The 144179-nt window shown below is 38.2% G+C and overlaps 1 protein-coding gene and 1 long non-coding RNA gene across 3 annotated transcripts; both read left to right on the top strand.

The window, feature by feature from the left end:
• The first annotated feature begins 34047 nt into the window (after nucleotides 1-34047).
• On the top strand, nucleotides 34048-143043 carry LOC131043539 (uncharacterized). 2 transcript variants are annotated; one of them, XM_057976752.2, is made up of 7 exons: nucleotides 34048-34398; nucleotides 48637-48673; nucleotides 102519-102589; nucleotides 127058-127152; nucleotides 142156-142223; nucleotides 142360-142470; nucleotides 142567-143043. In XM_057976752.2, exons 1-7 carry the CDS (start codon nucleotides 34185-34187, stop codon nucleotides 142712-142714), a joined length of 744 nt encoding a protein of 247 aa, XP_057832735.2. In that variant the 5' UTR covers nucleotides 34048-34184; the 3' UTR covers nucleotides 142715-143043. The 2 variants fall into 2 exon arrangements, with proteins under 2 accessions (XP_057832735.2, XP_057832734.2); XM_057976751.2 differs by having other exon boundaries at nucleotides 34050-34398; nucleotides 48637-48685.
• On the top strand, nucleotides 59433-60315 carry LOC131043540 (uncharacterized). The gene is made up of 2 exons (XR_009105536.2): nucleotides 59433-60045; nucleotides 60171-60315. It is a non-coding gene; the product is annotated as an uncharacterized LOC131043540 (long non-coding RNA).
• Nucleotides 143044-144179: the final 1136 nt, after the last annotated feature.

The raw sequence follows: 144179 nt of genomic DNA, 5'->3' as shown, positions 1-144179 counted from the left end.
GACCTCTTGAGTTTAGACAAATCTCAACTATGCAACTTAAGAAGGTACAAAGGGTTGTTCCATATATATTGTCCAAGTTAGTGATCTTCACAACATGAAGCCAATACTTGATGACTGTTGTATCTTCAAGAAGTTTTAGATGTGTTCCTAGTAGAGTTAATAGATTTGCAACTTAAGAGGGAGTTTGACTTTTCTATTTAGTTGCAACCATGGATTGAGCCTAAATCAAAAGCTCCATATAGGATGACCACTACAAATTTGTATGTATTGAAGGCAAAATCATAGGAGTTATTGAAGTTAGGGTTTATTGGGCCTAGTGTGTCTTTGTGGGGTGCATTAGTCATTTTTATGAAGAAGATGGATGTGACCTTGCACTTGTGCATTGATTATAAGATGTTAAATAGGGAAACCATCAAGAACAAATATCCCCTTTAGAGGATCGACGACTCTTTGATCAAATGAAAGGAGCTACAATATTCTCTAAGATAGACATTAGATTCGTCTATCACCAATTGAGGATCAAGGAGGAGGACATTTATAAGATATCATACAAGACTCATTATGGTCACACTACAAATTGACCGTGGTGTCACTTGGGTTAAATAATAGTCTTGCAACTTTCATGAACTTAATGAACAATATATTCAAAGACTGATTAGATGACTTTGTGCTAATATTCCTAGATGATATCTTGATATATTCCAAACTAATGGAGAGCATGATAAACATTTGCAGATAGTATTACAACAATTGAGGGAACACAAGCTATTCGGTAAACAATATATGTAAAGACATGGACAATTCCCAAAGAATAATTCCATAACCAAAAGTAAGATTAGAAATTTTTAAATCATAATTTTCATAATTTTCTCCAATGAGTCATTAATACATCATAAAGGATAACTTCATCTGCATATGTTTGCATAACTCATCATTTCATAAGGATATTACAATAAATGGTTTCACAAAAGTTCAAACACTCAACTATATTCTTGTGACCTAGGCATTTTGTTCATCTCATCACATCCAATAAATGGAGTGATACAAAAAGGTTCTAGGTCTTTGGTTGCCACCGAATCTCCTTCACTTGCAACCTATGAGCCGAGAACATGACTTAGGCGTTGTTTCCACCCAATCATGAAGTGTAAGCTTCCCCATAATTCTTCTCAACTAGAAGAATACCCGACCTTGCACGAGGTAACTAGCAAGTGGGATGGAATCTGGTGCAACATGATGCATCTAACATACTAATTCACACGCATAGAAAAAGATATGCATCTAACATCCTGATATGGCAACGAGTAAAAGAAAGACAACCATTCACAAGATGATTTCATAAGCTTTGGCTAAAGCATCTTTTAAGCCGACTATTGGCAAGTAGATCTAAAGTAGAGACCTACCCTTCTCTATTTACCCATATTTGGCACCCATCCATAAGCATACGAATTAAATCATTTCACCTAATTCTGCAAGAATGTAATATAATACTACCCTCCCCGATAATCACTACCCCCTTAAGATCATGTGGTTGTTTATGACATCTTTTGTATATAAATAAAAAATACTATTACCTAACTCCCTTCGTCTTCTAACATCTCATACAAAATTTTCTAGAAAATCATGAGACCCGTATAGCAAGGTTTAATCAACAATAATTCTCTATTGTTACAAAGATGTAAATCACAGCAAAATTACAAGATATAAAATTACTATTTTTATTTATTATTTTATTTATCATAAATTAAATAGAATTTTTTTTATTATAATTACATAACTTCTTCTCAAAAAAACAATTCAAATTCAATTTTAAACCCCTTATTTTTAAATAATTTAAACAAAATTCTAAGAAGAATAATCATGAAAATATTCTAGAAAAGCTCTTATTAAGGATGGTTACTTTTTAAAAAAGAAAGTCATTTTAAAAGTAGTTCTTTTGGTTTGTGTGTGTACAAATCTTATACTCAACTTTTCCTCACATGAGTATAACTTTTATTATCTTTTTCATAATAAAGAAATCCTTGTGTTGATTTATGTGAATTTTCCCATATTTCCATGTAATGTCTTCATGTATTCTTATGTGGAGAATAATAGGAAACTGCACGAATAGACATAATCAAATCCGAAATGACAAAATAAGACATTGAAATATGTATAGCAAATTGAGAATTTGTTTTTTTTATAGATAGCCCTATAAAAATCAAGCAAGACTTGACATTTTTGGGAGGAAACTAAAATGTAATGTGAACAATAGAAATATGTGATTAATTTACTATTTGTCTTTCAAATAGGGGTCATATGCATGTTCATAGTATTAAAATTATCGTTAATTTAGTTGTTTGATTTTCTAAAGTATCGCTATATAACTAACTGAATGAAAATATTCTTTCTTAAAAAATATGGAAAACATGAAAAGAAGTAATATTTTTCTTTTATATAATTATTTAATCATTTAACATCAATCATTAAATCAGATAATAATTATTTCCATGACAAAATATGTATATATTTATTTATTTCCTATTGAATTTTAAATAATAATATTTATTTTGAATCAAAGTTTAAGCAAATAATCAAGTCATAAGATATCAAGTCATTTTTTTTCATGTTCTTTATTCAACATTCAAAGAATAAAATATTTCTACTTAATCAATAAAATGAAATACAATCCAAGATGAAATAGCATATTATTATCATTTTAAATTAATCAAATTGAATAAACATTTTCAATTGAGCTAAGCAAGAAATAAAATTCACAATGAAATCAATATTTGGTTAGCCATTTCAATCGAAAACATGCATTCAAATGAACTACGTGAGTGTGCAAATAGATCCCTTCAAGCCAATTGTTGCTAAAAGGCTAGCCGACCTCTACCTCAACCATGTTCTCATCTTCACACCTGCCATCAACTCAAGAAACTCAATTTTACATCAGCATATTTGTATTTAAAAATCAATATTCGTCATCAAACTTTTCATTTATTTCTAAATAAACATCATAAGTAATTGTTCCATAACCTAAATTCAAAATTATTATAAAGTCAACACTCAATATTTATTAATTACTATTCTAGTTATGTCACCTTATGTACAAAATATTAATAATAATTATGTCTATAAAATTTGGGGTTGTGACAATCCAAGTCTACCTTCTACCAAGACAAGGTGCATTATATAAGCCATATTATTTCAGTAGAAGGGATTGCAGTTGATCCAAATAAAAGTAAGGTAATTGTAGAGTGGCCTACACCACATAATGTGATTAAAGTTCGAAGCGTCATAAGAATTGCATGATACTATAGGAAGTTGGTAGAAGGGTTTTCTAGAATTGCAACACCAATCACTACTGTCCAAAAGAAAGTAAAAATATTTGATTTGAATGAGGAGTGTCAGCAAGCTTTCCAACTTTTGAAGGACGATCTTGTTGCAACTCTTATTTTGGCTATATGTGATACACACATGGAATTCACAATAATAATAGATGCATTAGGAGAAGGTGTATGAGGAGTGATAATGCAAAATGAGCAAGTGGTTGCTTATGAGTCTAGGTAATTGAAATAATATGACTTGAACTATGTACTACATGACCTAGAGTTAGTATCCATAGTTCACATAGTTCAAATGTGGAGACATTATCTTTTGGGCAAGCCTTTTGGATTGAAGACATACCACCTAGGACTCAAGTATATCTTTACTCAACCCAGTTTGAATTCTTGCCAAAGGAGATTTGGCTAGAGTTTCTCAGTGAATATGAATTTTGGATTAAATACATCAAGGCGAAGGAAAATAGAGTAGTTGACGCTCTTAGTAGAAGAAGTCATCTAGAAACCATAATCGCTAAAAGGTCTAATTTGGGAAAACAAGTGGTTCAAAATTTAAAAGGAGATGAGCTCACTATTCTAGAGTGAAGCAAACTTTAGAGAAAAATCCCTCAAACTATTGATTTGATAGAGATGTATTTGAATCAACTCAAATTTTGAGATGCCAAGGGAGGATGTACATTTTGGACTTATGATATTTGAGGAAGTTTATCTTAGAGTAAATCCACAACGCACCTTATGTAGGGCACATAGGAGTAACCAAGATGGTAGCAGAGTTGATATCTTTATATTTTTTGCCAAGACTCAAGAAGGATGTGATAGAATTTGTGGCTCGATGCTTAGAGTGGCAATGGGTCAAGGTTGAGCATGTGCATCCAGTAGTGATTTTGTACCCACATGACATACCTAAGTATAAATGACAACTGATTATCATGGACTTAATTAGGGGTTGCCTATGTCAAAGAATAAACATGATGTCATCTTGGTAGTCATGGATAAGTTGACCAAGGTTGCACACTTCATCCTAGGGAATCTTAAGGATGGATCATAGACATTAGCTAAGAAGTTTGTCCAAGAGATATTTCATTTGCATGGAGTACTTGTGACGATCATATCAAATCGAGATACTCAAATAACTTCTAGGTTCTGGACAACATTGAATGTGACTTTGGGGACAATATTAAATTTTAGTACAACATATCACACTTAGATAGATGGACCAAGAGAGTGAATCAAGAAGTCATAGACATCCTTAGGATGTATTAAATGGATCACCAATATAAGTATGGGGAGTATCTTCCATTGGTGGAGTATTCATATAATAACTCCTACCATGTATCTTTCATTATGACATCATTTGAAGCTCTTTATGGACATAACTATCATACACACATCATTTGGGATAAGGTGGAAGATAGGATTATGATTGGTCTAGATGTGTTTAGAGAGATGGATGATTAGATGAGATTGAAGGAAACAACAGATAAATAGAATAACTATGCAGATAAGAACTTGACTTTCAAATAGTTTTCAGTTGGGGACAAAGTTTTTTTGAGGGTCAAACCTCATAAGAGTTCCATATTGTTTGTCAAATCGTCCAAACTTTCTCCTAGATTTGTTCCAATCCATTTGATGTGTTGGAAGCAATTAACTCAATTCTATATAGACTTGATCTGCCACTAGCTCTTGCCCATATCCATAATATATTTCATGTGTCTATGCTTAAGAAATATTGTCTTGACGCTACTCACATACTTGATTAGCATGCTTTACAAGTTCAAGATCCAAGAGTGGTTCCAGTGAAGCCCATTTGAATTCCAGATTGGTGCAACATTAAGTTGTGTAATATAGATAGTGTTCAACATAAGGTCCAATGGAACCAATATTCTATGAATAATGCCATAGAGGAGAGTGTAGAGGAGATAGATTGTTCTTTTCCTCATTTGAGGACTTAGTTTGAGATACTTTGTTACGTAGTTGAGATACTTGGTTACATAGTTTGCGATACTTTGTTGCTTAGTTGAGATACTTTAATTTCCTAGTGTGATACTTTGAATTGCACTAGTGTGTTAGATTTATTGTTTTATTGTTTGTCTAATAAGAGATTGGGATGATGTCCATTCCTAGTGGGGAAGGATGTCACATCTCGACTTTTAATTGTTTTAATAATGCAATAAACTAGTTGAGACTATTGGTTGATTATCTTATTATTTTTGTTATGGTTAAATGCGTTTGAAATTAGATGTTAGTAAATTCATGAAATTAAAGTTGAAATGATGATGAAATGTTATGAGCACATACTTTAGCTATGGTTGTATGTACTAGCCTTTTGACAAGAATCCAAGTGTGAATGAGTATAGGGTTATGTTGAAGACAAGAACTTGGATGAGGTAAAAGTGTCGTATCCACCTGACAATGATCAACATGATGGAAACTCGATGCACAATAACACTCACATAGTTGCATACATACTACATTCTAAATGAGCTAATATAATTACATTTTACGTTATTATGATGCATAGTTTAATTTGAATGTTATGTTAAATGATGATTATGGATACATGATTTGTTTACATTGCGTTTGTTTTAAATTTTTTAATAGGAAAGTAAAACCATCTCCCTTATTTTATTTACGCCATTACTCTCATATTTTGTATAATTATTTTATTTAGAAAAATAAATAAATCTATATATTATTTTTCAAAACAATTATTTACCTTTGTAAATTAGATAATATATATCTATCTACCGATATTATATCATGAATATATATACATATATAATAATAATAAATGATTTTATTTTATGTACAAACATTAGTATATAAATTCACATATATAATTTATTATTATATATATACATATTTATATAATATAATTAAACAAGTTAAAGTATATAATAATAACTATTTATGTAAAAGTTGATGCTATAAGTGCAATTTTAATTTAAGAACTTGCATTTTATAATGGCCAAACTAAATATAACACCAAAATGGTCGATCAACATGTAAAACATATGTCATGCATGAAACAAAGTTCAGTTTTTGTTGCACTTCTATACTGCAAATTATTGGGAAACCTTGTAGCAGCCAATACATTGAGTTTTACCATTTATTATTTGAAAGATACACCAGAGAATTGGGGGCTTTTCTAGTGGTTTCTAGAGTGACTTTATTGAGGATTATTGCACTGATTCATTCTTTATCCTTTTGGGTTTACCATGTAGGTGCTTTCAACTTGTATTTTTCTTGCATTATGATTGGAAATTGATGCACACGTGATGTTTCTTGTATGATTCTAGAGTTGTATTGTAAAGCATAAAAATTGAACCCTAGCTATTCTCCCCTCCCCAACTCCAAGGAGAGAGAAGGGAGGTCACTAGGGTTGATGGTTTTCACTTAGGAGAGACTTTACATTCAAAAGAGGGGTTGAAACCCACAAGATCCAATCCCACACAATGCAGGATTGGATTTTAAATGAGTTTCAAGGGTTAAGACATCAAGGATACCCTCTTTTGTAAAGAATATAGATAAAATGATTGAACTAGGAATGCATGTAAAGTAAGAAAGATTCACTTATAAACAGAGATAGGGATATGGGATGAAGCTGCGGACCTGTAATTAGCAGTAAAATGTCGAGACGGTGTTGTTCTGCAAATTTGAGCAAAAGTTGATTGGACGATGGTGCCCGGAGTGCACACGGTCCTCCAAAAAATCTGCGAAACGAAGGTGGATCTGTTCGTCTCTGCACAAGGATTCCAGATCTTCAATTACAGTCGCGTACCTGCAACCTACACACAGAAAAGAGAGGATGATTGGGGGGTTAGGGATTAGGGGTTTGCCTTTAGGTCAAACCCCGGTTTTGGAATTAACCAAGAAATGAGAATGCTGCAAATGTAAATGTTGGTAATGTAAACAAGTACTGATACCTTGTTGTAAGAATGTTTGTATTCTTACATGTGAAGGTGTAATGTATGTTGTATGTTGTATGTGTTGTAAGTGATCTCCTCTTCAATGGTTGAATCCTTGTCTTGAATGCAACACTTAGCCTTGAATGGAGACTTAGAATGCTCAATTGCTTGAAGGAATACTTGAATGCTTGAATGTTTGAATATCGCTTCCGCGTCTTACCCTTGCTTCTTTCCTTCCTCTCTCCTTTCTAGGAGAGGAAAAGTAGTTTATATACTTGTCAATTAGAGTTGAGAGACTGATTTTTCCGACCTTAGGCCGACCTAGAAACATTATTTTCCAATTTGCAAACTTTAAGACCCGATGCCCAAAAGGAGACCGGGCCCAAAATAGGGCCAGGGACCAGGGCACTGGGCGCCATGGTCCTAGGGGACCATGGTGCTGGGTGCCCTAGTCCTGAAGGACCAGGGTGCTAGGCGCCATGGTCCCACCTCCCGGGACAGCAGGGTGCAAGGAGGGATCATGCCAAGGTGCAGAAAAATGCAGTTTTTGATGTCACAAGCAAGTTTCGGGGTCTCCATTCAGGTTCAACGTTGCGCCACCATCGTGAAGACCCAAATGCAGTTGAAATTGCAAGTGTCACAATTTTAGGACACTACATTTAGCCCCCACTTTAGCGGGAGTATAAGCATACGCCCATACTTCCGGTAAAGTACAAGGAAACAACATTGAAAAACTTTCACCACGTCAAGGAGGCAAGATACACCAAGCGCCCAGTGGACTAAGGATCTTACGACTTCGATTGACAAAGTAAAAGGGAAGATCACGAGGGAGAACCATGACTGTCAGGTAGTAAGGTTCCCTCACTATGAGTTATGCAAGAAAGATATCAAAAATTTTCAAGGCAAAGCTAAATTTGTCAAGAAATTTTCAAGTATCTTGAAAAGATATGAATAGGATGTATGCCCCCCTACGTTAAAGCGATCGCACACGCCTCACCGGGGGTGATTGCTTTAAGGTAGTGATACATATAAGAAATGAGAAGGGAAAGGAGCACGTTATCACAAGGATTTAGCCCCCAAGTGTGAGATAAGCCCAAGGATAATAGACACAAAACACAAAGCACGAGGTGACTTCGCTTTCCTCGGGGTCAGTATGCTGTATGATAATTCATGTATATCATATGTATGTATGCATAATTGTTCTTCATTCCCCAATCAAGGAAGGTCACCTAGAAGAAGGGAACACATGTGTCTTTTGAGTCAACATGAGAGAGACCAAAAGAGATCTCAATGTTTTGCATCGTCCTCAAGTAGACAACACTAAGGACAACAAATAGAAGAATAAGAATAACACATAGAAGAAGTAACAAAAGAGATCAAGAGAGGAGGAGAGAGTCTGCTATGCTAATGAAACTAGTCTAGCACGTCATCCACCCCCCGATCTTGCTAATCAATATTTCGGGAAGGCAGGAAACATGCTAGAGGAGGAACATCCAACACAGCAGATGGAGCTATCACAAGATCCAAACAAGGGCTATGTTCATGTTCCAAGCCACGTTGTTCTTGTCTAGGAGCTAGGATAATTGCTTTAGAAAATGCGTTAGATAAATGGTTATCAACATCAACATATTCATATTCATATTCACTATCAGAAGAAAGAGGAGTAACATTTTCATCATAAATAACATTTTCATCTATATCATCATCAAGATTTATAAAAATAGGATCTTTAACTCGCACAGGATCAAGACCATCATGCATCTTATGTTTAGGAGATTTTGGCTCAAATTTCGGCTAAGAAGAAAATGGAATAATACTGGCTAAAGGTGTTTTTGGGGATTGCAAAGTTTGAGAAGCAGCTGCCTGAGCTCTAAGACGACACTTTCGTCGGCGTTCACGTGCAGAAAGATTTCGTCTAGTCTTAGTAGGAAGTTGAGGAGATTGAGGAGGAGCAATGTTCTCATCCTTATCACTTGGGTATTTAGGTTTTGGTCTCTTAGGTTGGATAATAGGAGAAGAGGAAGGTCTCTTCTCTCTATAAGAGGAAGGAGGAGGAACTGCTCCATATAAAGGAGGAATATTTGGTTTAGGAAGGAGACCAAGTCCATCATGACGAGGAGGTATAGGTCTACCTTTAGAAAGTTTATTAGACATAGGCATAGTCACATTCATAGGGATGGGTTGGGAATCTTCTTGAGGAAAGACATTAGTTTTATCTTTCAAAGGAAGAACTTCCTTCTCAAGAATGATAGGAATATCAAGTTTGGGTGTTCTAGGTTCACTTAGAGATAGGATCATATCTTTTTTCCACTTTTGGTAAGATTTGAAAAGATGATCACTTCGCGGTGGAAGAGATTGGAATTGTTTAGGCCAAAAATAGTCAATCAGAATGCTAGAAGTTCTTTCAGCTGGTTTAAAGAGACTATGATTGACAGTAACAACTTCACCATTATGGGGAAATTTCAAACACTTGTGAATAGGAGAAGCAATAGCTTTCATGGAAGATAGCCAAGGATAGCCTAGCTTCACACGAAATTGTTCAGATGATGGAATAATAGCAAAGTCCACATCAAGGGGTTTGTTATGGACCTCAATAGGTAATGTAATAGAACCAATTGCAAGAGAAGAAAATGCATCAAATAGTTTCACAACCACATTTGTTTCATCATAGATCACTTGATTCAATTGCAAAGTAAAAAGAAATTCTTCAGTAATAACATTAACCATGCAAGAAGGATCAATAAGCACTCCACGGCAAGGTGTATTCTTAACTTTTGCAACTATATATAAAGGACCATCAGGTGCCCTGATAGTTTCACTGGAATCAAATGTGATGGAAAGTTCTTTAGGGATTTTCTGCTGTTCCACAAAGTTAATCACATTCGGAGTCATAGACACAAGATCATCAGGTGAGACAGAGGAATCATTAGTATCAATCACATTAGAGGTATGAGAAGGTAATGGATCGGTAAAAATCTTAAAATTTTGGTTAGGAGGAGCTACAAATGTGTTGCCTTTATCATTCACACCAGAAACAGAGATAGTATTATTATCAATTAGATCTTGAATTTTACCCTTTAAAGCAAAACATTTTTCAGTATCATGCCCAGGATGACGATGAAATTGACAAAAAGATTTGTTATCAAAATAGGGTGAATTAATCTTTGCAGGATCTATTTGCTTTATAGGAGGAAGAGTAAGCACATTTTGTTCCAATAACTTATTCATAATACTATGCAATGATTCATTCAAAGGAGTAAACTTTCTTTCTTTCTTGAAAAACTTAGAAATAGGAGGCACACCTGATGTTGCATTCACATTGTTGTTGATGATGTTTTCATTGAATTTAATTGACTCTCTGTTCGGTTTAAACTTCCCAAATGGTTGTTGACTACTATCACCCTTATCACTCGGAGCCATAGGATTTGCTTGTTCCATTTGACTCACAGTCAGTTGATAATTGTGAAGAGTTGCGCACAACTGTTGGAAAGAAGTAAACTCAGAAAACAGAAGTTTTTCTCTAATATCTTTTTGTAAATTAGAAATAAATATTCTTTGAATATCATTGTCAGGTACTGGAAAAGAAATTTGAGCATACAAATGCTTATATCTACCAATGAAATCAGTCACTTTTTCTTTAACACCTTGTTTACAATGCATTAAATCAATCAAAGTAACTTTAGGGCTTATATTGTTTTGAAATTGTTGAATAAAAGCATTTGCAAGTTGTTCGAAAGAAGAAATAGAATAAGAAGGCAATGAGCAATACCATTGTAGGGCTTTATCTCTTAATGTTCTAGTAAACAGTTTTGCAAGCAACCTTTGGTCATAAGCAAAATCGGTACATATTGTTTGAAATGTCTTAACATGTGTTAGAGGATCACCCTTACCATTATAAAGCTCCAAATGCGGAATTTCAACATGTTTAGGGGGGATAGCTCGAACAATGTCAAGAGAAAGTGGGCTCGCAACATCAAATGTGGGCACACTAAACTTAGATTGATTCATAGAGGCAATTTGTTGCTGTAAAGAAGAGACAGTTTGTGCAAGATTGTTAATGGTCGCTTCAGTCGAAGAGTTCATATTAGACGTGTTAGATTGTGACGGAGGTATTATGTTATTGAAAGAGGGTATTGATTGAGAGTAAGGTGGTGGGACACTATGATAGTTAGTCATAGGAGATGATTGGAAAGGAGGAACACTACAAGGAGGAATGGAATGGTTAAATGAATTGCCCCCTTGCATCATGTTCATTTGTGGAGATATAACAGGAACACTCATTGAAGGAATGAGTGAAGAAGTTGGATTGAATGAAGGAAGAGGGTTGATTGAAGAAGAGGGATTGCCCCCATGACTAGTGATCATAGGAGGAATATCTTGTATTGAAGTAGTCATTATGTTTGATGTAAAAGTAGGTATACTAGCAATAGGAGTCGTCAAAGGAATAGAATGATTAACTTGAGTAGGAGGTTGTGTATAACCTAAGGTTTCGGCACAACTTTTCATGGGCATCACATTCGAATCCACAATGTGTGCAATACCACGCAAAATATCAATTCCATTCTTATCACTTTGAGCCATACGTTTTAGACCCTCAATTAAGGAAAGAGCTTGACTATCGGGGTATTCTTGAGACATCCATTGTCAAAAATCATCAAATTGGTTATCCAATTTCGAAAGTTGTTCTACAGAAACCTCATGGAGAGCTTCTTCATCATTAAGAGGATTAGAGTAATTACCCATGTCCTCGTTAAAAAGGCCATTCAAATTAGGTTCCATCTCCTCAGTAATTAAACCTTGGAAAGACTTAATTCTAAGGCTTCGTCTAACGGGAATAGTGTAAGTAGGGCTTATTGTTGTAAAACTCATGCACTAAAGAGAGAGAGAAGATTTTGAATTTTATAGGTAGCAAATTTCAATAAAATCAGCCAATCTCCTAGATTTAAGCTGTTAAATACAATCAGGACAATCTCCCGAAATTTCGAAAAAAATGCCAGGGACCGTGGCGAACAGAGTGCACACGGTCCTCGCAACTTTTTTCGAAATTTTCAGGGATGAAAGTTATGATGATTTTAAAGCCAATCTGAAAAAATTGAGTGATTTTACGATCTGTAGATAGGCCAAATTAAAGTTGCAATCTCAAAATTGAACCCTACCAAGATTGTTGAAAAATGCAAAATTTGAATTTTGAAAAAGAGAGGGAAACTGAAATTTTGAATTTTATGGTTTTAGAGGGAATACTGAAAGCAATGCAGGCTTTGAAATTTAAAATTTGACTCAATTTCATGCAAAATTCAAATTTGAAAGCGGAAATCAAAGTTGCCGCAATTAAACACTTAATTTCAAAAGTCACAAATTGTAAAAATTTGAATAAAGCACTAAAATTTTGAATGAATGCCAACACACTTTTCAGATTTAGGACTGTAAGAAACACAATTTTGATATGAATTTTAATTTCAACAATTTTTGAATGATTATAAGCCTTTATCCAAGCAATCACTAGACCAACTTTGACTTTAATTTTGAAAGTGTTAGAATTGATAAAATCAACCAAAATTCTGGATTTTAGCAGAAAAATACAGTAAGATCTAGCTCCCGAAATTTCAGAAAAAATGTCGGGGACGATGGCGCTCGGGGTGCACACGGTCCTCACAACTTTTTTCCAAATTTTCAGGGATGAGAGATATTGTGATTTTGTTGCGGAATCCAAAGTTACAGCCGATTTGGAGGTATTTTGATCAGTGAAATTATCAGTCAAAGGTTGAATCAAGAGGGCTTTAAAAAATTAGGGTTTTGACACTTAACCACTTAATTTTCAGAATTAAAGCACAAATATCAATTGAAAATTTGCAATAGAAGGATAGATCTGAAACAAGCATTAACAATTAAACATTTCACAGGCTCAATTACTAAAAAGAAAATTTTAGGGTTTTTATGCAATTAACCTCTAAAATTTGCAAAAGATCAAACATGGAAATGTAATTAAGGAAGAAATTTTTTCAGATCTAACCATGAATAATCAGAATTAGGATGTTCACGTCGGGTTCACCAAAATGTAAAGCGGAAAAATCGAACCCTAGCTGTTCTCCCCTCCCCAACTCCAAGGAGAGAGAAGGGAGGTCACTAGGGTTGATGGTTTTCACTTAGGAGAGACTTTACATTCAAAAGAGGGGTTGAAACCCACAAGATCCAATCCCACACAATGCAGGATTGGATTCTAAATGAGTTTCAAGGGTTAAGACATCAAGGATACCCTCTTTTGTAAAGAATATAGATAAAATGATTGAACTAGGAATGCATGTAAAGTAAGAAAGATTCGCTTATAAACAGAGATAGGGATATGGGATGAAGTTGCGGACCTGGAATTAGCAGTAAAATGTTGAGACGGTGTTGTTCTGCAAATTTGAGCAAAAGTTGACGGGACGATGGCGCCCGGAGTGCACACGGTCCTCCAAAAAATCTGCGAAACGAAGGTGGATCTGTTCGTCTCTGCACAAGGATTCCAGATCTTCAATTACAGCCGCGTACCTGCAACCTACACACAGAAAAGAGAGGATGATTGGGGGGTTAGGGATTAGAGGTTTGCCTTTAGGTCAAACCCCGGTTTTGGAATTAACCAAGAAATGAGAATGCTGCAAATGTAAATGTTGGTAATGTAAACAAGTACTGATACCTTGTTGTAAGAATGTTTGTATTCTTACATGCGAAGGTGTAATGTATGTTGTATGTTGTATGTGTTGTAAGTGATCTCCTCTTCAATGGTTGAATCCTTGTCTTGAATGCAACACTTAGCCTTGAATGGAGACTTAGAATGCTCAATTGCTTGAAGGAATACTTGAATGCTTGAATGTTTGAATGCTTGAATATCGCTTCCGCGTCTTACCCTTGCTTCTTTCCTTCCTCTCTCCTGTCTAGGAGAGGAAAAGTAGTTTATATACTTGTCAATTAGGGTTGAGAGACTGATTTTTCCGACCTTAGGCCGACCTAGAAACATTATTTTCCAATTTGCAAACTTCAAGACCCGATGCCCAAAAGGAGACCGGGCCCAAAATAGGGCCAGGGACCAGGGCACTGGGTGCCATGGTCCTAGGGGACTAGGGCACTGGGCACCCTAGTCCTGAAGGACCAGGGCGCTGGGCGCCATGGTCCCACCTCCCGGGACAGCAGGGTGCAAGGAGGGATCATGCCAAGGTGCAGAAAAATGCAGTTTTTGATGTCACAAGCAGGTTTCGGGGTCGCCATTCAGGTTCAACATTGCGCCGCCATCGTGAAGACCCAAATGCAGTTGAAATTGCAAGTGTCGCAATTTTAGGATGCTACATGTATATCAATGCCATAGTGGGTTTGATCTACAACTTTGTACATATATACATAAATGCATATATGTGTTATGTATAAATATATGAATTTGCTCATCAACCAAAAAATATAGACTTATATTTGATGTTCACTTTATTTATCATGAAAAATTATGAAAGTTTGGTTTTCCTATGGATCTGATTTTTAAATCAACATTGTATTAAATATGTTTGCATCCATATATGTGTATGTATATGTGTATACATACATATGTGTACACACATATCACATATGTATTATGCGAGTAAATAACTTGAATGATCTTCTCCAATCTCATTCTTAGACTTTTTTATGACTATTTAATGAAATCAAAATTGTTTAATCAAATTCGTTTACAAAATCAGATTGTTATAGAATCAAGTTTATTTATGAGCATAAAAGCATTAAAAATAGTATTTTTATTGAAATGATAGCACATACCCATATGCATATATACTTATATATACCCATATATATGCATATACATATGTAACATATGTACATACATAGATACATACATGTGCATACTTTCATGAGACAATTACTTGTTTCTTTCACTCTCTGACTGAAATCTCATTATTACTTGTTACAAAATATCTTGATTATGGTTATAAAGCTATGAAATTCAGATTGTATATACATTAAAATAGATGGTGCATGTAAATTCACATCAAATATCATTATGCACAAAGATTCATATGGGTTTCATCCTGCATAGAAAGATAATATGTAATTATGTAAAATTTGCATGTTTCATAGAAAGATAATATGTAATTATGTAAAATTTGCATGTTTCATAGTAGGAAATGAATGCACATAGTATCATGATGTTGTCATTTGCATGAAAATAAAAGAGTTAGTTTTAAGAGAATATGTATGTGTTGATTATTATGTCTTTTATTAAAGAAAGTATCTATTTTCTTGCATATGGTGGGTTTACCTTCTGGGATGGGTGTTGAATATGGGTTAAGAGATTAGGTTGATCCTCTTTTTAAAAAAATCCCAATATTTCCAAGTGCTTTGGCCAGAGCCATGTTTTCATTGAAATAAATGAATGTAGGATAAAAATTATATTGATATGTTTCTCTACCATGCCCTGATAGTAGGACATTGCATGTTCATGTTAGAAATGCATGTATATATGCTAGGTTGCACCGAGGTTCCCTCTTGCCTAGCATTTTTCAGGTAGCTAGGCATTTCGTGTAGGGCTGGGTATTCTTTGTGTTATGATTTTTTGGCGGGAAGCATAAGCTTCATGATTGGGTGGAAAAGTGCCCTAGCCATGTCGTTGTCTCAAAGACTTGTGGATGATTGTTGGGATCAATGATGTTTGAAAACTCATTGATTGCACACATCATTTCTTGAATATTACTTGTATTTATACATCATTATTTGTATTGATTTGACTTCATGGCACGAGAGCCTAAGTTGTACTATTTATATTTCTCATTCATGTGCTAACACCTAGATTAGACACTCTTATATTGCGATGTAATGATAATTATATATATTTAAATTATATAAGAGTAATTTTTAAAGAGCCTATTGAACCAAGTCTGAGGAAATAATGAAGTGAATGTAAAAGAAGGTGACATTACAAGTAAAACAATTTCTAACAAATCCTATTCAAGAAATGCAATTTTCTCATTGTCATAGGAAAGGACATAGAAAAAATGTGTTGGGATCTTCATCCTTGTAATAATTATAGTTTAACGAACCATTTTGAAAAAATGTGTTGGAATAAAAAAATGGAAGAAGCAATGTATACAAACAAATTGTAGATGGATTGATGGATCTAATTGGAAAAGGATAACATATATGTTTAAAAATTTGTATAAGCATAAATATTCATATGTTAAAAATGATAGGAATAAAAAAAACTAAATGTTTTAGTAGAGATGGAGAGCGCCAAGATGGGTTTAGCTAAGCACGCCAATGGTAGGCGCCACTCAAAAAATAAGTAAATAATAAGGGAAAAGACTATAATGAAAATATGTCATTTTAAAAGGGTTTTTGGTAAGAAAGGACAATGAAAAGAAAGGAAATCATGAAGGATACAAGTAGTTTTACTAATTTGTTTTCAGGACAATGTTTTAGGCTTGGGAAGAATGTTGTTAGGATATAGAGATTTGAGACACCATAAATGTCATTTGGGTCATTTATAGACCCACATATCCATTATATACCACTTAAATAGCCTTAAAACATCACTAATATGCCTAAATAAGTTATAAAAGAGTAAATTATTATAGAATAAGAGGTAAATTTGTGGGATAAAGATAATTAAGAGTTATAATGAAAGGTTGTGATGTAAAATAATTATGAAAAGACCTAAAGAGGCTATATAAAGAGGAAAAGTGGAAGATAAGAGTGTGGAAAAGAAAGGAAATGTATGGGGAATCATATTAACTAAATATATATAAGAGAATAAGGAAGTAGGACGATATATGTGGTATACATTTATATGGATGATGAGTGGTGTATTAATTATAAGACATGTCTAAGACATTAAATGACATGAATATATGATGTTATGGATGTGTGTGTGTGTGTGTGTGTGTAATTTATTATAAATTGGTTATACTTATTGCATATATATGTTTTCCTTTTTTATTGCATCACACTAAGGTTGACTACACATAATAGAATATTACACTTGAAACTCTAATCAAGGTTTTTATGTCAATATGTTGCAACCCAAAATTGGGTTCCCAAAACCACACACATCATTTTGGAAGGAAAATAAATAAAAACAACTCTTCAAAACTATTGACCTAGTCCTAAATGGGCACTTGGGCCCAAAATTTAAAAATTACAAGTTACATTTAATAAGGTTTTTCCTAAAGTCTTACAAGAAATAAATAATATTATTTGAATTGAGTGATTTATCCATAAAATTAAATTACTTAAAAATAGGACATAACAAGCTCACCCTTCCCAAATTTTCTTACCCTCAAGCAATGCAAATTAGGATGGTCAGGTATCTTAGGTCCAATACAATCCCAATAATTATTTCAACTATGTCAGATTGGTGGGAGGTGGCCAGTCTAAATTTGTTTCAATCTTTTGTTAATCTACTTGAACACCTTTGGAACTTACAACATGACCCAAATACATTATCCATTTTAAACCAAACTCACATTTGAAAAAATTTGCAAACAAATATTGCCTCTCTAAAATACCCAAAACTATATCTAAACATTTTAGATGCTCCTCCCAAGTTTTACAATATATTAAGATATCATCAAAGACCATTAGCACAATTTTTCGGGTTTATTACTAAATAACTATTTCATGCATGATTGGAAAGCAACTGGACAATTATTGAGTATAAAAGGCACGACTAAATTTTTTTAAGTGTCCATAATGAAACTTGAAAGTTGTCTTCTCAACATCTTTATCTTCCATGCATATCCGATGGTATCCTAGTCTCAAACAATTTTTTGAGAAGTACACAACTCATTGCAATTCAACTATAAGATCATCTACCATTGGAATATGATACCTGTTCTTGATGGTCTTATTGTTCAAGTTTTTGTAACCAATGCACATCTACATAGTGTCATCCTTCTTCTTAACAAGAACTATTTAGCATCCTTAATTGGTAGATTCTTCCAGTTGATTAGGTATTATGTGATATTCTTGTTTCTCAAATTTTTGACTCAAGTTTCCATCACTTCTTATGGTATTAAGATTAACTTAACCTCATCATCCAAGGGTGACAAATCTCACAAAGATATACTATTCTGACCAAGAAATTTCTCTAAGAAAGATACATGGAAAACATTATAAATCTTGCTATTTTGTGGAAGCTCCAACTCATAGACCACATCACCTATCACCCTCAACAATTCTCTAGGGTCCACAATATCAAGGTTTGAGCTTCTTAGCTCTACTCTTCTTAATTCTTATATGGCTATAGTCTCAACAAATCAAATCAGCCACCTTAAATCATTTTCTTTTTCTTTTTCAATAAGCATAAGTCTTCTATTGATAATGTGCTTGTTACAAATTATCTTTTAGTGCTCTTATATTTCTTGGCTTTGATTATTCAAATCACCTATTGTATCTAATCTAATTTTTGAAAGCAACGTTATTAAAATAAAGTGCATCATAATCATATAAATCTCTAAAAGATGACATACCAATGGACATGCGATGTGAAGTATTGTATAAATATTCACTCAAGTGCGACCACTTTATCCATGCAATTTTCTGATTTGAAACATAATCTCTCAAGTACTCCTCAATTGACTTATTCACTATTTATGTTTGACCATTAGTTTGTGGATGTTAGCTAGTACTTGGTGTGAGTGTTGTGCTTAACAACCATAATAAATCTATTATCCTTACAAATGAGAATGTTCTCGAGAAAGACACATAATCTAAATATCTACTTGAAGAATAATTTTTCTACTTAAGGTGCCTTGAAATATGAAGCGACAACAATTAAATGTGCATACTTTTTCAATCTATCAACCACAACATGAATAAAATATCTACTTTGTACCTTGGAAAATCTTTTGATGAAGTCCACAGATAGGCTCTCATATTGTTTCTCAATAATTAGTAGAGGTTGAAGTAGGCTTGCTTAAATTTTGTTGTACTCCTTTGTTTTGTTGGCAATTAATGAACTCTCGAACATAGTTATGGACATCCTCCTTTAATACCTTCCATGTAAACCTTTCTCAACTTTTCTTGTATATCTTATAACACCCTTAATGCCTTGCAAGTGGAGTATCATAAAAGGCTCTCATTATATGTTCCTTCATTTTAGATTCAAGAACCATATAATTCTATTTTTATAGAGGATTAGCCTTTCCCTCACAATATAACTATCATATTCCTCAACCTCATCAAGTATATTAAAGTATATTATTATTAATATACTCAATAATAATCGAAACTTTCCAATTAGTATAAATAGTGGAATGTGAGCATAGAGCAGATCTTCTAGAAAGTGCATCAATCACCACATATTTATTACCATTCATTTATTTTATGTCAAAGTAATAAAATTCCAACTTGCTTACTCACTTTTGTTGGAAATCATTCAAATATTTTTGGTTCAAAAAGAATTTGAGATTATTATGATCAATCTTAAGAACAAATCTTGCACAAACCAAGTATTGTCTACACTTTTTCAATGGATGCATAATTTCCGAATAGATTATTTGTTATAAATGGAGTAATCTCTTTCTAATTTATTTAATTTTTCTTCTCAAATGAAATGGGTGCCTATTTTGAGTTAGGAAAACCTCAATCCCTTCTCCAAATGCATCACACTCAACAAAAAAGGTAATGAGATATAAAAAATAACAAGTAGAGGGCACAAGCTCATTACCTCCTTAAACTTTTCAAAACTTTTTTGGGCATCTTTAAATCATACAAAAGCCCCATTATTTGTAAAATTAGTCAAATGAATATCCAACTAAGAGGAACCTTTTAAAAATATCTTGTAATAGACTAGAGCTAGGTGTTATGAATCCCATGTCAAGAATTTATTATAGCCTTTTAAATTTTGTCTTTGTGTCCACTTAGATGATGGTATGGTGTGGTTATAATAGTTGGGCTCTTTGTTATAACTCTATAACACAATGAAATACTCTATTTGGTGGAATTTTTAGAGGTATATCACTAAATACCACACTATTATTTTCAAAGTGTACTACTTTTTTCCCATGCTACTTAGCCTCTATGAAAAAATATCTCTATTCTTTTTGTTGTCATGACCCATGGAGCTCCATTTGAGATCCCTCTAAGTACAATATTCTTCTCATATATTGTGAACTTCAGATCTAGATAGTCTGGTAATCCAGTGTATAGTCCCCTAGAGAATGCAACCATTCTATACCCAAAATTATATTAGTATCTCCTAACCAACCACTTAAAATTTATCACATACCTTATGATCTTCTAGAGTTATATTGAGTTTCTTGATTACTCCAATACATGAAATGGAACCATCAATTATCATGATATTGAAACCTTCAAATCATTCCATCTTCAATCCTTTGTTCATCACAAAACCTTCATCAATGAAGTTGTAGGTAGCCTCACCATCAAAAAGAATGGTCATCCTCTATCCCACTAACGCTCCACAAACTCTAAAAGGAAGATACTTGGGACCTCCTAAAAGAGAAACAAGTGTACTCTCTTTTGTGATTTCAATCTCTAGTTCTTCAGCTATATGTTCAACTAAATACTCAAATACCTCAAGTTCATCCCTTGATTCCAAATATTTGTCTAACACCACTTCAATGTAATGTACTTAATTCTCTCATTACCATTCTTTGTCTCTTCATCCATCTTCTTTGTTGCAACTAGTGATATGAGTTTCATCTAAGTTGGGCTATGAAAATATTTTCTTTGGAATCCTCTCTTTTTCTACCATGAAGTGCATGCCTTGGATTGATGATAAAATGCATTATTTTGTACACATGAATCTAAGGTTAAATCCCTCTTAATGAATTATTGCAATATTGTAGGTGTAAAGGCCCCCACAATTCCCTTCAAAGGTTCAACCAAACCCTCAACAAAGATGAACGTGATTCTTTTTCCTAAAACATCATGTACCATAACTACAACACATTAAAATTTAGCCACATACTCTTCCATTGTATCATGTCTTTTAAATCATTTCAAGCTCTTTAAATTGCTCATCTTCATCCTTCCTTTCGAAATGATCCAAAATTATTTGATCAAATTTGTCAAATATTTGCACAAGATCATCCTATGTAGTTAATCCATGATGCCACCAATCATAAGCAACTTTATCCAAATGTAAAGTAGCAAACTAAATATCATCTTCTTCCACCATCAGACTGTGTAAAGAATGTGTATATGTTTTGTAGCCAAGCTCTCACTCGCACTTTGTTACTTCCATCAAACATGGGTGCACTCAATTTTGGAATCCTTTATTGTAAAGTGATCATTATGATGCCTTCTTCTTGAATATATTTTATCTTAGATTTCTAAATAAGTGATAAATAATTTTAAAATCTCAGATTTGTTACATTATTCTTCCATGATTTTTTAAAATAATTTCCATAAGGATCTTCATGAACTTCTTCTTCAACTCTTTCCTTTCTTAGATACATTGGCTTTGAAAGTTTTGAAATGGGATGCCCCATGGATCTACCATTTCATGATGTACTTCCTTCACCCCGAGTTTCTCTATTTAACTACACATTCTTCAATTCATTTAAAGTTTTTGATATTTTCACCATTACAGTAGTCGATGCATCTCGCCTCTCATTCAGTCTGATTATATTTTCTTGGAATATCTTCTCTCTATCCTCAACATTGAGCTCCTTTCTTCTCCCAACGTTTTCTCTGTGGCATTGGTGTTTTGTTCTAACAACTTCTTCTACTTTCCTTTTAGGTACTAAGTTTATTTGCCACTTTAAGCCATCGTCAAACAAATATAGTCTATAATTTAAAAATATCTTAGCTTTGATACCATTGTATTATCCCTAATGAAATGTCTTATCAATTTAAATAAATTAATGAACCACAACAAGATTTGATGCAAATTGTGATATTCAACATACCTGTGTAATTACTTCCAACTGTAGACACCTAAAATTAATTAAATTAATATTTAATTAATTTAAGCTTGTCAACATAATTAATTAATTTAATTGTGTTGGTCCCTTTCTTCTTAAAATTAAATCAAATTAAATTATTTTTATCACTATAGTCCTATGATTAATTTATCAAAATTAATTATTCCCCCATTCTTCTAAAATCAAATATTATTTATTTCTTCTAAACCCTACTTAGTTAATTAATTTCAATTAACTAAGTTAATCATGTGATTCCTACAAATCACCCTTTCTAATGTTATCATCTAGCCTAATTAATTCTTCTAGAAGCATGATTATCACTATTCCTCAATTTTAAATTCCTCCACTCATTCTCTCTCCTCATGTCACATCCTCCTAAATTTCCCACTTGCACTCTAATCTCTCATTAAGCCACCTAATTAATCCCCTTAATCATTTGCACATCCCTAATCACCTTGATTAGGGATGGATCAACTTTGATCCTTTCAAGGAAATTCAAATTCTTTGAATCTCCTCATGCATCCTCTTCCCAAAGAATTTTTTAATTCCTTTTCTCATTTAGTCTTCCCACACATCTCTTCTTTTGGAATTTTTAATTCCTCCTCCCTTCCCCCAAGGAATTTTATATTCCTTTTCTCTTCCCAATGTACTTGGGGAACTCTTCCCCATATACCTTGAGGAGTGTGGAGACAAGAAATACCTTTATGGCAAATCTCTTGAATCCCGCACCTTGTCCCCTCAATCCTCTTCTCCATTTCAAATCAATCTCAACCCATCATTTTGAAATCAATCTTGGCCCTCCATTTTGACCTCCTCTAATATATAAATTCGAGTCTCATCTCTTCACAAATGATCCACTTCTATCATATTCTTATGTTGTCCATTTGAGGATCAAAATCATCCATCATGCCATCATAATTCCAAAAACTTGTCTCATAGTCTAATCCATTATCCATCATGCTTAGTCTTTGAATTATATCCTATCTTGTTGTGTAGTGGAGAGCTATCCACATATCCACCATCAAAGGAGCAAATCAAATCAAGTGGAGCAAGGGTGCCTCCACTTCATCAAGCTCAATCTGATGAACAAGTGAAGATTTGTGAAGGTATAATGGTGTTTATTGAGTTTATTTGAATGTTTTATGCATATTTGCATTCAAACTAACCTTATATCTTCATGATAATTTTCCCTTGGTTCATTTTGGCACATCCGGTGGGACCCATGTCCCTTTTAGCTAATATTTTGTATTGTTTTTTAAGCATTTTCCTCGCAGGTTAGCAGAACGGTGTCTGCATCTGCATTTCAACATCTCTGTTCTATTGTTTCGACGTCTCCACTTTAGTCCTTCAACGTCTCCGTTTAAATTTTATTTTTCCCACTAACCTTGTTTTTTGAATTTTTTTCATTAAAAATTGTAGATCAACATTTGCGCATACATTGATCCACATATCAATAGATCAATGTATGCACATAATTTCAACGTCTGAGCATAGTTCAATCCACGGATCAACGTATGTGCATAATTTCAACATCTGAGCATAGTTCAATCCATGGATGAACGTCTGCACATACTTTCAATGCCTCCGCTTGGGTACTTTTCTTGCTTATTTTTTAAATTTAAAATTTTGAATTTTTGCAGGCTAATCTTTTTTCTATCTAGGACCTCAATCAACATCTGTGCAGACATTTCAACATTTGTGCCTGCACTTCAACGTCTCCACTTATTCTCACCTACTCTCAATTTTTACATTTTGAATTTGCATGCTAACTTTTTCTGTGCAGGGCCTCAATCAACGCCCGCACAGATGTTTCAACGTCTGCGCCTACACTTCAATGTCTCCGCTATAAGTGCTTATTTTCAAATTTTTGCTAACTTTGTTATGTCCTTGCATCTTTTTCGCATATCCAAGACGTAAAATCAGACTACTAACACTCTTTTGTAGGATGTTTTGTTGAAGACCGTCATCTTTTCCACTATTTATTTTCTTTTTCTTGCATTCTAGATTAGCAAAAAATCTTTCATTTGGACCTAAAAAGAACATGTGTATTTTGTGTTTGGTGCACTTGCACATTGTGTAGAGCGGACCTGACTCTCTAACACACACTATCCTCTCCCCCTGATTTTTAAAATCTTGGGTGCACGAGAAAAGTGTTAGCCACACTCGAGTTTCATTTTTATAGGTAGAGGGCTTGTCCCCCCAAGAAACCCATAAGGCCAATGTGGGGACAACGACCCAAGCGGTAATGGGCCTATAGCCAGGTCACCTCTCAATCGCTATATAAAACACGTGGGACGAAAGTCTTCACGATAGGTGCTAATTGCCTACCTATGCCGACCTCCCCAGTACCTGTGTTCTACAGAAAGGAGGCTTCCCAAGGGAGAGAGTGTACATGGATGCCCGAAAAGAGAGTCCCTTACTAAGATCCTTGTTGTAGTGTGGCCAAAATCCTACATTCATGGTGCGGGGAATGCAGATCGTACCCTAGAGTTACCTCTCATGTACCCACTCAAGATGAGACAAAAATTGCTCATATGATCTTGGGATCTCTGGGGTAAGAGAATCTGGTATGCCTGATAAGTGAGTGCACTGTAAGGGGGAGCCAGTGCTACCAGATTCTCTATCTGTCCACTTTTTTAAGGTATCGCTTGTGGGAGAGGCCCATTTGGATGGTTTCGTTGTTGAGCCTAGGTTGTATGTTTGGTGTGTCTTCATTTATTTTTCTCATCTTGGGCTAATCTATGCCCTAATCCCATTCACGCTTCTCATAAGCATTGAAACCTTGGCCAATGTGTCTTATGTGTCTGATATTTTCTTGCCAAGAGTAGACAAAATTAAACATTTTCCAAACTGACCAAATTTGACCACGTTTCAATCAAAATTTCCATTTTTCACAGCCACACTGTCCTTCAACGTCTCTGCCCTATCAAACACTATAATTCGGCGTCTCTGTCTCACTATTTCAACGTCTTTGTCCCGCTTCAACGTCTCCACTTAAGTCAAATCCCTAATCAATTTTTATCCATCCAAACAATCATCAATCCCCAACTAATATCTCTATCCAATCATCAATCCAATCTTGGGTAACCTTCCCCTTCTTCTTCATATTATCAATTCATTCTTCCATAATAATCTTCCTTCCACATTTCAAGACTTAGAACATCAAACTAATAAATCCCAATCAATGCTAATCAATCCAATCAATCAATCAACCTCTTCCTAAGGTCGACACTTTGTGAAAGTTTAATTTAGACCATTATATTTAATCAATCATGAATTAGCTTTTGTGCTTGGGAAATAATCTCCCCCAAGTACCTTTGCTTAATCATTTCGGGTTGATAAAAAATTAATCCTTTTACCCTCTTTTGCTTAGGAATATAAGGCTACCCTAAGTAAAAGAATGCTTGATCAATTGCAAAGGTCTAAATTTTAACAAGCTTGGTTGTCACCTTGCTTTGTGGTTAACATCATCAATTCCCATCTAAGTCCTAATCCAAGGGATAAGGTGTCATTTTAATCTAATCAATATTGTCCTAATCCAAGGACCAATCCAATCCGATCAAATCAAACCCAATCTAATCCAGGCAAATCAAATCAAATCAATCCTCAACCAAATCCAAAGTTGCTAAGTCCTAGTCCTCATATTCATCTAACATCATCCCATCACTTTTCTTGAGCAAACCACATTCATCCAAGTCCAACTTGTCACCCCATTCTCAACATTTTTAGGTTACCCTTACATGGTCTACACGCACTCACAAAAGAAAAAGATGGTTTCCTAAAGAGATGAACTTCTCGATCACAATTCTTATCAAATATCTTCTCCAATCCAAATCCAAAATCCAAACATCAAAGCTTGGTATGAGAAAATGCTCATGGAAGTTCATGGATCACCTTGTCAATCATGCCCATCCCAAACCACTTACCAAGTTATTCCCATAACCTCCCATCCATCTACCATATCTTCATTCATTCCACCTCAACACATTATATGCAATCCTAGTCCATCTCACATCCCTTATCCTTCCCCTACCTTTGACAAGGGAAATCCATCTTATTCCCCATCCACGTCTTCATATTATCCTTCATCCACATACCTCTCCTATCCAACATATATACCTTCATCTTCTCCCCCATCCATATCCCAATCCAACCTTCCATCTAATCCTAAACATCCACATAATCCTCATCCTCCAAAATCCACACCATCCCCATCCTCCAAGTCCTTTCTCTGCAATTTTATCCAAAAATACTAGAAAAAGAAAAAAAATCCCCACCTCTAAATAAAGTTTCCCAATTTCCCTAAGTCCTCCATCCACCTCCATCCCCTCCGAATCAAGACAAGTCCCAATTCCCTAAGCCTCATGATACCACCATCCCTCCATCTACCCAATTTGAAGAAATCACCTCCTCCTCCATTAAACCATCTCCCCAACCCCCAACATGTCAAGTGTTTTTTCTAGAGAATGCTATCATAGATTCCTCTCCACCTCAAGATCAAGGAATCCCTCCATCTCATGATACCTCTACATCTCAAAATCCATGTCTAGCCTCCACTCTATTTCATGATCCCATTTGCTCCACTCCATCTCACGATCCCATCCCCTCTACTCCATCTAAAGATCTAATCACCCCTTCCACTCCACCACATGATCCCATCCCAAGTCAAGATCAAAGTATTTCTCCTTCTCCATGTCATGATCCCAATCCATCTCACAATCCTAACATTCATCCTAATCCTACACATGATCCTCATCCTCCACATGATCTCGATCCCCCACATGATCCTTATCCTCTGCAAGAACCCAATCCCACACAAGATCCCATCACCCCATCCAAGATATCCATGGATCACATACCTATCAACTTGGATCTTTCACCTTCATCCATTCCAATTTCCTCCAAGAACTTACAATCCCTCCCATATCCCATCCACCTCAAAATGGACTTGCATCTTGTTTCCAAAACAATAAGTATCCCATTGGAAAAAGAATGTGAAAAAATGAATTATCAAGGCAAAGGGTTAGGCCTCCATGAGCAAGGCATATTGGAACCCAGTCAAGTCAAAGAAAATGAAAGTTCATATGGCCTTGGTTACAAAGCTCATGCTCAAGATGTTGGTATATCTTTCATCCCTCCTAAATCCAAAATCCCTTATTATAAATCATAATCACACCATCCCCCATCTTCCACATCTATTTTGCGTCCTTACGTTCCAAAATCATACCCTTCATCCCTTCCATCCATCTTGGGTCCTTAAATCCCTCCACCCACCACTCCATCACCTCAAATGATCCCCAAGCAATATCAACAAAGGCACACATCTTTGAATTCCTTCCAACATTCTCCCTCCATCATCCCATCCATAAAATCTATATGTGATCCAACCTCGTGCACCCACACTCTTGCTATTGGAAGCAATTTGGATGCCAAACCTAAAATGCATAAAGCCATAAATCCAAAAAAATCCAAGGATCAACATGTCCTCTCAAAAAGACATGCTCAAGAAAAGAAAAATATGATCCAAAAGAAATAAAAATCCAAAAGGCCACAAAGGCCCACAAAGAAAAAATAAAAAACCATGTGGATTCCCAAAGTACTCATCGAAGAAATGCATCTCAAAGAGAAATCCAAATTGGCATCCAAAATTGCTAATCCAAAAGCTTCCTCTACTCATAAGTCGTCCAATCCTCTGTCTGCAAAATTCATTTTGGGCTCTTACGTCTCAAAATCCACCATCTTAATTCCATCATCCCCTTCATCTATTTTGGGTCCTCATGTCCCAAAATCCACATTTGATCCTCCATCTAATTTAAAATGCTCTCCTCCACAAGACCACCACCCTTCAAGGTGTGTGCCAATGTTGATCTTCCCATCGTTCCCATCCACTTATCCACAAGTCTTTCACAACCCCATCCATTATCCAACATCCATTTTTCATAATCTCATCCCTTTAATCCAATCCTTTGCATAAATCCTTATCCCCCTCCATCTTCCATCTATTCCATCTCCCCATCTATTTCTAACAACATCTATGAGCATACCTCCAGTTATCTCGGCTCATTGAAGAACATCTTCAAGGGATATGATCAATGGAACTAGATGCTTGAGTCCTTCCTCCATCTCCCTTTCACACATCCACTATCTTTTACATCCCCTTATCCACATCCTTATCATAATTCTTATCCATCTAAACTATTCCCAAAAAAAAAGAAGAAGAAAAATTAAAAAAGCAAAGAGAAAAAATCCATCCAAAGGTGAAAACCACTTATTGTGGTGCCTTGGGTAGGTATCATGGTGAAAACAGTAAACAAGTGTCATGTGTAATCCCCTCATCCTCTTGCACTCTACACTTGGGGACAAGCTCCATCCATGCTACCTTCACAATCCACATACTCTTTTATCCTCCATCTCCTATCCATAATCCTATCTAAATCCATTCTCCTTTCCTATCTTTGATCTTGACTATCCTATCCCTATCCTCCATCTCATATTCCTTATCCTATCCAAATGCATCCTCCATTCCTACCTTTGGTCTTGATCATGCTAGAGAAAAAAAAAATATCCATGCATGCTTTGGAAACTACAAGCCTTAATTCCCCCTTCATCCATATTCATTACACATTATTCTTCTATCTCATACATCTTTATCCACCATCCTTCCATCCTTAATTGGACTACCCTTAGTGGGCAATTTTACTCCTTTGCACAATAGTTCTTGGATCCCCATTCCACCTATTTTTTATCCTTTAGTCCAATCAAATTGACCTTTATCCCATTTACACTGATCTTTCCCTATCACATTGAGCTTTTCCCATCTATCTAAGCTTATATTGACTTGTGCATAATCCAAACACCCATTCATACTATGCTAATCAAATCCAAGTGGAAATCCTCCCATCTGAAGATCTTGCACAACCATCTTATCTGTTGCCTCCATCAATTTATCTAAACCCTGGCCATTGGGATGCATCCTTCCCATGTCTGGTAGTTTATCAAAATCCATCACCTGCCCATCGAGATGTATCCTTCCTATGTTCAGTAATCTATCCAGACCCATATCCTACTCTTGGAAAGAGATATCAGTTGGTCACGTGCATGTTGTTTGCATGATTGAGCTTTTCGCTTTGATTTTTTATCTTGTGTCCCAGGACTATACTTGTTCAGGGTTGCCTTGATCATCCTATATCTTGGTATGTCTTGGTTGGTGTATAATGGGGCATAGTTTTTGTGGTATAGAATGTTTGATGGTTTCTCTTTTATGATCCTATAGTCTTGCATCTACACCATCATCGATGTTTGCGAACCTGCGTGCTTTGAGATACCTATTGTCTGAGAGTCTAGTCCACGAATCGAATATTCACAACATCCTGACTTATATAGTTAGTGGTGTAGATAGTCTATTGCAAAATCAAAACTAGGTTTTCTCTCCACATCTACACAATAAAAAATCTCATTCACTTACTTCATTTCATTCATTCATCTCATTTCATCCATTTATCTTGGAGACTCTGATTCATTCATTCCACCTTCCTCATCCTTATCCTTTTTACATCCTCATCCTCAATCATCTAGTCCTCTAATCCATTTCGAGAGCACACTCGTGTTCTTAGAACCCACATGTCCTCTCGAGGGGGCATATAACTACTATCTCCTCGTCATACTTCCTCATCTCACCTATGGATGGGGCATCATGCTACTAGTCCTTATCCTTTCCATCCACTATGTCTTATTCTTCTTTGATATAACATCACTTCATGATGCTATATCAAAGAGGGGCAAAATGTATACACCTAAAATTAATTAAATTAATATTTAATTGATTTAAGCCTGCCAACACAATTAATTAATTTAACTGTGTTGGTCCCTTTCTTCTTAAAATTAAATCAAATTAAATTAATTTTATCACTATAGTTGTATAATTAATTGATCAAAATTAATTATTCCCCCATTCTTCTAAAATCAAATATCATTTATTTCTTCTAAACCCTACTTAGTTAATTAATTTCAATTAACTAAGCTAATCATGTGATTCCTACAAATCACCATTTCTAATCTATCATCTAGCCTAATTAATTCTTCTAGAAGCATTATTGTCATTATTCCTCAATTTCAAATTCCTCCACTCATTCTCTCTCGTCATGTCACATCCTCCTAACTTTCCCACTTACACTCTAATCCCTCATCAATCCACCTAATTAATCTCCTTAATCATTTGCACATCCCTAATCACCTTGATTAGGGATGGATCAACTTTGATCCTTTCAAGGAAATTCAAATTCTTTGAATCTCCCCATGCATCCTCTTCCCAAGGAATTTTTTAATTCATTTTCTCGTTTAGTCTTCCCACACATCTCTTATTTTGGAATTTTTAATCCCTCCTCCCTTCCCCCAAGGAATTTTATATTCCCTTTCTCTTCCCAATGTACTTGGGGAAATCTTCCCCATATACCTTGAGGAGTGTGTAGACAAGAAATGTCTTTATGACAAATCTCTTGAATCCCACACCTTGTCCCCTCAATCCTCTCCTCCATTTAAAATCAATCTCAACCCTTCATTTTGAAATCAATCTTGGCGCTCCATTTTGACCTCCTCCAATCTATAAATTGGAGTCTCATCTCCTCACAAATGATCCACTTCCATCATATTCTTATGTTGTCCATTTGAGGATGAAAATCCTTCATCATACCCTCATAATGCCAAATTCATATCCCATCTAATCCATATCCATCTCATCCACACTTATCCTTTAATCCAATTCAATCTTGTTGTGTAGTGGAGAGCATTCCACATCCCATCTTGGAGCCAATCCAATCAAGTTGAGGAGGGGCGCATCCTTGACTTCACCGGAGGCACAATCTAAGCAACAAGAGATCATCTTCATGAAGCTATAATGGTGTTTGATATATTTAATTACATGTTTTATGCTTATTTTGATTGAATCTAACCATTAACCCTCTCGTGGGTTTTCCCTTGGTTTACCAACATAAATTGAAATATCGACAAATTTCATCAATTTCATAAATATTGAAGCAGCTAGTTTGACATAAAAAATTCATTAAAAACTCTAAAAATTCCATACAACCTAGCAAGATTGCAACACAAACTAGCAACTAGTTAATATCGAAATGACGCTAAGAGACCTTGAAATGCTTACAACTTAATATAATGATATAAATATGATATTTACATCAAATAGGACTATTATGACAGTCATTACAATATCATGTAACAACAAACACTATATTATATTGGTGATTTAATCAACAATTTTGAACCTACAAACACACATAAAATCAATCAAGCTAATTGCATTTCTCCTTGAATCTCTATTGTAACCTTTGAAAGAGATCAACCTCATGTACTGCAAGGGTTTCATCCTTTGATGTACCTGTAATCAATGGGTTTTTGTCCACTAATTACAATCTCCTATGAGTTTTTGTCCATGTAGGTAACTTGAAGACAAAGTTCTCTAGCATGCAAATTGACATTAGATGAGATGATTTCCCAAATCGAATTGTTACAAGTTTTATATGTTGCAACCCAAACTTGTGTACCCAAAATCCCATGTCTCATTTTATACAAAAAATAAATTAAAAAAACTCTTCAAAACTAGATAAACCAAATCCAAAATGGGTGCTTGGGCCCAAAATTTAAAAATTACAAGTTACAAAACAAATTCAACCCTAAAGACCTTATAACAAATAAATCATCTTATTTGAATTAAGTGATGTATCCAGGAAATGAAATTAACCAAAAATGGGACATGACAATTTTGAGTGTGTAGAGTTGAAATGGGCCTACCAAATCTACTAAGACCTAGACATGGTGTGAAGGCATCATGTTTTGGAAACCCTAATGATTGCATTACTAAAGCATGATATTTTTCTTGCCCTCCTCTCTAAAATTGTAAAGCTAGCAAAATAAAAATGATTCATGGGCATGATCCAGTCATGTCTGGTAGCTATAGAGGCCATTGATGGATATTAATGGCAAATATGAACTATTTCCACCATTATTGCTTGCAATGACATGTAAATTTGCCTCCATTAGGTCAACAAAGTGTTTAGGCAACAAAATACCCACTTTAGAGATTATGACAACAAAATTAGTCAAAAACGACCTTCAAGATTATGTAGTGGGTAGGTGAAAACTAAAATAAAAAAAGTAGAAATTTTTAATTGTCCAAGGTTAGGGATAATGCATACCACATGCCTTTGGTTTGGTATCAGGGTTGATGAGGAATTCATGTCATTAGGGTATGTGGAATAGGGGAAGTCTAAACAAGTGATCCTTGAAAGTTTATAAGATTTGGAATATCAAGGACTAAGTACCTTATGGGAGGCACCAAAGTGAAAATAAGGGTGAAAAGAAATACAAAGGTGTCAGTGGAGTTTAGAGCTTGATGGATTAGAGAAGGTATGATAGGGAGGGGAAGTTTGAATGTTTGAAAAGTAGACTTAGGAAACTTTTAAAGGGTAGAGATTCAAGATGTCAAGGATAACATGGAAATGATACTTGGACAAAAGAAATTCCGCAACTCTTAATATGATAGAATACTTAGGAAGAAACTAAGTTGCAAGTCAGAAATTGGGGGAGGCCCAAAATGATGTACTTGAGAAAGGGATGGTCCAAAACTTTGGTTAAACAGATAGACAATTTTTTAACTACAAAGGATTGAAAGGTTGGGGGTGAGGGAAAAAGTAAGCTAGGAAGGGAAGTTTAATGGGTTTATAAGAATAGAGGGGAAGACAAAGATGAATGGGATGTCATACCATGATGGACAACCCCAAAATTCAAAACTCTTGACAATATTAAAAAAGTTAAGGAAAAGACCCAAACAAACCCAACACTTATAACCTTTTGGATTTTCTTGCAACATTTAGTACACGAATGACACACAGGGAACAACACTGAGGTAAAATAACACATAAGGACCCATACAAAGATTTCTTAGATCAATTATAAACTAAGGTGAAAATGAGGCCTAAGTATATAAATAAAATGAGACTTAAAAAAAAAACATCACATTATAGAATTGAGTCCCAACATACCATTTTTGTCTTTGTTCAAGGATATGATCTATGTTGATGGTGTGCAAGATGATATAAAAGCTCCAATTAAGGTTCAAATTCATCTATTTCTCTAAAGGATATTAGCCTAGTGAAGAAGGAAATTGTAATTGTATATAGAGAATAAAAATCTAGGTAAATTCATATTATCTTGATTTACACAGAGGAGGAGAAAATAATGGTTACTCAAGTAATTAAAGTGTTTGAAAGTGTTAGTGTTTTTTCAAGCCCTATTTGGATAAGGTGGTATTGTATGGGCCAAGAAAAGAATGAAGCTGTTTTATGAAGTGAAGTTATCTATTTTGGTTGATGGATGACAACCTTAAGCACATGTCGCTTACCTAGCCATTTCATTAGTAGGATCAACAAGTTCTAGAGCAATATACCCACCACACTAACTTCCTCCTTCCAAATTATGATTTATCAATTGATATTATGAATGATAATTTTCATTTTAATATATTTTTTTCTTTTTTTTTTATAAACTAACAACTAAAATCCCTTACTGAATTAAAAATTCTAAATCATCTCACATATTCTTGAAATTCTAATTCTAAAAATTAAAATTTAAGACCTTGTATGGTTAGCATAAATAAATTACACGTTATATACAATATGCAACCACTATTTTTAATAAAAAAGTTAAAATTAATTAAAACTTAAAACTATTTATATTTTATTACTTTCTACATAATTAAACATTTTATAAATTTTTAAAAAAATGTCAATTAAAAATGCTCTACTATGTCCTTTTGCAGGGTGCAATTTTGTCCATTCAATTTTTGAGCGGTATCGCTCTACTTATGTTTTAATATACAGAATTTTTTTTTTTAACATATTAAGGAGAAAAAAAAATGGTCTGGGAGCAAAACATCAGTGCCTAATTAAACATAATCTAAAAAGATGTATCTAGAATGGTTTCTTCTGTAATTAAGATAATTCTAGTTCATCAATGACTGCTGTCAATCTTTACTTCACATGTATATATGCACCACTGTAAGAAAAATACTCTCAGACAAAATGATGCTGTGTACGGCTAACTACAGACAGTTGAAATGTTCTCCTTTATCTTTACAATTTTCTTTGCCTCTTCGCACCCATAAGCCTGTAAAATGCAGCTTATCGTCTACATTTGGAAGGAGGCAACTGCAACTTGCATCTGCTGCCATTTTTCTACTCTTCCCAATAAAAGGTACTCTCAGGCTATTAGTTTAAAATCCCATCTTATTAAATTTAAGATTTTTTATGTGCTTTGATAATCTTGTTCAATGGATCCTACAGTTTTGTAGAATTCATAATATTTTTGTTTTAATTTTGAGGGAGCTTAAAACTTATAGCTGCTAACGGAAATTTTGTTTGGCTAGATCTTCAAACTCTAGCATTTTTGTATTCTCTGTGTGACGCCACTGAGCTTATTTAATCATTTTTCATATAATTCTTTCAATAAATCTGCCCTTTTTCTTATAATTTCATTTATTTCTTATTGTATTTCCTTTAAATTCAATTATTGAGGGTTTATTGATAGGATCTTAACCCAAACAACAATCTTACAGAAAAATACTGATTTTCCTTATGATAGAACAAACTTTACCAAATTACCTGTCATAGATAACAAAAACTATATCCCATACACCATGGTATACTTCACCTTTTTCTTGTGTGACCTGAGAAACATATGTCCTAAAGTCTGCTTCCTTGGAGTAGCCTTTGTGTAATTTACTTCTGTCCGACCTGTAGTTTTCTCCTCCTCCTCATACTTCAAAGAAGCAGCCGAAGCAGGAAGAGATTGATTTGTTCTGTCTGGTAAAGAGTCTGGATTATTCGCACCTATACCCCATTCTCAGCCTGTGATAGTCTGAATCCCAAGCAACAGTTGGATGGCTGAAAGAGGGAGTAGGCAGCTTTGGGCTTGCAAATTTGGGAGACTTATACTCTGATTGTGCAGCAACCTTAATACCTTGTGAATATTCTAATTTATTGATTTGCAAGCAATGAACATATATTTTTACCTTTTTTTGATGAATCCTCCTTTTCCTGTTCTTCCCATGCAAGTGTCTATTCGCAATGTATGAGTATTTCAGAGGCAGATGATTAGCCTTGGCAATGTTACCCTCCTTAGTTGATTGATTATTGGCTTAATTACTATGTTTCCCCAAGTTTCTAGGACGGATTTTTTTTTGCCATTTTAGGGGATGGGGGGATAGTAGAGGGGACAGCTATATAAAAAAATAGGGAATTTTCAAATTTCAAATTTCAAATATATTAATATGATAACAATGTAACATTGATAAAACTAAATTGAAATTCTAAAATTTAAATCATTCATCAATGTATCATATACATTATACATAGCAATTGAGTTGAAATGAGAGTTCAAACTTGAAATTCATAGTCATACACATTCATAAATATAATTCATTGAATCTGGAATAACTGTCAATATCATGCATATAATTATATAAATATCAAAATGCCCAAAGGCTGCAAGTTTCAATGCATATAATCCCCTCTTTTTTCTCTCCTTCAACTGCTGCCTCTTTCTCCTTTTTTGCTCTCCTCAACCAAATGACAACAAAATGACAACACAATGACACCACTGATAAAATTAGGTGTTTTTGCCCATTTAGGACGATCTGCAGGTGTCGAGGCCACTCAGCAAAGAAGGAATAATGTTTTGATTGTTATTTTTTTTAAAGTGCCACGTCAGGAGGGAACGGCCAGCCATCCTTGGGACAGTTGAGGGACGTCGCCTGCTGTCCCCGGGATGGCCTGCCATCCCCCCGGACGTGCCCAATGTTTCCTGGTTTCCTGCAAAAACTCAAAACTTGGGGATGGCATGGGGACGTTTCCTGTCGTTCCCCCCAACCCTGAAACGTCCACTTTCCCAAAATGTGGCAAAAACAAGGGGAAAGGCATCCCCGGGTAACACTGCTTAATTAGTCTCTTGACTATATTGTAGACCATCTAATGAGGAGAAGAGCTTTTCATGGTTAGATGTGAGAAGTGGGCACCTTGCCACCATGTTGCCTTTTTGAAGTTTTGGGTTTTTCTGCTTTGCATTCAGATGCTTATGCCCTACCTGAAAGCACCCGCAGCATTGAAGCATAATATTTTCATAATCTAATACCTGCTTCCAATTCCAACTTATACCTTTGAGCCATATCCAATTAGGTAAATCTTTGGAGGTATCCAGTTTGACCTGGGTTCTTCCTGATGTTGAATGAATCAAACCATCCATTTTAGGGTCAATGGCCAAAAAATCTACCTAATATATTTCCTATACCTTGAAAACATGCATCCCCCCAGAATCACAGAGTGAGATTTGGAAGCCAAACCCATATAGGTATAACCAAAAATGTCTCAAACGTCAGATTAAGGACTGGGAACCATGGCTTAACCAACAAAACATTTTTATCTGAGAACAATGGTCCATTCTCTAAAATAAAAGATCTCTCTCCTATAGACTGACATGGCAACACAACAAAGACGTCAGTGCTAGGATATATCTCTATTGTGCCTTTAATCTTCTCCAACCTGAATTTTAAGATCCATATATGTAAATCTGCAAGACCATAGGGTATTGAACTAGGTTAAACCTTTCCTGGGGAACTTGCCTTACTCACAAAGGACGGACTTACCTAACAAAAGGGCTGGATGCTCACCTGTGCATGGTATAATGACATAATGTTCAAAAGATGCATTTGGAAAGCTGAAATTGCAGCCTTCTCCTTATCTACATCATTTGATGTCTTCAAACACACCAAAAGCTGTGTTGATGTGTTTTTTATGCACATGTGAACACAAAATAAAATACCCAAAAGTATCTTATCCTCTCTTGAACAAAGTTACTTAAATGCTGAAGATTGGCTTAAGGATCACTTGAGACAACTCCAAGGTTCTGGTACGTCGAGTCACGACTTGTGGATAAGCACAAGTGGTTGATGTGATTGCTGGTATCACAAAGGGACTTACGTTGAATTGTCGAACGTTTGAATCGCTAGAATTTGATCAGCTGATGTTGCAATATGGTGATGCTTTGTTTTATCCTAAACTAGCTTGATTTGAAAAAAAGGGGGAAAAGGAAAGGGTTGAGAGAGTCCATTCTAAGACCTAGAATGTAAGAAGATAGGTGAATGATTAGATGGAATCCTACTGGGCGAGGTCTCACCATCAACTTGAACAATTTGACACAAGTTCAGTGCAATTTTCTAAGGACATTTCAAAGATTTTCAAATCATTACCATCAAACATTGCTCACCATTCAAGTTAATGCATAAACAATGGATGTATAGCGATTTGAAGTTAAGCGCATAGTATTCCAGTTGACCACACAAGGCACACTTACAATCAGCAAGAGGCTAGTGGTATGGACTAAACGGTTTCCACATAAATGCATTCAACAAATTCCTCCATTCAATCTAATTAACATGAAAACAAAATGAGAAGTAGAAACCATGAGACTTGTCGAAATAATACGTTTCACCATAACTTCAATGAAAAGAGTATCTCATTTATAAGTCTTTAACAACAATTTCTTTTCCTCCTATTCTATTCTAACCTCTATTTTATCTCCTATCCTATTCTTCTCCTACTACTATTCGCTAACTATTAACCTTTACAAATGAAGAGCTTGAACCTTTTATAATGCTCTCAATACAATTCAATGGCTCAGATCAATTTGAGATCAATGATTGAGATTTTACAATGAAAACCCTAATTAGGGTTTGTTACAACAAACTCAAGTTGGCCAATGAAATAATTGCAACACTTTGGCACATGTTTGTTGTGACGTTTTCACACATCGCCCCATTGCAAATGGAGACCCCCTACTTTTTAGGCCTTTCCAGTCTTTTGGCTTTGTTTTTTGGGTCTTTTCGCAACAGTCTTGTCAGTCTCTTTGCTTTGCAAGTGTTTGAGGGCCATATTGGTCAAGTCTGCCTTTCGTTTGAGCAAATTCGGCTAAGTCTAGGACTCGTTTTGTGAATTTTAGGGTTTTTGCCTTATGTCCTAGATTTTAGGGGTTTCTGTTAGGGTTTTGGGAAAAATGAATATACAACTGGAATTAGGACCCTTCAAGGAACCTCCCAGTAAAATTTGAGCCCAAATGGAGCAACTTTCTATTTTTAGAAAGTCCCTATTTTTTAGGTATTTTTCTGGGTCGCAGAATGTCGTCATTTTGCCAAAAATCAAACTTACTATTTTTTTTCTATTTTTACTAAGTTTCTATTTATGATAAGTAATTCCTGCACCCTGTCTAGGGGTCTAACGCTGACATTTTGAAGGTTTCTATTTTTGGAAAGTTAGTACTGGCAGGGTCAGTCAGATAAGGCAACAAGGATCAGACGTTCGCAAACATTTCTAATTCCGGAAAGTCAGACAACAGACAGAGAAAGCCATAAATTGATCAAGTGCTAGAAGCCTATGCCTAAAATGGAAAGCTCAGAAATTCACCAAGGTTTAGGAAGTCATTCCAAAATTGCAAAGCGGAAAAAATTTCATGAATCCTCCACATAGTGAAAATTCCGCCCAAGGATGCAGTTGGGCGCCAAAATGGGTCAGGCAAGGATAGATGGACAAATTTCATGAATCCTCCACATAGTGAAAATTCTGCCCAAGGATGCAGTTGGGCGCCAAAATGGGTCAGGCAAGGATAGAGGGACAAATTCCATGAATCCATGGCATAGTGAAAATTCCGCCCAAGGATGCAGTTGGGCGCCAAAATGGGTCAGGCAAGGATAGATGGACAAATTTCATGAATCCTTCACAGTGAAAATTCCACCCAAGGGAGTGCTTGGGCGCCAAAATGGTATACCCATGGAAGGTGTAAAAAATGAAAAAATTCCAAGGCACAGTGAATTCAACACCCGAGCTAAAAGTTGAAATTTTGCCTAAGGCATGGAATCCAAGGAGTCAAGGAGGAATAAAAGGCAAAACTCCCCCGCGAGCAAATTTTTGAATTTGCTATTTTTAGACACCGAATCTCGACAGAGTGTGGAAAATTTTATAGATTCGGAATCAGGGTGAAATTCTCCATCCAATGAACCTAGCTCCTAAATTTTAGGAGGATACCTAAAAAATAGGGATGTTGAAAAGAAGACATGGACAACTCACAAAACAATGAATTCCTTCCTCAGGAGGAATTTCTGCCCCAGCCTTGTGGAGGGCGCGAGAATGAAGAGTGCATGGAGAAACAGGCAAATTGCAAGAGTCCTTGACCAAGGCATTTTAGTGCCCAAGTGAGAGAAGGAGCGCCAGATAGAGGGATGCAAGGAATCCATGGAATTGAAAGAATTCCTCATCAAAGTCAAAATTCCGCCCAAGATGAAAGACATGCGCCAAAACCAAGGAGGCATGGAGGATTCACAAAATTCACTGAATCCTCCACCAAATCAAAATTCCGTTCAAGATGAAGGACATGCACGTAAACCAAGGAAGCATGGAGGATTCACAAAATTCATTGAATCTCTACCAAGTCAAAATTGCGCCCAAGAAGAAGAAATTCCAAGAAAGGTGAAAATTTGGCCAAGTGTCGGAACTTCCTTCCTTCAAGACATAATTCCAGGAAAGGTGAAAAAATGACTTAAGTGTTTGAAATTTCTTCCTTCAGGACATAGTTCTTGGAAATCATGGAAATTGGCTAAGGCATGAAAAATTTCCTTCCTCGGTAAGGAACAAATTTTTTTCCAAAGGAGAATTTCCTTTACAACATGAATTCCACGCCAGGATGAATTAAAGGTGGAAAAACAATTTCTTGGCAAGGAAGGAATCAGGGATGAACTGAACAAGAAATTTCCCCTAGGAAAAGTTTTTAAAAGTCCATCCTCGGGAATATTTTTGAAAATCCTATTTTTAGACACCAAATCACATCCAGATCTCAAAATTTTCATAGATTTGGATTCATAGGAGAATTCTCTCCCTCTTGGACTTGAAACCCTAATTTGGAAATCTTCCTAAAAAATAGGTGATGGTGAAAATTGATGGAAAACCTTCTTCAAGCAAGGAAAGTTGAGGAGACTTCAAGAAAATTCTTCCTGAATCGAATTTTTCCTCTCCAACAATTCTAGATATGCAGGAGCGGATATACGATGGCGGGGTCCACTTGCATGGCGAGGATCTATTGAACACGTGGCAGTAGAGTGGCGCATTCATTACCGCAATATTTGACCAAATGGCAACCCAGTCATTGCATGTTGAATTTATGGTAGATTCCTTTTGCATGTGCAAATGATGGAGCATTTATGACATAATGGGGTGATTTTTGCATGGATGAATATTCAACGCATGGTGGGCAAATTTGAAAGAGGTGGTGCATTTAATGCGCAATGGATGCTATTTTGGGTACTTTTGAATTAATTGTATATGGGCATGATGGGTTATTAATTGGAGATTCCCACCTTGTTGCATCTTGAGTGGAGAATCTTTTAGGGAAAACCCTAATTAGGGTTTGCATGTAATCATGGCCTGAGGCCTATATAAAGGGGTGACCCCCCTCGTTTGGAAGGGAGGGAGATTTGTATGAAATTGTTGCGATAAGATTTTGAAATAATAACAGTGAAACATTGTTCTCTAATGGTGTCCACTTAAGTTATTTTTTCAAAACTTGCATGGTTTCACCTTCCTCACTTAGAGTAGAAGTAGTATAGTGCTTTGATTCCAATGGAGAATGTAATGGTGTCTGATGAATTTCCATGGTTCATACTTTTTGCATCTTGCTGATTGTAAGTTGCAGTGTAAAGTTAGTCCGAGCCCCCTAAATTTGTGCTAAGTTCGATTGTGGATGGTCATTTTGATTGCGCCGTTTTTTGGTATTCAAATGTACTTTCTCGATTTGAAAATCTTCTAGCATCCCCAAAAGATTGCATCGGTTCTTGCGGAGTTGTAGTTGATCTTGGCGAAGCAGGGCTTGATTTATTTGGAATTTGTCCACCAAAGCACTATTCATTGTTATCACTGCCCTTAGGAGTAGATTTAGATCCTTCTAACCCTTTCCCCTTTACTTTCAGTGCATTTTAGTCCATTCGAAGCAACAACATCACAGATTCGCTATATCCGATGATGGAGTTCCAGCCACAACAGAGAAGTGAAAGAACAATGCAAACGTAAGGCCCCTTGGATTACCAGTAATCACATCAGCCAATTGAGTCACGTCCGTAGCATAAAGGAACCTTGGAGTCGATTGTTTGAACTTTCTGCAATCTTAGCATGCAATCATACTTTGATCAAGAGAGAGTGAAGTGACCATTAGGCAACTTTATTCTGTGTTCGACGCTGTCATAAAAAACACGTCAACAATGTCCTCTTTGGAACATTCAACCAATAGATGATAGGGGTAGGTGTCTCGAAGTTTGTGCCATCAAGGGTGAGTTAAGTACATTGAATCTAGGCATGCTGAGGTGGAATTCCTTTGATTGGTGGGATGATGACTAGGATTCCACCTTTAATTTGCACTTTTTAGGCTTGATAGATCATAGTGAAGGAATATTGAACTTAACATTGTCTAGCTTCCGCGATGATGATGATGATCTTCTAACTTTGATTAACTCTTCTGAAACTATACTCTTGAGGTTTTCAATAATGGGGGTGCAAGGTATAGATCTTAGTTTCGAAGTATTGAAGTTGCCTTAGAATGAGCTTTTGATGTCACCACTGCTCTCCTTCGGAATTCCTTCTCTTGTGACTCCCTTCATGTTGTTGCTGTTGTGGATCATGCCTTTGTGTAAATGAATGCATCTTGTGTAATCACCTTCTTGTATTTGTCTATGAAGTTCCCTTGAGGATATCTTCCTTGCATCTTAATCTTGATGTTGAAATTTGATCCTCGAGCGACTAGTTTCATTCCTCCTCCAATGTGATCTCCTTGATTTCTTTCTTCATCTCCTGCATAACAAACAAGCAAGCATCAAACACTTATGATATTCCTTCTATTATGACCTCCTAGTTTGATGTAATTATGTGATTTCATGTGATTTGCAGGTTTAACAAGGGCCTCTATAGAGGAGGTCGCTCCTTGGTTTGAGCAAATTTGTTGTCTCCTTGATGAATTCTCTCCTTCCTTTGTGAATTTTGCTGTCACTATTGATTGGAGTCGCTGCTTCTGGATCAGATTTGATGTCGATGCTTGACTGAATTCACTGTAGATGATGATTGAACTCACTGCCTTGCTGATAAAATTCGCTAATCTGCTCCTGAAGTTTGCTGATTAGAAAGAGGAGTTGGATTTGATTGGTGTTTGAAATGATTGCTTGAGCTTCCTCTTATAGGTGATTGGGGGAAGATTGTGTCTTTTCCCATATAGGCCGACTTAGTGTAATAAAATAAAATTAGTAAATCCTTTCAAGCTGGCCGACTTACTATTAGACTATTGAGAGAATTCGCTCATCTATTTCAAACATGAAGTTCGCTCATCTAGCTTCAAACATGAAGTTCGCTCATGTGTATCAAATCTTAAAGTTCGCTCATCTAGTGGAGTTCATGAAGTTCGCTCATGTATCATGAATCTTGAAGTAGCCCTCTAACTTACCTTTCATCATTCAAATTCAAGTTGTTCTCTGTTAAGACATCAAATTGGCACAAGGAAATGATCTATTGGCTGTTTGGCATCCTATTTTAAGTAAATGAAACAAATTCGCTCTTCTCCTTCAACTCCTGAAGTTCGCTCATCCTCATCAAATCTTGAAGTTCGCTCATGTACTCCATTTCCTGAAGTTTGCTCATCTAGTGGAGTTCATGAAGTTTGCTCATATAGTGGAGTTCATGAACTTTGTTTCAAATTGAATCAACTCAAGGTAAATGTTTTCAAATCCCTTCCACTCCACTATCAACATGAACTTCACTCATCTACCCCAACTTGTGAAGTGCGCTCATCTGTGCCAATTTGTGAAGTACGCTCATCTATGGTGATTTGTGAAGTGCGCTCATGTTTGATGATTCTTGAAGCTCGCTCATCTATCACATTTTGTGAAGTGCGTTCTTGGGTGCTTGAACATGAAGTTTGCTCTCATAGGGCTGAAGATGAAGTTCGCTCTCATAGGCTTGAACATGAAGTTACCTACTAACTTGCCCTTCAAACACTTAGTCGGAATTTTGAGGGAGCTTTACCATGTCATTTCTTGATCAGGTTTCTAAGCCACCCCTGCAACTTGACACTTTGATCAGCTAATTTGAATGTCTTTGCATCTCCCCATTTGATCAGCTAACTTAGGCAGCTTTGCAAACATGATAGGCCAGATTAGGGGGCCTTTGCAAACCAAAACATGATTGGTGAAATTGAAAACCTTCAAAGCTTTTTCAACTAATTGGCCTGGTATGTCACACTTTCAAAGGCACAAAATCATTTCCAATGAAGCCACCTTGATTGGACTTGGATAACCACTGAAACAATTCAAGTCTCAGATCTGAACTTTATATTGCCACCTTGGAGGTCAAACTTGCTGAAGAGTGACAAATTCACTGCCCTTTCAATCACTGTTGAAGTATCAAAACTCAATATCGTGATCCTTAAGCCAATCTTCAGCATTTGAGTAACTTTGTTCAAGAGAGGATAAGATACTTTTGGGTATTTTATTCTGTGTTCGCATGTGCATGAAAAACACATCAACAAGCTGCTTCTTATTTGTATTACCTGGCCCAGTTAACACAAGCTTTTCATATACCTCTCAATTATTACCCACAAGGCCTTGTTTACAAGGTGAGATGAGGGCCACCATCACTCGACTCCCAGACAATTTGGGGCCCAATCCTGACTTATCTACAGCACACCATCCCCTATGGATATGTGTCCCTCTTCTACGATCAATACTACCAAAACCAGAGACTTTTCTGCACCGTTACACCTATACTTGTCATTTTAGGGTTTGCAGAAGAAAGAGCAGGAGCAGCCATTTAAATTTTTTATTCTATCTAGGATTCTTATCTTGATACCAAATCTAAGGTTTCCCTTATACACAGACGCACATTGTATGTGTGTTGCTGATAAATGTAATGTTCCCATTCGGTCATCTTAGGAATTCAATTTTGTGAAGTCTCCAAAGAGACAAAATTGTAAAGGAATGCTATATTATCACCAATACAAACAGTATGGATATAGAAATGTAAGCGTAATAGACCACAGCTTTACAAGATTATTACATTGCACATCCACGAACGATCACATAGGAAAAATAAACAATGACACAAGTAATCGGTAACATGAGAAGATCGATCATCAAACATGGGACAGATAATGAGCAGGAATATCAACGTAATGATCCAATTGTTTTTACCGGATCAAAGAAGCTAGATATATTATGGTTAGAGACTAATATATAATGATTAGTCTCTGAAGATATCCAGCATGATATGATACACAGATCAGAGATTAGTATAAAAATCGCCTATGGCATATATGATGAAAGACAAGTATTAACTAGTGCCAATACATTGATTAATAACACCGATTAGACAAGTGGAGATTAATCATAAAAGGCAGTGAACTATACAGGGAATCTAAACAATCACTTGATATGCCTTGAGGAAGCCTGATCGAGATTAATGTTAATCATCAATAATAACAAGCGATTTGGTCAGAATTAGTCAAGAAAAGATTAATGCTCAACATCGGCGGATAACAGTGATTACTATTATTGACAAGCACCGATAATGACAGAAATTGATAACAAAGACTAATTAATACGTGGCAGCAAGACTAATTAGATAGCGATTATGATAAAAGACTAATCGGTTGGTTATGAAGAAGTCTGCTTGATAAAAGTTGTGTCCCCTTGAATATGTAGAGGTGCGAACCTTTCTATTTGCAAGGTATAAGAGAGCATTCAATCTCACTTCATGAAGGAAGGGGAATCAGTTTATTTTCTGAAGACGGATACTTGTTACATCGCTCAAGTTAAGCATTTGACCAAGTGTCAAGTATTGGGTATATACAACAAGATCTACATCAGAGGGAGCACCAATATCACAAACAACAACATATCAAAACATAGTGGAGTGCAGATCAGAGAATATCAGGGACAGCAGTAATACACTAAATTGATTGCACCATTCAGTATCAGATATAAAGATGATGATCATTTTGCATACATCCGATTGTTGAATCAGAGTTTGCAGTAATGTTTGTTCTCATATCTTCATATTATAAGTTATAACAGCTGTGAATTATAATCTATCATACGTGCATTAATATCATTTATCATCATTTTAAAGAATTTTTGGAAAGAAGTCCCTTGCAATAGATTTACAGATTAATTGTTCCCTTCTTCCTAAAGTACTGGAACAAGGGGACATTACAATAAATCTGTTAGCAGAAATTTTATTTTTATTTAAGCCTTCATCAAACAAAAGAATTATGGTACTTTAAAGGAACAAGATATTGTTACAAGTTAACATCTTCTCTAAAGTTTTAATCTTCTCTTTATTGAGTTGTCTTGAAGTTGGATTGCTTAATGTCTTCCAAAACATTGATGTAAAAATCTGTTAGACATTTTTCTTCAAAATATTACAACTCAATTACTGATATGGACTGTGAAAACATAATGCTCCTAATGAAATTCATAAATTAACACTCATTGGGCTGTGTGCAGCACAGCTTTGCCCCCTTTTTAACTTTTGTTAACTCCTGTCTAGAGTGTGCCATTCTAGTCTAACTTATTATCTATTTTAAATTTTAATAAATGGCACTCATTTAAAACTATTCTTCTATTTCCTTAAGATTTGATGTGTCTTGTATAGAAAATTAGCTTATAATAAAAGAATTTTTTTTTTTTTTTTTTTGTATAAAATGGAGTGAAACTTTTTTTTTGCTTTTCTTCAAATGTTGTTTTAATTATGTATATATTATTTAAGAGAAGATTGAAAAAAAAAATAGTCCATTGGGAGACATGAGTTGCTACAAATATTTGTAATAAGGCTTAGGTTGGAGTCCAGGGGGGTATGTTAAAAAAACAATAAGTTATGGGTTGCCCATAGTGTGGTATGGTGCAACCTTGTACAAAACAATAAGATTCCTAAACATGGGTCAAACTTGAATGCAAAAATCAGAATTTTCCATAGAATTCGTCTGATAAAATCTGTCGATACAATTTGCCTGTTTTTTTGGTTTGGTTAACTTCAGGTGAAGGTGTAGACCACTTTAACACATTGTTGTGATATCATGGACCACATTCTTATTATTTATAAAAATGAGTCACACTTGATGCACTCTGTAATCGTTGACATGTCCATTGGAGTTACAGGCAGCCTAGCCAAGCATTGGCATTTGAGTTATGAGTGGTCTTGTGGTAGTGGGGAGGATTGGAAACTGGGTCAGCTGCTTACCAAATTACCCTCCATCGCCATTTCACCAAAATTCCTTGGACAATAAAGTAAATTAGAAACATAATGATTTTTGTGATTGTTTTCCTCATGTCTAAGCAACTAATAAATTACTCTAATTTAAATTGCTTGTATTTTTCTAGCCATTTTCCATGGATGCCATTCTTGTGATTAAACTTTTAAAAGTCCAATAAAAGTTAAATTAAAATGATGTAGGTATAAAGTTGTTGTGAGGTTGTGAAGTATTTGAAATAAGGTAAGTGGAGTTTTTCGGTACTAAAAATTGGGTGCATTCATAAGTGTGACCCAAGTTCAACATCGCTTGGCAGCAAGGTGGTCCATAGCCTCATCCCCACATTACAATAAATTTTATGGTCTTAGTAGTTAGTACCAAACCTCTATCATAAAAAAATGGGGAATAAATTTGTCTTTGTTTTGTTTGCGCTTTCTGGAGAATTTTTAACCTTGGGCTAGTTAAGTAAAGCTACATTAATTATAGCAAAGAGAAAAGACATTACTTAAAATTGACCTTAGTTTGATTTTTTTCAATAGTATTGTTTGATAGAATCTTGTATAGAACAAAGTCCCATAGTTCCTATTTTTCTATCATTGGTATTAACTTGAACATTCTCATCATTTATTGAAGCTTATATTGTGGGGCTTGCAGGTGTCCTCCTCATCCTCAAAGTCACTTGCTGCATATGCCTTGCCATTTACTTTGTCTTCACTCTTCAATTTCATGGCTTGATCATGTGTATAAGTTGGTACAACTTCAATTTGAAATTGAACTTTGACTTGAGACCTTCAACAAACCATCTCTTCTCGGACGATATTTTCAAGGATTCTCTAGCTTGGAGATTAACTTTTTTGACCTCCTCTTGTAAGTGATCACCAAGTTAATTTCCTCTGTGTCGTAGATCTCATTATCATCTTTGAGTCACATGAAATTTTTATCAAAATATTTTCTTAGCTTTTCCTAGGTACTCATTTTAGTCTTCTCCCATATCATGTACTGTGCATTAGTTATACCTCACAAGGTCATTGGGAATGATTGATAACAGTCTCCTTAGCTACATTGTTTGTTTGCCATCTAAATTGTAACACATGTTATAATGTTGTAGGTTGTCTCGCATATCCTCACCTGTGAACTTGAGTAGTTTCTTTCTATCCCCTATTGATGGTGGACTAGACATGTAGCTTGGATTTCAAGGCAATGTTGGCATTGATGGTATCCCCCTTCTTTATTTCAGCTAGTCCTTTTCATCCTCTTTGTATCTTGGCCTACAAACCTTGTCATCTCTAGTAATTTTAAATTTTTCATACTTGTGTTAGTTCTCAAAGCTAAATAGTTCTAGAATCTCCTATAGAGCAATAGAACTATAGATTGGAGGGGTATGGAGGGAGTAACAGTTCTAGTTGGAGGGTGTGACTCAATGACACACAAGATTGGACCATGGGTGATACTTAAAACATAAATAATGTGACATGGATTCTTCCATATTAACCACATGATGTACAATTCTGGACAATGAAAGTAATTGCTCTTTTCCATTCCCTCCATCCAGACTTGTTTCTCATAGACTTGTGCATAATGCAACATATAGAAGCACGAGAGCCTTAGTAGGATGGGTGCAATAGTTGAGAAACAATCCATATAAAAATTTAAATGAACACTCCTAGCACATAACTTTCATATATCATAGTGGAATATACTCCTTTTTATTTTATTCTAGCTTTTGTTACAAAAGCACATGCTACAAACATCATGGAATCTTAACTTTTTTGGCACTCATGAATGAACTTCATAAACTTGACAGTATTTGGTTGTCAAGGATGGTCTTGTCTTGTCAGATATTGTTATTATGCACACAAATTTTGAAATCAGTATATTTTCATTGATTGACTTGCTGGCCGCATCCCATTTTAGAGCCTTGGTCCTTTTACGTATGGTTAGTTACAATTTTTCCCTTTTAGAAAACATTCTAGCTATTAATTTTGATTGGTATATGCTTAAATTTTAAAAAAATTCGTAACATAAAACACACTGTACAGTATCCTTACCTGTTATATATGCAATTAAAGATTTCAGGAAAGTTCCTTAACACAATTTATGATTTTCTCTCAGATGTCAGGGCTAATGAGCTTCCGAAAGCATTGAACAAGTATGTCAAAAAGTAAGGAACATTAATTTGCTGCCCTTTATTTGAACTGTTATTGGTTCCTGAATTTCATCTTTGTTTTACAATACACGTGGTACTGAAATCTATATTTGTTTGTTATGTGTAAGAAAACTTAAATGCATTCAACAAAATAATTTGTTAGTTGAAGTTGCTCCTTCATTATTTGGGATTGAGTTCCGAAATCAAGTGGTTTGTAGCAAAAACTTTTGGAACCATGTATCTACTACTTTTATTATGTTTGAACTTTACGAATGATTTATAATAAGATCTTTTTCTTTCTCTAAAATTGATTGACAAAAGAGGTTTGTGGTTAGTGGCAGCTGTTGTGAAACATTTTCTAGCTCTTCTAAATGGTCAATAGAATGTCACAAGCCCTATAGATATTGCTTAAGGTGATCATTACAATTGAGTCTTAGAAAATTCAAGTCTCCTCGCATATTTCGATCCTTGTTATGATTCTATATTAATTAATAAAATGAATTTTATCTGTGAACATGTACATTTGTCATGTACTATTCTTTGAAATCAATTTTTTGTAGGCATCCCATGGCTTCTGTTTGTCAGCTTGCCCCATTGGTTTCTTTTCCTTTATTACCCATGCAGGTTTGTGGGCAGTCGACACTTATCTTTTCCTCCAAATTATGCACTCATTAAATTGTTAAGCACATGCAATTGTTATGAATTGCAATTATAGGTGTACTGTGCCACAAGCTATCAACGCCTGCCATGAAATAATGATGCTTGTAATAAAATACTGTAAAGTAACTATTAATAATTCCATGATATGGTAAAAATAGTTAAGGGGATATTATGAAAATGATGGACAGTGGCAAAGCACACATAATTTTCATTAGTAGTCTTGGTAAATGTAAATATGTCATAGTGATCGGAAAAAGGTGGATAGCTTGTGTAAAGTCAAAGGTTGTCTTAATTGAAGGATCTCATCAAAGGTTTACAAGAGTAGAGGAGAACAATAGGGTACAATAATCCAAAATCATTTGTTGTATCATGATTGAAGAGGTGATAAATATATTTTGGAGGATAATTAGGTAATAAGGTGTTATACGAAATATGAGTGCTAATTGGTTGGATTGCAATATTCACTTATGGGAAACCCAAGTAATAAAGGATATCTTGAGTGACAGGGTTAATAAAGTGAGCCCTAAATAGCTGATTTTTATATTAACTTATATTATTTTAACGAATCTCTAGAGAATTAAGCAGTGCTTATTTGAGTTTCTGGCATGGGGGGACAGGTTTCCAGGGACAGCAATTTTTTTCCAAAATTTTGGGGATGGCAAGGGAGCGGTGGGGAGACAGCTATATATGTTAATATAATATACACAGACATTTAAAATTATTATATATTACTGTTTTATTATTAATATATGATACTTACAATTCTGTAAATTATTTTAATGTGTTAAAAAATGCTAACCATAGAACCTATTATAATAAATTTGCCATTTATTATCCATTCTTTATACTAACCATTTAAAAATTTAGAATATTATGCTAACCATGCATTTCACTTGTTATAGTAATGTTAATATTTATATTGCATCATACTAATTTCATCTTGCCTGTCAATGATTTCTCATAAAATCAGCAATAATAATTAATTTGCAAGCAAGTTCAGTTCTTAGTGTTCAATGCTCACCTAGAGACTAAACAACTATAGATCTATTGTTTTTACAGGATATTTTTTTTTAACTATAATTTATCATGGATTTCATATACCTATGTCAATGTTTACTTTTTCACAAGGTCTTGCCATAACTTGGATAAACAATTTCCATATGTGCAATGAATGGCATTTATCAAAGGCCTATTACCTTGACAAATCTTTGCTTCCATTTCAATACATCCATTTAAATATGCAGCAATACCTGAAAAAAGGAGTAAACCAGAAAATTTTGATATAACCGTGTTTGATTACAACATTTCCAAGCATCTAGAGAGAATAAGCGATGCCTTAAAAAGGAGAAGAGCAGAAAAAAAATTAAAATTGATATAACTTTGTTTCATTACAACATTTCCAAGCATCTGGAAAGAATTAGTAATAGTTGTCAGAAACATAAGGTACACCGACAGACTAAGAGTTGCCATGAAAGAATATAAATCAAATAAAATCTACATTCATAATTCTCACCTGCTGCCTGTGGTGTAGCTTTCAATACTCCAGCTTGATATCAAGGTTTTACCACTGATGTCAGTTGCCTCACCTGCAGCCAAGCTGGGCCAAATTCTTATGTGTTCTCCTCAAGTTTCCCTTAGACGGATTGTCATCTAAGATTTTTCTTTGATTTCAAAAAAGTATTTGGCTGCAGGGGATGTCAAGATGTCCTCAGCATGTGCTCCCCAAATGAGGGACATTTCTAGGGGATGTTCCCCTTGTAGAGGGGGTGCCCCTATTTTTTTAAAAATTGCAGAACAGCAAGAGGACATTTTTTTCCCATCCCCGTGTCCATGGGACATCCCTGTTTGAGGAAACACCTGCAAAATATGGGGGATGTGTCCCTAGGGTACATTGGAATAAAATGAGAACTAGCATGAAGTGCTTATAAATAGGGTCCTTCTCTACCCATTAGAGTAGTGTTATGTGGAGAATTGGAGAGAATAATATAGAGAAAATTATATCAAGTGTTGATCTCCCTACATTTGGGATTTGTATCTCTCTCTTAAGCTCCCGATATGTTGATTTATACACAAATATTTCTCTCCACTCTTCCTTAGGAGATGACATTTTTTTGGGTGAGGTCAATACTCACACTAGGACATGTTAGATACTTGTGCATGATCTTTTCGAAGATGATCTTTGTGTCTAAGAGTTTAATTTCATGGAATTTGGTTTGCAAAGGACTTGAGCTAGTGGGAATAGTCCTATCACATCATATGAGAGGTCTTCTCTAGTTCAAAGAGTCATGTGGACCTCACATTCCCAATAGCTATTTGGCTATCCTAATTCCAAAATATTTACTTGCTTCTTGCACAATATGGGAACAATTGTGGTGGATTATCTTTTTCCCAAAAGGTCCTTGATCTAATCAGATATGGGATTTGTATATCTCCCATACTTTTCCATATCTTGATTTATTATTGAAAATTTCTCTATACTCTTCTTTAGGAGATGCCGTTCTTTCAAGTGATATCAAAGGGTTAAATACTCTTGCATGATCTTGTGGAAATTATTGTTGTCTCCAAGAGTTCGGATTTGAGGATATTCCAGTTTACGAAGGATCTCACCCTACAAGAACAGTGCTCTTGTAGAATATGGAAGGTATCTTCTCTAGTTGAGTCAGTTATAGGGCCTACAAATCATCAATAACTATTTGGTTATTCTAATTCTAGAAGGTTTACTTGCTTCCTCGACAATGTGAAAACAAGTGTTGTAGATTATTGTTCTTTCCAACAAGACCTTGATTCCCTACATTTGGGATTCATATATCTTCCATAACCTCCCCCTTTTTAATTATGTTGCTTTAACTTTCACTTCGTGTATTGCTTTGCCTTCCTTTATGCCCTTCCACTAGGATTCTCCTATATTTATCATTCCATGATTTACTTTAGTGCTTAATAAACCAATGATTTGTTGTTTTCCTTTCTCACCGTTGTCTATTTACCATCATGTACCCTCATGACCAAATATGAGTTCCCTCCTAGCATCTTGTAGAACAGTAGAAGTGATCTGAAAATTCGGATGAAGCTGACATTTGGACTGTTGGGACATGTGATCATAGTTTGCAGAGTGTTGCCAAGAAGCCCAATGAAGGAGTTTGTCATCAAATAGTGTAATAGGGGTGTTTTTCATAGTGGTATATTTGCTTCATGCTTATGGAGGTTTGGGATGGTGTGGGATGTCTTTGAATCTTTGTTGGTGGATGGAAGACGATTTGTGGGTTGATTCAACGCATTCGGGGCCTTCTAAGCATCGTCATGTTGTAGAAGCAACAAGAATATGAAAATGGAACCAAAAGTGGAATTTGATTGCATATGTAACAAGCTAACTTCTTAAGTAGAAAAAGAATGTAAACTAACATTCAAAGTCTTAACAATTGACAAAACATAGAACTGAAATTTTTCTTTTTAACTCATAAGTAAATGAAATTTAACTTTTCTACCAGCAAGGAGTAACATCAACTATTCATGAATGATTTCAAATGCATATTAACAGTTCAAAGAACTAGTCTATCATGGTTCCACAATAATTAAAGTACAAGAGAAGTTTAGAGTTTACATCATTCGGACTATTCTGAAATTCTTTATGAACCATGGTATTTGACCAAAGGGAAAGTATCATCAGGGCGATTTACCACCCAACCATAGACCTGGCGGTCTCTTGCACATTTTTCTACTGGAAGCAGCCCTGCCCTTTTCAAGGGTGTAATTAGATGTTAGGTCTAATGCCATTTGAGCCTGGGTTTTTGACCCTACACAACTCTAGTTGGTCATACACTTTAGGTACCTCCTAACTAGCATGACCTCTGATTAGGTAGTGCTTTTGGACCATATGAACTGATAGATGCTTGCATAGCACAACGCCACCTTGGCCAAAGGTTTTCATAGTTGCAAGCATGAATGAACATGCAGTCAATGTTCACCACCCTACTTGGCTAGAACATCAAACTAGGGTTCAGTCATATTGACAAACTAGGCTGTCTCTTATGCTAACTGCATTCTGACAAGGATTTAGAGACACACTTGAGTTTAAGAACTACTTTCTAGACCATTCTTGGTGCAGTCTTTGTTGTGCTAAGTTCATTGACAGCTACCATTCACAACATGTTCATGTCATTTTCAATTAAGTTAATTTTTGCTAGAGTCTAATTGGCACCATACACATGAACACTAGCTTGCATACTTGCACCCTCATGTTTACGTATATGTGCCTTCATCTCAAGGATTTCACAATTGTTAACTATACTTCTGTATTACCAACATACTTGTACTAATGATCCTTGACTCATAGCATTAGAGTACGATGGAAAAAGAGTACAATCCCTTTCTTTATTTGTTCTTAAGAACTGAATTTTTTAAACCTTGTTTAATTTGTTATACTTCTTCACCATACGTGCTGGTACAAGTAAGAATTAAGCTCAGTTCTAGCTACTGTTTCTTTTCAAGTTTATCTCAGCTTAATCAGACTGCCAATGAGCATATAGTGGCACGCTTCAGCATTAAAAGATGATAATAATTAATTGCTGTTACTAAGTTTTCTACTTTTTAAGGGTTTGAAGAAATATGCATTCATTGCTTGCATTTTCAGATTGTAATAATGAATTATTTCTTAACTCTGTTATGTGTATGAACAATTTCATATTGATTTTGCTATTGTTTTGTCTCTTTGCATCCTTAAACAGAGACTCAAGCAAGGTGCGAAACCCTGCGATATCAGCCTTGCATTAAAAACATGAAGGCCATGGTTAACTTAATTCTATCCACTTTTCAATTAATAAACAAATAGCTTCTATTATGAGCTTATTCGACCTGTTTTATCAAGTCATGAATGTACTTCTTTCAGTACAAATTAATTCAGTGAAACTTCTTTCAATTTCCAAAATAACAATGGACTCACAGAACATAACCTGGTTCTGTGCCTGCTAACTAAGTCGTTGCAGCTGTATGCACCTTCTAATTTCCTTGAACAGAGTTCTTCTACTTCACGTTTTCCAAAACACAGTCTTTTGTCTCCGGCTTCATGAGAAACAGTGCTTTTTTTTTTAGAATGTCTTTCCATTCCCTTAATATGCTACGGACTTCAAAAACCCAACAATGATCTTAATTCCCAAACAGTTATACGTATTTTATTTCACTTCAAGGAGTTTTGAATTCATTTCAATGAATTCCATTTGCTAATACATTGAATTTCATCACCCACGTTGCTGGGTTATATATATCTAAATCCACGATATTATGTGGCTTCCCGTTATAAATGCTTGGTGCCACCATACTTTTATAAATATGGCCAATATAAATGTGGTTTCTCATACTTATATAAATATGGCCATTGGCCAATATATAAACTGATCATGATTTAAAGAATGATTCATACGATACTCTTAGTGTTACCACGATATACTTGTTTGACTGTGTATGTATATTATATGTGATACATATATACTTATGTATATGTATATATATACTTTTGCCACATTATCATGTAGCACACGTATATACATATATATATATACGTGTATATATGTACTTCTTATACCATATGTACATAATCATTTATGTATTAAATACATTGCATTTAAATTAAAGTATAAGTCTGAAATGATTTAAATGATTTATCAGATCAATTCTTAATTTTGAACTTAGTTATACGAAGGCTTAAGTCAATGTCATGAGTTCTTAATAAAGAAGGAATCCTAACAACTCAACTGACAGGTCTAGGGCGAACCAAACCAAGAACCTAGTTCACGACCTCACAATCCTAGGCTCAAACATCACATGACATGACCGATACTTATAGGCTTCAGAGACTCAGATGGCAACTTGACCCTTCTCCTATTTCTCTCCTCTACCCGATGATACTTCCCCTCCCTTCTCGGAGGACGACGAGTTTCTTGCAACCACTAGGTCATAAGAATGTAGTTAGCCAGAAATCACATCCATTACTCTAACATGTAGGAATATGATTAGATAGAAATACAAAACTTCATTAACTATCCAATGAAATCATTTCTCATAAGAAATTCTGAACCACTATTCGATTAACTTAGATAAACATCACATAATAATGCAAATAAAACATAGCATAGTATTAGTGAGAAAGAGGGATGTAACAGCATATTTGGATAGCAATTTATTAAAAATCACATACCTAATATTGGGTCCAAATGTAAAAGTTATGGCCTCCAAGAGATCTAGGTAAAAGTGGTTGACAAGTTGGTGAGCTATGCATTTGCCTTGGTGAATTTGCAAATAATGAAGGAGCAAACAACTCATTTAGGGGTAACTTGATTGTTGTAAGGAGCAAACAATGGTAGAGAGTGAGTATTTTTGGAATTTCAAGTGTCATATCTTCACATTTGGTAGTTGAACTTCTTCCCTCAACCTTGGGATGCTAAAAGAGTTATTAAAACCTTCTTGACATCTTGGTAAGGGTTAGAGTCTTTGGATGACATTGTTAGAGGCATTGTTTTTGGAAGACATGGTGTGTGAGTAGGGGAGTGCTTGAGAGGTATAGTTCAGAACTCTTGTATGCTTGTTGAAGCTTGACATGACCTGATTGGTTATTCTAACCTTTGTACTTCACATTTGCATAGTGGAATGGGAGGTATTTTCTTTTGAGATAGAAGTTTTTTTTGACTCAGAGTGAGTTTTCCTCCAGATAGGCAAGTGAATTTCCAGATTTGTATGTTTTGTTTAATTGTTCTCCACATTGTTGATGCTTAATATCTCTGTTCAAATGCATAACACATGTTCAAGTTGTAGTTTTGACGCAGGGGCATCCTGAATGCACCCTTTGAGTCAAATTATTGTCATTTGTCAAATTTTGGTTTCTTTTGGTTTGATTGAGCCAATAAGGTCATATAAGACCATTGCGGGTCATTTAGGATCATTATCAAAGATTTGGGTGATTAGATTTCAAAAAGGCAAAAATTGTCAATGTTGCTCAAATAGTTGTCAAACAACTTTTGTAAAAGTTGTCAAATTGATGTACTTGTTAAGCATAATGATTGGTGGGTCAGTTGAGGTAGTTGATTTGAATGAAAATGTATTTAGATCCCACCCAAACGCGAATTTGGGGTTGGAGATGGAATAGAGAAGAAGAAATCCTTGTTCTTGTGCATTATTTCTGAATTTTTCTCATGTTGCAGACTGTTCTTTTGGTTTGTACGGATTGTACTTCACATTTAATGATTTGTAACTGGTTGGAAAAGTTAGTGATGTGAACCTACTTTCTTTTTCAATTGGTCTCATCAAATTTCATGATGTTTTGTGAAAGTTATTGCATTTTTAGTATAGACAGGAAAAAAATATATTATATTTTCTATGTTAACAGTCTGCAAAACCCTTTGGTATGGACGTGTATGGTACAGTATGGAACTAAAACCAATGGGAAAAGATGAAGATGTGAGTCTAGTTTAATATGTTTTTGGTTTGGTGCAATTTCGTTAAGACTTGAATAAGTTATGGCCATTTTGGTAACTGCAGTCTGGAACCTTGCCTAGGGTTTTCAGCTTGTAAAATTAATTCATATAATGAGTTTCCATGGTTGAAAATTTATGAAACCTTGTGGAAATCTCTGTACCAATGCTGCCCACAATCCTGCAAAGGGAGAGCTTTTGATTCATTTGTTTGTGCTGGTTGTTAATGAATGTTATTTTCAGATTACAGTGTGACAGTTTGAAAATCTAGTTCAAAGAGGTTTTGGTGTTAATAATGTTTTGTTTTGGTTTTCTCAATGGAAACATTGGTAGGACAGCCTCTCAATGCATTGTATAAGGCTTGGGAAGGCCTGGTCATATATGGGATTTAACAAAGTTGAAGAATGTGCTGCTGTTAGGCCTAAAAAGAGACAATTTTCAGCCCTTGGCAATGGGAATTTGGTGTGTTAGTGCATAGTTTGAGTTGCTTAATTGAGAGTGGTGTTTTGAAAGGTTATCAAATGCATGGGAAAAGGATTACTAATTTAAGATTGAATGGGATTGGGCAATGATGATAAGAGTATGTGCCTAATAGACCTAGTGGTAAGGTGTCTAGGAATGAGCAACTAGGATGCATCTAGATTGCATTGATGGGATCATTATGGATTTTTGTGTATTTGTTTGAATTGAAGTCCTTCCTCTGTATCACCATCCTTTTTCTTCACCAACACGATAGAAGAAGCAAAGGGGCTAGAACTAGGCCTGATGAACCCCATGTACAATAGCTCCTGGATGGTCTTCTCTATCTAATCCTTAAATGCCTTAAGATGACGATAGGAAGTAATGACAGGCTTAGTGCCCTCCTCTTCTATCACATGCTCAAAACCCTGGTCAGGAGATCTTCCAAGAGGAATATCATAAAAAACAACTCCATTCTTGTCCAACACTGTCTGGACATCAATATGGAATGGCTGCTCATCAAGAGAAGGTGTCTTGGATGAAATGAAACACTGTGCCACCCAAGCAACATCACCATGTCTAAAAAGAGACTCCATCTAGCATGTTGAGACTACCATAGGCCCACCATCAGAAAGAGCCTTTAGTACCACCTTCTTGCCATCCGCCATAACTCCAACTTCATATTCTTGAAGTCCTGAACATATCTACTAAGTGACTATAGCCACTGGATGCCAAGCACTGCATCAATCTCACCAAGACCTACAACGTAAAAGTCATCGGTCAAAGTATAGTCACCCATCTGTATACTAAGTTGTGGGACCCTCCTAGTGCACCTCATAGCAAAACCATCTACCACTGTCACACTGAAACTTGCAAAGTCCTTAGCTTGCAATCCATGCCTAGCAACCATACCCTCATCAATAAAATTGTGTGTAGCACCACTGTCCACGAGGCAAGTCACACGTTGTCCCTTAATCACTCCTTTCAACCGAAAGGGATGAATTCTATGGACTTCTGAGAGCGTAGCTATGGTGACCTTGGGTGTACCCAAAGTCTCATTCTCCCCAAGCTCTACCTGTGGAGTCTCTGCTCATCCTCACCATGACTGCCCTTGGAAACTGTATCTTGTATATGCTCATCATCTACATCTGAATAGACCTTAATGAGATGCGCTTTGCCGTTCCCAAGGCTCCTTACACGAGAACCATAGCTTCTTCCTCCTAAACTCATTACGTGTCTCTTGATCCATCCTAGGAGGAGGTGGTGCACTCTTGTGTTGTGTAGAGGATCTCTAAAATTTTTTAGAGCCCTTGGAAAACTTCTTATTTGACTAATAAGAAGTGGGTGGTGGTGTAGTCTCTAGGTCCAGGGTAGTCTAAATAGCCTCATGTAGGGTCCTAGGCTTAAGCGCCCTATGATAGTAAATCCCCATCCCTCATTAGGGTTAGGGAAGAAGTTAAGATGGGTCTAAATATAACAAATATTGATTGTATTATGAATAATAATTCATTCAGTAGTTTAGTAATATGAATTGAAACATATTAATGCATAGTAATGCATGTCAACCTTTGGGAAACAGCAGCTTCCTAATAGGGGACATTACAATTTGCCTTAGCTTCAATCCTTCCTGTCTATGTGTAAGGAGCATACGTAGTGGAATCAAACTCCAACACCCAACAATGAGTGGAGTGATGTGAATAAACTTTAAAACTGATCTAAACAATTACAATAAATGCTGAAACACATATACAAAAACATAACAATGCAACCATTACATAGTAATTTACATGGGGAAATTCTTTTGGTTAAAATTCCACTCTCCAAAGTAACCCGATGCATTATTTATCAGCAAGAATAGGTTAAATACACTTGTAAACCAAGCTTTTATATGACTCTAATCAACAATCCGTTTTGGAATTATTTCAGCAGCATTCTAACTTTTGGTTTACACTTGTGATTATACAATTCACTACAACTCCCAAGTACCATAGCGTAATTAATTTTAATGTGGCCCTTGGCCTTAAAATTAATTGTATTGATATAATTGATTAATGTTTAGGGCTGAGCCCCAATTTGGATAGCTTGTAATTGGGCTGGGCCCAAATAGATATCAATGTAACTTGTGAATGTTAAGGGCAGGCCCTATTTGGGCACTCAACTTATGTAACTTATAATGGTTATGGGGCAAGACCTATTCATTGTGTAACTTGTATTTAACCTAGACCTATTCATCTTGGCAGGAATATTGACAAGGCCGACCTAGGCATAAGGGTTAAAGGCATGTATATAAAGGAAGTGACTTGAGGTCACAAGATACACATTCAGCGAATATCCTCTATCTTCATCAAGTAGCGAATTGCCTTCTGTAATCAGTGAATTATCTCAGTTATAGCGAATCAGTATTAGAAGTCAGCAAACTTGATTGGAAGATCAACGAACATAATCTAGAGGTCAGCGAACTCCTTCTAGCTGTGAGCGAACTACTAGTCAGCAATCTGCCCTTATGTTCTGATCTGCAATCTTTAGCAAGAGAAGTAGAGTTACAGCCCAGAGAACCCTATCAAGATTGAGCGAACGTCTTGCAAGGCTGAGTGAGTAAACTTCATACAAAGACAACGAACTCAAATCTGGGCTGCCAAATTGAGCTATAGGGATTTGATTCTTCAAATTGTTATATCTCAGATAAGTTGTGCTTGTGCCCTAGAAGGCTATATTTTAAATCTGCTCTGTGGTTAATATAATACAATCTGAGATAGTTGTTGCTGGGTTTTTCACTTCAAAGAGGGAGGTTTTCCCAGGGTATGTGTGTTATACACATGATTTTCTGTTCTATACTGCTAATCTGATTGCTAAAACTAACATGGTATCAGAGCAGATTCCTTCTATAAAGCCTAATAGCTTGAAGGTAGATCCTGTTTTTGCAGACTAGGGCTGAAATAGTTTAGCGTGAATGATTGGGAATGGATTGTATCAGATAGTTCTACAACAACATAACAGCTTGAAGTTTGAGGGCATCAATGAGGCCGTAACGAGAGTATGAAGGCTTCAAATAAAATCTTAGAATACAGGTGTCATTATTCCTCTACTCTCCTTTGTTTACTTCTGTTAAGAAGGGTTCGAGGATTTGTTTGCTTTGTTGTTATTGGTATTAGTTCCTTTTTTGGGGTCTTAACTAGAGCACATGGTTTTCTTGTTTGTTAACTATCTCATCAGAGATATGTTGGTTTTGTACATTTGTTTTCTTCTAGCTTCACACCCTAGTATTCCTTGTATTTTATTAAGGGTTTGTATAATTGTCATCCTAGGGTTTGTGACTGTCACTCTAGTTCGAGTTATGGAAGTTGATATTTGGTTATTCTCTATTATGCATACCTCAACATTATTCTTAACCCAAATTCATGATTTGCTATGAGGAATATGCAATGATCCAAATATCAATGATGTTATTAATCTGAATATTGATGACGCTTTGATGCGATGATCTGAATATATCATAAAATATAGTGGTCTATTCTTCTTCATTCATCGTGGCACATATGCTTGGTATTTAGTTTGTATGGGAACACTCCCTATTACATTTTGAAGTAAACGTTTATTAAATAGTAATGCTTGATTAGTTTCTGCTTTCTTTTCATTAAAGCTTAATATACTTGAGACTTTGTTCAATTTCTTGATGATGAAACCTAAGAACAATTTAGAACAAAAGTTTCTAACCTATTGAACAGACAGAATGATGTGGGCGCTCCCACCATGTAGATTTTGTGGCCTCAGTTTTTTTGGTATTTATCAATGATATGTTTGTGTTCAACTATACAATGTGTCTCTTCAATTAAGTGGTTGGTGCTTACATAATTATCCTGTATTCCTTCTGATTAGTTTTACGAATTGGCTGAAAAGACAGCTTGGCTTATGTACACTATTTTTTCTGAAGACATACACTTATTTTAGCTCTTCTAATCAGTCATTATTTTTGCAATTCAATAATACAATAATATGATCAGATGTGATCAACATATGACATTTTCAGTTCTTGCACAAGCACGGTTATCTTACTGTTATTTGTTCAACAATTTACAGAATATGGTGTAGTTTTATACTATGATTGAAGGTATTCGAATTGATCATATTATATCACAGCGACCTCATTTAGGAAGAGCGATTGATGACTAGAGAGCCACCAAATTTGAATTAAGGCAATTCACAGGGTTGAAGGGTGAAGTTCCAAGCGACCCTTGCATGTAACTCCAATATGTCGTCGCTGAGCTGAAGGTAGATGATATGTGATGGCAAGGGTCGAAGGCCACACATCCATCGAAGATCCATGGGCTTGAAAATGGAACATCTTAAGAACGTTGGTGGATTGTGTGGGAGTCTAGCCAATAAAGAGATAAGTTCTTTTATATTTGAATCATGTTCATGAATTTTCATTAATTCATTCTATTGGGATGTTGAATCATGTTTGATTGATGTTTCTTTTCGAGATAGTCTTGAACTATTATGCTTCAAGCTTCAGAGGGAGCTTGGGAATAGACATGAGAGCCCATACAAGCTTTCAGCTCATTCCTTCACTTGAGAAGATGGTTGAAGGTATGCAATGTTCATAATGATTGTGCTATGGGTCCTTTTCGTAGAAAGTGAAAGTAAGGGAAAAGAAAAATTATCTCATTCTAACTTATGAAAACTCATGATGGTTGCTTTCCTTAGTGGATTCTTATACTATGTAATCTTCATAAGATCTGGTTGTCACAACTTTATATTAAGGATTAAGAGAGAGTTCTATGTTTCCTACAATCCTCAATAAAATGCCTTGATGAAAGAGTTGACAATATTCTATAAGCTTAGGATTTTGTAAGCATGATGCTGATCCTATCGGTTTAATGTTGAAATGCTAATTCTGATTTACATATGATTTCTAACTAGAAAGAGTTAGTTTCAGAATTTGAAATAAAACTAGGCTTAATGCATTACTCTCTAGAGTTAGAAGTATGCCAAGGATCCGATGAATTGATATCTGAATAATGGATTGCAACGTTTCTACAACTAACTCTGATTCTGCAGATCCATTGGAGTACAGACAGCTGATTGGTTCTTTGATATATCTAGTTAACACTAGACCGAATATTTGTTATGCAGTGAGTGCCCTCAGCCAGTTCATGAACAAATCGAAGCATGTTCATCTTGTTGCAGCCAAGCATATTCTGAGTTATTTGCGAGGCATAGTTGGCTATGGGTTGAAGTATCCAATCAACACTGCCATCACCTTGTAATGCTACTCTGATTCTGATTGGGCAGGAAGTGTAACCGATAGGAAGAACACTTCAGGAATTTGTTTCAGTTTGGGTTCTGTTGTTGTCTCCTGGGCCAGCAGGAAACAGTCCTTAGTTGCACTAAGTACTGTAGAAGGTGAGTACATTGCGTCAAGTGTGGCGTCAAGAGAAGCAGTGTGGCTTCGCAAGCTTCTTGCTAGGTTGTTCGGATAACCTTGGGAACCCACTGTCATTCATTGTGACAATCAGAGTTGTATTAAGATGTCTGCTAATCCCGTGTTTTATGACAGGTCAAAACATGTGGAAACTCATTATCACTATATTCGTGATATGGTACAGAGGGGTGCCATTCAGCTGAAATATGTCAACACTGATGAACAGATTGCAGAGAGAGACTTGGAGTTGTTGAGAACACAACTTTGGTTGATCTCAGTCCCATTGATGCACTAAGTTGCATCTTCCACCCTCTATGGGCAACGCAAGGTGGAGTCACCCTCTGCGGGCAATGCAAGGTGACATTGGATCCTTCTCAGGGACAAGTTGAGGTGAAAGACCTCTTCCACCCTCTGCGGGCAATGCAAGGTGGTGTTGTATTCTTCTCTGGGAGAAGTTGAGGTGACAGACCTCTTCCACCCTCCATGGGCAATGTAAGGTGGATCCATCCTCTGCGGGTATGCATGTGGGTATCATGGAAGGAATCCATGATGTATCTTGGAACCATCCTCTGTGGGAATGCATGATGGATATCATGGAAAGAGTCCATGAAGCATGGTCACGTTGTAACTTGATTATTCAAGGGATCATCCCTAGCTAAGAGGGAGTGTTGAAATGTAGCTAGGTCGAATCCCTAGCGTAATTAATTTTTAATGTGGCCCTTGGCCTTAAAACTAATTGTATTGATATAATTGATTAATGTTTAGGGCTGAGCCCCAATTTGGATAGCTTATAATTGGGCTAGGTCCAAATAGATATCAATGTAACTTGTGAATGTTAAGGACATGCCCTATTTGGGCGCTCAACTTATGTAACTTATAATGGTTATGGGGCAAGACCTATTCATTGTGTAACTTGTATTTAACCTAGACCTATTCTTCTTGGCGGGAATATTGACAAGGCCGACCTAGGAATAAGGGTTAAAGGCATGTATATAAAGGAAGTGACTTTAGGTCACAAGACACATGTTCAACGAATATCCTCTATCTTCATCAAGTAGCGAATTACCTTCTATAATCAGCGAATTATCTTCAGTGATAGCGAATCAGTATTAGAAGTCAGCGAACTCCTTCCAGCTGTGAGCGAAGTACTAGTCAGCAATCTGCTCTTGTGTTCTGATCTGCAATCTTCAGCAAGCAAAGTAGATTTACAGCCCAGCGAACCCTATCAAGATTGAGCGAACATCTTGCAAGGCTGAGTAAACTTCATTCAAAGACAGCGAACTCAAATCTGCGCTGCCAAATTGAGCTACAGGGATTTGATTCTTCAAATTGTTATATCTCAGATAAGTTTTGCTTGTGCCCTAGAAGGCAATATTGTAAATCTGCTCTGTGGTTAATATAATACAATCTGAGATAGTTGTTGCTGGGTTTTTCACCTCCAAGAGGGAGGTTTTCCCAGGGTACGTGTGTTATGCGTATGATTTACTTTGCATTCTGATTTTTTGTTGTATACTGCTAATCTTTATTGCTAAAACTAACATAATTTACATGGGGAAAACCTTTTGGTTAAAATTCCACACTCCAAAGTAACCCGATGCATTATTTAGCAGCAAGAATAGGTTAAATACACTTGTAAACCAAGCTTTTATGACTCTAATCAACAATCCGTTTTGGAGTTATTTCAGCAGCATTCTAGCTTTTGGTTTACACTTGTGGTTATACAATTCACCACAACTCCCAAGTACCAATTTATAAAAGATAAAATACAACCAACAAACGGAAACCCAAAACAATAATCAAATACTACCCACAAATGTGCTCAAAGATGGAGAACAAGGTGGTTCATCGAGGGATTGATCCTCTCGCTGTGCAAAAAGATGAAAGTAGTGCTTCCATCCTCGTACACTGATGCTTACAATCGGGCAATGGACATTGAGAGTGAAAACAAAACATCTTCCCAAGGGAAGAGGAAGATCGAAGATGACGAGAGCACCGAAGGTAGTAATGATGAAGAATTTAAAACGATTCAGGCCCTTCAACGATATGTTGAGAATGATGAAAGAATTGAAGGCTGAGAAAGGAATCAATAAAGAAAGTAATGAACTATGGTGTACCAAGTGTGAAATTGAGGGGCACACGAAAGGTAATTGTCCTAACAAGATGTTTTGTGAGATTTGCCAGGGGATAGGTCATTCAATAAAGGAGTGTCCATTTGAAGACTAGAAGTACGCAAGCACTCTTCACACAAAGAGAGTCCAGCCCATCGAAACTACAAAATGTATCACTAGGCGGTTATGGAAATCAACGAGGGCAAAATTAAATACAGTACAACCCCAAAGGATGTCCTGTCATATAGTGTCGACAATGTAGTGAATGGGGACACTTTGTGAGAGACTACCAGAATAAGAAAGACACCATACAATTATTGTGCAAATGGTGTGAACCGGGGAATCATGAAGACACCGACTTCGAATAATTTCCAATGGAACTGCAAGTACGTCATTGCGAGAGTTAGAGAAGAACATAGTTTGACATGTGCTATAGACAAACATACCCATCAAGGTGACAAACCTTCTTCGAACTATGCCACAATTGAGACTGGCAATTACCAACACAGTCAGTGATGACACAGTTAGCCAAGACAATATAAACCACAAGAGGAATTGATAGGGAAACCACCATGTGAAGGGAATGAGGCCAATGATCCAATGTTGCTGACGTGAGCATTGTGTTATCCTCATTTTTGTTTCCAAAAATGAAGGACCACTACATGAAATTTTTGTGAAAAAAATGAAATTTTTTACTCTATGGCATGCTTCCCGAGGCAGAATTTTGACTAATCCTTGGACTGGCTTAATCCTCAGTCTATCCTCGAACTACTTTTCGAATTTCGTCAAATTCTGGGTTCGTTTGCTATGTCTTTCTTTCAATTTCGAGTTTTAAAACCTCGACTGCAAGTGGAGAATTTTCTTCAAGTTGCAAGTTTTAATGATATTCATTGTTTTGGTTGTTGTAGGGGAATTTTTAGCTTATTACATGTGCATCTTTATTAAAAGATGTTACTTGCAATTTGTTTTAAATTTCCCTTTCTTGTTTTTGTCTTTTTTATTGTTTTTTGGTCTTGTTTGGTTAAAATAGGGATTTTTTCGCACAATTACAAGTAAACTTGCAGTTTGGTCAAAAAACCCCTACTTTAATGGTTTTTGCATGTAATAGGGATTTTAAATCCCCATTACATATGTGCAAGTATTTCTAACTTGTTGTAGGGATTTTATTTCCCTTATACAAGTAATTAAAACTTGTATTCCTCTCCAAAAAACCCGATTTTGCCTTGCAAGTGCTTTTTTGACAATTTTAAACTTGTCATTTGCTCCAAAAAACCCGATTTTGGCTAGTAAGTGAAAAAGTCGAAAATAAAACTTGCAGTTTGCTCCAAAAAACCCGATTTTGGCTAGTAAGTGAAAAAGTGGAAAATAAAACTTGTCATTCTCTCCCAAAAACCTGATTTGCATTCCCTTATGCAAAATCGAACTTGTCTTTCATTCCAAGAAATCCGAAATGCAAAAAAAAAATGGTTTTGAAGAATTCAAAGCAATTTTTTGTGGAGATTTTCTAGGGAGGAAAGGCATTTTTGCTTCTACCCTATTTTCATGCATTCATGGACATCTTTCACGCCAAATCGTGGTTGCATTGATTGGTTTTTCGCCCTAAATCAGCAACCATGTTTTTCATAAATGCCACTTTTTGAGGGATTAAATCTTCAACAAACTCCACTCTCCTAAATCGTTTTGCCCTTTCTCATCTAGGCATGGAGTTTAGGAGGATTGTTGAGCTATTAAATGATGCCATTTGGTGTGCAAATGATGGCCACGTTTTTTCCACGTGACTCCTTTGGCTACGCTTTGCAAACACTTATCATCATTTCTTCTACTTCCTCCTTAGGCGTTTTGTTCTAATCCTCTTGGGTGTGCTCTCTCATTGGCACTTTGATCTTCCAAATTTGGGATTGCTGCTACATTTATCAGTTTGGGGATTTTTTGCAAAAACATGTTAAGGGTTTTGGCATTGCGGATTGCTTCTATTTTTGGTCTTCCTTCTTCTTTCCAAAAATTGGTTGCATTTTTGGAGAAGCATTTGTAGTTTCAAGAAAGGTATGGCTTCTTTCCTTTCTCTCCTTTATTTTATCATTTTCTTGCTTTCTTAGTTTTCTTTCTTAGTTGCATTTTTGTAAATATGTGTTGTTCTTCCCCCCAAAAATCAGTTTTTGTGAGAGGATTTTCCCCCTTGGTATGCAATTTTCGAATTGCATTGTTCTTCCTAAAAAATTTCCTCCTTGCTTGTATTCGGGATTTTTAATCTCGATTACAAGTGTTGCCGGGAATAATCATTATGTTATGTTGTTATATTATGTTTATGTTGTTGTCGGTAATAATGAGTTACGGCGGTCAGTTAGTTAGCCGACGGGTAGGTAGTTGGAGTCGCGACGGTTGTGTCGCACCCCTTCGGGTATTATATGTGGTGTACCTTTTCTTCGAAGTAGGATCATGTTAGTCGTGTCAGATGTAATGTTATAAGCACTTATTGTACATGGATTGTGGAATTAACATAGAGACTGGTTATTTAATGTATTTCCATTATGTTCTGTGCATTTACTTTCTACATTTAACCGTTTACCTGAGAGGGCAAACATTTGTCGCCGCTGCCTAGACGTACTTGGGAACAGAAGACACGGATGGCGCACAGACACAATGGGCCTACCCGTTGGTGAAGTGAACCCAGAGGTCGACAACGCGCGGATAAAACTTTACACAGGAGAAGACACGGCAACGCGAGAATTTTCAATTTTGCTCCAAGTAGCCATTCAGACATACGTTCGACGAGAAGCAGTGGAGGCAGAAATCCCACCAAGTGCCGTGTGGACAGCGCTGGAGGTTAGCCCGGCAGTAAACCGGTTAATGAACCACCTCCCCCGGTTGCTTGCACAGGCATCGCTGGCACAACAGGCCCGCCTGGAGGAGATTGCCCAGGAAGAGCGACGACAACAAATCCTGCAACGCTACGAAGAGAACAGCCGACGGGAAACAGAACGAGATGGCGCCAGGCCAGGAGGAAATTGAACCTTGTAATAATCCCGACACACTGCTGATATAAATTGTGGCCGAAAGGCAAAATAAAAATAAAAATAATAAAAGTTTTTTTGTGTACATGGCGTGTGTTTGCTGTGTATGGAAGTGACTTATGCCCAATAGACTAAATAAGGACAAAAATAAAAAGATACAGAGTGACGAATGGGAAGTGGCACAAACCGCATTGAATCTCAGACAGCAGATAGAACGAAGGCGTAGGCTAAAGCAGCTTGCCGAGGGACGACCGGCCGAGGGGTTGCCCGAAGGGAACCCAAGAGGTGTCACGGAGGTTGCGGAGGCAGAGATAGATGGAGAGAACTACACTGTCTACACTGTTGTAGGGCTGCCAGAAGGAGTCACGGAGGGTGCCGAAGGAGAACTCTATAGTTCGCCAGAATACCACCGTAGGGCAAGAAGCCGCGAAGAGTTGGTGGAACAAACAAGGCGAAGTCTAAACCTGATCGACGCTACTAGAGACTTGCTAAAGAATTTGTCCATTTCAGAGGACAACCGGAGGGAGACAATGAAAGGTGACGGTACGACCGAAGGTGCCGAGGGAGCACAAGGGTACCGTACGGGAGGCAATTTGTTTGGTTTGGTGTCAGCAACTTTTTCCGGAGGACCCACGAGTGGAGGTTCAGTTGTAGGAGGCGGAGGATCGCCAGGTACAAGCACACAAGGAATTAGAGGAGCGAGACCCAGCGGTGGGATGGCAAGTAAACAAAAATTGCCAAAGTTCATAGGGGAGGGCAAGGAAGACCCCTTACGGCACTGTCGTACATGTGAAACCATTTGGTCCGCCAACGGAGTAACAGACCAGGATGAGTGGGTACAGCAGTTCCCAGCCACGTTACGAGGAGTTGCCATAGATTGGTACTCCGATGTGGACAAGCAAGAAGTGGCCACGTGGGCCAATCTACAGAAGGAATTCATGGGGGAGTTTCGGTTGCTCCGTGATGACAATGAAATTGTAACGGAGATATACAGTATCAAACAAGGTACCAGGGAGACAGTACGGGCATACAGTCGGAGGCTGAAAGAACTCTTGGGTAAAATGGAAAGCCAACCCGCAGATGGATTGAAGAAACGATGGTTCGTTGAAGGGTTGAAATCCTCCCTACGGAGGAAGATGAAAATTGTACCCCCAACATCATATGACGACGCTTATAATAGGGCGATGGACCTGGAGAGCGAACACAAAACATCAAAGAAGAAGAAAAGTAATAAATCCTCATCCGAGGATGATGACTCTTCACAGGAAAGCAGTAGCGATGACGAGGCTGGCAAACGGGTGCAAGCGCTCCAGAAAGACATGGAGCGAGTGAGAAAAGAATTCAAAATAATGAGAAGCACTGGTCAGAACGAAGGGGACATATGGTGCACTGAGTGAAAAGAGGAAGGGCACACAAAGGGTACTTGCCAAAAGAAGGCATTCTGCGAGATTTGCCAAGTGATGGGACACTCCACCAAGGAGTGCCCATACAACATGAAAACCCGAAGTACGGAAATGAACCAGGTGCTGTTCACGGAGCAGGCCACAACATCCGCACCAGCGGGTACCGGCCAACATACTAACACAACGGCATCATCTGGAGGATATCGAGACAACAGACGCGGCGGTGGAAGGAATAGCAACAATAACAATAACGGAAGCTGTATCCAGTATGATGCCAAGGGCCGACCAATTATCCAATGTAGGGCTTGTAATCAGTGGGGGCACTTCGCCCATGATTGCACAAAGGAAGTCACCCCTCAGCACCTCTGCCGTTGGTGTGGGCCAGGCGACCATGAGGATGCAAATTGCCCGCAGGCAGGGGTTAATTGTAATATCCCTTGGCTAATCTGACCCTGTTTTGCTTATATGAACACCAAGGAATATTGTCAAACATTTGGCATACAATGTTTGAAGCCGCTGTAGTGAATTCTTTCTTTGTCTTCTTTGGGTTTGTAGGCTGCAAATGAAGTTATGGAAAGCTTCTAACAATGCAAAGTTGTTATAGAAATGATATACTAGCTGATTTAGACCTTTCCACACATATGTAATGACTGAAATTAACTAGTACAGCTAGTTGACATTAAGACAAACACTTGTCATGCATCCCAAAGTACACCTACAGCCATTAGGCATTTAAGCAAACAATTGGCATGAAAGCTAAATGGCTGATCAATGTTGAATGTTACCATGAATGTGGAATATGCAAATTATATCTCCATTAAACATATGCAACCTCCAAATATTTCATGATATAATCATAATAGAAAATGATGCAATGAAGTAATGATTTTCTAATACAATGACCATAGATATAAAACCTGGTATTTCAATGGCTGCCTTGGTATATTGGTTTGATTCTCCTCATATGCAAATCCCTTGTCAAATATATATAGCTGTTCAACCTTTCTAAATCCCTTTCTATAGAACTCCAACTACTGTAGCGCACTGTTCACGGCACTGTTCATGCGCACTGTTCACGGGGGTACTGTAGACGCGGGTACTGTAGCAGCTCACAAAATAAATAATGACAATGCATTGGCAATGTTTCCTCCAATATGGTCTTTCAACTTCCAGATGAAATTCATTAATCAGCTCAACATTCCATGGATTCTTCTTCAATTTGTGCATAAATAGTGACCCTGAATGAAGTCACTCCCAATGGCAAATATCAGTGATTATTTCAGCACCTCAGATGCCCTAAACTTCGAAGAATTTACGCTCTCCAAAGTGCAAAGGTTGAAACCCTGGTTTCTTCCTCTCTCAAACTTCTCCCATTTCAAAAATTACAATTCATCAATTGGATGCCGAGAATGAACTCTTGCCTTTCTTTTTATTCTTTCTTTAAGAGAGCTCAAACACCTTCCTGGCCAATGTGGGATAAAAGATTTATTCCCACATTAAATTATTCACTTAACACACTTTATTATATTAAAGTGACTTTATTATTATAAAGTTACTTTAGAACTTTATAATAATATTAAAATATTAAATAAATCACTTAAGTCACTTAAACTTTAATATCTCTTGATGTACTTGTCTGATTGCTAAGCCATCTGAGCCCGGAGTTGACTCTCCCTGTTCTCCATGCGATTGGATGCCTGTCTAAAAATAGAAACCCTGAATAGTAACTTACTATAAATAGTAAGTGTGCCAATCTGAGTCAAAAAACTTGTGCAAAGGCCAAAACCTGAATGCAGCTGAAGAGTAATGTCTCTAATCACCAAGTAACTGCCACACGAGGCCCTCTATCAATAATTGTTAGCCTACGAGGGTCAAATGATAGGCTAATTCTTACAAACTCTGATGCTCACAAAATGGGGACATTACATTAATCTCGTCAACATTGAGAAGGCTGAGAAGACTGGTGAGAAAGAAGTACTGGCGATCACCCGCGCTCAGACGAAAAAAGCCACTTATCCCGACCCTCGTACGGAGAAGGAGAGATTACGGGAGGCAAAGGCCAATATTGAACGTGAGATGACGACCGAACGACGGGACAATGAGGTGGCGAGTACATCATCCTGTACGGAAGCGGAAAATAACATCATTGGGCAAATCTTGCAGATAGAGGTGCCGATAAAGGTAAAAGACCTTCTAGACTCTATGCCACAATTGAGGACTGCCATCCTCACCAATGTGCAAAGCACTGCATTATCGAGTGCACCACAGGTAGGGGTTCCTGCCACCGCATTGTCGAGTGCACCACAAGTACGGGTTTTTGCCACCGCATCGTCGAGTGCACCATAGGTAGGGGTTCCCGCCACCGCTTCAAAGAGTACACCACAGGTGGAGGTTTCCGTCAGCCCTTTGATTGACCCGATGTTACTAGCCTTGAGCAGTGGTAGACACCTAGCTATGGTAGAAATGGGTATCCGTGGGACCATTCTGAAGGACACCATTGTGGACGGGGGATCTGGGGTGAATGTACTACCAGAAGAAACATGGAAGTGGTTGGGGAAGCCCACCCTATGGCCACCCACATTCAACCTGGTGGGAGCGGACCAACACGGCATTAAGCCACTCGGCCTGTTGATGGCCCAGCAAGTGACAATTGGTACACAACCATTCTTGTTAGATTTCGTGGTTATTCCCTTGAAGAAGAAAGGCTATGACGCCATCCTGGGGAGAGCGTGGTTGATCAATGCGAGGGTAAACCACAACTGGAAGAAAAATACACTTTCCATGGAGAAGGGAGGGCGGAAATATACCATTGACCTACACACCCAAGATGTCAGCGAAGAGATCGCCTGTTCAGACTCGGACTCAGAGGACCCTAATAAAGGGGAAGGGGGTCCCGATGAAAGCAAGGGCAAGAACTCGATGGAGCCGAATAGTGAAGGGGTGCTCGAATTGGAGGGATGTTCTGAAAGTGAGGTATGCTCACTTAACGGGCTCTTCCACTGGCAAATGGAGGATTACGAAATGTTCCAAAGCTACAGGCTCGAAGTAGAGGAACCGAAGCAACCAACAGAGGTGTACCTGCCGGAATACAAAGAATATTGGAAGGGAGACGCCCCAAACCCTGGCGACGTAGATAATCCGAAGAGTGTTGGCAACGATTGGAACCCTGTATGGAAGACCGCAGTCTTCAAAATCTTTATTATTCTTCTTTTTCTTATGTACGGGAAGGAGGTCGTGGTCCCTGTAGAATTTGTGGTTCCAGGTCTTCCGATGGCCATTGAAAATAGACTTGCCACCAACGGGCCCAAATTGAAACCCTACCACGCGAAGCGCGCAGGGGACCCGAGAGGCCGGATGGACACCCGAGAGGCCGAAGGGGGACCCGAGAGGATGGAAGGGGACCTAAGAGGCCGGGCAGGCGACTCGAGAGGCACGGGACAAAAGCAGGAGACTTTTGGGCGAGGAAAACCGAGAAGGATGAAGGGCGATCCTAGAGACAGGGGACCCGAGCTGAAGACTCTGTAGACAACTTAAAAAAAAAAAAAAATCCGTACGGTCAAAAAAAAAAAAAAAAAAAAATTTTAAAAATGAAAAAATTTGAAAAAAAAAACCGTAGTCGTATGACAGCGACCGTACGGTCAAAAAAAAAAAAAGAAAAAAAAAAGGGACGGACCTACGGTGGGCCACCGGCGGTGGTAACACCGACGGCGACCACCGTGCGGTGGACCACCGGTGGTGGTAACACCGTACGGTGGACCACCGGCGGTGGCACCCGCAACTACAAAGCCGCACAACACACAGCCCGCAGCTGCACAACTCACCCGCCCGCACACTCACGCGCCGAACAGCCCACAGCCGCACAGCGCGAAGCCGCACAGCCATGCAACCGCACAAACACACACGCAGTCGCTTCGTCGTCAGTGGTCACTGTACGGTTGAACTGCGTTGGGCATGCGGAAGGAGGAACGTATGGTGTGCACAGTTGAGCATGTTGTCGGTATGTTGGAGGTGTGTCCGTACGGTAAGAAGGGTGTCGACCGCACGGGAAGGTGGTCGCACGATCGGAGGTGCCAGTGCTGTTGTTGACCGTACAGGGAGGTTGTATGGCCGGGGTGCCATCGGGGACATTACAGTGCAAAAAAAAAACAAAAAAAAAAACAACGACGACCAGATTTAAAATGATTCGCTGGAGTTTGAAGCCAGGACACTGAAAATTCAGAGTGGAAAAGAAGGGTTTTTTGCATCTTAAAATATCACAGAAATGTTGTGCGCCATGGACTTTCGTATGGTTTTGAGGGTTGTAAATTGGTGTTGGCGGCGGGGGCGTTGCCCCTCGACCCCACTGGGGGCATTGCCCCCAAACCCCCAGTTTATTTTGAGCTACAGCAGACCACGGGAAGTGTTGTGGTTGTCCGTATTGTGAGAAAGAAGCCTGCAGCTAAGCATTGGCGGGGAAGCCATAAGCTGTAGAGGGAGACGGATTTGGAGGTTGCGAACAAACAGAGTTTGAGGGAAGGCATTGCAGGTCCGCACAGTTGTATGACACCAGGGAGTTATTCAGTTCAGTTTTTAGCCTTTGGTGAGTGTGATGGAGGATTTGAGGTGTCTCCTAGCATTTGTGCCAGCGGATTGTGGCCACCTCCAGGCATGACTGGTACGCTTTGAGGAACTCGGAGTATGTCTCGGCTGGACGTGAGGTTGCCTTGGTGGATGCACAGAGGGCTCGGGAGGAGCTGACCACCAAGTTGGAGGCAATAGTTGCGTGAGACTTAGTTCAGCGTACCTAGGAGTTGGATGCCGGGAGAGCAGCACGGGTGGCCATCGAGGACAAATTGGCTAGGGAGATAGTATCAATTGAGTAGCAATTGGTGGAAGCTGAGACTGAAAAACGTGTTTTGCAGACAAGTTTGGGTTAGGCACAGGAGGACTGTGATGGCAAAGGAAGCAATATTGGTGAAATCCGCACTTGAGCATCGGATGGTAGCAGAAAAGGGTTTTCAGGCGAGGACGCAGCAAGTGTATAAGATCTGGGCCCGACTGGCGTCAGTAGTTCCTCCCGTTCATCTTTATTTTGTATTAAGTCGTCGGAGTCGACTTCTTTTCTTGGGGGGGATGATGTTGCCGGGAATAATCATTATGCTATGTTGTTATATTATGTTTATGTTGTCGTCGGTAATAATGAGTTATGGCGGTCAGTTAGTTAGCCGACGGGTAGGTAGTTGGAGTCACGACGGTTGTGTCGCACCCCTTCGGGTATTATATATGGTGTACCTTTTCTTCGAAGTAGGATCATGTTAGTCGTGTTAGATGTAATGTTATAAGCACTTATTGTACATGGACCGTGGAATTAACATAGAGACTGGTTATTTAATGTATTTCCATTATGTTCTGTGCATTTACTTTCTACATTTAACCGTTTACCCGAGAGGGCAAACAACAAGTTCGTTGGAAATTCTTGTTCTTCCCCTATGGTTAAGGAATTTAACCATTTTTGGTTAAAATTCCAAATTAAAAAATGTGAAATACCCCTCCCTTGCAAATTCGGGTTTTGAAAACCGGATTACATGTTGAATAGTTCTTCCCATTTTCATGAAAATGACTTTCCCGGATTTTCCCATTTCTATCCATTCATGTTCCCCATATCCGTACTTTCCATTTCCATCATTTCCCGCAAGTCAAAATCTCATTTTTCGTCCATTTCTCCATTTTTGAATTTACAAGTGTACTTGTATTCGGGTTTTAAAACCTCGATTGCATGTATGTCCTTTCCAACTTGTATACTTGCGAAAATTCTCCCAAGATCCGAAATTGGTCAAAGTCAAGATTTTCCCATTTCTACATATTTCCCCTCTTCCTCTCACAAAATCGTGAAATTCAAGAATCAAAGTTTTACCCATTTGGAGAAGGAAGAATGATATTTGCAGCGGACTATGATGTTGCCTTAACTCTCTTAAGTCTTCATCACAGCATTCTAGGTTCACAATCAATGTCAGATTTGCCGACATCTCCAACTCCAAAGAAAATGAAATACAAATATGACAAATATCAGAATGAGGTTGCACCTTCCCAGGTTTCTTCTCCTTTGGATCGCATCAGAGACGCGGAGATAGGGCACTTTGATATGGCAGAATTCGTCAATAGAGTAGAAAATCCACAGGATAATAACTTGCAGCGGCTGTTGGACAGCCATATCCATCATGCATCTTCCTTCCCAGTGGCTGCCCTAGAACCTGAGTTTGTTCTTGCATGCGCCCATCATTTTGACAAGGAATCAAGAGTCATCAAAAATGATGATGGTAAAGCTATAATTTGTCTCGATGCGGATACAATTGAGAAGGTCTTCAGAATACCTTCTGCACCTGTTTATATGGAAATCACCAAAGAAAGTGCAGCGGAATATTACGTGAAGAGGGAAAAAGATTGCAAGTGACACATCAATAGGTGGATCCAAGAGCCACATCCTTCCTTCTCAAGGTGGGCAAAGTTGTACCGTTGTGATTTCAAATGGGAGATAGGAGACACCATCACTCTTCTCAACAGGATGATGGGCCTTGAGCATTCCAATGTCTTTGAGCCATGGATGTATCAGTTCATTATGTTCATACGGCAATCACATCACATTTCATGGGGGGAAGTCATCAGCGATGCCTTGTGCGAACAACTTGTAGCAGTTCCTACCACCATGACCTTCTTCATGAATTCCTATTTGGTATATTTAGCAGCATCACTTAGACACTTTCCAGGTCTTTCTACCAAGGGTGATTGCTCACTTATACCAGTTTGGGAATATTATGACCAGTTGCTGTTGAAACCCAGCAAACTGCATTTCAGAAGGGTCCAAGATGCATTCTTCGGATATTTCATGTGTCAGTGTGACAGAAATCTCAGGAACAAGAGAGTATTAGATGAGGCATGGGTCAAGGTGTTTGAGTATGGGTGTTTGTTTCTACAATTTCCCACCTTCACCTATATGAGGATAGGATGCTATGATGGTCAGCCATACATGCTTCCGAGATACCCAACCGATAAGATAATTCTTATGGAGTTGGGAAGACAGATCATGGCTGTTCACACTTTTCAGCCTGCTAGACACAAGGTTGGAATGGGGATCTCTACCACAAACCCATTGAAAATTGGCCGATACTCCCTTGTCACATCTGTGAAGGCTAAGGCCATGGAGGCTGAATTGCAGGAAATCAAGCTCAAAAGGTTTAAACCTAGAGCTGATTTTGATTATAGATGTATGAAGGAGAAAATCAAGAAATACTTTGTGCATGTTCATCGCATTGAAGACATCTGGGTAGATCTCTGCATAGAAGCCGAAGTCCTCAAGATGGATTACTGCAGGCTCACTGTTGAGCAAATTGTTGATTTGAACTTGGCGGATATCCCACAATGGATGATTGATGACGGGCATATACTTGATCCTGAATACACTTCACGGAGGGTTGAGGAAGCTCCACTTCCTTTGATCCAATTGTCGCACAAAGAGTGCATCTCCATCCTTGATAGATTTCAGCCTATCTTGGCCAACACTAATGCATGGCTGAAAAGTAATGCTGTTAGACTTATCAAAATCAAGGTTGGTAAAGAAGATGATTCTACGGGGCCTCTTGGACGGAAATTTGAGATTCAGATTGACAACAAGGAGGGTGCTTCATCTTCGGGCACAAGGATCAAGTTACGAGTCAGTCGTGCAGTAGTGCTTCCTCCTGAGGAGACGACTATTCGTGGGAAGGAAAAATCACGATTCCATGTTCAGGTGATCGATCTGGATAATCCAGAAGAGGGGCAACAATCTGATGACGCTCCTAAGTCTCCAGTTTTAGACTCGCCTCATGAGGCCATTCCTCCAGTTTCCATTGAGACGCCTCTTTCTCCTCCTGATTTGCTTGTGGATGAGTCTCCTCAGAATGCAATTCCCATTTCAGCGTACGAGCCATCTCCTGATCATCAACAAGAAAGTGTGTTGAAAGTTCTTGAAGATATTCCTACTTGCATCCAGTTATCAGAAATTGATACTTCCACTTCTGGTTTTGAAGAATTCATGAGGCAATCTTCATGCCCATTGGTAACTGAGCAAACCGTGGTCGCTGTCCAAACAGATATTCCTCCAAGGATGACCACGGTAATTCAAACAGAAACTGCTTCTCCTTTGCCTACGGCTACTACTGGAAGAGAGTTGATGACTTTGCCTCCATGGCTTAGTTCTTTCACCTCGAAAAGGAAGAAGCAAGAGATCTCACCTGATGCCTTTGACTATCAGCAACTGAAACAGTCCATATCTAAAGTTGCTAAGAAGGCCAAGACTATCTCCAAAGTAACGGTTGACAGTAACAAGATGAAAGTAGCTGAAATTGTGGAACCTATTGCAGATAAACCACTTGATGAAATGTCAGCTGCTGATTATAAGGTTACAAGGATAGAGGTGGGCAAACAAACGCATGAGGTCATTAAACATGATGCTCAGTTTTTTGTTGCTTCATTGGTGCAAAGGTGTGATGATCTTCTAGCAAAGAAAAACAAGCTAGAAGAGGAAAACCAACAGCTTAAGGCAGCCATTCATAAAATCACAAAACCTGCTGCTGAAGGAAGTAACTCCATAGGTTCTTTTGGTTCCCAAGAATCGATTCGTGGAGTGGAAAGGGCTGCTCAAAAGGTACAAGCATTGGATTCCTGGGTTGATCAACTTCATGATCAATGTGTACAATTAATGAAAGACATTTTTCAAATAATGTCTAAACTAGAGACCATTGAGGAGAAACTGGATCAGACTTCTAACACTTTCAAAAAGAATCTGGAAAGTGTTGAGGATGGTCTAACAATCTGGCGTACCATGCCGCAACAATAGTTGAGTATTTTGCAGGAGCATGCCATCATCTCTTCCAGGGTCATGTACTTGGAATTTGAAGAACTCCTAGAAAACAAGACCCTTGTTCTTAAATCCCTCATTGAGGAGATTGGTGATGCAAGGAGATTCCGGGGTGAAGTTTACCGAGATATTGTCTCACATTGTGAAAGGGCCTCTTGCAACATAGTAAGTCAGGATGGAGAGCTGATTCCAGAAGAAGAAGTTCTTGCTGATTTATAGATGAGGATTCATAATGAATGGAGGAGTGAACAATTCTCGGCAGCTTCGATTCAAGCATTGATGAAACACCAAGCCTTTTTGCATGAAATCCAGTCTATCCTGGATAAAAACAATTCTGCGCTCCTCCGCTATCACGACACTATTGTGAAGACTATGGTTGTTGCCAAGAACACCCATGAACCGAATCTCGATGAATTACAAGCGAGCATCCAAAAATTTCAAGGATTTGTGTCTTCATAAAATGCAACTTAAGTGTTTTTAAACACTTAGTTGAATTTTCCCTCTTTTGTAATCTTTAGTTGTAATTTAGTTTTGACAAGTTACATGTAAAAGAATTTTTTGTAAAACGCAAGTTACACATTACTTGCACTTTTATAATTACATGTAAGGCAACTACAAGTTGTGTCCGATTAGGACTGTAGTTGGAATAAGTCTTAGTTGGAGTAACTCTTAGTTAGTTAATGAAGTCCCAGTTAGTTATTGAATGAGTCTTGGTGGTTGAGAGAATCTCTCAAGTTAGTTAGGATCCTCCCACCTTTTTCTCAAGGCTCCTCTTCTATAAATACTTGAGGGGGTCAATTGTAATTTTTATCTTTTGGGAAAGCAAGCAAAAACTCTACCAAATTTACAGCAAGAAGTCTTTGAGCTTATGTATGTGAATTTAAGGTTTTGAAAAATAATAAAGAAGGATTACTCAAGTTTTGAGTCTTTGAGCTACATGTTTGAGTTTGAATCTTTTTATTTCTTCCATGTGAAGTGTTTCTAAAAGAGCTTAGTCCAATCTGATTTGAAGTCTTTGAGTTGCAAGTAGAGAAGATTAATTAAAATAGGACTCTCTTGAAGGAGTAGCAAGTCTTTGAGCTTGCGTCTATTCTCGAGGAAAAATTACTATTTGATAAGAAATAGCAGCAAGTCTTTGAGCTTGCATTAGTTCCTGTCTTTGTGTTGAAAGAATAGATTATTCCAGTCTTTGAGCTGTTATCTTTTATTCGTTGTAAAATTTAGTATAGCAAAGGGTAGATAGGACTTCTAATAGTCAAGTCTTTGAGCTTGATGTTGCTGTCCCGTCCCGAAGGAAGTGACATAAGTCTTTGCGCTTTCAGGAAACTTCATTTCTTTTCTCTCATTTCACTTGAAAGTAGTTATTGCTATTCATTTTCAATCGCTATCATTTTCTGTGAAGAGAAAAGGATATTGTCTTTCTTGAAGAAAGAAGGAAGACTGCTGTATCATCTTGTTTTTATTTCAGTTTTAGTTAGATGGGGGGAGCCTTCCCTTAATTAGGAGAGTTTTTACTCGTGTGCTGTGGTTGTGTTGACGTGTATTTTATACACCATCATACACAGAATAAAATACCAATAGGCATCTTATCCTCTCTTGAGAAAATAGTCTCTAACTGCTGAAGATCTGCATAAAGGATCAGTTAGGTAGACTCCAAGGTTCTTTTAGTAGGGTCTCTACGTGTGGACAAGCTTTTAGTGGTATGATGTGATTTGCTGTTTCCTCCAAGGGGCCTTACGTATTCCAAAAGTTCAAAAATTTTCTAAACTAAAGAAACTTTCAAAAATAGCAAAAGGAGTAGGGTTTAAAAGAGGTCTAATCTAGCCTAACCCTATGAATGACTTAGTATGGATGAGACTTGGCAAGATTCAACCAACTTCAATTTTGCCATAAGATAACAACTCAATTGAAATTAGTGCGATCTTCTAAGGTAATAAAATGATACTCAATACATCAAAGATCAAGGACACTACTATGAAGGTACATATCCAAGATACAATAATGATTGAAGATTAAAGGACTCAATGTATTCTCCAGTCGACCACGCAAGGCGTTCCTACAATCAGCAAGAAGCTAGTGGTTTGGATTACGAATCCTACCAAATATCAAATCTCACACTTAGTCTTTCAAATTAACAAACTACTTTGATTGAGCACGATTCAAGTAGATCAAACAACCATGAAGATAACTCAAGAAATTTGCAACAAAACACCATAACTTCAATATTTTATTGATTTCCAAGTCATCATATACAACAATTGCTTGAATTTCTTTCTTCAAAACTCAATCTTGCTACAAAATAAAATTGCTTCTAACTCTAATCTCTCTTACATCAACTATTGACTATTACTCTATTCCTCTATTACACTATTATTCAATGAAATGAAAAATGGGGGTATAAATAGCATCCCCGATTACAATGAAAGGTCCAGATTGAAAGTAAATCAACGGACAAGATCATGACACCTAAACCCTAATTAGGGTTTGTTACAAATGACCTCCTTTTTACTGAATAATATTAAATACATAGCCAAATATTAAATTTGGCACAAAAACCTAGGAGGTATCAACCAATGAGAAATAAGATGTCATGTCATCTGTAACAACCTTTCATCTAGAATCTTATTCCCTTTCCAATTCTCTTTCTTAGCATATGCAATGAATTTTGTCACGATTCCTTCGATTTCTGTGATTGGAATCTCGGGAAGATTCTTCATACTCTCTTCTAAGTGGATGACCTGATCGAACGCATCTAGAAGAGTTGCGTCCCATGAAGGTTCAAGTTCCTTCGTTCTGTCAATCAGGAGCATGGTGGAAAACATCTGATCATACTGCTCATCTGTAACATCTGTGTCCTTGCAAAAGATGATCTTGATTCTATCCTCAAATTCCTGCATATCCACATCTGTCTCGACCTCGATCCTTCTGCCAAGAATGGTACGAAGTACCTCAAATACTCTGTTCTGGATCGGATTAATCACCTCCTCAACTTGGCCACATCTAACACTGATGTCTTCAAAGAAAACATTCTTCATATGGAGTAAGGTTGACCACTGAAACAAACTGTGAGAATCACCTTCCAAGATCTTCTCCTGCGCTAAAATTCTCCTTGATGTATGTCTTATAACTTTCAAGACAGGAATGATAACGTCCTTGGTATGGGCAAATGCAGCTACTGTTATCATCAATTTGTGGATTATCTCAAGAACTTCGATGGCTTGATGAATGATCTTCATCATCCTTGTAACAAACTCTATAGCCACTGTATGAGATCTATCCATCCAACTACATGTACGTTGAACCAGGTTCCTGAATCTTTTTGCTTCGTTGATTGATTGAAGTGGCAATGCTTGTACTGGTGATCTAACTGGATCCTGACGTCCCAAAGGTTCATTGATGTGACTGAAATACGTCCTCCATGCACCGACCTCTCTCTCAAGCTTTCTATTTTTTTCTACTTCTTCTCTAAGCTTGTCCTTCAATGCCTCAAATGTGTCGGTGGCATCATCCATTGTCTGCTCTGCAGTGGATGGTCCTAACTCAATTGTCTGAATATCATAATCCTCTGCTAGGATCTCACCCTCATATTTGTCTGCTGCCGGTGTAGCTATCTGCAGTTTTCTGGATCCAGTCTCATCTCGAATCATCTTGGACATCTTTGTAGCCTTCTTCTTCCCCGTTACTTCATGTGAACATCCAACAAGGCTCTCTAAATCAATTGCGTTGTCTTCGTCCTCTACTACGATCACCTTAGTCAATCTTTCCTTTAACCAATCTGGGATATTCGATCTTGTCTCTTGAACTTGAATCTCTTTATGTACCATTTCTTCTTCTTTGGGAGGAGATGTCATTTCATTATCTTCTTCTAACTCATAGTCCTGGAGAGATCCATCTGACGAACCATGCTGTGCCTGTCCTTCCTCCTGCCTGTCATTTTGTACCATAGACTCCATGGACTCTTCCACTTGAATTGTTCTATTCTCTGGTCTAGAAGAAGTACCTGGTGTTCGATCTTTGTTGGTACCTTGCTTTTTCTTGGAAGACTCTTTCTTTTCTGACCTTTCTTTTCTCTTCGAACCTCTTGGATGGAGATTGCCTTCACTGGCACATCGAAGGTTACCTTCACCTGAATTCCTAGGATTAGGATTGCCTTCACTCACACTAGCTCCACCTTCGGCTGATTTCTTTTCCAAAGTAAAAGACATAGCTATGCCTTGCTCTCTCAACTTCTGATGCTGAACGTCTACCCATCTGCGAGTACAAGACAAGACTGGTGCCATCAAAGCATCTAAATCCACGACCTCAGGCTCATTCCAATCCAACCTTATTGTTTTGCTTTCTCTATCATAGGAAGACTGGATATGTCTGCCATTGTCCTGAGCTTGATCGGCCACTCTGTAAATCCTGCATTTCCTGATGAAATCCAAAGGCAATCTAGAATGCATCTTTCGCTTCACTTCAAGATCATCTAGGAGGTTCATCATAAAATCTTCAATCTGGTGCTCATGTCTGAATCTTCTGCTGACTGTCTCCTCTAAATGTCCATGTGGATCAAAGCTTTCTCTCCAAGCAAAAGATGAAAAAGAATACAAGGCTAACTCCTTCTCTGCGTCATCCATGGTTAAAACATTAGGACATACCTCAACTGAATTACCCAAAATAATAGGTACTTGGACTCCATTCTGATGTCTGTGTCTGAATGCCTTCGCATATGCTGCTAACTGCCTTGTTACTTCAAGTAACACAATTCTGTCTGTCGGATACCTCGGCAACATGTATGGAGGTAAAGGACATCCATGCACTCTAATGTAAGTGAACTTGGGAAACTGAATGAACCAAGCACCGTACCTCTTGATGAATTCCTGGGCATCCTGGGATAATCTGTTGTGAATTCCACCTTGCAATGTCCTCGTGATGTTCATCGTGAAGGTATCATTAACTAACTTGTAGTTTTTCCCTGGCGGATGATGCAAGTAGGCATAAGAATCACAAGCTCTGACCTCGCCGGGTCCTCTTCCAATCACTCCTCTGTGAGGTAGTCTTGCGTACTCAACACTCCTGATCAAAGCATAGATGACATATGAACTCATGTGGAAGGACTTAGTAGCCCTGAGTCTCCTCAACTGTACGTCTAAACAATGGCTAATCATCCTAGCCCAATGTATCGTACCTTTACCTTGAACAATCACCTGGATGAAGTAAAACATCCACTTCTCAAAATAGAAGGCATGAGGTGCTCCTATAACTCGGTTGAGCATGGTAATCAAATCTCTGTACTCCTCCTAGAAATCAATCCTATGCGGTGTGTTCGGGATCTTGCTTAAATGGGGACGACTCTTGAGTAGCCAGTTCTTGTTGATTATGCTTAGGCAAGCATCTGGATCATCATCGTACATTGATCTGGCTCCTTCTATGCTCTTGTATATCATATCCTTGTGCTCTGGAAGATGGAAAGCTTCACTTATAGCTTCCTCTGAAAGGTACGCCAAAGTGTTTCCCTCATTGGACACGATCGTCCTGGACTGTGGATTATAGTGACGGGCACACTCGATCATCAACTCGTGGCACTGAACAGCTGGAGGAAAACCGGCCGCTTTAATGATGCCACTCTCTATTATTCTCCGGGCAACAGGTGATGGCTTGCCGATGTAAGGGACCTCTCGAAACTTCTTTGTGCTAAAGTTCCCCAAGTTGGTATCTCCAATGTTGCTCCACTTTGACACGATCTTGGTCTCCACTTCTTCGGTCTTCTAATCTTCTTTCATGAGAGCTGAGCGACTGGTGGATGCTCCCGCCTTTGGGGTCGCCATACCTACACAACATTTCATTATGAGAATAGATTTTGCAATGAATAACGTAGATTAGAGAGATAAATTTTTAGGAAACCTTATGATAAGTCTCTAGAGTTATCATTTCCTAAAAATAACGATTGAGCTAAGAAAATTCAAAATTCAAAATTCAAAATATGACGATCAACAAATAAAGCAATAAAAATCAAATCGCCATACCTCAATAGAGAGCTAACTCTAGAATGCAAAAAGAATAAAATTGCCTAGGCAAAATCGAGGTACAAATGATCTTCAACGTTATCTCCTCAAGAAATCAATTTCGCCACCTTTGTCTTCAATGTAATCTTTCAAGTTCGCCTTTGGCGTGACCCTCAAGTCTTGGCAAATTCGCTCTAATGAAGATCTTCAAACATCGCACCACCTTGGAAGTATTAGCGCCACCTTTGGATTGAATGGAAATTCGCACTTCTTCAAACACACTTCGCACTTTCTTCGTCTTCCTCAATATCGCATGTAAGATAAGTAAAATGATTATGTGAAAATGACAATTTCACCCTCCATATATAGCGCTTGCACCTCTCCATTTATTAAGGCCGACTTGGAAAATATAGCAATTTTAAAATGATTTTTTAATTAAATAATAAGACCGACCTCCATATCAAAGCGCCCCAATCGATTTTTTTTCTTTTTTTTTTTTTTTTTAAATAATTAATTAAATGCCTTTCGTTTTTTAATTAATAAATTCCGATTTTTAAACCAAGGCAAAATAATTAATAAATGCAAAACGCCATATTAAATGCCAATTAAATAGGATTTTAAATTTTATCGAACTTTAGCATTAAAATGAATTCAAAGAGGTTAATTTGGCGCCAAAATTTTGAAAATGAAGTGGACGTACCTTATCGCCCTGGTCCCTTGGAGAGGGACAGGAGCGATTCACCATTTTTGTCATGATTCTTGCGTTTTCAACGTTCAACTCCTTCATTTCCACGTTCAAAATCGATCATCTTGTTGGGTTCTTCGAATTAGATTGCCTTGCATGTGTGCATGAGTGTCTTTAGATGTATCATCGCCCTTGTCCCTTGGAGAGGGACAGGAGCGATCCTAAGGTTTTCGCTTGAAATTCTCCATTTTGATACGATCCTTTCCTTGTATCATCTTCCAAATGTCATTTAAAACCTTGTGCGTCTTTGTCTTAACGTGATTTTCAAAGAATATCATGTGTTTTGCCTAACATCGCCCTAGTCCCTTGGAGAGGGACAGGAGCGATCTCCATGTTTTCACGTTCATCTTGCATCTTTGATCTTCGAACTTCCATTTCTAGGCGAATAACATCGTTGCTAGTCCATTCCACGCACGTCCCACTTGCTTTCATGAGGTGTTTGGATGTTATAAGGATCATCGCCCTTGTCCCTTGGAGAGGGACAGGAGCGGTCCATGTTTTTTCTCCGTTTTGAGCTCAAGTTGGTAACATTTAACCTTGGTTCATCGTTTATTGCCTTCGAAATAACGTCTTTTATCTCGTCCATCCTCGCCTTGCCTTGACTTTGAAGGAGTATAGAGTGTTGTTGATGAAATCGCTTTCGTCCTTGTCCAAAGGACAGGAGCGATATGGACTCCTTAGCTTGATTGATAACGTTTGGACGTTCAAAACTCTTGCATGTCATTCTCAAAAGACGTCTTGAACCCTTTACAACCTTGTGAAGCCTTGACTTGGCATGAACTTGAAGCAAAATGAAGAGTCTTAAGTAAATCGCCCTGGTCCCTTTCTGGAGGACAGGAGCGAACTGGGTCTTAGAGTGCAAATTTCTTCAATGTGATGACCTTGGTAACTTGTGCTCGATGAAGATGCCTTGAAACGTTCTTGCCACCCTTCGTCTTGACTTGGATCAGTTTTAAACTTGAGTGAGAAGCAATATAACCACTGTATCGCCCTGGTCCCTTGGAGAGGGACAGGAGCGATCTTGCTCTTGTGGTCTTCATTCCACTTCGTTAGCTTCCAAATTTATATTCAACGGATTAGTCATGCTCCACTCCATTCATTCATGCCCTGGGATCGATTGAAACTGGACAAGAAAATCATTTATAACAAAAATCGCTCTGGTCCCTTGGAGAGGGACAAGAGCGAACTAGGCATTTCGGGACCCTTATGGACGCTTCAAAATCTTCAATTTATATTCAATGAGTTCATTTCACTGTCTTCCTTGCCATCAAACATGAACTTGACTTGATCTTGGCCTGGATTTTGCCCAATGAAGAATATCGCTCTGGTCCCTGGGAGAGGGACGGGAGCTATAACATACTTCGCCCTGGTCCCTTCCAGAGGGACAGGAGCGATTTTAGCATTCTGGGTCATTCTTCTTCATATTTGCACTTCAAATTATATTCATCTGATAAAACATCTCCCTTTGGACCTCTTCAAATCGTCAAGTTGTCGAAATCTCGCAAGGACAAAGCAAAATTGGGTTTGTAGCTCCGGTCCTTCACTGAGGGACAGGAGCGATTTTTTTTCTGGAGGCATTTCTGTGCTCATGAAAATCTTCAACTTATATTCAATGGAAAGATCTCGCCTCTCTTTATCACTTCCAATTCGTAATTCATCTGGACTCTGCAGGAATAGTAAGATATTTGAAAACGAGCTCTCGTCCTTCACTGAGGGACAGGAGCGATTTTGCTCCTACAGGCCAAAATAACATGATTTTTCACATTTTAACACTTCACAAGGCGAAAACAAATCATTTCCAATGCCTAGGATCAAAATCAAAAAAGGGTCAAAGTTTGGCCAAAAATATTCAATCAGACAAAAATTCACATTTCATCTTCAACACTTAGACAAATTAAAGCTCTGCATCAACATTCCAATTGAAAATTAGACCATTCTGGCGAATTCATTGCATTCAAAATTTGCATCCTTCGAAAGGAAGCTCAAAAAGCTCTCAAAACGACTGGATTTTGGCCTGAAAAGACAGAAGTTAAAACCCTAAGGCTCGACCCTAAATCCAGACAACTGACTGACTAACAAAATCCTAAAAACGAAAGCGAAAACAAACGAAAAATGAGCAAAAAGAGGGGGTCCCCATTTGCGATGGGGTGATGTGTGAAATGGTCACAACAGGTTGAAACCACAATTTTGTATATTTCCCCAAGTGTACAAAATTTTCAACCAACACATTGAGAGGAAGTTGACTGTCGAGATGGAAATAATGGGGAAGAAGTTGGCAAACACCATTGTCGATGGAGGCTTGGGAGTAAACATATTGCTAGAAGATACTTGGAAATGCCTTGGAAGACCAACACTCTAGCCGCTGACCTTCCACTTGGTAGGTGCTGACTAGTACGACATCGAGCTGTTGGGAACAATGATGGCACAAAAAGTAATGGTTGGGACAACAATTTTTCTTGGACTTCGTAGTCATACCATTGCAAAAGAAGGCGTATGACGCACTCCTCGGGAGGGGATGGTTGATTATGGCCAAGGTGAATCATAATTGGAAGTAGAACACACTCTCGATCGAGAGTGACGGGAGGAAGTACGCCATTGACTTGAGGAACCAGGCAGTGAATAAAGAAAGAGCGAGGGGGAAGAGTTAGGTATGGATGAAGGGAGGAAAGACATGGAACCCAACGATGAAGGGGTGCTTGAGTTGAAAGATTGCTTTGAAGATGAGACGAGTTCCCTGAATGGACTATTTCATTGGCAAATGGAGGACTATGAGGCATTTTTCCCGACGTGTAATTTTCTTGAAGCTGTAACTCTCAGTGAAGAGCAACTGATGGAAGCATCTAAACTTATGAGCGATAATCTTACAGTACAGAGAACATAATATGTAATGTGGAGCATATAAATAATTGTCAAGGGAAATCAACTTCATTGGAAATTCACGAGAAAAGGAAGAGGGAATTAAGAGGGATGGGAAAGAGAACACAAAAAATAATGGAATTTGAAAAAATTATCAAATTTAAAGGGGAGTTGGTGAGTGAGAAAAATAATGGACATGGTGTACGACAAGTTCTTCCTCGTATTTGTACGACAATATCATTGCCAAGGAAGCCTATTGTACTTTTCGTACGACCTCCAATCTCCATCCTATGGCCTGGGGTATGTTATCCCATACGGACTCCACAATTGCAAAGATGGTTTCCACATGTATAGTTCATGCCACGTAGGGAGTACTTTCCAAACTATACGATAGCTTCTAAAGTCCGTACAACTTCTGCTCATTATCGTACGATACCCCGAGTACGGAAGTGTCACTTCACATTTTGCATCGTACGGTGACATCGTCTTGCTCATGTGCGGACTCCATTTCATACCATACGATAGTTCTTTATGCTTCTCGTATGACACCTTGATGCTCCTTCCGTACAGCTCAGCAATACCGTACAACACTGGTTGGCATGTTCTCATGTATGACACATCTTGACAAGTTCTTTTGTACGGCATGTTGGACTCCACCTCGTACGACATCTTGCTCATCATGTCATACAACTTCATTATTTGGTATGACCTGAGCCATTTTGTGCACCGTATGTCGATTTCTATTTGGTAGTACTATACGACAATTGTTGCTCGATAGAACTGTATGACAATTCTTGGCCATATGACAGACCCCTATTGCTCTCATATGGAATTCACACATACGGTATCCTTGGACTTGTGTTGTACACAACAGACTTGACATAATTTTTACGTACAGCTTATTCAATTTACCATCGTATGGCAACCTCAATTTTTGGAAGTATGGCTTCACTTCATCATACGACTCTCCACCATCACCGTACGACATCCTTTTTATATTGTACGACGACATTCTCATTTGCATATCGAGCAACCTTATTTAGAATTTTTGTACCACATCGTAGAACAAATACGTAGACAGATCTTTTCAAATGTCAAATGGCCATTACAATACGAGTTCAAGCAACGAAACCTTTCAATATTATGACTATTATTTGAGGGATGATAAGCAATTTTGAAATTTCACTTTGGTACACTTTTGAGTATGTTGGATAATATGAAGATGGCATACAACATACCAGTACACCATCATTGGCAAGAGTCAACAAACTTGCATTACTTCAGGAAATGTTAGATTTTGTTGTGTTGCATACATTGGTTAAAGATTGGCGCAAGCTCTCTTTTCTAGGACCCACGAGGGGCGATTCCCCTTGACCTCGCTGGGGGCGTTGCCCCCAGACCCCTGCAAGGGGGCTGCCCTTGACCAAGCCAAACCTCCCTTTGATTTGGTAGGTACACTACAAGTTGGTGTTGTTCAGTATAAGTCATTGTCTACACTCTCCTCATTAGTCTTCCCGAATATTACTTGATGTTTACTTGTCATTTGGAAGATGACTTTTTCTTTTTGGGGGGATGATGTAGTCGACATAAAATGCCTATTGTTATATTTGATAATATTTGTTATTTGCCAATGTATTAATTATTGTATTAAGTGGAGGGTTGTCACTCTCGGGTAGTTATGTGTCCATTGGTTGACGGTTGTGTTCCTCTCGGCAACCGTCGGGTCCTTCAAATATGTTGTATACCGCCAAGGAAGGTAGTAGGATATAGTTGGGTGAATTGTAATCCTTGGCTGACCATCTCTGGTCTTCTCTGTAATAATTGCATGTGCGAATAAAGATATGTTTAACTCCTGTATCTGGTATGCATTGGTATTTGTATTATTATTTCCTTTATTTAATTTATCGGATATAGCAGTTTATAGAGGAGGAATTTATTCAGATGGTGCAAATCCTCCATGGTGAGGGATTCCTACTCTTAGGTGCAAATTCATGGGTAAGGAGGAATTTTCCTTGCCTTAGCCATAATTTGCCTTTTTCATTTTTAATTTATCCTCTGCCACTAGCAATTTCTGACTAGGAAATATTTTTCATTGCAACATTGAATTCTTCCATTCTAACTCCCTTTGGATAGACTTTGTCCAAGCTACCCTTTTATCAATTTTCATCATTCCAAGTCATTATATCATCAAACACCGAATTCCTTGATCTGGAGTGCATTTTCACCCTTGGGGAGGAATTTTTCCGAACTTAGCTAAATCTTGGCTATTCCTCTTTCATTTCTTCATATCAGTTCTCAGGGTTATCTTGACACACAGCCAAATTTCCATCATTCCATTCCTCTACATGTGCATTCTTTGTTCCATCATTGCAATCTCTTCCTTGGACGATGATATCATCCACTCAATGAAGTCCTCTTTTTAGCATCCAAAGTCTTGTTCTCGCATCAGTCCTGAAAAGACAAGAAAACGTTGTGATCTTACAATTATCAATCAAGTCATAAGTTAACAAAATGCACAGTTCAAAGGATAATCAATAAACACAATGCAGTTTGAAAATATCAAAATCCTAATTCTTGACTTGACAACAACTGTCAAGGCTCTATACTCTTTAAAATTCGTTCCATACTTAGGCATTTCATCACCTCCAAAGGTCAAAATCTAGACTGACGGTTCAATCCTTAGGGTAGGGAGATGACACTGACCACAAAAGACTTGGTTTATTCGGCAAAATGAGGGGGTCCCCATTTGCAATGGGATGATGTGTGAAAACGTCACAAGTAGTAGGTAGCTGCAGGACAAGACAATTAATTCTTACCTAGGCATTCATTGCTTCTTTGCAACCATGAACATCGTAGTTACACAAAGATAACATAGATCTTCCATATTAATTGATTTCTTTGAAAGATTTCAACATGGATCTTTCTAGCTTTGAATGGAAATATTGGTACCATAAGAAAGCTTTCATTTCTCATTTATTGCACACAAAAACTTAAACAATTTAATCTAACTTTGAACTTGAATGGCAATATCTGTAACATAAGTTTGACATCAACTCATTACAATTTATGTGTAAATGACACATTTAAAGCCTTTACTTGCAGCTTCTTGAAGTTTCAAAAATAGTAAAATAATTGCTTTGAAAGCAATTCTATTCCCATCCTCTAAAAATAATGTAAAATATTACTGTCTTTCCATATATGCTTCTCATCTTGAGCATCCATTTGAATAAAGGTCTTTGGTGTTTTGATTTTGCCTTTAATTTGTTTTAACTAATCCTCATTTCCTGTGAAAAATAATAAAATATTGATATGCTTCATCTTATGCATCACTTTGAACGGAGGGCTTAGATTCATTGCTTTTTCTTCTCATTTTGCTTTATTTAATGTTCATCTTTTACTTGGGCCCATATACTAGGTTGGGCCACTTTGTTTTGGTAACAAAAACATGTTATTTTGGTGTCCAAAAGAACGTAGGTGTTCTTTTTGTTTTTTCAAGTTGATCGTAGGATCATAAAATATTCTAATTCAATTCACATCAGAAATATGCTTATGTGGATGCCATTGTTGACTTCCTTTCATTTTGGTGCTCAATAAGGATTTTCCCTAATTAATGCCAAATTGGGAATTCGAACCACTTAACACCAAATTGGCTTTCTTTTGAAATATTCCTTAGTGGATGACAGATCAAGAATTTCATGCCTTGAACATCCAAAAGAAAAATCTGGTGCTCATTAGGAATTTTCATTGGAGGTCAAAATTAAAGATAAAAAATGCGATGCTAAAAATGAACGAGGAATTCACGCTTGGAGTGCTTTTTGATGAGTTTTCAAATGATTTTGTAGAAAATTTAACTCTTTTCATTAAAATTGATCTATTTTTTTCTTCTTGAACACTGTACCATAAAACCTTTGATTTTGATGAGTTTCCATCATTTTACTGAATTATGAAACCATTTTTGCCCAATGAAGCTTGAATTTGTATTGTTGACCTTTTGCCATTAGGATCTATTGTTTTACGTTGAAAAAGTAGAATAATGAAAATAACAACTTTCTAAAAGTATAAAGTTGTGATTTTGGTGCTTATCTCCTCAATCCAGAACATGGTGTAAAAACAAAAAGCATCTTTTTTTTTCTAAAAATAGTAACTTTCTAAAAATAGGTTTGATATTTGGACTTCACTGAAACTTTTTGTCTTGAATCTTGAACCTTCCAAAGTGATTATTTTATGCTTAGAATATGATCCTCATACATGATTTTGTTACAATTTGAGGGAGAAGATTTGTTACAATATTGGACCTTCCAAAGTGATTATTTTATATTTTAATTTACTTTGAAATGGAATTTAATAATAAATAATAATAATAAAATTAAAATATTAAAAAGTAAATTAAAATATAAAATAATATAATTAAACATGATTAAAATTTCATTAAGTTAATGAATGGTGAAAAGACACAAAATAAAGAGTTGTGACTCCTTCAAACATGAGATATAAAAGGGAGAAGATAACCTCATTTGAGAGGGGATGATTTGGGAATCAGAACTGCAGATCTGATTGTGAAAGGTTGTGTCCCTTTCAATGGCAGAAATAATGAACAGTTGCACTCTTTCAAAGGATGCTAATGGTGAAAGGGTGTGTCTCTTGCCAAAGGGCATACATGATGAAGAGGTGCGACCCCTCCCTCACATTGAGAGGTATAAAGGAAAGGAATCAAAAGCATCCAGTAACATCACCATAAATCAACGAGAAGACAACAGTTTGATAATGATATCAACTGCAGTATAGATCGATCCTAATAAGAACAGCTATTACAGTAGACTGATTTATTGGCAGTCATTAGTTTATATGAACATTATTGATAGCAGCAGATTGATATTCTGTATCCTACCCACAGAATTAATGTTTATTTATGATAATGGACAATTGAGTAGTGTTAGGAATAATAGGCCAATACATGGCATGTACTAATAAGCTATTCCAAATTTTCCAATTATTCCTACAGATCTATATCTGTATATATAGACTGAGATAATATCAATAAGATTTATAATAATAAGAAATACAGATTTATGTGACAACTATACCTAATTTCTTTAAAACATATATACATTCATAATACATGAAAGATTACTATATTAATGGCCTATTCTTAGCATCATCTTATGGCTATGAGAGGATAGGTTGGTGTGTGTAGGGAAAGGCGAGTAAACCCAATAACAAGTGATGGTAAGCCCAAAACGAGTAGGGACACAGTCCTGGGCCTTGAGGGAGCTTCCTTGTAGGTGGTGTCAGCGCCCTACCACAGTAAATCCCCATCCCTCATTAGGGTTAGGGAAGATGTTAAGATGGGTCTAAATATAACAAATATTGAATGTATTATGAATAATAATTCATTCAGTAGTTTAGTAATATGAATTAAAACAAATTAATGGATAGTAATGTATGTCAACCTTTGGGAAACAGGCAGCCTCCTAATAGGGGACATTACAATTTGCCTTAGCTTCAATCCTTCCTGTCTATGTGTAAGGAGCACAGGTAATAGAATCAAACTCCAACACCCAACAATGAGTGGAGTGATGTGAATAAACTTTAAAACTGATCTAAACAATTACAAAAAATGCTGAAACACATATACAAAAACATAACAATGCAACCATTACATGGGGAAAACCTTCTGGTAAAAATTCCACACTCCAAAGTAACCCAATGCATTATTTAGCAGCAAGAATAGGTTAATTACACTTGTAAACCAAGCTTTTATCTGACTATAATCAACTGTCAGTTTTGGAGTTATTTCAGCAGCATTCTAGCTTTCGGTTTACATGTGATAATACAATTCACTACATCTCCCAAGCACCAATTTATAAAAGATACAATACAACCAACAAATGGAAACCCAAAACCATGAGCAAATACTACCCACAAATGTGGCACCCAAATTGGGTCACAAAATCCAAATCCCCATTCATGGAGAATCAAATTTACTAAAACTAGTAGATATCTTACACCTGTCACAAGTTGTGATAAAACATAACTCATTCTCCAAAATAGGTGGTCCATTTTAGGCTCCATAATCTCCTCAAAAGATGCTTATGATTTGTCAATCCATTATAAATTTCCAATGTAACTCCCCCTAATTTTACTCTCTTATGCATCATAAGTGTGAGATTTTGCCAAGATCTAGAGGCAATGGAAAGCACAAATAAGAGGGAACAAAATAGATGATAGAAATAAACTGTATTCTATCAAGAAAATACTAATCAACTGGATCATTACATGTTGTTTAATGCAGATGAGCCTGCTTATATAGGCAAGGCTATATGGATATGTGAGCACACAAACATGACATGTGGCTCAATAAGAAACAAGGGTAGGTAGGAAATAGGTGTGGGTAGGTAGGAGAAAAAATAAAATATTTCACATGAGGTGGATCACCCATTGAAGATGGAATTATCACTCCACAATAAGTGGATAAGATGAACACCATAAAAGGTGAATTTTCTCCTACACACACTATCCCAATGTGGCACAAACACCCAAGTGTCTCATACCCAAACTACTATTAAATGCATTTCCTAAGTAAACTTAAGTATAGTGTAATAATATCCATGATGAATAACTATTTACACCAACACCCCCCCTTAAGTTCAACTTAGGGGAATGCACTAAAGTCTACAATGCAACTAAGCAATGCAAGATGGGTCTCGACTACGAGGCCATGTTAGGTACCCATGTACAAATGCAAATGCAATTTCCCATAAACGGAGAAAGAGAGAAAAACCCAATGGGAAAAAACCCTCCCCCAAAAGAGAGATGATGAAAGCACACAATGCTCTCAATGATGAATGAGAAGAACAAAATACATGCCCCCCATAAGAGAGAAGAAAGACCATGAAGCCCCCCTTCAATGTTGAATCTCCTGCAAAGATGGTCCAATGATGATGACCAAAATACCTTCCCATAAGGAAGAAAGAGAGCCAATGCTGCACCAATAATGTCAAAGTGTGACAAAACCAGGTACCAAGTCGATGACGATGAATCACTCGTTGCAACAAAATGAAGATCAGGCATGGAGACAACCTGCTTTGAGCATCATCTGGATACTCGTAAATGACAGAAATACCGGTACAATCCAAGTCTCACGGGAGCCATGCACAAATGTGTACAATCTAAGTCTCAACTGGAGCCATGCACCAAGTCTCACAAGATATTCCTAATCTACGCGTACAAGAGGATTACATCAAATAGTCAACAAAGACAAGATACAAAGAGGTGTGGCACTTTATGATAGTGCGAGTACAACATTGCTCAAGCAAGAGCATACATCATGATAAAATATTCAAATGTGGATATAAATGAACAACTGACCCCCCATAAAAAGCTCATGTTGGCACTTGCAAATAATGACAGAGTGGACTTCTGATTTTAACTTTACAACTTCTCAAAATGAGATATAAGAGACTTCAACAAATACTGCTAGTGATCTAAACTGAGATCCAAGCAAAATACAAGTACCCAATAGGCCAGAAAAGGCCAATATCTTAAAGTACAATTTCTATTTACAATCACTGCAAACCAATGGCAGATTATGAAATTAGACAAAAAATTATGCACTCTAAAGAAAAAACGGCACCTGAAAAGGAGTCCATATGAGCCCAAATGAAGCCTCCAAAGTTGTAAAAATCGGGATTTCACGATTTTTGAAAAATCTTTATTCGAAAAACAGAAAAATCCTGCACCACTGTATAGATCACAAAATTCTACTCCAAAACAAAAAAAATTGTTCGAAAAAAGGAGTTCGAATGTATGAGATATCACTATTTGAAAATTGCTTACAAAATTATAATTTCTGGAAAATTTCCGTCGCAGCTTCAAACTTCAAATGCCTCTAAATTTGGCCTCCGAAGTCTGATTTGGATGAAACAAAAGGCAAAACTGACTTTCTTGGACCTCCTCAATCCAATGGTAACCTCAGATTTGACCCATCAAGCTTCAATAATAACTTGAAATAGAAAGCTCCAAAATGCAAAACCCCAAATAGCATCAAATTTCTTTCAATTGGCAAACCAATGACACTCTAACAGCTCTGATACCATGTGAGATTTTGTCAAGATCTAGAGCCAATGGAAAGCACAAATAAGAGAGAACAAAATGGATGATAGAAATAAACTGTATTCTATCAAGAAAATACTAATCAACTGGATCATTACATGTTGTTTAATGAAGATGAGCCTGCTTATATAGGCAAGGCTATATGGATATGTGAGCACACAAACATGACATGTGGCTCAATAAGAAACAAGGGTAGGTAGGAAATAGGTGTGGGTAGGTAGGAGAAACAATAAAATATTCCACATGAGGTGGATCACCCACCGAAGGTGGAATTATCACTCCACAAGAATTATCACTCCACAATAAGTGGATAAGATGAACACCATAAAAGGTGGAAATTCTCCTACACACACTATCCCAATGTGGCACAAACACCCAAGTGTCTCATACCCAAACTACTATTAAATGCATTTCCTAAGTAAACTTAAGTATAGTGTAATAATATCCATGATGAATAATCATTTACACCAACAATAAGGTCTATCATAGGATCACACAAATAAGGTATCCCACAACTTTTTAATTATTCTATTTAATTACATCTTACAACAATTTAAGATACTTGACCCATGGCACACCAAGTGCCAACACAAAGTGGGATGCCTCATTTCCAATATGAGGCTATTCAATACAAAACATAAATAATTAAAAAATAAAATGCTAGGAATTTGCAAAGGTTGAGACACCTTAAATCCCCACATTCTCCCACTTGTCAAATAACTTGCAAGAGCAAAAGGGAAACTCACCAACATCAACATCTAATTTCTAGGGGCCAAGAGGCCAATAGACTTAGAACACCATCTGAGTTTCTTCTCAGAGACTTTGTTAAAGCATTTACAATATTCACCAAAGTTTCTACCTTCTCCAACTTCACCCTATCATTTTCAATCATATCTCTAACAAAGTGGTATTGCACATCTATGTTCTTGGTCGTTGCATAAAAAGTTGGATTCTTTGCTAAGGGAATTGTTGTTTGATTTTCATAGTAAATTGTAATTGCTTCCAGATTCAACCTAACATTTGAACATAATCTTTTTAACCAAATGGCTTCTTGATAGGCACAAGTGGCTGCCATATGCTTTGCCTCAATATTGGACAAAGTGACCAAAGCTTGTCGCTTTCTTATCCAAGTAATGGCATCACCAGATAAAGTAAACACATAAGCTTTGGTGGATCTTCTACTATCAACATCTCTAGCCCAATTTGAATCCACATATCCAAAAATATTCAAGGAATGCTTGTCTCCTTTCATACTGCCATGATGGTACAAGGAATACTTTGATGTACCTTGTAAAGATCTTAACTCTTTTTATTGCATCCCAATGTATATGCCTAGGATTTGTCATAATTTTTCTTAGAACTCCCACTGCTTGGGTAATGTCTCATCTATTACAAACCATAGCATATATAAGACTGCAAATTGCACTCTAATAAGGTACCTTGCTGATGTTTTCCATCTCTAAAGGAGAATAGGAAATTGTATAACAGATAATTTTATTCCCAAAGAAAAAGGAACACATAATGGTTTAGAATTCTACATATTGAACCTTTGTAAAATTGAATTCATATACTTACTTTGACCAAGAAAAAACTCTGTTTTGTATACCATTTTTTTTTCACTATACCAATAGTTTTTTTTGCTGCACCTAACTCTTTCATTTTAAATCTTACTGCAAGCTAACATTTTAGTTCACAAATCAATTGTTTTCCCTTTCTAATTAAAAACATATCATCAACATAAAGTGTAATAATTAGGACAATCACCATTAGTTTTGTAGTTAACACAATGATCTAATTTGGACTGTTCAAATCCCAAGCTCAACACAATTATATCAAATTCTGGTACCACATCCTAGGAGATTGTTTGAGGCCATACAATTATTTTCTTTAACTTAAAGACCAAATGTTCTTTACCTTTCACTAGAAATTCCTCAGGCTTTGACATAAATATCTTCCTCCAAATTACCATGAAGGAAAACAGTTTTCACATCCATTTGTTCAATTTCCAAATCAGAAGTTGTTGTAATTTAAAACAAAAATATAATCGATGACATGTTAGCAATAGGAGAAGATTTCCAGCTATAGTCCACCCCCTCAATTTGGGAGTTGCCTTTCGCTATCAATTACCCTTTATATTGTTGATGTGTAGCTAGGTTGGATCCTTCTAGGGCCGACCTAGCACACCTAATGGCTAATTGGCCTATCGGCGTTAGCCATGTTGATAATTCACTTTGTTATATTTACCCTTGTTTGGGTCAGCCCTATTTGGGCGATTTATGTAACTTGTAATTATGTAATAGGTCAAGACCTATATATGTGTAACTTGTAAATCATTTATGTAATTTATGATTCTTGGCGCCAAAAGATAAAAGGCCGACTAGAGGTTTTGGAAGGCATTGTCATCTATATATACAAGGTGAATTGGGATCAAATCAAGCACAACCATCAGCGAATTATCTCTGTCATTCATAGTCAGCGATTTGCATCCTAATCAACAAACTTCAACAAGCGAACTGTGTCTTCGGTCAGACGAATAATAGCTAAGGCTGAGCGAACTTCTTCATTGGTCTAGCAAACTTCATCTTGAGAAGAGCGAACTTCTTCATTGGTCTAGCAAACTTCATCTTGAGAAGAGTGAACTTAATCCTTGGTTGAGCGAACCTCACTCAAGGCTGGCGAACTTGTCTTCTAGGCTGCCGAATCTATTGACAGTGACTATATAGAGCAGCAAGGTGTTCAAGGTCAAACCCTTCAGTATATTGTGCAAGATAAGTTGCCCTAGCATCTGCCCTAATCAGGGATATTGTAAAATCTGCTACTGTGATTGATTTAATCTAATCTGAGATATTCATTGTTGGGTTTTTTTACCTCCAAGTGGGAGGTTTTCCCAGGGTACAACCGTGTTCTATGTGTTCTTGTTTTATTTTCTGTTTGCTGCTTTCAGTCTGATCTATAAAATCAACATGGTATCAGAGCCAGGTCTAAGCAAGATCCGATCAGATTTGCACAAACAAACGTCTAGTTATTGATCGTGACTCAGAGAAGTTGTGTGAAGTTGGAGCTGAAAATTTAAATGAAGAAACATCTGGATAACCTTATGAAATGCCAAGAGTCTTGGCTGTATGCTCTCATTTTTTAGTCAATAAAGGAAGAAGCTATAAGTGTGTGGATACTTTCAGAACTCTATACAGCTGGGCAACTATTGTGGTTTCCATATTTTGAAAGTGGAGCGATCCACATTGGAGACAACAATGATGGTCATTGTTTCAGATCTGGAACAACAATGATGCAAGCCCGATTCGCCCGTCATTGGAGTTGACATCATTCTTTGGAGCAACAGACAATTCCGATCTGAGTGCATCCTTGGAGCGAATTTCCTTTGTGTGCAACAGAGACAATAAAGAGATAAGGAGTCCATTAATGTTCATGAATTGCATATGTAGTCATTAAATATGTGTGTTATTTACATTGTCAACAGATGTCCGCATACGACATGTTGCATTTGAATGTACTTACCATGAGAAACTTGCCCCTTACATGCAGGACATTTCATCACATCCTGTTGCTCTTCAGGTTATAGAGTTTTGGAATTCTATTTGCAATAAAGAGATTGACATTCAGGAGGAATATGAAGAGGATTTTAGTGAAGCAATAGGTGCTCTTGCTTATACTCTGCAGGTGGTCTTTCGAGATAAAGAAAGGATAGACCAAGAAGCATTCAAGGGAGAAAGAACTTGCAGCTTGCAGTCATAGAACTGAGATGATGGTTGGAAGCGTTTCTTCAAGGAAGGAAGATTTTGAGGCATCCTGTGAGGAAGCATCACAGGCTGAAGTCTAGAGACACAACTTTCTGCCACAAAGCTGAGTTCGTGATACTTAACTAGAGGTAACCTTGGACAAGGAGGTCGGAAGATTGATTTCAGCTTCAAAGGGAGCTTGACATTTCAGCTTCAGAAGGAGCTTGACATTTCAGCTTCAGAGGAAGCCCAACATTTTAGCTTCAGAGGAAGCCACATCTTTTGGTTAATGCATTTTTCTCTGTGATGGAGAAATTTGAGGTGAAAGCCCTTGTTAATGAGTTCTTCCCTGTGAAAGAGAAGTTCGAGGTGCAATCCCTTGTTAATGAGTTCTTCTCTGTGAGGGAGAAGTTCGAGGTGCAATCCCTTGTTAATGCATTCTTCTCTACGAGATAAGTTTGAGGTGAAAGCCCTTGTTCCACCCTCTGCAAGTAGGCATGGTGGTAATGCACTCTTCTCTGGGAGAAGTTTGAGGTGAAAGCCCTCTTCCACCCTCTGGGAGTAGGCATGGTGGATGTCACGGAAGAAATTCCATGATTTAGCACTTGTGTTTGTTCACCCTCTGGGAGTAGCTATGGTGAACGCCATGATGATGACATCATATCGAGGAGTCCGTGATGGGCACTTGTGTTCATTTCCATTCATGGGAGTAGCCATGGTGGACCCACCCTCTGGGAGTAGCCATGGTGGTTGCGTTCATTTGTAATTCCATTCATGGGAGTAGCCATGATGGACCCACCCTCTGGGAGAAGCCATGGTGGTTGTGTTCATTTGCATTTCCACTCATGGGAGTAGCCATGATGGACCCACCCTCTGGGAGTAGCCATGGTGATTGTGTTCATTTGTATTTCCATTCATGGGAGTAGCCATGGTGGTTGTCACTATGTGACTTGGATATTGAGAAGGACTCCTCCCTAGCTAAGAGGGAGTGTTGATGTGTAGCTAGGTCCGATCCTTCTAGGGCCGACCTAGCACACCTAATGGCTAATTGGCCCGTCGGCCTTAGCCATGTTGATAATTCACTTTGTTATATTTACCCTTGTTTGGGTCGGCCCTATTTGGGCGATTTATGTAACTTGTAATTATGTAATAGGTCAAGACCTATATATGTGTAACTTGTAAATCATTTATGTAATTTATGATTCTTGGCGCCAAAAGATACAAGGCCGACTAGAGGTTTTGGAAGACATTGTCATCTATATATACAAGGTGAATTGGGATCAAATCAAGCACAATCATCAGCGAATTATCTCTGTCATTCATAGTCAGCGATCTGCATCCTAATCAGCAAACTTCAGCAAGCGAACTGTGTCTTCAGTCAGGCGAATAATATCTAAGGCTAAGCGAACTTCTTCATTGGTCTAGCGAACTTCATCTGGAGAAGAGCGAACTTAATCCTTGGTTGAGCGAACCTCACTCAAGGCTGGCGAACTTGTCTTCTAGGCTGCCGAATCTATTGACAGTGACTGTATAGAGAAGCAAGGTGTTCAAGGTCAAACCCTTCAGTATATCGTGCAAGATAAGTTGCCCTAGCATCTGCCCTAATCAGGGATATTGTAAAATCTGCTACTGTGATTGATCTAATCTAATATGAGATATTCATTGCTGGGTTTTTTACCTCCAAGATGGAGGTTTTCCCAGGGTACAGCTGTGTTCTCTGTGTTCTTGTTTTATTTTCTGTTTGCTGCTTTCAGTCTGATCTATAAAATCAACATATACTTCTTAATATTACCATCATAACTAATTTTTTTTTAAATACCCATTTGCAACCAATAGGTTTGTGTCCTTCAAACATAGGTAACCAAGTCCCAAATGTCATTCTTTTTAAGTGCCGCTAACTTTTCATCCATAGCTATTTTCCAAGACTCTACATCATGCATACTTAAAGCCTCTTGCATAGTTCTTGGTTCATCCATGTTGGTATTTAAAGAAAAAATACATCTCCAATCACTAGGGGAATACCTTTTTGGTGGTTGTCTTTGCCAAGTTGACCTTTGTACAAGTTGAGGTGGAGGACTTCTACCTCCTCTTTTAAAGAATCTGAGCTTGAAGAGCTCTCAAGTTTAGGTCCAATTTGGGCTTTTATTCAACTTTCTCTAGTGTGGGAGGAATTGAACCACACCTTTCTTTTCAATTTCTTTTGGCTACAATACAATGGAAGAAGGCTGGATTTATCTGAAAATAACACTTCTATTTTAACCTTTTCATTATGTATTTTGGATAAATTGAAGTGTTCTTCTATTATTTCATCTTTAATTATGGATGTTTTAGGTGTGCATTCCAGGTTTATTCCATGTAGCAAGTTTTGTATTCATTTTGCTTCTCTACACTTCTATGGGTTTGAGTTTTTATGCCAATCTCATAATTATGCCTGGCAGATTCCATCAATTGTTCATTAAAGAGATTAATTTTAACCTGTTTCCATTTGTATCCACTTCCTGCAATCTTTTCAATGCATCTTGTGGTAAATACCTTATTTAAAACTATAACTTCAACTTTGAGAGAAACACACTTGCTAACTATTATGATGTGAATAAGTGTATAGAGAGATATTATACAATAGCCGTTTCTCAATTATTGAACATAAAAACTAAAGGTCCTAATAAAAGGAAAATGCCACTTACAAACTATCAAGTTACTACTCGGTACTTATCATGAAAAATCTCAACCATATTTTTCTGGGGTGATTATTGCTCTAATTTTCTTTACATACTCTTTTGATCACATAAAATTTTTATTTTGGTTCCCCCATAGAAGTTTGTGACTTTTATAATATTTGTAATAAAGGGAAATGCCACAAATAATTGATTGATCTAACTACCAGGACAGGCTTGACTGATGAATTATCTCCTATGTATAGTTTGTATTTATATTTAGAAAGCTTAATGAGTTTTTTTGGGGTTATTGTACTAAGGTTATGTTATCACTTACAAAAGAAATTACTTTTATTTGGTGTAAGGAAAAAGTTGGATCCACTTGAGACCTATGTGCCTGCGATAATTCTGTGTCAAGCACAATTCAAAGACATAGGTAAGATCTTGATGGTGCAAATCAATTTTATTTTATTTTTTAATTGTTAAAACCTAACAAGAGTAGTTTATATTTATTGAGAGAGGGAGAGAAAAAAATTACAGAGAAATTGTCTATGGATTTTGATTTGAGAAGAGTGCCAAAATGTTAGTAGAATATGAGGAAAGAGCAACTGATTTCCAAGCACTTTATTGCCTTGTATTATTCATGGTATGTTTTTATGCATTGTTGGTAACTTAAAAACCTGAAACTCATATTGGCTTTTCCACTTTATAATATAATTATTGATTAAAATTATTCTTTAAGAATAGACAGCCTTTTTTTCGTGGATCAGTGAATTGTCAGTTGAGGGCCCACTCCCTTTTATAGAATTCAAATTTAAACAAAAAAGTAAAGCTTCAAACCTGTAAACCGGGGAGCAGAAAATAAAAGACTACCCTGAGAGACCTACCAAGGGTAACTAAGAAATCAAATAAAGACCAAAAGCAGAATTTTACATTCCAAAGGAATCCTCAATGCCTTGGTTTCAAATCACATCTAAAGAACTATGTAACTCCTGCTGATTTGTATTGCCTCATGACTGTTTTTCAGATCGATTCCTCTTCCTCATGGTCAGGAAAGCATCCATGGCCCATTAATTGTCATCATAAATTGAGTCTCAAGCTTCTATCCATAGTTTTTCAGCTTCGGTTTTCCTTCCTTTCTGCTTGCTATTTGTTTTGGTAATCTTGCTTGTAGTTTGAGATATGGTCATTTTACCAGGAATGTGTACACATTCATCTTCTTTTTCTAAGAAGCCCAACATATTTGAATCCTATTCTTCTGCAAGTGCTTGAAGGAAGCAATCCTCGTTGTCCAAGATCTGCTCCATGCAATTCTAATTTCTAACTATATTCTTGTAAAACCTGCTCGGTGCTGGGGATAGCTTCAATAGGAAAAGTTTGCCTATGGACAGGAGATCTTAGGCCATCACACCATGTGAAATTGCAGTGAACACAAGCTAAGACAAATCCTTAACATGCTTGGGTAATGAAATGTTTGCCACATACGGTAAACGATTAAACGCAGAAAGCAAATGCACAGAACATAATGGAAATATATTAAAGAACCAGTTTCTGTATTAATTCAACAGTCCATGTACATCAAGTGCTTATAACATTACACCCAGATACGACTATTATGATGCCACTACGTAGGGAAGGTATGCAATATATAATACCCGAAGGGGTGTGACCAACCGTTGCGTCCAACTGCCCTTCGGGACGACTAATTGACTGCCGTAACTCATAATTACCGACGACAACATAACATAATACGACAACATGACATAATGATTATTCCCGGCAACATCATACCCCCCAAGAAAAGAAGTCGTCTCCGGACGACTTAATACAAAATACAGATGACATTAAACAAAACCAAGGTAGAGAACTGCAGGAACTGCTAACGCTAGTCGAGCGTGGAACTCATACACCTGCTGCATCCTCGCCTAAAAACCCTTTTCTGCTACCATCCGATGCTCAAGTGCGGATGTCACCATTATTGCTTCCGCAAGGAGTTCTTTTTTTTCTTTTTTTTTTCACAGTCTTCCTGTGCCTAAACCAAACTTGTCTGCAAAACACGCTTTTTAGTCTCAGCCTCCACCAACTGCTACTAAATGATACTGTCTCCCTAGCCGATTTGTCCTCGATAGCCACTAGTGCTGCCCTCTCGGCATCCAAGACCTGTGTACGCTGAGCTGAGTCTCCCGCTACTACTGCCTCCAACCTGGTGGTCAGCTCCTCCCGAGCCCTTGTGCATCCACCAAGGCAACCTCACGTCCAACCAAGACATACTCTGAGTTCCTCAAAGCGTACCATTCATGCCTGGAAGTGGCCACAACCTTCTGGCACAAAGGCTAGGAGATGCCTCAAATCCTCCATCACACTCCCCAAAGGCTGATAACTGAATTGAACAACTCCCTGGTGCCGTACGACTTCGCGTTCTTGCAATGCCTTCCCTCAAACTCTGTTTGTTCGCAACCTCCAAATCCGTCTCCCTTTTCAGCTTATGGCTTCCTCGCCAATGCTTAGCTTCAGGCTTCTTTCTCACAGTACGGAACAACCCCAACACTTACCGTGACTTCTCGGATGCCCTTTGCCCAACTCCAAAAAGTGTATTGTAGCTCAAAAATAAACTGGAGGTTTGCGGGCAGTGCCTCCAGTGGGGTCGAGGGGCAGCGCCCCTCACGGGGTCCACACGGAAGTCCATGGCGCACATCATTTTTGTGATATTTTAAGATGCCAAAAACCTGCTTCTCAGTGTCTTGGCTCCAGACTCCATCGAATGATTTTAAATCCGGTCGTCATTTTTTTTTTCACATGCCATCACCACCTTTATCCCCACCGTACTGTGGTATTTTCCCTTTCACCCTCTTGTAAACCGCCACCTCCGTGCTCCTTCAGGCCTACAGACTGTAACGTCCCGAGTGAACCCGTATGGTGGCTGGGAAGGTCATATGGTGGACGAATACTTGCCGAGTTCCACCCTAGGCCGGTGACCTCCGTCGACGGTGGTGCATCGTACGGGGTTCCACCGCATAGGGCCTCACCGCACGGGACTTCGCCACATGGTGGTGCACCGTACGGTGTCCCACCACACGGTGGTCTCCCGTGGTGGTTCCACCATATGGTGGTTAAGACCACCGATTTTTTTCTTTTTTCTTTTCTTTTTTTTTTTCTTTTCAAGTTTTTTTTATTTTTCAATTTCCTAATTTAATTGTCTAGAGAGTCTTCGGCGCGGGTCCCGTGTCTTTGGGATCGCCCTTCATCCTTCTCGGTTTTCCTCACCCGAGAGTCTCCCGCATTGGTCCCATGCCTCTCGAGTTGCCTGCCCAACCTCTCGAGTCCCCTTCCATCCTCTCGGGTCCCCCTTCGGACTCTCGGGTGTCCTTCTGGCCTCTCGGGTCCCCTGCGCGCTTCTTGTGGTAGGGTTTCAATTTGGACTCGTTGGTGGCAAGTCTATTTTCAATGGCCATCCGAAGACCTGGAACCATAAATTCTATAGGAACCACGGTCTCCTTCTCGTACATAAGAAGAAGAAGAAGAAGAAGAAGAAGAAGAAGAATAAAGATTTTGAAGGCTGCTGCCTTCCACACAGGGTTCCAATCGTTGCCGACATGAATGATCTTGGGATTATCTACGTCATCGAGGTTTGGGGCGTCTCCTTCCAATATCCTCTGTATTCTGGCAGGTACACCTCCTCTGTTACTTGCTCTGGTTCCTCTACTTCAAGCCTGTAGCTCTGGAACATTTCATAATCCTCAATCTACCAGTGGAAGAGCCCGTTCAATGACCTTGTCTCATCCTCGGAGCACTCTCCTAGTTTGAGAATCCCTTCGTCGTTGGGCTCCCTGCATCCTCGTCCTTCGTCCCTTAGGTCGCTTTCTCCTTCACCCTTCGATTCCGAAGATGATGCCAGTTCCTCATTAACTAACTGCGTCCCAAGGTCTATGATAAACTTCCTTCCTCCATTCTCCATAGACAGAGTGTTCTTCTTCTAGTTGTGGGTGGCCTTGGCTGCCACCAGCCACCCTCTCCCTAAGATCGCATCATACCCTTTTTTTTTTAGTGGGATTACCACGAAGTCCAGTATGAAGGGTTGCGTCCTGATGGTAACTTGCTGGCCCATTAGTGTCCCGATGGGTTTGATTCCATGTTGATCTGCTCCCAGCAGATTGAATGTAGATGGCCACAGCGTCGTCTTCCCCAGCTTCCGCCAGGTTTCTTCTGGAAGAACATTCACTCCTGATCCACCATCGACGATGGTATCGGTTAGAATGGTGCCAAGGATACCCATCTCCACAATGGCCGGGTTCCTTCTAGTGTTAACTGCTAGCAGCATGGGGTCTATTGCAGACCCCCCAGGAACATCTGTGCGGTGGTTGGTATTGGTGCGTGGTTGGAAGAGATTATTTAGCAATGGCGTTCGTAATTGAGACATCGTCTGGAGGAGGTCGTGTACCTTCACAGGCACCTCCAGTTTTAAAATTTGATTTAGTATAGCCTCCTCCGCCTCCGGTCGGCTGGAAGTACCCGCTGTACCCTTCGCCTTCGCCCCCGCTTGTATCTCTTTCTCGATTTCTTCCCGTGCTTCCCGTACCCTTTGCTTCTCTGTCTACGGGTTTGGGCACATTGCTTGTCTGGCTTGGGTGCGGGTTACGGCCAACACTTCCTCTTCTTTGGTTTCCTCGATATTGAGCAAGTTGACGCCGGACTTTGGGCAGGTGGCGTTTTCGTGGTCTCCTGGTCCGCATCATTTGCACAAATATTGTGTGGCCTCTCCCTTCGAGCAGTCTCGAGCGAAGTGCCCCCACTAGCTGCACGCTCTACATTGTATCATCGGTCGGCCTTTGGAGTCGTATTGGATCTGGCTCCTTGTATTGTTATTGTTGTTTCATCCTCCCCATCGGTTATCTCGGTAGCCTCCCGATGTTGCATTGTTGTTCGCATGGGAGCTGTCAGTACCGCTCGATGTAGTTGGTTGTTCCTGCGTAAGCAATACTTGTTGGTTTTGTGTTTTCATGTTGTAGGGGCATTCCTTGGTGGGATGCCCCATCAACTGGCATATATCACAATAGGCCTTCTTTGGGCAGGAGCCTTTCGTGTGGCCGTTCGTCTTACATTCCGTGCACCAAAGCTCCCCTTTGTCAGTCTTGCTCGGACCTCCCTTCATAACCTTCAACTCTTTCATCATCTTCAGCATGTCCTTCTGCAGGGCTTGCACCTTTTTACCGGACTCGCCGTTGCTGCTGCTTCCCTCGGAAGAGTCATCATCCTCGGACGAGCTATCCTTCTTTTTCTTCTTGGATGTCTTGGTCTCGCTCTCGAGATCCATCGCTCTATTATATGCATCGTCGTACGAGGTTGGTGGAACAATTTTCATCTTCTTCCGGAGGGAGCGTTTCAGTCCCTCCACGAACCATCTCTTTTTCAAACCATCCGTTGGTTGACTCTCCATTTTCCCCAACAGTTCCTTGAGCCGCCGACTATAGGCTCGGACCATCTCGTTCTTGTTCTGCTTTGTGCCATAGATTTCGGCAACTATTTCATTGTCGTCTCGAAGTAGGCGGAACTCCTTCTCGAAGGCTTTCCACATCGTGTCCCATGTGGTCACTGCAGTTTTATCAATATCCGAGTACCAGTCGATGGCAACTCCCCGTAATGTCGCTAGGAATTGCGTCATCCATTTGTCCTGGTTCGTGACACCATTGGCCGCCCATATGGTTTCGCAGGCTCTGCAGTGCCTGACGGGATCCTCCTTCTCGTCGTTGGTGAATTTCGGTAGCTTCTGCCTATTGGCCATTGATGGGGGTTGTGTCCCCGGAGGTGGCTGTCTGTGGAGGTCATGTCCCCGGAGGTGGCTGTGTCTGTCGTGCACCCGCGCCACTCCCTTCGGTGTCGGTGGTGTTTCCTGCTTGAGTGACTGGGGGTATGGTGTTTTGTTTGCCGTGTGTCTGCGGCTCCTCCGCACCTACGGTCGTACGGTTGCCCTCACCTCTGTTCTCACCCGCGTTCGCTGCTGGCTCCCTTTGGTGGTCCTCACTGTGCAGCGTAAGGGATAAGTTCCTGAACTGATCCTGGGTCTCTTCGACCAGATTCCTTCATAGCTTCGTTTCCTCCAAAAACTCTTCGTGGCTTCTCACCCTATGGTGTTCTGGCAATGCGTAGAAATTTTCCTCGGCTTCTGCACCCTCCGTGACACCTCCTTGGTTCCCTTCAGGCAACCCTTCAGCAAGTCGTCCTTCGGCAAGTTGCCTCAGCCTCCGTCTACGTTCCCACTCCTCAGTTTGTGCTTTCTTATTTCTATCTTTGTTTAATAGGTTGGGCATTAATTCCCGTACATCCCTATAAATAGCAACAACACATGAAAATAGAACACTTCTTTATTAAGTCATCCCGTCGGATACAATTTGTGTCAATAGTAAGACACCATTATTATAGAATGTTCTTTATTCCTCCTGGAGGTTCAGGGTTCAATTTCCCCTTGGCCTCGTGCCATCATGCTCTGCTTCCCAGCGACGACTGTTTTCTTCGTACTGTTGGAGGACCTGTTGGCATCGCTCCTCACGGGCAATCTCCTCCAGGCGGGTTCGCTGTGCCAGTGATGCCTGTGCAAGCAACCGGGGGAGGTGGTTCATCAACCGATTTGCTGCGGGGCTAACTTCCAGTGCGGTCGACACTGCACTTGTTGGGATGTCAGCCTCCGTGGCCTCCCTTCGGACGTAGGTCTCGATGTCCACCTGAAGCAGGATTGAGAATTCCCTCGTTGCAGTGTCTTCTCCGTCGTAGATCTTTGTTTGCGCGTCGTTGGCCTCTGGGTTAATCTCACCAACGGGTAGGCCCATTGTGTCCGTGCGCCATCTTTTCCTTCCTTTCCCGAGTATGTCTAGGCAATGGCGCCAAATGTTTGCCACATACGGTAAACGATTAAACGTAGAAAGCAAATGCACAAAACATAATGGAAATATATTAAAGAACCATTTTCTGTATTAATTCAACAATCCATGTACATCAAGTGCTTATAACATTACACCCAGATACGACTATGATGATGCCACTACAAAGGGAAGGTATGGAATATATAATACTCGAAGGGGTGTGACCAACCGTTGCGTCCAATTGCCCTTCGGGATGACTAACTGACTGACGTAACTCATAATTACCGACGACAACATAACATAATACGACAACATGACATAATGATTATTCCCGGCAACATTAAACAACAAAATCACTCTAATCTTGATGCATTGGAGACCAATACTGTTCGAAAAAATTCCACCTCGCCAAATAAATTGTTTATCAAGATTGCCTAATTTCTTTACTCATTTTTTGGGATTGATTGATTGAAGACTTGAAGCAAGAATGGTCAAGCATCTGGAGATTTTTTGCTCAATCAAATAGAATTTGAAGCATTTATCTATTGAGCCTTCATAATTTAAATGCCGACTCCAAGTGTCCTACAAGGATTGAATTTTGACAGTGTGGTGTATAGGCTTGGAAATGTCTCATGGAACATACCTGTACAAATCTACATGCTGGTGTTGAGACTTGGACCAGCTAGGACTCGAACCTAGGACCTTCCATACGCTGCTAGAGTGCTCTACCACTGAGCTACTGGCCCCTCTTGGACCAGTCCATCGTCGGTCCGGGTGTGGCTTATTTTCAACACCAACACTCCCCCTTAAGCCACACCTCTCGTGTGCTTGGGGCTCCTGGCCTGGACCTGGCTCTGATGTTGGTGTTGAGACTTGGACCAGCTACAACTCGAACCTAGGACCTTCCATACGCTGCTGGAGTGCTCTACCACTGAGCTACTGGCCCCTCTTGGACCAGTCCATCGTCCGTCTTGGACCAGTCCATCGTCGGTCCGGGTGTGGCTTATTTTCAACACCAACAGTTGGATCTGCTATATCATCATCCAACTTCACAAACTCCCCCACTTGGTTGATCAAATTTTGAATAATATCAGATCTCTCATAATGAGAGGGAGTTTGTTTAACCGCACCCAATTTGGGATTTTGGAGATGATCACTTTTGTGGGGTTGAAGAAAGACGCCCAAGGGGACATAAATAACCCAACTTTCCCAAAAAAGCAAGGGCCACGTTCCTGCACATACTTGCAATCTCCAACTGAAAGGAATTTCACCTAGTTGAAACCATTATCAAAGATCTCCACAAAAGGAGCGTCCAAATTACTCTATGCAATTTCAGTCCATGACACAAATTCTTCCACATGGGGCATTTTCCCATGCATCGGAAAACAAGAGATCTAAAATAACATTAATGCTTTTGTTTGAAACATGAAATCAAAAGGATTAACAACTAAGATCATCGTCAAATAACTCAAGTACAGTACTAGAGTTTTGGCTATCTCTGGAGGAGAGGCGGGTGGGTCTGTATTAGGGGAAGCATCTGTCTCCACTGTCAAAGTTTTCGATCCATTCTTCATGGCTAGAATTCTTTCCGAAAGCACGAGAGATAGGTAGGCCTTTCTTGAAATATTTTAGGGCCAGCAGACATACAACCTGATTGTGCATAAGTTGTCTTACCTGTGGTTGGGGGTTGAGAGGGCATTAAAAAGTGCTTGAGGTCGTTTCGAAGATCCTTGTGCCATTTTCCTTAGTGCTAGTTGCCCTTCGCTTTCCATCCACCTTGTCTAGGGGAAGGCTCTTTGCTGTCAAAAGATTTCACTCTTTCTAAGTTGATTGAAAACCCGACATCCCTTGTCTTTCCTTTGCTGCTTAATCATTCCACATTCTTGTGCACCTTCACACCATCCTTACACATTTTTGGCTTAATAGACAAAACCTTTAGGAGGATTCTAGATAATTATAGAAGACCTCAGGTCAAAAGATCAACTATTTCAAATCTACTGACTAGTTCAGATATGTCTACTTAAATATTCATTTTAGGATTTCAAGCATATTGTGTTGTCAAAGTAATGTTTTCCATTGCAAGTTTTTGGGGGTTCCTCTATTTGAATGAAGAGAAACTTTAGACCTCCAGCTTTCTTTTTGCGAAAATTGTTTAGCAGATTGGAAATATGGAAAGGTCTGATATTTTTGAAGCTGCATCTCATCAAGTTAGTTCTTATTTCTTAAGGTTGTGTCTAACTTGTGTTTATCCTAAACCATCACCATTTAGGAAATCTTTGCACTCCAACTAATGAAAATTCTTCTAACAAGGAACCAAGGGATCAAGCAGCTGCCTGTTGTGGCTTGGAAAATTTTGTGTTTCAAAGGCTCTTGGCAAGATAGGCCAACTTTCTTGCAGACATGTCAATTTAGCCAAAGGAGGGAACATAATATTCTTTAGAGCTATTTAAGATGTGTAGCAAATAATTTAGATGGAAATTATTGAATTTCTTGGACCCTATTGTTGTCCAAACTTTAATGGGCTATTGAGGAGGGAAGACAACAAGATTTTGGGGGGATGAATAATTATGGATCACCATCTTGTGGATACTGAAGTGTTCCAAGGCTTGATACTAGCTTTGGAATGCATTGCAGGGAATCATCTAAAATACCTATGAGATGAATATGAAGTTGAAGCATTTTCAAAAAGGATGAAAACACAAGGAAATAACATCCTCAAACTTCAAGTTAGTCAAAACTTTTACGATGGAGCGCAGGAGGAGATTAGGGTTTGCAGGTGGCGGCGGATTTCGTTCGCGAGCTTTGGAGGATGGCTCCAGGCGCCTAGACAACCAACGGCCCTGGTTCCCATCTCGCACAAACCAGTTTCAGCGGCAGGGTTCAGATCGAAGGAGGAGGGACAGGGGAAGTTTTGGTGAGGCCAGAATCTCTTTCGAGCCAGACAAAAATAAATGGGGTCATTCTCGGATGTTGAACTTCCCTAAGTGGAGTAAAATGCAGACTGAGGAGCGGTTTTGGAAGAAAAAACCCGCAGCTACTAAGAAACCCATTACGGTGGAGGCACTGGCGACGACAGAAAAGAGAACCATTAGCATCTGTATTGATTCACCGGCTTGGAAGGAATCGGTTCAAGTCTTGCGTGCTAGAGCTTTCTTTATGAAGTGGGGAGGAGATTGGCCCGCTTTTTCTAAGATGAGGAACTGGGTTGATGAGGAATGGGGGAGCCACTTTGAGATTAAAATCCTAACTAATGGCTTTTTCCTAATCATTGCTGGGTCAGAAGTGGAAAAAACCGGAATTATGTATAATGGGTCTTTCATGATGATGGGAGTAGGGTTCTACATTAAAGATTGGATCCCCAACTTTGATCCCTGGCAAACCTCCATTGAGGAAATCCTTGTTTGGATTAGGTTGTACAACCTACCACATGAGTACTGGAAGGAGGAAATTTTCAAGGTAATCGGCGACAAGTTAGGGAGATTCATTAAATCAGATGAAGCCATTGACAAATTGGACTCATGTATGTATGCTTGAATCTGTATTATTTGGAAACCACACCCTTTGCTTCCCAAGGCCATTGAAATCCGCTTCCCTAAGGGTTTCTGGAGGCAAGAGATAGAAGTTGAAGAGATCATGGTGAAGTGTAAGTCCTGTAAAGAGTGGGGGCATGAGGAGTTTGAATGTATGGCTGGACAGAAAGGCAAAGGCAGGGCAGACAGAGCACTGGAGGATCAGTTGGTATCATCATTGGAAATTGTTAAGGTCGTGCCGGATGTCAAGCTCACAGATTCGGCTCCTGTCAGCGACTCTGCTGTTTGCCCGAGCGCAACGATCCTACAACGCGACTCAGGAAGGGATGGGCTTGATGTGTCCATGGATGTTTCCAAAGATGCAGTGGTGTCTAAGTTGGTAGGTCAATCCCCAGTCTTTGTTCCTGCTGTCGGTTTAGATGTTGCAAACCGGATAGGTTTTGAAGGGGAGGCTGCATTGAATCGGGTTTCGCTCCTGGCAGGATATGACGGGGAGACCCACGTGGTTTCAACAAGTGGAGAAGCGCTTCGGGGAGGTCTCATTCCAACGATTGGCTCTGTTACAGAGTCAAACCCAGTGCTCATACCTCAAGCTGGGGTAGGCAGTGTGGGGATTCCTTTTCCTCCCTCGCCGCCTCCTCCCTTAGGGCCCGGAATGGAGGTACCTTTTGCAGGTATCACGGGGAGACAACTGGCGACCCTGAGTTATGACGCTGTTGCGGAGCTTGAAGAGGTAAAGGCAGGCAGGTTCAAAGATATTCATGTCTCCCCGATCAAGGAGGATTATGAGAAATCAGCGGAGATGGAGTTTGGAGATGAAGATGGCCTGAGTGATGATTCGTTGGGGTTGTCAGCAGAGGTAGGGGAGACGGACTCAAGGACCATCAAACAGACCAAGTCAATTCCTAACAAGGCGACTAAAGGGAGTATGAGGGGAAGGAAAAATAGACAGAAGTTGCTGGAGGAAGCAGGCAACATGAAGGGGCAGACCAGACTTCTTAGATCTGGGAGAGACTTGTTCTCTCCAGGGCAGCAATGAAGTTCCTTACATGGAATGTCAGGGGCTGCAATGCCCTTGACAAACGTCACATGATCAAAAGAAGATTTGATCAGGCGAAGCCAGAAGTTATTTGCATTCAGGAAACTAAGTTAGGTAGTGAAGAGGCGGCTATAATTCTTGGTGTTAGACAGAGGTGGTCTGGTTGTTTTATTGATGCGGAGGGGGCTTCAGGTGGTCTAGGAATCTTGTGGAATCCCCAACTAGTGAAAGTGGAAGCAGTCTCAAGTTCTAGATACTGGCAGTTGGCAAAGGTAAGCTCACGGACTATCAACTTTTCAAGTTTCTTAATCAATGTTTATTGCCCTATTAAAACAACAGATAAGTGCCAGCTATGGGAGGAAATTACCAAGACTTTAGAGGATATTAGGCTGGCCTTAACGATTGTTGCGGGGGATTTCAATGCCACCCTCTCCCACTCGGACAAGCGTGGAGGGGTGAGCAGGATGTGCAAGATTCAATCTGATTTTCAGACCTTTGTGGATTCTAATGCTTTGTTTGAGGTGGCTGCTAAAGGTGGGAACTTTACGTGGACCAATAGGCGTTTGGGTTTCTCCAACATAGCTGAGAAACTCGATAGGTTCTTTTTGGCAGGGGATTGGAACCTGGTTCCCCTTATTTTTGAGGTGGAAGTTTTGGCAATCTCAGGCTCGGATCACTTCGCGGTCTCACTTGTTTTGTAGAAGGATGGAGTTCCGCTTAGATGCCCCTTTAAGGTGGAAAATATGTGGATAAGGGAGCAGGGCTTCAGAGATCAGGTGGTTCGATGGTGGAAGGAGGCCGCTGTGGTCGAAGGTTTCTTGTCTTTTCAGTTCTTTAAAAAGCTAAGCTATGTTAAACAGAAACTGAAAAGCTAGAACAGGGTTGTATTTGGTAATATCTTTGAAGAAAAACGAAAGGTTGAAGGCGAGCTAGGGGCTTTGAACTCGAAAGTCCTAGCAGAGGGAATGGACGAGGTGGACTAACTCACGGAGAAAGACCCGCTCAATAGATATGGGGAAGTATTGCAGAGGGAAGAGATTTTTTGGAGGCAAAAATCGCGCGAGAATTGGATTAGAGCTGGAGACAGAAACACAAAATTCTTTCATAGTTTTGTGAAGGTAAAGAGATGTCTTAATAGAATTCTATCTCTTCGTCTCATGTATGGTACTTTGACGGAGGATTCCGCCCGGATTAACCAGGAGGCGGTTGCTTTTTTTGGAAATTTATAGAACAAGAGTGGGATCGATAAGGACAGATTGAAAGAGGAGTTTTTGGCTGTGATTCCTCATTTAGTTTCTAGGGAGGACAATCGGATGCTTGAGGAGCTTGTCTCTCTAAGGAATTGAAAGCAACTGTTTTTCGTTTGGGTGGGGACAAAGTGTCGGGTCCGGACGGCTTTCAGGCTTTCTTTTACTAGTTTTTTTGGGATTTGTTAAGTGGCGAGCTGTTGGCGGTGGTTGAAGAGTCCAAGACTAGGGGTTTTATCTTGAAAGAATTCAATTGTACTCTAGTGGTGCTTATCCCAAAGAAAGATAAACCAATGGGCTTCGAGGAATTTCGCCCGATCTCGATGTGTAATACTATTTACAAAATGTCAAAATCATTTCAAAAATTGCTGCCAACAGACTCAAATTGATCTTGGAAAAACTCATTTCTTGTGAATAGAGTGGTTTCACCCCAGGGACGAACATTGTTGATGGGATTATTGTGGCTCATGAGGCGATTCATACGACGATGAAGAGCAGACAGAGAAGAATGATGCTGAAGCTTGACATCCGGAAAGCCTACAACAGAGTTGATAGGTCCTTTCTTTTGGTTGTGCATGCCAAGTTCGGCTTCAGTAAGTGCTGGATTAAGTGGATTTCTAGTATGATTATGCAGTTCAATGCTTCGGTTTTAGTTAATGGCAGCCCCCAAGGTTTTTTTCCTAACTCACGGGGTATTCGTCAGGGGGATCCCATCTCCCCCTTTCTTTTCATCTTGTTGGCGGAAGTTTTAGGCCGATCAATAGCATGAAAGCGATCTCAGGGGATGTGGAAAGGTATTGAGATTGCTAGAGGGGTGGAAACGACTACACATTCTCAGTTTGCTGATGATACTTGCCTTTTTGGTGTCGCTTCCATGCAAGAAGCAACGGTGATGAAACAAGTGCTTGATAGATATATTTGGGCCACTGGACAGGAGGTAAAGTGGCAAAAGTCGGAGATATTCTTTTTTCACACAGAAGTTGGTACTCAGAGGGCCATTGCTAGACTCTTTGGTATCAGAATTGGACAGCTCCCTAGGAAGTTTCTTGGTACGCCGCTCTTTGCTGGAGCGGGTAAGACGGAGATTTGGAAAGGACTTCTTGATGGTTGTAAAGCAAAAATGGAGGGTTGGAAAAGTAAATGGCTCATGTTGGTTGGTCGCATTTTAATGTTGAAATCAGTAATCTCGGCAATGCCAATTTTCTCCATGGCTTGCTTTAAACTTCCAGGCACGATCATTAAGAATATTCAACAAAAAATGAGGAAATTTTTGTGGAACGGTAAACAGGATCAGGACAAAATTCTTTTAATGGCTTGGGATAGAGTTTGTAAACCAAAAGGGGGTGAAGGTGCGGGGCTCCGTGACTGGAAGTTAATCAATGAAGCTATGGGGGCGAAGTTGGTTTGGCAGATGTATAGTAAGCCGGAGCAGAGATGGGTACGTATTCTTCAGGTGAAGTACTTGGACAATGGAGATAGGGAGAGGATTCTCATGGTTGAAAATCCTCCGAGAGGATCTGCCCTTTGTGTTTGCCCTCTTGGGTGAATAACTTAAAGCCCACAGATAAAGCACGTAATGCAGAATAATAACGCCATAGATATTAGACAAGTATAAGAGATGTTATTCTAGTCATAATTGTTTCCCCGTCACAAGTTACATTCGGAAGTATTTAAAGGTACCGAGGGGTGCAAGCACCAACCGTCACACCGCAACTACCACCCCGCGGTTGCCAACTAACCAAGACAATTACAACTTAATTAACTAGTTTTATTTCCGTGTACAATATTGCCGCCAACATCATCCCCCCCAAAAGAAAAGAAGTCATCTCCAGACGACTTAATACAAAATAGAGATGACATTAAACAGAACTGCTAATGCCAGTCGAGCCCGGAACTTATACACTTGCTGCGTCCTCGCCTGAAAACCCTTTTCTGCTACCATCCGATGCTCAAGTGCAGATTTCAATCTCGGCCTCCACCAACTGCTACTCAAATGATACTGTCTCCCTAGCCAATTTGTCCTCGATAGCCACCGGCGTTGCCCTCTCGGCTTCCAACTCCTGGGTACGCTGAGCTAAGTCTCACACTAGTACTGCCTCCAACTTGGTGGTCAGCTCCTCCCGCGCCTTCTGTGCATCCACCAAGGCAACCTCATGTCTAGCTGAGACATACTCCAAGTTCCTCAAAGCGTACCATTCCTGCTTGGAGGTGGCCACAACCCGCTGGCACAAAGGCTAGGAGACACCTCAAATCCTCCATCACACTCCCCAAAGGCTAATAACTGAACTGAATAACTCCCTGGTGTCATACAACTACGCGGACCTGCAATGCCTTCCCTCAAACTCTGTTTGTTCCCAACCTCCAAATCCGTCTCCCTCTACGGCTTATGGCTTCCCCGCCAATGCTTAGCTACAGGCTTCTTTCTCACAGTACGAACAACCACAACACTTCCTGTGACATCTCTAATGCCCTTCGCCCAACTCCAACAAGTGTACTGTAGCTCAAAAAAAAACTGGGGTCTGGGGCAGCGCCCCAGTGGGGTCGAGGGGCAGCAAAAACCCTTCTTCTCCACTCTAATATTTTCTGTGTCATGGCTCTAGATGTCATCAAATGATTTTTCAATCTGGTTGTCGTTGTCGTTTTTTTTATTTATTTTTTTCCTTTGTAATGTCCCCGATGGCACCCCGGCCATACAACCTCCTCGTACGATCAACAACAGCACTGATACCTCCAATCGTACGACCACCTTCTCGTGCGGTCAACACCCCTCCACCGTACGACTGTGTTTGTTTGTGTGGTGTTGTGTTTATGTCTCCGTGCTCTGCGCCTCTATTCCTTGCGGCAGTGGTGGTTTCCACCGCACGGTGGTCCCACCGTCGGTGTTGCCACCGCACGGTGGTGCTACCGTATGGTGGTCCCACCGTTGGTGTTGCCACCGCACGGTGGTTCCACTGTCGGTGGTCCCACCACACGGTGGTTCCACTGTGGCTTTCTTGTCTTTTTTTAAAATTTTTTAATTTTCCAAGCCGTATGGTCAACTGTCGTACGACCGTAATTTTTTATTTTTTTTTCCAATTTCCTAATTTAGTTATCTAGAGAGTCTTCGGCTCGGGTCCCCTGTCTCTGGGATCGCCCTTCATCCTTCTCGGTTTTCCTCACCCAAGAATCTCCTGCGTTGGTCCCGTGCCTCTCGAGTCGCCTGGTCGGCCTCTCGAGTCCCCTTCCATCCTATCGGTTTCCCCTTTGGACTCTCGGGTGTCCTTCCGGCCTCTCGGGTCCCCTGCGTGCTTCTCATGGTAGGGTTTCAATTTGGACCCGTTGGTGGCAAGTCTATTTTCAATGGCCATCCGAAGACCTGGAACCACAAATTCTACAGGGACCACGGTCTCCTTCCCGTACATAAGAAGAAGAAGAATAATAAAGATTTTGAAAGCTGTGGCCTTCCACACAGGGTTCCAATCGTTGCCGACACAATTGATCTTCGGATTATCTACGTCACCGAGGTTTGGGGCGTCTCCTTTCCAATATTCTATGTATTCTGGCAGGTACACCTCCTCTATTACTTGCTCTGGTTCCTCTACTTCGAGCCTGTAGCTCTGGAACATTTCATAATCCTCCATCTGCCAGTGGAAGAGCCCGTTCAATGACCTCGTCTCATCCTCAGAGCACTCTCCTAGTTTGAGAATCCCTTCGTCGTTGGGCTCCCTGCAGCCTTGTCCTTCGTTCCTCAGGTTGCCTTCTCCTTCACCCTCCGATTCCGAAGATGATGCCAGTTCCTCACTAACCAACTGTGTCCCGAGGTCTATGATAAACTTCCTTCCTCCATTCTCCATAGACAGAGTGTTCTTCTTCCAGTTGTGGGTGGCCTTGGCTGCCACCAGCCACCCTCCCCCTAAGATCGCATCATACCCTTTTTTCTTTAGTGGGATTACCACGAAGTCCAGTATGAAGGGTTGCGTCCCGATGGTAACTTGTTGGCCCATCAGTGTCCCGATGGGTTTGATTCCATGCTGATCTGCTCTGAGCAGATTGAATGTAGATGGCCACAACGTTGGCTTTCCCCAGCTTCCACCAGGTTTCTTTTGGAAGAACATTCACTCCTGATCGACCATCGACGATGGTATCGGTTAGAATGGTGCCAAGGATACCCATCTCCACAATGGTCGGGTTCCTTCCAGTGTTAACTGCCAGCAGCATGGGGTCTATTGCAGACCCTCCAGGAACATCTGTGCGGTGGTTGGTATTGGTGCATGGTTGGGAGAGATTATTCAACAACGCCGTTTGTAATTGAGGCATCATCTGGAGGAGGTCGTGTACCTTCACAGGCACCTCCAGTTTTAATTTTAAAATTTGATTTAGTATAGCATCCTCCGCCTCCGATCGGCTGGAAGTACTCGCCGTACCCTTCGTCTTCGCCCTTTCTTGTATCTCTTTCTCGATTTCTTCCCGTGCTTCCCGTGCCCTTTGCTTCTCCATCTCCGGGTCTGGGCACATTGCGTGTCTGGCTTGGGCGCGGGTTAGGCCATCACTTCCTCTTCTTTGGTTTCCTCGACATTGAGCAAGTTGACGCCGGACTTCGGGTAGGTGGCGTCTTCGTGGTCTCCCGGTCCGCACCATTTGCACAAATATTGTGTGGCCTCTCCCTTCGGGCAGTCTCGGGCGAAGTGCCCCCACTGGCTGCATGCTCTGCATTGTACCATCGGTCGACCTTTGGAGTTGTGTTGGATCCCGCTCCTTGTGTTGTTATTGTTGTTTCGTCCTCCCCACCGGTTATCTCGGTAGCCTCCCGAGGTTGCATTGTTGTTCGCTTGTTGGCCCGTACCCGCTGGTGCGGACGTTGTGGCCTGCTTCGTGAACAACACCTGGTTCATTTGCGTATTCCGAGTTTTCATGTTGTATGGGCACTCCTTGGTGGAGTGTCCCATCACTTGGCAAATCTCACAGAATGCCTTCTTTGGGCAAGTACCCTTTGTGTGCCCCTCCTCTTTGCACTCAGTGCACCATATGTCCCCTTCGGTCCGACCGGTGCTTCTCATTGTTTTGAATTCCCTCCTCATTTGCTCCATGTCTTTCTAGAGTGCTTGCACCCGTTTGCCAGCCTCGCTGTCGCTGCTACTTTCCTGTGACGAGTCATCCTCCTTGGATGAGCTATCCTTCTTCTTTTTCTTCAATGTCTTGGTCTCGCTCTCGAGATCCATCGCTCTATTGTATGCGTCTTCGTACGATGTAGGTGGAATGATTTTCATCTTCTTTCGGAGGGAATGCTTTAGTCCCTCCACGAACCATCTCTTTTTCAACCCATCTGCTGGTTGACTCTCCATTTTTCCCAATAGTTCCTTCAGCCGCTGACTATAGGCTCGGACAGTCTCGTTCTTGTTCTGCTTTGTCCCATAGATCTCGGCGACTATTTCATTGTCATCTCTCAAGAGGCAGGACTCTATCCCAAACTCCTTCAAGTCGGGCCATGTGCCGACTTTGGCCTTGTCCATATCTGAGTACCAGTTTTTGGCCACTCCCCTCAAGGTTGCTGGGAATTGTGTTACACATTCATCTTGATCGGTAACACCGTTTGCTGACCATATGGTTTCGCATGTTCGACAATGGCTGATAGAATTTTCCTTCCCATTGCCGTTGAACTTCAGTAGTTTTTGTTTGCTCGCCACTGATGGGGGTCGTCTCCCCTGAGGTGGCTGTTGCTGTGTTTGAGCCCCTGCGCCGCTCCCTTCGCCGCCCGTGGTGTGTCCTGCATGGGCGACTGGGGGTACGGTGTTCTGCTTGCCGTGTGTCGCACTTACAGCCGTACGGTTGTCCTCCCCTTTGTTCTCACCCTCGCCCACTCCTGGCTCCCTTTGGTGATCCTCACTTCGTGGTGTAAGGGATAAGTTTCTAAATTGATCCCGAGTCTCTTCGACTAGGTTCCATCGTAACCTTGTTTCCTCCAGAAACTCTTCGTGGCTCCGCACCCTACGGTGCTCTGGCGACGCGTAGAAATTTCCGTCGGCTTCTGCACCCTCCGTGACACCTCCTTGGTTCCCCTCGGGCCACCCTTCGGCAGGTCGTCCTTCGGCAAGTTGCCTCAACCTCCATCTACGTTCTACTTGCTGCTCCAGAATCAAGGCCCTCTGTGCGGCCTCCCACTCATCCGTTTTTGCTTTTTTATTTCCATCTTTATTCAATAGGTTGGGCATTAATTGTTGCACATTTCCATAACTCACAATACATAAATCAAAACACGTCTTTATTAATTCATTTCCTCAAATACAACTCGTGTCAATGACACTTTTATTTGAATATAGAAGATTCAAGGTTCAATTCCTTCCTGGCCTGGTGCCATCCCGTTCTGCTTCCCTATCTTCATATTGTTGAAGGATCTGTTGGCATCGCTCTTCCTGGGCAATCTCCTCCAGGCGAGCTTGTTGTGCCAGCGATGCCTATGCAAGCAACCGGGGAAGATGGTTCATCAACCGATTTACTGCCGGGCTCACCTCCAACGCTGTCCACACGGCACTTGGTGGGATTTCCGCCTCCGTCGCCTCTCGTCGGACATAGGTCTGGATGGCTACCTGGAGCAGAATTGAAAATTCTCTTGTTGCAGTGTCTTCTCCTGTGTAAAGTTCTATTCGCACGTCGTCGGCCTCTGGGTTTATCTCACCAACGGATAGGCCCATCGTGTCCGTGTGCCATCCGCGTCTTCCGTTCCCAAGTACGTCTAGGCAACGGCGCCAAATGTTTGCCCTCTCGGGTGAATAACTTAAAGCTCATAGATAAAGCACGTAATGCAGATTAATAACGCCATAGATATCAGACAAATATAAGAGATGTTATTCCAGTCATAATTGTTTCCCCGTCACAAGTTACATTCGGAAGTATTTAAAGGTACCGAGGGGGTGCGAGCGCCAACCGTCACACCGCAACTACCACCCCGCGATTGCCAACTAACCACGACAATTACAACTTAATTAACTAGTTTTATTTCCGTGTACAATATTGCCGCCAACACTTTGGAACTTTCTTGTGAATTGTAGAAGTTTGATTACTAATCATCTGACTTGGTGAATTGGAGACGGCCATAAGGCTAGTTTTTGGCAGGATTCTTGGGACGGATGTCCATCTTTGGATGTTGGGGCTCCCCAGCGGATTGTTCAAAAGACCATCCAACATTGGGGAGACGAAGTGAGTGATTTTCTGGTCCAAGACTCTTTCGAACTGGGACAACGAATGACTTGGAAGGATCCTCGAGATCTGGATATGAAGAAGTTTGATCAAAGGACGTTAAGGAATATCCTAGCTAGCAGAGAGGTGATGAGTTCTAGGGAGGAAGATGAAATTATTTGGTGTGGTGCGAAGAGTAATATTTATTCCGTTAAGCTGGGGTACGCCTTGTTGGAGGTAGATGTCAGGAAGGTGGATTGGGAAGCAAAGGTATGTTGGAACAACGCTTGTTTGCCGAAAGCAGGTGCTTTCTCTTGGCTGGCAGGCAACAGTCGGATTCTGATCGGGGATAGACTTAAAAGAATGGGGTTTGCGGGTCCCTTCCATTGTGTGCTTTGTAAGAAGGAGGAAGATGTGGATCATCTCCTCCTGAGATGTGAATTTGCCCAAGAAGCATGGCGCTTTGGGTTGCAGAGGCTGAGTTGGAAGGGGCTGCTGGAAGGGAATTTGCGTGATTGGCTGGAATCGTGGCCGACTTTGTACAAATCTTCAACTTTTGCTGCAATTTGGAAAGTTATGCCTTCAACAGTAATTTGGGAAGTTAGGAAAGAATGGAATCTAAGACTCTTTGAGTATAAACTAGAACCAATGGAGCGTTTTCTGATCAGGTTGGAGAAGGCAATTTCGGAATTAGTCTCTAATGCTGCTTCCCAGGTTAATTTGGCAAAGACCCCTTTCACTCAGTTTGATGTTGGTATTTTGGTGGGTTGGCCTTTGATCAAATTCAGGCCTGCTAATGGGCTTTTGAGGGTTTATCCTCCTCCAATGGGCGATAAAAGTCAGGAGTGGATTCCGCTAGACAGGGGATGGACCAAGATCAATTTTGACGGGGCATCAAGGGGGAATCCCGGGATCTCCGGTGCAGGGTTCATAGCTCGTGATGAGAATGGTACTATTCTTGCTCTTGGAGCAAAGAGATTGGTGGATGGTACTAACAACGAAGCTGAGTGTCGGGCAGCAATTGAAGCAATTCTTTTGACGAAGAAATTGGAGGTGAAAAACTTCATCTTGAAGGGGACTCCCAGATAGTGGTGAATGGTATTGCTAGGGGACGGATGGAGGCTTGGCACCTAGATAAACATATCAGAAGGATGAATAACCTTCTAAGTGGGTTTGAGGATTTTAAAATATCGCATGTTCTAAGGGAAGCGAATGCTGAGGTTGATAGGCTTTCGAATGTAGGTGCAAATGGTTCCTTGGCTGATCATTTTAACTTCTTTGAAGACTTAAGGGATTTGGGTCCCATAAATTTTGGATGAAGGTGCTTTGTGTTTGAAAGGGGAACTCGAGACGTGGTGTTGAGACTTGCGTGATCCGTTTTAGATACGCATGATGGAGGGGTGGGGATGGCTCACGTGGTTTGTGTTCATCGAATTGGTAGTAAGGTGCGTAATGGCGGCGCAGGTGCAATGATGTCAGTGTATGGATTTTTGGTTTGCTGATGATGCGTGGTATGAGGTGGTGCGTGCGATGAAATTAATGTTTGGAGTGGCTACGGATTGTTATTTTAGGCCCTCGTTTTCCTTTTTTTGGCATTGTGCAAAGGGCTGTTTTGGCTATTGCGAGTGCTATGTTTTGGCTGTGAGTTAGGGGAAGGATGGAAGCCAATTTTTCGCTGTTTACAGAGGGCCAAATGCTTGCATTTCAAGGCACTATCTCAAGCAACTGCTTGTTGAATGTTTTTAGGGTGGATGAGGAAGATTTTTGGAGGGTTGTTCGCCTAATGTTTGGGGAAGAATTCTTGGACACTGACTGTCGCCCGCGAACAAATTTGGATGTTTCGTCCCTGTTCGTGGCTCTGGCTTTGATGGTGGGAGGTTCAAAGGAGGAGGTGTTGTGGGTGGCGTCCCTTATACTGAGACCAAAATGGTCAGGTGGTCTGGTGGAGGTGGTGGCTCGAGCGGAGATTGGTATGGGTCTGAGAATGGAGCAAGGGTCGTGGAGGCGCTTAAGTGGGGGAAATGAAGCAGTGTAGCCTCTGGTGGTGTGGTCGGCTTCTTGCTCGGTGGAATCCCAGATGGTGGATGCAAGGAATGGGTGGAGGGAAATTGTGGACTTTGTGCGGGAGTTCGGACCGGTGGAGGGAGCGAAAATGCGTGGCAAGCAGACCCCGGTGAAGTCGCAGGCTCCGATTGGCGAAGATGGGTGACTGTTGGTGCGTCACCAAATCCCGCGAAAGAATGCGAAGGTGGTGGATCGCAGTAAGCTGCGAGGCGGACAGTCGGGAACCACGACAGGTGTCGGGATGGAACTGCTTGAGGCAGGTCCTAGTCAGACCATTCCCAACTCCTCCAGGGAGGAAGCCCTTGGCTGGTTCCGGTAGGCTGGTCTCTTGTGGGTCGTCAGTTTTTTGGGTGGGGATTCCTAGTTGTAAGGAATGTATCCAATATGGTAGGCTTTGTAGGTGGTTTTTGTCTCGGGTTCTTTTTGTTATTGTAGGGGCGAGATCCCATTTTGTGGAATGTTGTTGAGCAGCTAAAGGCATGTATACTTTCCTTTCAAGCAATATAAATCTTAAACCGGTTATCGATAAAAAAAAAAATCCTCAAACTTCAAACCATTGTAAACAAATGAAAGATTATATTTAAGTAGAGGAGAATCATTCGGGGAGGAATTTCATTTTTGTGGAAAAACAGTAAAAACCCCAAAAAACAGCAGCACCCTGCATTATTTTTTGTGGAAAAAAATCAGAAAACCTTTCCTAATATTTTTGTGGAAAAATATAAAAAATCCCTTCATAATTTTTTTTGGAGAAAAATCAGAAAACCTCCAGAAACAACAATTTTTGTTCAAAAAAATCGCCAAAAACAGAAAATCTTTGCGTGCTGAAACCCTAGCCATGGAAAAACCCACCTGGAAACAGAAAAACAGATCCATCAAAAAAATCTTGTGAAAATTTCTCACGAAAAATTCAAGAAAAACCACAAGTTTTCATAAAAAATCATTTTGAAAAACTTCTAGAAATAACTTCCAATTAAAGAAACCACAAATCAGAAAATCATCAAACACCTCTGCTTTGATACCATGAAATGATAATTGATATTCAATAATTACAAAAGGAGATGAAAGCTCCTTAAATAGAGATTACAAGAGGATCTTTCCATAACGAAAACGATCGAGAATAGAAACATGAAAGACAGAAAGGGAACTTCCTAAAACTAACTGAAGGCGAAAGACATAAAAGGAAGTAATGACTAAGATGACCATTATATCAATATTACAATATTATTTTCATACAATTCAACATTTCTTCTTGGATATAAATTCACCTCAATTTATTATATTGCAACTTATGTCATCACAATTTACTTAGTGCAAAAGAAGCTACATTCTTCAATGGCCATTCCAAATAACAAAGTCTAGGACACATTTGTACCAAGAGGGCACAAAATGATGATACCAATTTTTAGGGAGCAGATGTTGGGATAACAAGGTGGACTTTGATTAGGGGTGTTGGTTGATGGCAAGCACCATACACAACTAACCGACATAAATAAATAATAACAACTCAAAATTTAATTAAGTCCATATACTTCACTTTGTGCTTATTTATTCCCATCAAGCCAGAGTAGCTGGAAACTCCTTCGTCCCTCCCTAGGCACGCGTATCCCCATATCCATTCCCTTATCGGAAACAAATACGTATCCGATACAGCCTGGATACACATTGAATATTGTACCCACATATGCCCAAAAAACCTTGATTTCCAACCATGCTAGATACTATGTTTTTTGATTTTTTTAAAAATTTGACAGAAATCTTCCTAAATTTAATTTAAAAAAACTTCATTCATGCATTTAAAAAAAATAAATGGTATAAACAAAACCTACACCCAATGAGAAAGACAAATGAAACATTTTTCTATTTGAGTGACCCATTTTTTGGGTTCTCTTCCAATGCAACTCTTCTATTTTGCATATTGTAAATGTTAAATCAACTTATCATTATTTATGTAGCAATTATGTGTCTATATTGCTTTTGAAGTAATGAAAATCTCCTCGAATAGCTTGGAAAATTGTGTTAAATATATGTGTATGTGTTTTTTTATGAATGACGTATCCAACTGTATCCATATTGGGGGTCTTAAAAAATGGCCGTATCCGTATCCATGTCCATGCAACTTTGCATCAAGCATTACGTCTTATTTATTTATTAACAAGTCCAACAAAAATGTTTTTGCATATAGAGTTGCAGATAGTTTTACAGAAGTGCTCAAGAAGAAATGTTTGAGGAGTTCAGAAACATTTTGGAGTCATTGTAAGAAAATTAACATTTAGAAGGTATTATCATAAAATGTTCTAATATTTACTTATTTAATGTTTCCTAGGTCAGTTATAAGGTGTAAAATGTCATATGAGACATTTAAAAATCTTGCATCAAATCAGTAAACTAGAACGTCACAAAAAAATATTAATTGGATTGAATATAACTGAATACTTTTCATCCTTATAATGAGTGCATTCAAGTGTATATGTTTGTGTGCTTGTTATTTAACGCAATCTTGGTTAGTGTTAGATGGATGTGAACTTGTCATGAACTTTAAATTGTTTTTAACAATTTTTAGGAATTCAAATGTTATTGTCCTTGACAACTAAGGTTAAATTTTATTTTGGTGATAGTTTAGATGCATGCACACTTTTGAGCCTGCTATTGAAATAAGGATGTATCAATTGCTAGGATTTGACTATTTGTTTGTCGTTTCAAGGAAACAAGTTCTATACACACATATCTCAACCTGCATGAAGTCTCTACTTGGAAAGTTCAATATATTTATAGTTTTTTGAGTTCTGTATTTGGAAACTTATATCATAATCTTCTATTCTTTTTTCTCCAAATGAGGTTATTGAGAGGTCTAGAAGTCAAACGTATTCTTTTGATTGATTGTGGAATTTTCTGGAGTAGGCTGATTTTATCTTTTATATGCAGCTTAATTCAGAGAATTCCACAAAGATGCATCACTGCAAAAACAACCTCAAAAGTCTATATTCTGTTGATGCTATGCAACTTTTGTGTTCCATGCAGACAAAGCTTTACAATCTGACAAACCAAAATATGTTGATAGTCGATCTTTGTTGCGATCTGGACCAGCTTCATCTCTTCGTATAAACATTCGAGCGGTGATTTTTTTTAATTCCCAATATGGAAATAGAAAATGCTTTATGATATTTGATAAGGATTTCTACATATTTATTATTTAATATTTTCATGATAATACACATTATTGATGCATGAATAATCTTGGCAAGTTAGTGAATATGAAGTAGAGAAATAGGTTGGCTTGGGATCAGTTATATAGTGAGAGAATCATATATAGCAATGCAACTAATATTAACCATTTACGCTATATAATCAATAAAGGATCATTCACAATGTCTTGATGGGCTTGTCCCATTTTAAGTCATACCTTCAAATAAAGTTGAAAAAAATTAAGGAAAAGTGATATTACATTGAGATGGGGATGGCAGGGGATGGTGGGATGTGTTTCGGAGACAGCAATCCATAGGGCCATTGCAGGGGATGGCAGTATATGTGAAACTCAAATTTTCACTAGTTTAAACTAAGTCACCAGGTTCGAATTCAAATTCAAAGTTCGACAACTTTGAAATTCGAATGAAGTTCGATGAGGGAAAAATTCTAAATGTATAAAATTCGAATTAAATTCGCCATATGTAATTTTTAAATTGTTTTAATAAATATATGTAATATATCTATAAAATTGCCTAAATAGTTTAACATTGATAAATAGATTTGAAATCGTTACAAAAAGATGACATATTTATAAAATATAAACCATAGGAAACATATGCTAGGGCACGAACGACAGGCAAAAATTGCAGGCGAACTTCTCTTGCAGGCTGCGACTATCACGGGTCTGCGACTACTTCTTCTGCAGGCCGCGACTCACGACAGACTAAAGATGTGTTTAAAAAATATTAACAGAAGAAGGCCAAAAATTTATAAAGAAAAAAAAAAAAAAATTTTTTTTTTTTTTTGAAGTTCGGCGAATTTCGAACTTCAAGGATGAAATTCGGCCGAACCTGGTGACTTAGAGTTTAAATATACATTACATAAAAAATTGAGTTTAGACATTTATTTAATATATCAAATTGGATATTACAATTAAATTGATTCAAAATGTAATCAACATGCGTGATAGCAGTATAGCAGCAATAAAAAATAATAGATAGAGAAAATGCAACTTTTAAATTGATAGATATAGCAAATGTTACTTTTGAAATCAACAGCTTGTATGATATATTTGCTCTTAATGTGAGTTTCTAAATGATTTCAGTAATCTACAAATGTAACAGCAATACGATGCTAACAAATATAATTGAAAATGGGCATATCAAGAATGCAGTGGTGCTAAATGTGATCTCTCCCAAAGGAATAAACTCCTAAATGGTAAAACCAGATTCCATAATACCACATATGAATCATTTTATGTGAAAAGATGGATTTTTTCCTTGCTCAGAGTGTAGTCATGGAAGTTAAAATCAGATTCCTATAATCTTGTTAATTTTGTATAAAAAACAAACAGAACAGTGATTTAACAAAAAAAACAAAAACGTTAGGAATTCTGTTTTTGCCATCAAGATGCTTGGATGTCCCTGAGATGGCTGAGGGATGTCTCAGATGCCCCCTGCTGTTCCAGGGATAGCTAAACATGCCAAGTTTGCAAGAATTTTTGGGAATGTTCTGCGATGCCATTCAAAAACTTGGAATACCATCTGGAAACACATGTAGAAATGCAAATGATGCTAACCATTTACACTACATAATGAGTTAAGGTCCAAGGATCATTCATATATGACAGTTTAGTCTTGATGGGCTGGTCCCATTTTAAGTCACACCTTAATTCAAATAAAGTTGAAAAAAAAGTTAAGTAAAAGTGGTATTACATTGATCTCCATAAATGACCAGAGAGACTTGTATATAAATCTACTTTCCACAACATTTCGGGGACAGGGATGGACGGGGATGGTGGGATATATTTTGGTGATGGCAGTCCATGGGGGCATTTTTGTGGGATGGCAAGGGATGGCAACATATATGAAACTCATTTTTTTTACAAGCTTAATCTTACATAAAATCTGAAATTTAAGTTTAGACATTCATATAATGTATCAAATTTGATATCATAATTAAATTAAAGATTCAAAATGTAATTGACATGTCTGATAACAGTATAGCAGCAATAGAAAATGATAGATAGAGAAAATGTAACTTATAAAATTTGGAGGTGATATGATTGATATATTTGTTCTATCATATCAAATGCAAACATAACATCAAGAGAATACTAACAAATATAATTGAAATTAGGCATATCAAGAGTTCACTGGTGCTAAATGGGACCTTTCCCAAAGGAATAGTTTTCCAATTTTCAAAACCAATTTCCATAATACCAAAGAAAAATTGTATAATTTGAAAAAAAAAGGTTTTCTTCCTTGAACAGAGTGTATTTATGCTAGTTAAGATCAGATTCCCACATCCCTTTAAGTTTGTATTTTTCTAGAAAACACAGGCTTTTTTTTTTAAATGTTGAGGTGTCCTTGAGATGATTGAGGGACATCTCAGTTGTCTCCCACAGTCCCAGGGACAGCTAGTGTTCCAACAGTATTCCAAGTTTTTGAATGGCATCAGTATTCCAAGTTTTTGAATGGCATCCTGATGCAAGACAAAAAGACTCCCCTTTAACCTTCCATCACTCAAAACTCAAAACACAAAACACCCTTGTAGAGACTCTCTGCTTCAAAACAAACCTTCAGATTGCAACAATAAACAAGCTTACATTCACATTAAATCTGCATAATTAACAACTACAAACATGGCCTTTCATTGGCCTTTCTCTCTCTCAGTACCATACCCTTCTTTTCACTGCTTTCTACTGCAACCATTTTCTTTTATCCATGCCTAGTCGACTCTTCTATGCTCTGCCTTTCAGATCGAACCCAAATCCTCCTCCTCTTGTTCGATCCTTGTCTTTTCTAGGTTGACTCTATGCACATGTTGACCCGCTGACCTCCGTAGCCTTCTCTTCTCAATGTGCCGATTTCTTTTTCTGTTCTGACCTCACTTCTTTACACTTTCAGACAGCTTCATATCACATATGTGATGGAGAGATGTTTTCTTTTCTCCTAGCTGCTACACCCCCTACCATGCAGCCACCTTCTTCTCCTCATCATAGCCACACCACACATGGATTTTTTTCTCTTCTTGATGCCTCTATGTCGCTCCATTTATATCGCATATCTTTCTGCAATTGTTGGCATCGATGCCTTGATCAATTTGTGACCCATCCTTTTGGCTTCTCTACTCAACCAATGGCAATTTGGTCTTGTTTGTAAGCTGATTTGATAGAAGAGTTTCTTTGCCTTTCAACTTGACGGTTCCCATAGCCTTTCATTCACCCCGCGCAGTATAGGAAGCTGAATGTTTTAATTTATTTTGAAGCTGTGTTTTTAATAAAACAAAGGTCGCCTATAATCCATGTACTCCAGTCTGACATGGCTTATGGGCCCCTGCTTGCTTGTTATATGCATCCATATTACAAGGCAAAACATTAAGCTTTTGATACAAACCCGCACCCCATTCTCAGGCACAAAGATGCTGACAAAGGTTGTGAAATTTGGATTTACACCTGCTGAGTGCATTTTCTTGAAAGTGTTTAAAACCTTTCTAGTTTGTATATCCTGCAGTCATTATAGTCCAAGAGATAACGTCTCTTTGAGGCATTCTGTTAGACAGTTTGCATGCCCTGTCTATGCTTACACATTTGCATACATGTCTACCAGGGCAGTCGCGATTTCAACATCTGACAAAATTTCATGCCTTTTATACTCTGATCACTGATGGATGTTCATACCGGTTTTCAAAGCTCCCATTTTCGCACAGGCTGGGAGGATAGTGGCAAAAGGTGAAGTGATCTGGTTGGATCTCTATTTGCTGCATTTGTGGAGCAGTGCCTAGGCCTGGTGAGGATACTCCTATCTTTGGTAAGCTGCAATTATAACATTCTATGAGAAGGCATTTCATTATCTCTTGATATCTAACATGAAGTTGTAGAGATTTAAGAGGCTTAGGTAATGAAGTCACAGGGCCAGTCAAACACGGTGAAACAAAACTCCACCAAGCTGAAGAGAGATGTCAGAGACCAACAAACTAAACCAAAACAAACTGAAAATATTTTTGGGCGGTACTGATTGCTTGTCTACCTGGGTGCTCCTGCACCACATCTTAGGGAGTTAGGACATTCCCAAAAAAATTCAGATTGTGGATGTCTCCTGTTGTCCTAAAATCCCAGAAACGGCTATGGGGATGGAGATGGGATAAGGATTGGGACAGGGGTTTCAAAGGTAGGAATGCATCCCCATGTAACATAGGTATAAATGTGCATCTAGATAGTTATGATGGGGGCAAATGTATGAGGTGCATCTAGCATAACTCAAGGAGTCAAAATAATATCAATAATAATGTCATGATGGAACATGAAGATAAAAAAGAGAAAAAAGATCAAAACAGGGAGCCATTTGTTTGGCATTTCTAGTATCCTTACAATTCCCTTGAGAGGCCCTTAACCAAGTGGAAAATAAATGACCACTTACTGATTAATCAACCATAATTTTCTTATCCTGCAAGTGAACTTCTTAGTGATACTTGCAAGTAACTCACTTGAGATTTGTGTGGCAGAGAAAATTGTGAGTTTCTTAGTGATACTTGCTTGAAACTAGCACATTTTTCATGAGTAAATTCTCTATATACTCACCCACTAGGAAAAGATTGCATACTCTTGATAAAACCCTGATTTTTTGTGTTTTGTTTAAGTAGTTTTTAATAAGTTTTCATCTTTAGTGATTGGGATCTCAATGATGTGAATTATTTGTTAAGTCATTGAAAGTATTTCATATTTGTTGAGGGTTGGCTGAAAGAGATAAAATAATGAAATTTGGCATTTCCACGAAGTTGGAAGTGGCCTCAAAGGCCTTAATTGGACCTTGTGGGCTGCATTACCCCATGACACTGCTCAGGGCTGCCACCTCCAAACAAAGGTGCAAAATGTAAAACTAGATCAACCAATTTGTACAAGCCTTTGTACACACCACTTGGCCTTACACCTCTAGCAATTACCTTATCTTAGTTTACATCATAAACAATGCACTCTTCCACATGAAATTGAACTAGAATATTCGGATTTGCTATAATTTGGCTATTAAAGAGTAAATTTTTGTTTAAACCCAAAACATACCCAACACTCTACTAAAATTTTGGTGCCATTATCGAGTGCAATTTTGACATTATCTATCTCTTTGATTGTATGTGACTTGTCAACACCAAGTGAAGTAGAATCTCTATGATTCTGATCAGAAATAAATCTGGCATACTAGTCCTTTAAACAAGTGAAGTATCTGGATGCACCTAAATAAAGAATCAACAATTGCTTTAAATGCTGCTTTAAAAAGAAATCAATGCATACTCTTCATCTTGGTCTTCCTTCACTAGTATCTGCCACATTAGCTTCATTCTGATGCTTGCGAGATAGATCATATTGTTATTTTCTAGAATCATTTTTAACATGCCAAATTTTTTGGCAATAAAAGACTGTACCTTTCTTTGTGGTTGTAAAGTGGGAAAACTCTTTATGTACCCTAAAATTGTGGAACAAGTGCACTTTTTAAACTCCTAGAAGAAATTTTACTCATCTACTTTTGTCATCATACCCTTTGCAACAAATGCCAATTGACCTTATCAAAATTTAGGGTTTGAGCTTTAGCTTGTAGATTCAAAGACATTAGGTGGCAGACTATTGATAACTAGTGCAACCATGTTCTTCCTCCTCATTGATTGCTTTTTAGATGGTGACAAGTTGATTTTTAAAACCCTTGATATTTAAAAGATGTTTGGACAAAGACACTTCTTGACAATTTGATTGAAAACAACAAATCTTTGAAATACGTAACACTTTTTTTTTTTGAAAGTCGATATTTTCTTTTTAAGCTATCTTGGTCTAGCACATCAGACTTCAGGGATTAAATCATCTGAGATTATATTTTCTTTTTAAGCTATCTTGGTGTAGCACGTCAGACTTAAGGGATTCAATCATCTGAGATTGACAGGTTTCTCCATGAGATTTGTCAAAGTCACTTGGATGATTTTTGCCCCTACCAAGCTTTTGTCACATTCTTGATACCCAATGATAGCTCATATTTTGTGATCACAAGTATAATAATTTTTCCTGGTAAGTTTTGTGCCTCCAACAATACTAGATTTTGAAATATTTGCCATTTTCCTTAGCAATCCAGAACTAATTCTCTCCCTGAAAAATAAAAATTTCCTCAAATACTTCAAAATCCCCTTCTTAAATTTGACCGAAAAAATAAGCCCTCTAGGAAAATAAAAAGCACCCTTTATATATTTGCAGCCTAACAATTTTTCTGAATGGAAATAAAAACTCAAATCAATTCTTGATGCCTAAAAATCATGATTGTATGCTGTTTGCTACTATGCCCAAGCTGTGATTGTTAAAAAAACTCATGATTTATGATTCTAATATATTGCATGCCCTAGCCATGACTATAAGAAAACTCACTATTTGTGATTCTGTTAAGCTGCATGCCCTAGCTAAACTATTCCTTCATATCACAACCTACAACTCACGATTTTCTGCAAATCTACTTCATTTTTCAGATGACTTGACTATCAAGAATGATGATTTCCATGTCTTGAATACTACAAATTCCATGTAATGCCATAACTGCGATTGGAAATGCCTCACAATTTTTGTGATTGCAAACAATGCAGAAAACATGCCCTATTAACTATAGAAAATCCTGCTTGTGACTAGAAATCCATGATGTGCTGGTTTTTCTACCCATTGTGATTCTTTGCAACTTGGCAAAATGCAATTCTTTTGTGCAATTTTGGACCTCAACCTTGCTTTTGCTATCTTGTTGTTTTGACAAATCCTAACTTGCAGCTGGACTTTGCACAACCTGGGATTCTGCCCCCTACTCTTGCAAATTGCAACTGTAAATAATGAATATTTGGTTGCAATTATCTAAAACCAATCAAGACATCGTGCAATCAGTGTGCAACCTCACAATTTTCAACTAAATGAACTCTAATATTTTTCAGCAACATCCCACACCCTTGGCCTTCTCTTCTTTATTTTTTTTTGATACCAAATTTGGCTTAGTAACAATTTTAGTAAAAACCAAAGAAATGAGATTGAGAGAAATCGACACATCTTTTATTAAAAGAGAACCACATTGTATTATTACTATTATTGAGTGCAGTTAAAAAGTTAGAAAGTAGTTACATACTAAAAATAGATGGCAGTTACAAATGATTGTTGCTACAATTTAAAGACTACTAACTACCACTAACAGTATTACATAAGAGTGTAAGTAAGCATACACTTTATTATACTAATATTGTAATATTCAACTCCTTTAGTTCTCTTAATCTACATTCTTTACTATTTTAATTTAACTTGTAAATTTGAGTTACATGTACCTTCTTTGGTCATTTGTTGACATTTGTATAATTTCTTTCTTTTCTTCAATTCAGTTATTTTGCTCAAAGTTTGTGGATTGATTTTATTCTTTTTAAATTTTTTTATGATTTTTTCTTCTAATTGGAAGGCTATGATTGTACATGGACGAATATGGGACAAAATGTCAATCAGCCAAAAATATAGATAGCTATTTGCTACTGTTAACTCACCTCAAACTCACCTCAAACTCGGTAAGCTGATTTTTGACTTGGAATCAAACTCAACATCCAAACTCAAGAAATTGAAGAAAATTATGAAGTATAGAGATTTTTAAGGATTCAAAACTTGTTTCATGCACCCTTTAATAATTAAACTCTAAAGACACCATAAACTAATCAAATTGAAGCTACTTTGACCATATACGCAAATATACATCCATCTCATGAGTACAAAACAAATTTTAATTTTTAGTTGAAAGAAGCAACATTGTTAGATATATAAAAATTATGAATATTGTCAAATGCATACAAATCTCATGGATTATTAAATCCAATGCATCGAAACAAATATCAAAACTGAAAATGTAAATCCATGGCTCAAAGGAGCCTACATCACTGTAATGTCCCCACTTTGAAATAGAGTAATAAATGATAATAATAAAATTAAAACATTAAAATTTAAATTAAAATATAAAATAATATAATTAAATATGATTAATTAAAAATTAATTAAGTTAATGAAAAGTCAAAAGACGTGAAAGGAAAAGTTGTCTCCCTCAACAATGAGATATAAAAGGGAGAAGAGAACCTCATTTGAGAGGGGAGATAATTTGGAAATGAGAAGTGCAGATCTGATTATGAAAGGCTGTGTCCCTTTCAAAGGGTAGAAATAATGAAGAGTTGCACTCTTTCAAAGGGTGCTAATGGTGAAAGGGTATGTCTCTTGCCAAAGGGCATACATGATGAAGAGGTGTGACCTCTCCCTCAAATTGAGAGATATAAAGGGGAGAAAAACGCTGAGGAAAAATCACGTCTGGACTTCAGTCTGAATATATGCGGCTCTAATCACTAGCCATTGGTTGACATCCACTACATACGATTTCCTTAGGCTGGGAATATGCGTCTAGGATCAGTTTACAGGAATTCCGCTGCGATCTTGCCAAGGTACACATAATTTACATAGAAATATATATATTTAATGCAAGTCATCCATAATCCAACAAAATACAACATCAGTAATTTAATTCATGATTACTAGAATAAATCGTAAAGGGGATGTCAAATATATCAGTGTTTTAATAAAATCGTAATAATTCAATAATTAATTTCTTATCTATAACACATGTATGAATCCATAACTATTTATTCTTTATCATACAAACTCTTATCCATAACTAGCAAATGAACAAGTTAGAACAATTAAACAAGACATAAACAAATTGTTAATCCTTAATATGAATGTAGTCGGAAGGTTGTATGAATGAATAGGGAAAGGCTTGTGTAAAACCATCGGGTGTCTATCCCAAGATGGGTAGAGATCAGTGATCCATGTAAGACCTTGAGGGTGTCGTCCCAAAATTAGGCCTGGGCTTGGATCCAAAAACCCTGAGGGAGTCGTCACGCTGAGGTATCAAAGCGTCCTATTCAAGATCATAATCCTTTCCAAACTTACATGGGTAGTAAGGTTTTTAAGTTGAACTCCATCGTGATGTTAATTTCTATTTCTATTTGCTTTGAGAATGTTGGAATTATGATGTCTTAAATGGTTAAACTTACTTGGGGACATTACAATCACTCGTCCCAACATCATGGCAAGTCCTATGTTGGTGTCTAAGATAGGTCCTGGATGATGATGCAGGTATGATATCTACCTGTCTTAGTAATGCCAACATCCAAGGGGTCTCCTTGTACTCTATCTTTTTGTGCTCTACCCTCCTTTGCCATGGCTACTACCTTTGCCTCTCGATCCACCTCGTCAATGCATGCAAGGTCCTCATCATTGAAGATAGGATAATCAACCCTGGTGGTCCAATCTGACTATATATCAACCTCCTCTAGAGTGATAGGAGATAAGTCAACCCCCAAGATTGGTTTGTGACAGAGGTGATGGTTGTAATGGACATACATGAGATCATTCAACCTTTGTATTAATAACATATTGTGCTTCTTGGAGTGTATGTGCTCAAACATACTCCAATTGCGCTCACATCCTAGAGCATTGCATGGTTGGGTCAAGACAAAAACTTCAATCCTTTGAAGATTTGGCACTTTAGCACCAAACCTTTCCCAACATGCATCTTAAATAAGAAGAAATAAAAGTCAATCCTATTGTGTAACTTTGAGTTTCACTTTTAGTATTAAGTTATTAATGTAAAACAGAAAAAAAGTTTTAACTTAAATTTAAATTATGCCTTCAATAATTTTTACTTGGCTGCAATGTCATCCGAGTTGCCTTGCATATGTCTCGTGTAAAGAGGTCTCTCTTGTGCAGGCTTGAAGATTTCTATCTTCTCTACAACCAATGAATCATGTACCATTCACTCTACGACTGTGTAGAGCCCATTCAACACCTCCTCATTGGCCCTGAAATCTATGTGAAATTGGAATGCCGGATTGAGGAAATAGGTAGTTGCATGTAAAGTCTTGTGAAGTCAAGGGTGCTTTCATCAATCAATGATTACCCATATGGGACAATACTTATTCTCAACCCTTAAATAAACATATCTGATGGCCTCCTTTGCCCTATCCATGCCCTCATATATGTAGTCCATTGCAGACTTCTCTCCTCAGCAACTCATGGGAGAAAAAATGAAGGCTTCATGAACTGCAATCATTGTGAAATGGTAACATAAGTGTTAACAAAAATAAGAAAATGAAATGAAATTACAAACAAAATATAATGAGAATTTACCTTTGCAATCTACTTGGCCGGTTGCCAAAAACTATGCTCATCAAAGATCCAATCAGCCACATCAATCCCTAAACTGGTCTTTGCATATGATGATGTAGACCACTTCTTACTAACAAGCATGCATCTGAAAGTGGCCTTTGACTAAAGCAAGGATCGTAACATGAAAAAATTGGTTCCAAAGTAGATTAATCCAATACGAGGCAACTATTTTTTAATTGTGAATTTTCTTATTAGAGGACCCGTTGTGTGTGTGGGTGTGGGTGTGTGTTTATATATATATATATATATATATATATATATATATATGTTTTGATCCATGGAAGTTTGCTAAGATCTTCCAATATGAAGTCAAGGCAATGAGTAGCACAAGGAGTCTAAAACAAAGAGGGGTGCCTATACATGAGTAGTCTACCTGCAACAACATAATTTAATGCATTATTTGGAACTATTTGTTCTCTTCACCCACCTTGGCCAAAACTCCCTCCAAAGCCTCACAAAGGAATTCAACATTTTTTGTGTTTTTTGAAACATCAATTAGTGATTTAGTATTATTAGAAATTAAAAATATTAATCACTAAATCAATGGATTTCACAAAGTACAATTTCGTAAGGAAGAAACAAGAAAAATCAACAATGTTTTGTGTTTTCTATTGGCCCAATGGTGCCCAATTCCAACCATTAGTTGTGATGGTGCAACCCTTCTTCCATGTCACACTGCACATCAATTTTGGATTTCACATCAACCACCTTTTGACTCAAAATGGAGTCCATTATCTCCTCATCATTAGGTTTTTTGAATCTTGCCCCACAAATAGTAATAGCAGCTATCATATTTTTCCAATAAAAAGACCTAAAACAAATAAAATAAACAAAACAAGAATTTTAAATTGGTTGTATAACTTTAAAATCTTCAATGTTACATACTCCTAAATACAAAAAATTCAACAGACACATAAATCAAACTATGTAATTTAAAATAAAAATAATAGTAATTACCTTACTACATGAAATGGAATGATGCAATAGAACCAAAAGTCTCCAATTGAACTTTTTGCAACGTTTTGCTTGTCCTTGTTCCAACCCATGCTCTCAAGTGATGGTTGGGAACTTAGAGTAGTGCATATAACAAGATATGAATCTAAATTGGATGAAGATCTAGAAATTCTAGGCCTAATACTTACATTGCCACTACTTATAGATCCAAGAAATGGAGGAACTAAAGAACTTTGTCCATGTATGGCTTCCAATTCTTGTCTTCGCCTTTTTTTAATTCTTTTTGTTGCTCAAAAGTCTCTAATTGACTTTGCACTCTACTTATTACTTTAGGAGGTGTTGCTAGCTATGGTTTAGCATCATGACATGGTATGTGTGCAAGGTGATACTTTAAGCAATTAATACCTCCCACAAGCAATTTCACTTTGCAACAGATACATGTTATCTCCCTTTTTTGTCCCAAGGATGGCATGTTTCCAACAAGGATATCTTCTAACTCGGGTCAATATTGTGTTTGAAAATTTGGATCAATTTATAAATGAAAAGTTGACTGCAATAAATTATCAATGGAAAAAAATACCATTTATATTTTCTAATTAAATTAAAAAATAAAATAAGAACAATTAGGGTTTGTAGCTAAAGAATTAATTTTTTCTGAAAAAAACAGCTAGGGTTTGATTATTTGATAGCTAGGATTTTCTTTTATTAACCCAAGAAAAACAAACGTAGAACACAATGGAAATTTGAAAATACAAAAACAAAAGAAAACTTCAAAATACAAACTTACCTCCTCTATTTTGTTCCAAAATGAAGATAGGCACCTCCAAATCAATGGTGGGCTCTTCTAAATCCTCCTTGAACTCCTCTGGTCACATCAAGGGTTGCTACAAACTTACCCAAATGATCTTCAATCATTGTTTTGTCCTCAATCAATGTGCTGGTTCTCTCTAATAACCTATGTTTTTTTCTCAATAAGTAGTTTTTCTCTACTTGTGTTTGAAAACAAAATGAATGTCTTTTTAGGGTGAAGGAGACGATTTTAAGTCTTTGTTTTAAGATTTTGTGATTTTCTTATATTTTATTAACTTATCCCTTTCACGACCCAGTCTATGTCTTGGGACTTGTTGGGTTTGGCATGTTTAGCCTCAAGACTTGTCGAGTCATTGCAAGTCTAGAAGTCTTGTAACTATGCTATTCACTTTTTATAGATTCTAGTGTTACTTTGCATCCCAAGTGTTTCTAACTTTCTAACCTTTTGCCCATGATAGGGATGCCTTAGGGGCAATAGTAAAAGGGCAGATCATCTTGTCAGTGTCTTCCTTGTTGAAACCCTCATATGGGTTTGTTCCTAGGATGATCCTTGTGGTGTCCGAGAAAATCCAAAAGGCTCTTGGCACTCCCAAGAATGGCAAGAAATACCTTGGTGTAAAAAAACAGATTCCTGCAACTAAAAAACCATAAATCCTAACCCTAAACCTTAAAATGGAGCCCACCAAGGTCATTTAATTGTTGGCGCGTGCTTTATTGTAATTGCTAGAAGAGAAAAATAGGGTGAGGAAGAGGAAGTTCCTTGTAGATTGTAAAATAGAAAAAGTCAGTTAACATTAAAACAATTGAAAAAAGATTACCTACCACTTCTAGACATACTTTGGTATAGAAGGACAAAAAATATAAATTGTTTTGGTTTTTGCATTGGATGAAATCTTCAAGTAATTGTATTCCATTATTACTTTTACTTTTCCAGGTCAATCTCAATTCCAAGCAATGCTAGTATTGTTATAGTCAAATTATTGAGATGGTAAATATAACAATTTTAGTGAAGATGCTTGGATTTCTGACACATTTAAATTGGCATTGCACCCTGTTCTGGACTTATTTTGTAGAGTTATATTCTATAGTGAATACCTTGGGAAAATGTTGAAGTCTGACTAATATTATAAATTAGTCATTGGCTACCATTGGTGTGTGTACTTTTATGCATTTGATGAATAATGCTAGAACTTGGTACTCTTTTCTTAAACGATGAATGGCAATGGGGTTATCATTTTTTAAAACAATTATAGAAACAATGTCAAAATTTGTCTAGATTGTTTACACCATGGTTGACATTGGGCATAATAGAAGATGGTAGTACAAAGTCTAACTATGGAATGTTGGTCAGTAGTACAATATACGCTCAAGGTAGGGGTGAAGACGTTAGTATTTGTTGTCTCTAATGCAAATTGTTGTACAACTATACAACTTTGCATAAATTTCATCTACTTTTACTCATTGTCAATCATTACATAAATATAATTGCAACTTCTTTTACAATTTTTTGTAATTGTGTTTTCAAATACTAATTTTATATCTTATTTTAATAGCCATCTCCAAATGTAGGAAAAATTACCAACACTAAAACTCGTCCCCCAATCTCTATGCCTCTTGACTGAGAAACTTGAAAAAACATCGGTTAAGGAAAAAAAAGGCAACCTTCATGAGGGGGGAATTCTTGGAGATTAAGACAAAGGATTTCAAAATGGCTTCCCACCCGAATTGCTGCAAACCCTAATGAGCTAGGTAGTAGTGTTAATGGTGGTAGTGAGCAGACTTTGGATGGAGCAATAGGTGTGGCAAGTGACAAGGTAATTGGGAAGCAAAGAGAGGCAGAGTGTCTGATTTGGGCCCTCAACAATTAGGTTTGAAGGTTCCGGCTGCCATTACTCTTGCGAATTGTGTCAAGAAGTGTTAATGGTAGTAGTGACCAGACTTTGGATGGAGCAATAGGTGTAGCAAGTGACAAGGTAAATGGGAAGCAAAGAGGGGCATAGGTGTCTAATTTGGGCCCTCAACAATCAGTTTTTATTTAGGTACATACAGATGATGTTCTTCATTGTTATGACAAAAGTCTTAAGAGTCTTTTGTTCCTTTGCATTTTCACTTGTGGGTTTTCTACCATTGCTAACCCCTATTTGAATACAATTTTTTTGTCCTTTGGGTGTAGCAACCTTTAAGATTTGACCTATATTGGGCATATTCATTAACATCGAACTTGACTCTGATTATCCACAATCATTTTGTCAATTGTTATCAAGTAGTTATTTTGATTTTGATTCAAGTGTCCATATCTCATAATTCCTTAATGTTTTTCACATCACAAAATCTTCAGAGTTGCTATAACGCATTTTGTTTCATTGCATTATTGTTTCTTGTTTATTATTCTATCCACACATTGTCTTCCCGAGTTTTAAAAAATCAAAAAATCTTATGCTTTCACTCTCCAGACTGGTGTTTTAATTATCCTTGTCAGGTATGTTTTTATTTAGAAAAAAATGGGAGAGTAGTCAATAACTCCAATTATCCACACTCTTTCCAAACAAAAAAAATCAACTTCATGTGTGGACTGACTCATAAAATCTAGGTGATAAAACCAGGACGATACATGAAGAATCTTATGCAATGTAAAATAACCAGTGGCAAAAGTAAAGGTAGAAACTGAAGTTGCTTCATATGGGTGATACTGGAAATTCTAAATCCTTTTAAATGGGTTTCAATTCAACTGCTTAAATTTATGATAGTTTCATCATTCTGAAATTATATATTCTCATCAAAATTGAAACACAGCTTCCATGTAAATGAATGGAAGTAACAATGAGAGAATAATTAGAATGGAACAAAACATGAGCTGTTATCAAATCTTACGCTTTGATTGACATGTTTAACCTTCATTTGAATAACCCAGGTGGCACAATATGCATCAGAAGCAGGGAATGGAAAAGTAGCATCAGATGCAGTTGATGAGTGTTTAAGGTACCATTGATTGTTAGATTGAATTAATTGCTCTAATTATCTTCTGATAGCAAGACATTCCAAAAGGCATCCAGGTGAAATGATAGCTTGCTTTTTCTTTTTCTTTCTAAATTAAATCCCTGTTGGTGATATACAGTGCCTTGGAGGATTTGGACTCTTTACTTCTTCGTGCTTCTAGAGATGATTTAAGAGCCTCAACCGAGGCAATGAAAATCAAGGTCAACACAGCAGTTGTTGCACTAGACAGGTGTGAAAAGAAGTTTGAAACATAGTTTACAAAGGATAATTCACAGGAAGTTCTAGCTTTTGTTAATTACAGAAGGAATGGGTTTGTCTGTTATAGGCTTTTACAAACAGTGCCATCTTCAATGCTGGACAAAGGGAAAGCCATTGCAAGGGCTTATCGAGAAACAATCGACCCCACTTTGCAACAAGGAGGAGGGAAGGAAAAGCTGGAGCCTGATATTAAGCTCCTAGAAGAAATTTTATGATATGGGAAGCATTCCAGTCAATAGTAATTATCTGTATACTTTATAAGTGCAGACCAGGCCTGGAATTAGGTCACCCCTGCTTGTCATATGAAAATTTCATGACAGATTGGTTATTTAACTACCTTTCAATTGATGTTCTAGGAAAAAAATTAAACTCTAAAAAATCACGATGTATCAAAATTAATAAAAATGACACTTTTAAAATAAAACATTTAACACTTTTTCCCTATTTTTGTATATATATACACTCTTAAAACATAAGGGTGGTTGTCTAATTGGGTGTCTGTTTATTTCTTGTGTTAATAGAATTATTCAAAAATATTATTTTTCGTAAATTTTTATGTGTGGCGAGTATTTTAAAGTTTCCTTTATATTTAAGATAGATAAATAATCAAATAAATAAATATTCTCCAATTCTTTAAAATAAAATAAAAATTAAGAAATGACATGCTTAGTCAAAGGTAAAGGTATAGAACTTTTGTGCTAGAGGAAAAATATCCAAAAATGTGGAGTATGGTTTGTGAAAGAATTAAAATATATTTGATTATATTATTATATTATTTAAATATTGTCAAACATTTTGAAAATTAGTTAAGTAATACTTAGATTGGATAATCATCGTTTATAAAGAGAAATAAATATTTAACATGCATACAGATAAAAAATAGAATTAAAATAAATAAATATTAGTACATTATTTGTATTTGTAAGTTGTAGTTTATTTTTTCTTGAAAATCATTTTGTATTGTAATAATCATAGAGAAAATACAATTAGAATTATAAAAAATAAGAACAATGGTTATTGTGGTCTAAATTTGATGGTTGATTTTGTGTATTAAAAATATCATATATAAATTAAATATATTAGAGTAATTCTATATAATTTTTGACGGTTTGTATGAAATTATTTTAACTGTATTTTGTCACAAAAATGTCTAAATACAATCATGTAGCCATCAAATTTAGACTTAATAGTTACCTTTAAATTTTACATAAAAAACAAATATCCTAAATTTACAATTACAATTTAAAATAAATTTCTTAATCAATATATTTAAAATATAAAAATATTCTACTTTAATATATTTTATAAGAAATATTAAAACTTTCATATATCTCCTGTTCAAGGGGATTGAAGGGATAATAAAATAAGACATTAATATATTGTACTCTCAAGTTGGTCTAATGGTGGAGAACTTGTATTTTGGAAAGAGAGATAAAGTATATATGTCTCGTATGCAAAACAATGAGGTGCCTTCTGCATGGAGTGTGAGGTAGTCCCATAACAAAGAATTAGGTAAGAAAGTGGCAAGTTAATTTGTGCTATCTCTAAAAAAATTAGAATAAGAATTTGTATTCCAAGCAAATCTAGAATTTGATAGTCACCTATACTTGTCATATGAAAATTTTATTGATGGTTTGGTCATTTAGAAGCCTTTCATTTACGTTTTAAGGAAAATATAAA

This window comes from Cryptomeria japonica, chromosome 2, assembly GCF_030272615.1.
Source record: "Cryptomeria japonica chromosome 2, Sugi_1.0, whole genome shotgun sequence".
Taxonomy (NCBI): domain Eukaryota; kingdom Viridiplantae; phylum Streptophyta; class Pinopsida; order Cupressales; family Cupressaceae; genus Cryptomeria; species Cryptomeria japonica.
Note: the sequence above shows the minus strand (reverse complement) of the source record. Positions and strands in the feature narration are given on the sequence as shown.

Excerpts from the sequence above, each read along its gene's own strand:
- LOC131043539 (XM_057976751.2), top strand. The coding sequence starts at position 34,185 with ATGTATATATGCACCACTGTAAGAAAAATACTCTCAGACAAAATGATG. Across the intron at positions 48,686-102,518 it reads TTGAACAAGTATGTCAAAAA|GAAAAAGTTGGATCCACTTG; the intron begins GTAAGGAACATT and ends ATTTGGTGTAAG. Across the intron at positions 127,153-142,155 it reads TTCGTATAAACATTCGAGCG|GTGGCACAATATGCATCAGA; the intron begins GTGATTTTTTTT and ends TGAATAACCCAG.